Source organism: Mesocricetus auratus, unplaced genomic scaffold, assembly GCF_017639785.1.
Source record: "Mesocricetus auratus isolate SY011 unplaced genomic scaffold, BCM_Maur_2.0 Super-Scaffold_15014, whole genome shotgun sequence".
Classification (NCBI taxonomy): domain Eukaryota; kingdom Metazoa; phylum Chordata; class Mammalia; order Rodentia; family Cricetidae; genus Mesocricetus; species Mesocricetus auratus.
In genome coordinates, this window is record NW_024429186.1 from 36,316,779 (window position 1) to 36,424,600 (window position 107,822).

Consider the following 107,822-nt stretch of genomic DNA (forward strand, 5'->3'; position numbering starts at 1 on the left):
TTTGTTTGGGGGCACAGCTTCTCCAGCCTTGATCTATGGGACTGGAGAACCTAGTCGCCTGGGAGTTGCTTTGCTCAAATAAACCTGTTACTGTCAGTAGAGAAACCTATTATTGGGGGGGGGCAGAAAATCTATTAATACCACCTTAGCAAAAAAGCCTGGCATAGAGCAGGTTGTGTGTGTGTGTGTATGCATGTATGTGTATATGTGTATGTACTGGCTACGTACCAACAGCTGCTGGTTAAGAGAACACAACCCCTCGGCTTTTCCATGACCAGGCCTTTACTGAGCTCCTGGCAGGGAGGTCCTTTTACCATGAGAGAAGCTGCTTGGGCCCCCTCCTTCCTGGAAGAGTGGTGACTCAGACCAGCACAGAGAACACACAAAAAACACCAGACAACAGTTGGGTATGGCTTCTGTGTGTGTGTGTGTGTGTGTGTGTGTGTGTGTGTGTGTGTGTGTGTGTGTGTGTGTACGTATATACGTATGTATGTATGTAGAGCACAACCTCTCCCGGGCTCCATAACCTTAGCTCCAGGAAGGGAGGTCCTCTTATCAGGGAAGAAGCTGCCAGAGTCCCCTCCCTCCTGGAAGAGCTGTGACTCAGACACAGATGTGACTCGCACCCAGGGGACAAACACCAGACAACAGTTGGGTGGGGTCACAGGGACATTGTGAACTCTGGCCTTTCCAGGTTTCCTTTCCTGGCCCCTGGTGGAGAGGACCACACCCCAGCCAGGGTTGTGGACGAGTCCTGAGGCCTCCTGATGGGCAGCAGAGCTGTCACAGGTATAAATGGGGAACAAATGGAAGAGGATCAAAGCCAAGTGACTGGGAGCACGGGTCAGCAGGGAGCACTTGAGTTCTGTGCTCTGCAGCTCAGCAGCCAGTCAACAAACCAGCCTGTGAACCAGACAGGTAAAATACAAAGAACTGAATCCAAATCCCAGGACATAGGAATTGTTTTCTGTTGGATAAGCAGGAGGCTGACCCTAGCACAGATATTGCTCCTATATCCCCAGTCCTTGCTGGTCCTGCAGGCTTCTGTGAGAACTGTGGTTAATAGCCAGTACTTAGCTGGGTGTGGTAGTCTGAATGAAAATAGCCCCCATTGACTCATGGGAGGGGCATGATTGGAAGTGTGGCCTTGTTGAAGGATGTGTGTCACTAGGGGTGGGCTTTCAGGTTTCAGAAGCTCATGCCAGGCCTAGTGGCTCATGGTCTCTTCCTGTTACCTGCAAATCTAGATGTAGAACTCTCAGCTACCTCTCCAGTACCATGTCTGCCTGCCTGCTGCCATGATGACAATGGACCAAATCTCTGAACTTTAAGCCAGCCCCAATAAAGTGCTGCCTTGGTCATGGTGTTTCTTCACAGCAATAAAACCCTACCTAAGACACTGGGCTAACTAATTAATGGTAGTTAGCTGGGCTCCCAGAGGGAATGAAAGACAAAGGGAAGGCTGGTCAAGAGCTTCTGCAAGGACCACAGACTGTAGTCAACGTGAGTGCTCCACAGCCAGTCAGATACTTGTTCTAGACCCTTTAGGCCCAGGAATCATTTTGAAGAATCCCAGGCTAGTTGCCCTGAGATGTGTGTATGTGAGTATGCATGTTTGTATGTACATGTGTGGTGGCAGAGGGGGTTGTTAGCAACACTCTGGTCTGTCCACTGCAGTTTGTTTGTTTATTGGGGGGGGGAGTGTGAGATAGGATTTCTCTGTAACAGCCCTGGTTGTCCTGGAACTTGCTTTGCAGACCAGGCTGGCCTCCAACTAACAGAGATCCACCTGCCTCTCCCTCCTGAGTGCTGGGGATTTCCACTGCAGTTTATACGCACACCAAGTCAGTACTTATTTTTATCTGGATAGGCTCAACTTCTGATCATAGAAATGGTGGAGTTTGTCTATTGGTTTCCATGGAAACTGTTAGGTAGAGCATCTGCTACCCGATCAAGCAAGTCTAGGGTGGTGGGACTCTTACAGAACGACACTGCTGTTTTTATTCAGGAAGACAACCATGTCTGAACGCTTTCCTGTGTACAGAGCAGGTGAAAGGCAGGTCTGAGGGACTAGGATGGCTCCCAGGCAAGAGGGGAGAATTGCTGGAAGGTAAGCATGGTGGATGACCATATCTATTCTGAGAAGCCATTGGATTGCTATTTCTAAGCAACCAACAGGGCCTTTGTGATGAAGCAAGGAACTTGGGCTCAGCCTAACACTGCTTCCTGGGTCCCAGCCTGCCCTAGTAGCAAGGCCACCGGGCTGGCTTCCCTCAGAACAGCTGTCCACAGCTATGCGAGAGGGTTCACCTTGAGCATGTTCAGTTTAATTCACTTTTACGGGATAGGAACCTGATTCCCCTCCAGCTGTGGAGTTTGCAAAGTCAGAAGTCAAGGCACCGGCACATTTGGACATGTAAGAAGTGGTTTTATTTCAGGTGTGTTTCGTAAGGACAGTGTCCCCCAGGACAGCTTAGTGGCACATGCTTTGGTCAAGAAGAAAAGCAAAAACAGAGTTGGACTGAGTCCCCACAATGGACAGCTGACAAATGCAGAGCCACAGGAAACGGGGAGAAGTCTTCTCAAGGCTGAGCAGCTGCCTGTACATTGCAGAGAGAGGCCCAGGTTCCCAGCTCCAGGGGCTATTCTAGAGCAGAGTCCAAGTCTCTAGGGGAAAGCCTCTACCTTGACCCCAGTTCTGTCCTGGACTGCAGCAGCAGGAGGATTCCCAGATGGACATGGGACCAAGTGCATTTCTGCAGAAAGCAGCGTGTGAGACATCGGAACGGGATTGGCGAAGCTTGGTCACCATGGTGAGAGGCCCCTGAGCCCAGGGGTGCGCACGTATTTGGCACAGAACTGCTGAGAAGGTGCTGGTGAGAGCCAGAGGTGCAAGGAAGCTGCTGGAGAATCTTCCAGAGTGGGTGCCACAAACCAGATACTTGGCTCCTCACACCTGGCGATGGACAGGACAGGCCCAGCAGGCAGGTTGCTGGGGCAGCGATGCAGATAGGTGGTAGAGTTCATTCCGAGCAGAGGATCAGATCTCTTAGAAACCAGGAAGCAGGGAAAATCCAGGCTCCACCCCCACCTAGGAAATCGCATCTGTACATACACATGCAATATTCTGGGGATTTGTAGACTTTCTGGAGTCTGTAGGATTCCCTATGAATGTGTGGTTGTCTGCTCTGTGAAAGAAAGACTGGGTGCCCCTGGGGAAAGAGTGGCCTCCTTAGGCTGTATTGTTTTGGGAGGAAGACCCCAAGAGCTCTGGTTACCAACAGTCTTTGACCCAAGATTATACTGTGGAAGCCAGTGGTGGAGAGAGGCCCGGGATTCCAGTATGATACCGATGTGTGATCTCTGTGTTCTCAGTAACAAGACAGGAGAGAGCAGGCAATTCTCTACACAGACAGAACCACCACCCACTGCGGCAGCTGGCCTCTAGAGAAGGGTCTGGGCATGAGGTTCAGCCTGGGTGACCTGGTTCCTACTGATTGGGAAATAGTTGTTCTCCAGAAAGGGGGTCCCATATTGGCCAGCCACTGTGCCCCATGATGCTGTGTTTACAGAGGCAAAGACCTTTGCAAAGGTGGGGGGGGGGTCTAAAACAGTGGCAGAGATGAAGGCATTCCAGGGTGTATGACCAGGAGCCAGTTAGTGGGGACAGGGTACCAACTGGCCATAAAGGCCTAAGTGTGGGGTCTTGGCCTGACATATGGCTAAGCAGAGGTAGAGTCTGCTTAATAAATAATGGCCCGGGCCCCTCTGCAGCCTTTTGCTAAGAATGCGACCACTTAGAAGGGATGCAGGCTTTTGTTGGGCTTGGGGCCCAGGGCTAGCAAAGCATGAACAGGATGATGTTCTGGAAAGAGACCTTGCTTTTTTTCTGCTACTTCAAGCTGCCTCTCCATCTCTGTTCTTCTTCGGGTCCCCATCCTCTTCTCCCAGGATGCATCCCTCCCACACCCACCCACTGGACCGAACCCCTCGATCTCGAGCTGCCCCTGCCGTCAGCCTCTTCACACCTGCTGCCACCTGTCTTGTGTTGACCTCAGGTTAGCCCTGTGGCCCAATCTAGCCCCTCTGTAGGTTTTCTGTCCTTGTCCCTGCTGGGCAACAAGGGGAAGGCCCACATACCACTGTCTGGGGCCCCAAAAGGGCCAAGGGAGAAGGGAGAAGACAAAAGGCCAGGAACAGCTGCCAAGTCTCTGCCCAGGACAGCTGCACACTAACCATCTCCTCTCCCAGGGCAAGACGGGGGCGGCACAGAGGGCACGGAACATGCCCCCACACCCTCCCTGGACTAGCTTTGGGGAAACTCGTGGTAGGGGCGTGTACTGATGATCTAGTAGAAATGTGAGGAGATGGGAAACAGCCCGCTTGACACTCCCCCACCCTAACCCCTTCCGGTCCCCAAGTCTCATGCAGAGGGTACAGGAGGCTGGGGGCTACCATCATGTGTGTGGCAGCAGTTGCCATTGCTGGGCCTGGGCATCTGCCTGACACTTGCTGGTCACCAGCTGGGCAGGCTTTGTCTCCAGGCATAGGCCGCTGACTGAATGCTGGATGAAAGATCCTTTCCTTCTCCATTTCTGGGTAGAAGAAGGGAAAAGGAAAAGAAAGAAGAAAAGGATTAAAAATAACACTAGGTGAGCTGGGGGTGGGGCCTGCTAATATAGTGCTCACCCAACATACACAAGGCTGCAAGCCCCATTCCCGGCACAGGACCAAAAAGTAGTTTGTATCTTCATTTCATGTGCACATGATACTGCACATGCCTAGGACACACCACACTCGTGTATTTATCTACGCGCGCGCATGCATGAGTGCATGTGTGCATGCATGTGTGTGTGTGTGTGTAAAACTATGCGTATGTATTTCCTGCACAGTTATGTGAATGTGTGCATTCATAGAGGCCAGAGGTCCATGGCAACTGTCTTCCTGCATCATTCTACAGGGTCTCTCACTGAACATGGAGCTCATTAACTGAGCTAGACTGACTGGTCAGCAAGCCCCAGGGACCCCCCTGGGTCCTCCTCCCCAGTGCTGAGATTACAGGCTGAACCTGGCTTTCTATGTGGGGGCTGGGGTTCTTGTGATTACGCGGCAAGCACTCTGGCTACTGCGCTGTCATCTCCCAGCCTTATCCCCCTCATCTAAAACAGACAGTGCTCCTCTCCGCAGTGCTCACTTGTATATATGGCACAGAGTTACTGTACAGGTCAAAGGAAGCAACACTGCCCATGGCTGTGTCCAACCCAGAGGGGTGTTTTATTCGACTCGCATAGTGTCATTTAAAACCCAGCTTAGCTATCACATGAAAATCTGCATTTCCAGCTTCTCTTTGGAGATGAGGCCTGGTTTCTATCAGCTGGCTGGGCTGGGGCGCTTCCTGCCCTCTACTTTAAGGCAGGGTTCTCGTTCTCCAGCTCTCCCGAGTGGTGACCTTCCCCCCATTCCCCCCCTCCGCCCGGCAGCTTCCTCACCAGTTCCCTGCAGGCACCTAGTTAGCGAGCCCTGGTCCAGGTGGATCTCTTCTTTACAGGAAAACCAGCTTTGATCTTCCTGCAACCCTACATGCCTGGCCTGACCTGTAATCTTGAGTCCCAGCACCACACACTCAGGTGGGAAGTGGCCATCGCCTTTGCAGTGTGCGAGGCCGGGAGACTCGAGTCCTCCTATGGTCGAGTCACAAAAGGGATCCTAGAATTTTCTTCTTCCAAGCTTGACAAGGTAGGGGGAGGAAGTTGTTCCCATAGGACATTTCAGAAGATGAAACAGACAGAGGATGGTGTGTTATCTGGAACATGGAGGAAGGATTAGAGGCCCCGGTTGAAAGATCTGGAGGAGACTGAATAGCAACAGACATTTTGTTTCTTGCCTACGTTCCTTCCAGGCAGTCATTATCCCTTTTCTTATATCCACTTTACGTTCCTAAGAGGTGACATAGCTCAGGACCATGAGGCTGGAGCCCACAGAGCTCTGAGGGAGATGGCCTGTGTTCTCACTGGGACAGAGATGAGCAGCACTCAACTGTGGAGATGGGGTTATTTACAATTTGGCTTAGCTACCACAACCGCACCTGCATTTCCAATTTCTCTTTGGATACCAGACTGCTCTGACAGCCCCTCACATTTAAGTCAACTGGTCAAACCTCCAACAACGTCAAGCTGGGAATCCTACAGCCTCTTCTCTCCCCTGGCCCTGGCGGCTCAGGCTTGGTGCGGCCTGGGCACCTAGCTCTCAATGATGTGGGGGCTACTCCTTCCACCTCTTTTATCTTTCCCTCTTGCACACGACCTGTACGTTCCTTGGCGCGGGGAAGCGATGAGCAAACGAATAGCCCACTGGCAGAATTCTTGCTGCACATGGAGAACTCCTAGGCCGCCTTCTCACCCTTGCTCCCGGCCACTTCCTTCTGAGCCTGTGCAGACAGCGCAGGTTCAGGCACCCTCCTATCCCCTATTTGCAGATTCCTCCGGCAGTGCCGCAGCCCATTAGCGCATGAGTGAGGAACCCGGAGAATGGCTGAACTGGAACCTGCTGACTCCACTGTGCCTTGTCTAAAGCTCAGGAGCCTCAAGGATACATGGAGCCCAACTGGCCTTGGTTGGAATCAAGGCCAATTTGGGGCCTGGAAGGAAAGCCCAGAATCCAAAATGTACTGACAGTAAAAGAGCTTTCATTTGTCCTCCATGGCGGCATGACACCCAGAGCGCTGGGTGTGTGTGTGTCGGGCGACCAGGAGAGCTTGTAGGAACACAATGCATGCAGCTTGTGGACATACGGGTCCTGGGGATCAAACACAGGTTGTCGGGATTGGCAGCAAGCACCTCTACACCCCACAAAGAGCTTTCACAGAGAAGAGTTTGAGTGGGGGCTGCCCGGGCAGGCAGGCACCAAGAAACTCTGACCTTAACGTAGAGAAGGTGCTCATGGGTTCAAGGATTTCCTCTCAGGATGGGATTGGAGGCTCCAGCTGAAGGGCAGACTACACCAGCCCACTGCAGGAGAGGGCAGAGGTCGAGCTGCATCTTGTAGGCTGAAAGCTAGCTCAAGTGGCCAGATCGTCCAGCAAGCAGGCTACAGAGTGCTTCCCCGCCTCTCCCACCCTGCCTCTCCTACACAAAGGCTGAAAGGAGAGAACCTGGCTGCTTTTCCAGAGCAGAATAGCAAACTTCCACTCATCCCTAAAGAGAGAACTGACCCGGGCAAGCAGAAGAGGCGTGGGAGGAGAGCCTGCAGGCTCAGTCTGAGAATCAGCACCCCCCCCACACCCTTTGCACAACCTTCAGCAGGCTGTGTTACCTGTGGACAAGGGAAGGGGTGTAGCAGCCTGGGTCTTGGAGTCCATGCTCTGGGGAGCAGGGAGCCCTTTTAACCTGGAAGATTGCGGCAGCAAAGGGAGGGGCTGACTCCAGAAATCTAGTGATCAGTACTCTGTCACTAGCTACTGTGATAATATTTTTCTGAGCATCAGTTTTTGCTTCCACAAGTAAGCCTGAGCTGTTTTCTAGGACACACCTGAGGCTACTCATGTGAGTTTGCAAACCACCGCGTCTAGACCTCAGATGCCCAGTGAGCCAGCAGTCAAGAAATTCTTACTAAGTTCCAGCTTACATATGTGGGTTAGGAGTCACACTGACCTGGGTTTAAATCCTAGCTAGTTGCACCCTGTCCCAGGGTGTGGGAGCTGATAGCCTGTGTCTAGGGAGCCTTGGCTCACTCACTGTACAATATGGTTAGTGGAGAATTATGTTATCAGGTGGCTAGAGGAGGATGTGCCATGATTGTCAACGTGAACCATCCAGCACAGTCTGGGAGTCAGAGCTAGCTCTTATTTGAGCTTTGTAGTTGTTGTCTACAACTACTGGGCTGGGCAAGCAGCACTAACAAGACAAATTGCTCCTGCCCTCAGACTGGCAGGACTAATGTTAAACAAACACTTAGCTGCAGTGTCTGCTCATGAGTGAGATGATATGCTGGACCTAGATGATGCCAGAGGCTCCCTGGATCCTCATTCTAGAAGGCTTATTTGAGAGTACATGCCTCAAGTTGGAACTCCTTGGCCAGTGGCTGCCATCCCTGCTCAGTGTCCCTTGGGGCTGTTGGCCATCTGTGCCTGACGGTGGTGACTTACCTGCTTGCCTTCTTTAGGGTTGCAAACTTGCAGTGCTACTGGGGACCCAGGGGAGGACATTAAAGTAGAGGTGGCAGCCAGGCATTTCCCTTGCTGCTGGATGAGGTGGTCACTGAATAGCCATGCCTGCAAGACAGGAAAAAATAGCTCTGGATGGACATACAGAGGTAGACAAATGATTAGGCAAAGAAGTTGGGAACTTTTTCAGACTTATAATGAGTAGCTGTAAAAGCTAAAGGAGAGTATTCATTTTACAGTTCCAATTTTTGCTTCATGTTTGAAAATGTCCATAATGAAATAAGATGAGGAACCTCGCCGGGTGGTGATGGCACACGCCTTTAATCCCAGCACTCGGGAGGCAGAGGCAGGCGGATCTCTGTGAGTTCGAGGCCGGGCTGGACCGACAGCCTCCAAAACAATACAGAGAAACCCTGTCTCGTAAAAACCAAAAAAAAAAAAAAAAGAGGCTCCAAGGGGTGCTGGACATAGGACATAGGACCTGGCTAGGTCCGTGATGGGGTCTCTACAACCTGCTGCAGAGCTGATGTGGGTGTGGCACTCAAGCATTTACTACACGCACAGCATCCCAGAGACCCCCACAGCCCATCACACACATCCAAGCTGTACTCCAGCATAGAACTGGAAAGTATTTCTTCCTTTAGAAGAAGTGAGGGACACGGGGCTGGAAAGAGATGGGCATGCAGCAGGAGCAAAGTGTGAGGAGCCCTGGGAAGGAGGCTTAAACGGAGGTTACAGACAGAACAACAATGAACGAGAGAAGTGCTAACCCCAGTCCTGGCCAATGTCCTTGGCTCCCATCCTCTTCTTACCTGGGCTGGGGGGAGGGCTCTTGGCAGACCCTCTGCAGATGCCCATTCCCAGCAAGAGGTCACCAGCTGTGTTCTGGCCCTGGGATTCTAAGCAGTTGACTCCTTGCTTGATGACACCAGGGAGCACTTCCTTCGTTGGGACACTGAAGAGAAAGGCAGTGTCAGGCTGTTTCTCTGCCCACACTAGCTTAGCCACCCCTTCCTCCGGAGGGTAGCACACAGTCACTGAGGGCTCTGTGACTGGCAGGCCTGGCTGCAGGGGGTGGTGCTACAGGGGTGATTGGAGGGAGGGGGGATGGTGAACAGGATTGTAAGGAGGACGAACAGCCTCTACTCTAGTAGGTTCTTATGGGAATGCCAGGGACTCCCTTGGAGGCCAGGCCTGCGACACAGGGGAGCCTGAGACACTCAGGCCTGACTCGCAGGACTCCTCAGCCCAGAAGCTGATACCTGAGAATCTAAAGGTGACAACAATACCCAATCTCAAAATAACAGGGAAAGAATGATTTTGGAGTGGTTAACTGAAAATGTCCAAACATGCAAATGTGTTCAGTGTCACTATAACTAAAGAATGCATGTTAGAGAGCAATCAGTATTTGTTCCTCACATACTCATGTGTGAGTATATGTATGTGCGTTTTAAACAATGCCCAGTGTTGCTGTCGCCTGTGAGGCTGGATCTTGTCTTACTCCACCAGTTGAGAGCATAAATTAGTTAAACTTTGAGAAAGCAGTGCAGGATTAAGCATCAAAATCCTTAAAATGTGCATGTCTTTGACATAAGAACGCCAGTTTAAGAAATGTATTCTGGTGGTGGGGGCTAGAGAGATGGCTCAGTGGTTAAGAGTACCGGCTGCTGTTCCAGAGGACATGGGTTCAATTCCCAGAACCCACATGGAAGCTTACAACTGTCTGTAACTCCAGTTCCATGGGATCTGGCGTCCTCTCACAGACATACATGCAGGCAAACCATCAATGCACATAAAATAAAACTAAATTATTAAAAATAAGAACCTCTTCTAAAAAAAAGAAAGAAAAGAAATTTATCCCATGGGAATAAGCTTGGCGTGTTCAAAGATCTTCATATGAGAATGACCGATACTGACATCATTGGACATTCTGGTTATTTAGCAGCTGAGATGGGCTAGAAACATCCATAGCATAGAAACCCTGCACCAGTTACAAATGATTGTGGAAAAAACCTGGAAATGCTGCTGAGGCAGGCTTCAAACTATCACACTGGGATATATATGCATTGGTGTGAAGGTGCCAGATCCCCTGGAACTGGAGTTACAGACAGTTGTGAGCAGCCATGCGGTTGATGCGAATTGAACCTGGGACCTCTGGAAGAGCAGTTAGTGCCCTTAATCACTGAGCCATCTCTCCAGCCCCAAGCTATCCCATTAGTAAAACATCTCATGTGCCAGGAGAATGCTTAAATACATGTACACATGTGCGTACACACTGATAGCCCCTGGGTATCAAACCTAAGGAGGCTGCATCTCCAGCTGACATCCATCACCAAGTGTCAGGAAACTATGAGGGCTCAGAAATTAATGCTCCCTGCTCCCTAGTCCAGAGAGAGCCTGGACCCTGGGAGGGGACATGTCTGCTACTCCTTAATGTGGAAATCCTTGAAGGATCTCAGCCATAGCATGTTTCCCCAGGCTGTTCAAGAACCCCAGAACTGATTGCTCTCAGAGAGCCTTGGGTAGCTCCCTTCACTCCCCCTCACATCCTGGACTTCCCCTCAGAACCAGAGTTGCTGTGCAGGTCCAGAGCAGAGGCTAGAACTGCAGGTCCTGGCTGAATGTGGCCATCAGACACATTCCATCTGACCCACACAGAGGGTTACTGCTGCTTTTCATCGGGCAGCAATTTAAAAGCTCAGGGGGCTGGCAGGATGGCTCAGAGGGGGAAGGCCCTCGATGCTAAGCCTGACCACCCGAGTTCAGTCCTAGGGACCCACATGGTAGACGGGCAGAACTGACTCCTGATGTTCATATGCGCATCCAAGTCCCCACCCGAATTAAATCAATTAGTTAAAATATTTTTAAAGGCTTAAGGCGGCTCAGTTGATGAAGTGTATACCACGCAGGCAGCAACGACCCGTGTAAAGCACTCATGTAAAAACCAGGCACGGTTACTTGTTTCTGTGACTCTAGTGCAGGGAGTGGGCAGAGACAGGCAGATCCTCAGGATGCCAGCCAGTCAGTCTAGTTAACTGGTGAACCCCAAGGTCAGTGACAGAGCCTGCCTCAAAAGATAAGGTGGAGCCCAGCAGTGGAAGACATCCAGCTCTGACATCACTTCCACCCACATCTGCACACACATCTGCATGCATTTCTGCGTGTGTGTGCTCGTGTATGAACACACACGAGAGAGAGAGACAGAGAGAGACAGAGAGAGTAAAACCTTCAAAACCATAGAGCAGAACCCGAATCCAGAATATCATGGGAAAAAAGGGGGAGACCAGGCCCCCTGAGCTGGCAACACTCATCCTCCGCCTGGAGGGGCAGCCTCACTCCCCGCTGTTCACCCCATCACTTGACTTGCTTTCACTGCCTATCTGATCGCTGGAAGGAGCCAAGCTTGCAACTCCTACTAGGAGAAGTTTCACCCTCCCTGCAGAGTTTCCTTCTCTGCACAGACACAAGCTGCCTTCCAGCACCTTTGAAGATTGAGAGTTGTGCTCCAGAGGAATGCATCAAGGGGTGCAGGGTTGTTCTGACCCCCTATGCTTGTCTGCCCACTCCCCATTGCTTTGGGACATGTGCCAGCTGGCGTCAGAGGTGACAGGCACTGGCCCTGTGGGGCTGCCCAGTGAAGCTTGGGAAGGAAGCCGTGTTGGGCAGCAGTGTCAAGAGCAGACGCAGTCCCTGATGTGCACCGGTGGTTTTAGTTGGCCAAGATGGCAGTTGTCATCATCTTCCTCAGCTGCCCGGCATAGCAAGCCAACCTGTCCTGTCTATAGGTGGTCCCCTGTGCCTCCCTCAGTGACGTGCCTCTAAGCAGGGCTGCCATCAGATCTTACACTGCCTTCTCAGAAATAGCATAGCAGCCCCTGCTCAAGCTGCCTGACTTCCGCCTCCTAGGAAGTTGTTATTGCATACATTTTGGCCAGAGTGCTTCCTGCCATCTGCTTGAGGCTACTGTAGTGAGTCTACAATGGCCACTGTGTGACTAGCACCCATATAAAGGTGTGATTTGGTCTGCACTGCTGCTTGGGCCAGGTCTAATAAAGGTGGTGAATCAGCAGCTAGTGGGGCCAGCTGAAGCTAACCCTGAACACAGAGCAAAGGAAGCTATTTTATCCTTCTCAGACTTTGTGGTAACCGTCTGCGACATGTAGGCAATCTAAAGATACTCAGTGTGGAGAGACAGTGACGTCAATCTGACCCACCCCTGGCCCCTGGCCCTTTGACCTGAAGCTAAACCAGCTAGATAGGAAGGAACCATGGAATCAATGGTGGGGGGGAGGTGGCATTCTGTCCTGATTTAACACTGCACATTTAATACACTGCCCTGTCTTGGGATGGGTCCAGGTTTGGGGTAGAGTGGGGGGCTGGGGTGTGGAGAGGAAGGACCCATTTCCATCTCCCCATTGTCCCTCCCCACAGGCTCCTCAGTTCCTCATGCTGACCTAGTGCCCAAAATGCCATCCAAATGTAGGAACTCGACAGTGGGTAAAACACTGCTACTGCCTTCCTGTCTCAGAAGTGCCTCATGGCTGAGCATGCACGCCTCGTACCCAGGATGCTCACTCGCACTCTTGCGAATCCATGTCCCACGCTTCTCAGTTAGGGGCTGGCTGCTTGGTGACTTGCTTCCAAAGAGGCTGGTGTAGCTTGGACTGTAGTTCGGGAATTTCTTAGAAATTTCCGGCAGTCAGCCTGGACTTACCGGGCAGGCTGTATTTGGAACGTTGAGCTGTATTATCTGGGTTCAGCATCTAGCTATTTTCCAGGACTTGGCGCAACCTAACAGTGGGAACTTTCCAGGCAGTAGATATGCCCTCGGAGAACAGAGGTCCCCTCCTTGCAGAACTTGTAGGCAGGGAGGGGTGCAGTGTCCCAGGGAGCCAGGACAACATCATGAGAGAAAGAAGCAACACCAGGGGAATGAAGAGGCTCCCCAGGGACTGTTACAGGGGAAGGGAGCTAACTCCAGACACTCCCAAGTCTTGCTCACTAGAATTTACTCTCTCAAAAATGTTTCTTTTAAAAGACGTTTACCCAGTGTCTATTTTGTGATAGACACTATTCTAGGGGCCGGAGGAGAGCTACAGACAAAATCAGCAATGGCTTCTGCCTCGGGGAGCTTCTAGGCAAGTGCAGGAGGTGACATCAACGTAACCAGCTAGGAGTGTGTGTGAGATGCTGATGTAGGTCCCAGAGGAATGCCAGAGAAGGATGCTGCTATCAGTTTAGTGTTCAGACTAAGTGTCCCCAAGGAGGAGACAAATGAGTCAAAATCTGAAGCGGGTGAGGAAATGAACAGTGTAACCAAGACACCAAAAAGGATTTAGAATGGGGAAGAAGGAACCTGAGTGGCCCACCCTGTCACAGCCATAGCCTTTCCTACCTCCCTCAGCTCCCTTCAGAGCACACACAGCCACAAGCCATTTGCATTTTGCTCCCTCTTTGCCAGAGCAAACATTTCCCTGCACTTTTTTTTGGTGTCTGTGATTACATACTAATGGATGCATAATATTTGTTTAAATGGCTGTATCAGTGATCCAGTGAGCCAGCCTAAGAGTTAGCTGCATCTCATTTTCCCCTAGCAGACTGGCTGGCAGGGTCTGCGGTCAACAGCTCTGTGCCCTGATGACTTTATCTCCTTGGGATAAGCTTCCAGCAGAGAGAGAACAGGATCAGAGGTGAGGAAAGCTTCGAGGCCTCAGCTGCATAATGCAGTGTTGTTCTCCTAAGGAGACAATATCCATTTCTAGTCCGGGAGCCAGTCTGGTAAAAATGCAGCCCTATCATGCCTGACTGATAACTCATGGTAATGCCTCCTCTGTTCTCTCAGAGCCTTTGAGGGAAGATGAATGCTTGGCAGCTGAAGGATGCAGCTCAGGGCATCACAGGTCACTGGTCCCCAGCCCTGGAAAGAGGCCGGAACTCACGTGAGCTCAGGGTAGACATTCTCCAGGTACCAGCGGAAGGACTTGCAGTCCATCTTCTTCCTCTGCTCGATCCGTGTTGCCACACTGAAAGGAAACAAAGGCCGGGAAAGGGCAGAAATGTGGGGAGGAAGGCCCGAGGGAGCACGGCCCAAGGGAGCACAGGGAGGCCAGCCCCTGCTTCTCACATATCTCGGTAGTTAATACTAACATCTGACGCGAACACTCCCTTCTCCGGTCTCCCCTGTGTCCTCTTGTTAATTTCTGTCTGAGCTTGCAGGAGCCACACTTTGTCCTCAGCCTCTTGCTCCTAGCGACTCCTGTTAGCATGTACAAACTGTCCTCATTTTTTTTTTTTTTTTTGCAGAGGATTTCATCAACTTCCGCTTTAGGATACAGGGTCTAAAGTGAACATCTTTCGGGATTTGGTGGGTCACGACCTTCTGATGTGTAGTTGGGACATGCTCTTCAATCTCCTCACCTTCCTCAGCTACACCAACTACAAAGGCCACCAGATAGCCACCTCTCCAAGTAACTAGATCCACTGCTCACTGTGGCTTTTTGTGAGTGTCAAAAGGGGACATGGGATGCTTAGGCCAGGTTATATCCTCAGTAAACGTTAAAAGAAGTACTTCGTGGCTTGCGTTTCTCTTCTTAAGAACAGATAGAAGTAAACAGATGGGATGATTCATTTGCCATTGATTGCTAACAATGTTTTCAAACTTTCCTGACGACATCATTAACAAGGAGGTCAGCACATCTTACATGCCATGGACACCCAGGCTGAGAACACACAGGTGGGTGCACATCCACACACAATGCAATGAGCTTCACAAAACAATACTTATTGAAGATTGCAATCAAGTCTGATTTTCTAGTCTGTTCAGCACTTAAACTCATCCATGGCGTCTTTCGCATCCTTTTTTAAAAATGCTGATGAGGATTCACTACATTGATTTCATAATCCATCTGCACTTTTGAAATGCTTTAACTATACACTGGTTATCACAGGCCATGACAGGAAAGTAGGCTGACAGATCTCAGGCTTGGGTGGGTGTGGTGGCAACCCTGCATGGTCCCTGGCAGACAAGTCTGTCGTGACTACCTCAGACGCTGCTCTTCCTGAAGGCAGCTTTGAATGGCTGCACTTTAAGCTTCCATGGAGAAACCTTTTATCTGTCTGCATGAAGTACGTAGGACTAGGGTCCTGAATCAAGGTCTTGTCTGTGCATCACACCCCCTCCCAGAGGCCAGAGAAGCTGGAAGAGCCAGGACTCGGTTACCAGGGAGACCATTCAGTCTCCCGTTCAGCCCAGTGTGCGCTGTCCAGTGCACACCTACTTCATATTTGCTTGGCTATGCAAACGTGAGGAGGGAGGCAAATGGGGGATTTGGAGGGACGCACCTGCCAAAGGCCTTCCCGATGGCAGAGGGCCGGGCCTCATAGTAGTATTGCTTGTACTCATCCATCCATACCTCTGCAGTACGCTTTGTATTCCTAAAAGCAGGGAAAGCAAAACCAAGTTAGCAGAGAGGGGAAAGAGTGGAGGTGGGCTCTTACAGCCTTTAAATGTGGTACTGGGGGGTTGAACCCACGGCCTGGTATCTGCTAGGCAGGCACTCCGCCCCTGGTGTAACCACTGGCCTTTTACTTTTATGAAGATATGATTGCAGTTAGCTACCTGGGCTGGTCTTGAACTCAATCTTTACCCCATGCAGGCCTTGAAACTTGAAGCAGCTGGGACTACAGGCCTGTACTGTCAGGCCTGGCTGTTTGTTGATTAACAATATACACTTAAAAAGAAGATGAGCTCCGTGCAGCAGAGAGCAACAAGAATCCCGGCAGTACAGGAAAAACAACAGTGGCTTGGGTGAAATGAATCACTACAGTCTGTCTGGAGGGTGATCTGTCAGAACCCATGACAGGCTCTCGACTCAAAGGGATCTGTCCTATTGAAAGACCTGTCATGTGGGCCAAGGGGACACACACATGAATAGTTGCTTAACAAAACACTGTCAGCAAAAGAAATGCCCTTCAATGGGAAAAGATTTCTACACAATGGAGGGTGAGGCAGCCTTGAAAACAGATGCCATGGCTAATGATGCTGAGGAGGAAGGCTGGCTGCCGTACGGGTGCCAGAGAGTCAGGACGCTAGAAGGGTGCATTGCAGCAACCTACTAACACAAGCTATGGAGCGCAGTGGGTCTCTGCATACAAGGTACACATGCGGATGGATCTAAAGGTCTGACACCATCAAGCAGGTAGTTCTAGTTAAAGGTTTTCATGCTAAGTGTACCAGCAGTTGCTTAAAAGATGAGTGGGCAAATAGAGAATGAACGGAGATGACTTTCACTTTCTTCTTGGATACAACAAAGAGTAATCATCACAAATATGATATGCAAATACCATCTGCATGTAAAAGTTGGTGTTGGTCCTGCAGTAAATTTACATGACTTTGACTGTAAAAATGGGATGTAAGGGAGCCAGACAGATGGCTTGTTGCTCTTCCAGAGGACTTGACTTCAGTTCTGAGCACCGACATGGTGGCTTATAACTATCTGTAACTCTAGTTCCAGGGGATCTGCCATCTCCTGGCCTCCTCAAGCACCAGGAATGAACATGGTGCCCATACATAGATTGGGCAAAACACTAACACACAACTGAAAGTAAATATATATCTTTTAGAAAATGCGATGGGTGCTGGGCAGTAGTGGTGCATGCCTTTAATCCCAGCACTTGGGAGGCAGGGGCAGGTGGATCTCTGTGAGTTCGAGGCCAGCCTGGTCTACAAAGCTACACAGAGAAACCCTGTCTTGAAAAACAAAAAAATAAAAAATGAGGTGGGATGCCAGGTGGTGGTGTCTCATGCCCTTAATCCCAGCACTTGGGAGGCAGAGACAGGTGGATTTCTGTCTGAGTTCAAGGCCCACCTGGTCTACAGAACATGTATAGTCAAAGTCTATACAGAGAAACCTGTCTGAGAAAACCAAACCAAACCAAAGCAAACAAACAAAAAACTGGGATGGGAGAAGTCAAAGAAAATGTTAGATCATTCATTAATCAAATATGGAAAGCATTCCGCCAACCCACCCAAACCAGCATGAGGGGAAAAATATATCCTTAGGAGGGGATGTATACTCAGGACAGCCCCCATCCCCCACCAGCCAACTCCTCCATCAGGAGCACAGATCATGGGATGGTCTTCCAGGACAAGGTTCTCTCTCCTGTGAGACCAAGTGTGCTCTGTGGCTGGGAACATGGTCAGGTACCAGGCCAAGTTTATGTGGGACCATTGGAAACCATGACCAACAACCATGTTCAAAGAGGACAACAATATATTGGTCATTCGACTATTTGTCCAATACTTGTGGACAAAGGGAATCAAGACAAGAGAGACACAAGGGGCAATGTTTCAATTTCATCCTTTGCCCTCAGAAACACCCAAAATGTCAGACCTAGGGCAGCAAATGGAGAAACTGAGGCTTGAGATACAGGTTGGCAGCCGAAAGGCACAAAGATGGTGAGTAACTAGAGGGAGGGAATCCCATGCTTCCTCCAGGGTGTTTCCCATTGGGACCTACCTGATATAGGTGAGGGCATTGCCCTCAGGGAAGTTGTAGGGGTGCCGCTTCCTGAAGACATGGCCCACCCTGCTACAGGGTACAATCTCCAAGCTGCCACCGCACATCCATACCCTGAAGGAGAGTTCTGCAGGAGATGACAGTGTCAGAGGAAGGGGAAGGATCCCTCCAGGTGATGGTGGGAAAGGAGGAAGGGGATGGGTTTCTTTCTCTTTGGTGTCTCCCTGAAGGTATATACTGGGATGTGAGCTCTTGTGCAAGATAAAATGGGGTGCTTGCACTCCTTGCACGAGCTCACATTATGCATGCATTTGTGCATGTGCATATACCTCTCTCTCTCTCAATAAAATAATTTTAAAAGAAGAAAGTGAAGCCAGACGTGGTGGCACACACCTTTAATCCCAGCGCTTGGGAGGCAGAGGCCGACAGATCTCTGTGAGTTCGAGGCCAGCCTGGTCTACAGAGTAAGTTCCAGGATAGTCAGGGCTGCACAGAGAAACCCTGTCTGGAAAAACCAAGAGGATGAAAGTGTAATCCGGTGTAAAGCTCTACAGCTTCAGAATGGCTGTTCTACCATCACGGAAGTTCACCGAGAGGTACAGATGCTGGGTCTGGCTAGTGCTGTGTGATGTTTATGTGCAAGTCCTCTACCATAAAGTTTTGATGAGGGTTACACTGTGGTCCCTGGACAGGCCTGGAGCTCTCACTGGCACAGTAGCTTGGGCCCCTCCCAAGGATTACTATCAGCCATGGTAATGGATTCCTTAGTTCTTCCCATAAACTGCCAGGCACCCGTCTCCCTCCCCAGCCAGAGGTCTGCAGCTGGCCTTGGTGGTTGAGGTTTAGAATTGGGGATAGATGGTTATCTTTGTAACACCTCATCTCACTGAGCTCATATTGTCCATGCTTGCTACAAATTATTATTATCTACAACGGCGATGACAGCACCAGTAACCATCATCCATTTACTGAGCACCTACTATGTACCATGATGTAAACGTCTGATTCTTACAGTAGCCCAGAAGTCAGACTGTTATCCATCTTTCCTGTATTCTCCCCATCCCTCACCTTCCCCTCCCCTCCCTCCCTCCTTTCTTTCTTTGTTTTTAGAGATAAGATCTTGCTATATATCCCAGGCTGATCTGGTACTCTCCATGTAGCCTGTAGTCCAGGCTGGCTTTAAACTCTCAGCAATCCTCCTGCTTCAACACGAATGCTTAGATTACTGTGTGTGCCACCTTTTCTTGTGTTGTTTGAGAGTGGGGGGGGGGGTCTATGTCACTCAAGCTGGTCTTGAACTCCTGAACTCAAGTAGTCCTCCTACCTAACCCTCCCCAGTGCTGAGATAGAAGTATATACCACTGATCCCAGCTCTGTTTTTTAAACCTCTCCAAGGTCACTGGACTTGGCAACATTGCAATGTAAAGTTCACATGGTGTCAAGCAAGCCACACACTGCTTTCTTTCTCTCTCTGACTTGTATGTGTTTGCATCTGTGTGGGCACAGCGGTATAGGTGCCTGTGTGTGTGTGTGTGTGTGTGTGTGTGTGTGTGTGTGTGTGTGTGTGCACGTGTGCATGGGGGCCAGAGGTTGACGTCAGCAAGCATCCTGCATTGCAAGACTGGGGCCAGCTGGCTTGCTCCAGGGATCCCACCTCTGCCTTTCAAGGGCTGAAATTACATATTGGCCACTAAACCCACTTGGCATTTATGCAGGCTTTAGGGATTTGAACTCTGGTCCTCACAGATGCACAGCATTGTGCATTTTGAGCACTCCCTAGCCCAAACCACACTTGAGTGAAGTTCTTTAATTCACCCTGCAAATGTTAGCTGAGCATCTTTTATGTGTTGTGCGCTACTCTAGATTCCCTTACGTGTATGTGTGCACACACGTTTGTGTGTGTGCCTGTGTGCATGTGTGCGTGTGTGTGTGTGTGTGTGTGTGTGTGCGCGCGCGCGCGCGCCATGACAGCAGGAAAGAAAAACTACAAGTAAACAAGAGCATGTGATGACCACGTAGCATATGGGAGGGTGACGAGCGCAAGGGAGGGAGAGGCAGCGAGGTCAGGGGACAGTGGAGCGGGGTGGACACACTGCATTTTTAATTAGTATCGCTCAAGAATTTTTCTTTCCTTATTTTATTCTGTATGTGTGTGGGCGTTTTGCTGGCATGCATATCCGTGTACCAGATGCATGCCTGATGCTCAAAGAGGCCCAAAGATAGTGTTAGAACCCCTGGGACTGGAGTTATAGACATGTGTGAGCTGCCATGTGGGTGCTGGGAATTGAACCTGGGTCCTCTGGAAGAACAATGGATGCTTTTTGTTTTGTTTTTTGTTTTTTTGAGACAGTGTTTCTCTGTGTAGCTTTGAAGTCTGTCCTGGGACTTGCTCTGTAGATCATACTGGCCGGCCTCCAACTCACAGAGATCCACGTGCCTCTGCCTCCCAAATGCTGGGGCTAAAGGGGTAACCCTGCCCCCCAGCAATAATCAGTGTTCTTTTTAAAAATTTTTTACATTCCAATCCCAGTCCCCCTCCCTCCTCCTCTCCCACCCTCCCATTTCTCCCCCAACCCCACCTCCCATCCACTCCTCAGAGAGGGCAAAGCCTCCCCTAGGAAGTCTATGAAGTCTGTCCCATCATCTTGTTGAGGCAGGACCAAGGCACCTCTCCACCCCCCCCATACCCCTGTGTCTAGGCTGAGCAAAGTATCTCTCCATATAGAATGGGCTCCACTAAGTCAGTTAGAGTTAGATATTGTCCCAGCCACACCATTGTCACCTATATTAAGGGAGTCTAGTTTGGTCTTATGCAGGTTCCCCATTTGTCAGACCAGAGTCAGTGATCTCCCACTAGCTCGGGTCAGGTGATTCTGTGGATTTCCCCATCATGGTCTTGACCCCTTTGGTCATATTATCGCTCCTCCCTCACTTCAGTTGTACTCCAGGAGCTCAGCCCATTGGTTAGTTGTGAATTTCTGCATGTGCTTCCATCTGGAGGCATACTCACACCACAAGGACATTTTCTCAACTGTGTTCATAGCAACATTATTTGTAATAGCCAGATCTTGGAAACAGCCTAGATGCCCCTCAACTGAAGAATGGATAAAGAAAATGTGGCAAGCCAGATGTTGGTGGCACACGCCTTTAGTCCCAGCACTTGGGAGGCAGAAGCAGGTGGATCTCTGTGAGTTTGAGGCCAGCCTGGTCTACAAAGCTACCTTGTCTCGAAAAAAAACAAAAAAAAATGTGGTACTTTCACACAGCTATAAGAAACAATGACATCCTAAAATTTGTAGGTAAATATACAGAACTAGAAAAAAATAAAACATCCTGAGTGAAGTAACCCAAAACCAGAAAGACAAATACAGTATGTACTCATTCATAAGTGGATACCAGACATAAAGCAAAAGATACCCAGCCTGCAATGCACAACCCCAGAACCCTCTTCCAGTCAGTGCTCTTAACCACTGAGCTATCTCTCCAGTTCCTGACTTGAGAAATTTCCAACTGAAAGGGCATCAAGATCTGAAAGAGGTTTTGCAATTCTCAGGGGGAGAATTTTCCAGCAGGGTATAAACCCTGAGGAAAAGACCTGGCCTGTGAGTTCTGGGCAACAAAGACCTGTTGAGGGAGGGACTGAAAAGAGGGAGACGGGGTAGAGTTCATGCGTGGGTTTCCAGGAAGAACCTAGGAGCCAGCAGGAGGCCTCTGGGTGTCGGGTGAAGGACATGGGAGACCCTGCAGCTTAAGCAGAGGAAGAAACCCTACGGTAACTTCCAAGGTTTCAGATCTGCTAGCCCAACCCAGGTGGCCTCTCTCAGGGGACACAGGAGTATGGCTCAGTTTGGGTGACTCCTGTCTTTGCACAAAGAAATAAAATAAAAAGCCAAAACCATCAGAGAGAGGAGTCTCAGGCCTCAAAATTGGCCCAGCAACTGACCCTGTGTGGGCCACAGGCAGCCTAGACACTTCTTTGGATTTCTTCTGACTAACATGGAACCCTGGCTGGAACCTCTCCTAGCTCTGCCTTTCAAGTTTCCCAGCCCAGGAGCCCTTGCCTTAGGCAGGGTTTGAAGTGAGCTATTTGATCATTCATGGGTTTCTCTGTCAGTTCCCAGCCTGAAAAACACAGAGAAAGAAAGGGAGGGAGAAACGTCTACATGCAGCAAGGCTGGGCCTTTTCCAGCCTGCTGGGCCAGCCGTGGCTTCACAGCAAACCCATTTTGCCAAAGCTGCCTTCAAGTAGGGACCAGGATACAAAGCAGGTCACTAGGACTCCAAACACATGAAATGGGTGAGGATGCCAGGGTCACGGTGCCCCAGCTCATAGCATTTACTCCTGTGAGGGCTGCCTGTCCACTTTGAGAGAGATCTGAGAGGAGAAAAGCCTGTGCCTATTTCCACTTGGCTGTTTACCTGTTTTCCTGGTGAGGCAGGAGAGAGAGGACAAGGACCACCTCCTCACGTCACACACAGGCCTTGAGAGTACCTCCTAACCCTCAAGGGCTCTTCTGGGACACCAGTCACATGTGTCACTTTCTGACTGAGCTTAGGAAGGCAGCACCATTACCCGTGTCCCAGGGTCACAGCTCTACCCACCATCCAGAACCCTGGTCAGGTGGGAAAGGAGATTGTGAGAGGAGCTTCCAGAGCTGGACCAGAGAACTAGCCTTGCCCCCAAGGACCCTGGGATAGCTCTCTGCCCTGCCTGGTTTCTTTGTGTAGGAGGCTTCTGTTTAGACTGCATAAGCCCACGTGCTTCCTGCCCTGGGCATCCAGGTTCAGCCAGCAGGAGGCAGCAGCAGATAGAGATTGGTGAGGGGTGACACTCGCCCTCCCCAACTAACCTCTCCACCCTCACTACGATCTCCATCACCCCATGAGAACACAGTAACTACCAGGGGTGCTTCCTTCCCCATTTTTCAGGCCTGCAAGTGGCTGGCTACAGCTGTCTATGTGTGGCCACAGCGCCACCCAGGACTGTGCTGGCCAAGCTTTATACTGGTCCACATTGCACGAGTCCTTAGTGAACACACATGCAGCATTTGCACCCTGCTAGGGCCTGGCCTGATATACCCAGTCTCATGCCCATTTCACCAGCACCTGGGAAGGAGGATTTTTTTCACCCCCAAGTGAATAAACTCAGGTTCCCAAAGTGGACTGCTTTTTCCAGTGACCCAGACCACCTATGCTGGAGCCTGGGCTCCAGCCACGCATGGTGACCTCTCTATGGTCCTCTGGGACAGCAGAGCAAACTACTCCCTCTCTTGACTGTTCCATCTCCCTCCTGCTGTTCCAGGCAGTCCAAGAGTTCCCATCCTCAGGGCTCTGATGGTCTCACACACAGTAATCAGCGCCACAGCTTCAATCACTACTCAGAAAGCTCTGGAGGAAACTGGGTACCAAAGAGGTTTAATTTGCCCAGAATCAAACAAACTAAAGAAGCCAAGCCCAGGCCTTCCCTGCTTACATGTGACTGTCATGCCCAGGCCTCTGACTCCCTGCTTACATGTGACCATCGTGCCCTGTTGTATACCTCCCTACCCCTTCCGGTAGAGAAACAGTCACATAGTTAAGCCGTATTCGGTCCTGTGTTCCCACACACACATGTCTAGCCATCTGGCCACACGCTGGCTGGACACCTAAACTCTTTTGTCTATCTGAGTGGATCTGAACAAATAGCTCTCTGTACCTGTTTTTTAATCAGGAAAAATGGAGTCGACTACCTCAGAGGGTCCTTAGGGTGATTAAATGTCACATCTTTAGGACCAGGGCCTCATGTGCAGACTGTGCTCTGTCTGAACTATTAACATTACTCTTGTGTTTTTACTGCTATTATTTATTGACTCACCAAAGTTCTCTCCTCCCCAGATGTCCATCTGGGCGTCATACTTTCCCAAGTGATTAAACCAGGACTTGTCAATCACGAAGATCCCTCCAGCTATAACAGGTGTCCTGGGGAGACAGAGAGTGAAGGTGCAACCATGAAATTTGGAAACCCAGAGCCTCTGTTTTGACTCCCTACCCGCAGAGTCACGGGGGCAGGAGACTTGGTGAGTTCTTGGGGTCCTCACAACTGCTCCCATGATCTCAATCCTCTGTCCCTATGGGCGGGTTTGATGGCCCAGACAGAGTCACCATGTAGACTAGGAACCCCTGGAAGCCCTGGTAATGACACACCCTCCCAAGAGCCTCCCAGGCCCCTGATCCAGGAAGGAGTGAGCTTCCCAGAGGCCAAGCCTGACCTGATGGGCTTGGTGGGGTCTGTCCGGGTCATCTTCTGCTCCAGCGGAATCTGTTCCCATTTGAAATGCAGACTCCAGTCGAATCCTACAGGCAAAGCAGGGTGAGGGTAGGCTCAGAGAAGAGCCCACCGAGGACTGTGGACCTTTTCTTCCAACCCTTCAATCTCTTCTAATCACAGCAGGGCGTTCTGCACTCACATGGGGACATGTGCCTACCTCACATGCTGTCAACCTACTGACAAGACAGATACTACAAAGTGTGTGATGTGCCCATAGAGATCTGCAATGCTAAAAACAAAAACTAAGATGAGGTGTCCATATTATATTAGGGTTAGTCGGCAAGGCTCACCCACAGGGATCTGAACAAAGGATATAATCCATACAGACGTCTGGGGAAAGAAAATTCCAGACAGGGGTAGTGGGTGGTGATTGAACTAGAACGACATCAATGGGCTTATATATCTGAATGCCTGGTCCCAGGTTGGAACTGTTTGGTAAGGATTAGGAGGTGTGGTCTTGCTGGAGGAAGTGTGTCATTGGGGTGGGTAGGCTTTGAGGTTTGAAAAGTCCATGCCAGGCCCAGCTAGCCTCCTTCTTGTGGACCAGCGGTAAGCTCTCAGCTACTGCTCCAGCACCATGCACGCTCGCCCTGCTGCCATGCTTCTCACCACAATGGTTACAGACTCATCCTCTGGAACCATGAGTCCCAAATTAAATACTTTCTTCTATATGGTACTTTGATCACAGTGTTTTGTCACAGCAATAGAGAAGTAACTGAGACAAAGTACAAAGGCCCTGAGGTGACTTCTCAGAGGGGAAATGGCTGGCTTCCCTTAGAACCTTACCCAACTCCAAGGTCTAACTCCTGGTTGGGTCCTCTTAATGGGTAACCATACACTAAAGAAGAACCATCCCCCATGCCCACTGGTTCCCAGTAACAGACTCTCGAGAGCAGTGGCATCCAACTGAACTTTCTGTAATAACAGACATGATTTATATCTATATGGCTCAGTGGGGTCAGCAAAACCTTGTGTGGCTGCCAAAGCATCATGTGGGTTAAGCACTTGATATATAGCCAGGACACCTAAGGAATTTAATTGTAAATCTCAGTTCATTTTAATTAATTTAAAGAGCTGCACGTGGCTAGTGTCATCTGGATTGGGCAGTCTAACGCCAGGGTCCATAATTGTCCAAAAGAATAATAAAGCAAGCCACCAACTCAAGCCACATGTACCATATAAAGTAGTCCAGAGAGGACTAGAGCAGTGGTTCCCAACCTTCCTAATGCTGAGACCCTTTAATACAGTTCCTCATGTTGTGGTGACCCCCAGTCATAACATTATTTTCATTGCTACTTCATAACTGTAACTTGCTACTATTACAAATCACAATACAAATATCTGCTATGCGACCCCAGAAGGGTTGCAACCCATAGGTTGAGAACCACTGTCCTAGAGCGATGGCCCAGCATTTAGGAGCATCTGAGGTTCTTCAGAGGGGCCAGGCTCCATTCCCAGAACACATGCAGTGGTTCACAACCACCTGTAACTCCAGTTTCCGGGGATCTGATGCCCTCTTCGGGCCTCTGTGAACACTACATGCACATGGCACACATACGTACACATAAAGTATAAATTAATGAATTAATTAATATAAAAAACAGTCCAGGAGTTACATTGAAAAAAAAACCCAACATGAGATTAATTTGAATAAAGCCCATCTAAAACATTTTAACATGAAATCAACAGAAAATACCAATGAGATAGTTTACATCTGTCCACCCTAAAATGCTAACCACTGCTGAGAATTTCATATCCTTAACAGCCCGTAGCAAATCTGGCCAGCTGCTTCAAGGCTCACTAGCAAATGCAGCGAGTAGCTGCTGTGACCGCCCGTGGGATGTGTGTTAAGAATTCAGGCGAGGCCACAGGCTCTTGTTCTTCCTGTCCAGACAGCATCTGCTCTCCAGAAGACTCCCCTGGGCCTTTGGCCAAGCTCTCTATGCTGGCAGTACTGGGGAGGGATGTGCCCACGATGAGAGATGATGAATGACGGGCCCGCTCCACCTCTGACTGTGTGATGCACTTCCAACCCAGGGCTCTCCGTGTCCCTCCTCATTTTCTCTTTTGGGGGAGGGAGTGGCAGTGTGAGAGTCAGGAGAGCCCTTGCACCCGGGCTTTCACCTGCCTCTTTCCAAGCCTAGGTGCCCTCTCTGAGGAGCAGGACCCACCTCCTCGAAGATCCGCAGATGCGGCTAGGTAGGCGAAATTGTCCAGGCTGATGACGTCGATGATGGGGCTCACCACACGGGTGTGGTCCTAGGAGAGGAAGATGAGGAGGTGTGAGATGATGAGGGACTTCTGCACACAGAGGCCCAGCTGCCTGACCTCTGGAACAGATCACCACACACACCCAGCTCCAGGCACAGCACTGCTCTCCCGGCCTCTTCCTCTTGCATGACTCTGAGCCCTTTTGGGATGCCACCCCCTCTGCGATGCTTTCCCTGGCTGCAGGAGTCTTCCTCTCACCGTCGTGGTCTAGATGGGACAGCAACTTAGCTGCTGCTCTTGCTGGCTCTTCTGCTGCCGTTTGGGCCGTTCTGGTCACTGTTATTCAGCTCTCTACCTTCTGGAGTTGAGTCTCCCCAATGGGCACCGACAGCATAGGGCCAGGGACTTTATAGTTCCACTTTAAAGTCAGTCACCTCCCAGAACACAAATCCAATTTCAAAACATCCGTGTATAATACAAAACTCTCTGATTTCTTGAGTGGGGGTAAATCATGCTGTACACCCTAGGGAAAACCTAATCCCACTTGGTAGGCCCTTTCAACACTCCATTGAGGGGCACAGATTAGAGTCCCCCTCCCCCTCTGCTTTCAACTCTAATTCCCTCTTATCCAAACCAGATGTGGTAATACACAGTCATTTACTCCAGCACTCAGAAGGCTGCAGCGGAAGAATTGTGTGTTCAAGGCCAGCCTGGGATACCCAGTGAGACAACAATAACAAAACTACTTTTAAAAAATTCTCTTCCAGAGACTGGAGAGGTGGCTCAGTGGCTGCTCTTCCAGAGGATCTGGGTTCAATACCCAGCACCCACAGGGCAGCTCACAACTGTCTAACTTCAGTTCATAGGATCAGACACCGTCACACAGACATACATGCAGGCAAAACACCAACCAATTCTCATAAAATAAAAATAAATAAGCTTAAAATTTTCTCTTTACATATACTTTGCCTACATACCTATCCACCTATTTCTGTGCATGTACCAAAAACTTGCTGGAGTTTGTTTTCTCAGGAATCAAACTCAGGTCCTCAGGCTTGAGGGCAAGCACCTTTACTCACTGGCTCCCAAGCCCCTCTGTACATAATTAAGTCCCTCAATTGGCACATGGCTCAGATAGTCAAAGCCAGGATAGTGGCTGACCAGGGAGGCGGCCTGTAGCTTGTCTGTGGTCCCCACGGAACTAGCGTCTCCCTGTTCACACTTTTTGCTGAGATAGAATTAATACACACATAGGATATTTCATATTTAAAAGTACAATTCGGAGGACTTCTATGTTCACACAGTAGACTAACTATCACCATCTAATTCTAGAACACCTTATCATACACACAGACACACACACACACACACACACAAATAGACTAATCTACTTTCTATTTCTATGAATTTTCTAACTTATGGACCTGCCCTACAGATGGGATCATATGATATATGGCCTTCTTGACTACCTTTCTTTCATCTCCCAGGCTTTCAAAGAATACACACATTGTAACACATATCAGTACTTTATTTTCCTGACTGGATAATATTCTACTATATGGATATACCACAGCCTTTTGGCTGTTTTAGCAATGAACATGTGTATAGTCTTTGTGTGGTCATAATTTTTATTTTTTTTCCCTCCAGGTTTAATTCGAGCAGGGGAACTTCTGGGGTCACATGGGTAATTCTACTTAAACTTTTAGGAACTCGTCATCCAGGCTGTCCTCTCAACTTTCTGCATTATTTTACATTCCCACCAGCACTGTGTGAGGACTCCTATGTATGCACACCCTGCCAGCACTTGTTCCTGTCTTGTTAATCACGGCCGTTCCTGTAGGTATGAAGAGCTACCACAGCACTTGCCGAGCGATGAACTGAAGAGTAACTTTTCAAGGGGTGTGAGGTGTAATGCTCATTCGAATCCTTTGCTTGTGTTAAAAATCGGGCTGCTTTTCTTCTTGTTCTTTGCCCCCCTTTCTCCTCTTTTCCCTCTTCTTCCTTCTCCCTCTTCTTCGCTTCTTCCTCTTCCAGCTTGGTCTAGACTCATGATCCTCCTGCCTCGGCTTGGCACGTGTTGGGATTATAGGCACACCCACCACACCCACCACACCCACCACACCCACCACACCCACCACACCCACCACACCCACCACACCCAGCCAGGGCTATCAGCCTGGTTCTTTCTGCCATTCCATCCTGATGAAATGCAGACACATGGCAGGAGCCTCCAGCTCCCTCTTCTTTCTTGAACTCCGGTCTGCCCTGCTTCCAACTGGCTAAACAGCCTGACCGCAAACTCCCCCAGCCCAGGACCCTGTCTTTCTAGGGGACGAGGGGCACCCACCACAGTGTGAGCTTCTTGGCTCACCAAACTTCCGTGCAATGCGATTCTCACACTCTTAGGGGGTACACATGTGACAATCAGCCCCGCTTCTGGATGAGGCAGCTGGGTGGGTGGCTCTCTCGGGGGAAGCAGCCCCTGAGGCCTCCTCAGATAGTGAGGGCTGGGAGAGCAAGGGCATCTCTGGAAGAGCTGGAAGGGGTCCAGCTCCCACAGACAGTTCTCACCTCCATCACCCGCTGCAGCATGGGCTGCAGCCACTCCTCGTTCACCTCGCAGTGACTGTCTAGGAAGGTGAGAACCGCGGCTCCTGCCACATCTGCCCCGCGAACCCGGGAGCGGATCAGTCCTGCAAAAGGAAAGGAAAGGGCTGAGCCAAAAGCCTACCGGTGTCCCCCAAAGCCCCGGGGTCCTCGCTGCTTCGGGGGCTGAGGTTCTGAGCTTCTGCAGCTGGCCTCTTCGCTGTGCCTCCACTGCTCTCCACCCCCACCTCCCCGGTCACCCAGGGTCATTCATTCCTCAAGTGCCCTAGAAGGTCTAGACACAGATGGGCGGGCAAGCTGAGTGAGTGGGGCTGTAGTTTGGTACTGACAGACCAGGTGACAAAGCCTATCCCCTTGAGAGCCTTTGTGGTTCCCTCCAGCTGCACAACCAGATGTGACAGGGAGAGAGAGAGTCTTCACTGAACAGGGCTCCAGTTTGCATGCAAGCCCTTCACTCACTTCGAGAACGTTGTTGAACTCGGAGCCTCCCTCAGTTTCCTCCCCCACCTCTTGCCTTCCTTCCTTGCCCCCTCTTCCTCTCTTTTCTTTCTTTGGTCCTGGGGATCAGACACAGGGTCTTGTGCATGCCAGATCAACACTCTCCCACTGAGCTACAAACCCACCGTAACCCAGCCTGTCACAACAAACAGCAGAACCAGGAGAGAGCCTGGCACCAGAGAACACGGTGCATTAGGTTTTATCTCTCCTACTCCATCCCCTGATGGTTTCACTAACTGCTTACTAACTGGCTTTGCTGTCGGCCCTTCTGCTGAGGACTTGTGGGGAGGGGAGGGGGGTCAGGATAGTAGAAGCCCAGCTAGTTCTGCCCTGGCAGAGTAATCACCCATGTCCTGAGCTACAGAGAGTGAAGGGCCTCATGCTGACACTTCTGGAGAGACTTCCCTGGCCACACCTTTGCTCATCACTCTGCCTGTAACTAGGTGTCCATCAGTCCAAAGGGCCTATGTCCCACCTTTCTACTTAAAGGTATGGGGAAAACACCAGCCCACACATTTTCATTCACTGTTGGCAAAACCCCAAGACAACCTATTCCCAAGCCTGATAATCCCTATTTTCCAGTGGCTGGAGAGACATTTCTCTTGGGCCTCTTCTTTGACAGTTGGAAGATTTCACTCCCCAATATGGCTCCTAGGCTTAGATGGCCGTTCTTCTGTACTATCTAGCCTGCATTTCCCTCACTCTAAAACCTTCTGTGGCTCCCTGCTATCTGCCTTGTCAAGTCTAAGAGTGTTCTTCTGGCTTTTCAAGGTCTGCTTTCATCTCCACCCACTGTCTACGGTCCCCGCTGACCAGGCCTGGGTTCTCACAGGAAGGGGGAATGCACAGAGGGACTAAGACTGGCCCTTGAGTACGTCTCCCAGGCTGAAGCCCTGGCTCCTCTACTCTCTACCTTTGACAAATCATGCTATCTCAGCTCTCCGTGGACAGAACGGGAGCAACGGCCATCATGACTAAGTTTGAGAATGTCAGCCAAGCCAATGCCTGCCATGGCCCTGCAGGGAAGAGGGACGGCTGGCACAAACTGCACCTGTCAGCTCCTGCCCTTGACTGGTTTTCTCAGGGACTTGTACCAAAAGCCTCTTGTTCATCCTTATAGCAACCTTGTAAAGCCAAAGAATGCCAGTACTGTCCCATTTCTCAGAAGAGACAACCAACGCAGCCAGGCAACATTTACATCAACACAGTACCCAGTAGACGTGGGGAGATGAGAAGACCGCCATGACACAGACCCGGGATGGGAAGCCACATCCAGAACTCACCTTCCCGCCTGTCATTGCGAAGGCACTTGACCTTGGGGATCCTAGTCAGAAGCAAACAGTCTTCAGCTGAGGGCAAAGGGAGTAAGGCAAGCTCATTTAGATGTGGGCATCAGATCATACTGACTGTCATGGCTGAAGGATAGCCCTGTTCCTACTACTCGGCCTGTGAGGAACACCACTGCCTATGAGCCATTTCTAGCCCAGTAGGCACCAGAGAGCACCTGCCATATTTAAGGGATTCTTCTTCCTATGGAAGGTGTAACTATGAAGGATGATGTGGATACTGCTTCAGGTGTGTGGGGTGGGGTGGGGGTGTCTGTCTGTCTGTATATCCATGTGTCTGTGTCTGTCTGTGTCTGTGTGTGTGTTTGTATGTGTCTGTGTATCTCTCTGTGTGTATGTATGTGTTTATATCTGTGTATCTGTGTGTGCCTGTGTGTATGTCTGTGTGTGTCTCTGTATCTCTGTATCTGTGTGTGTATGTCTCTGTGTGTCTGTGCAAGTGCGCTTGCCCAGGTATGTAGGCATGGAGGCCAGAGGTCAACCTCAGATATCTTCCTCTTTGTTCTTGACCTCTTAGCCTTATTTTCTGAGGCAGGCTCTCTCACTGAACTTGGAGCTCAGTTTTGTAGACTGCCTGGATAGTGAGGCACTCAACACTCTCCCATCTCACTCCCTTGAGCACTGGGTGACAGAGGCACGCTGTGGCACATGGCCTTTGACATGGGCGCTGCCTATCTAAACTCAGATCCTCATGATTGTGTAGCAAGCACTGTGTCTACTGAGGTTTCTCCCCGCCCCTTGTTTCAGTTTTTGTTGTTGTTGTTTTAATGTCCTATCATGAGTGTATCATTTAAACAATCCACTCTTTCCCTTTGTTGGGTGCCAGGATGAGGAAGCATTCTAGAAAAGGCCACAGATTCCCTTCTTGACAAAGGACAGTGTGTGACAACCAGGATGGCTGCAGAGAGCTCATCTCAGCATTTCAGGGAACGGGTAGGGTGGGGCGTGGAGGAGCACACCAAAGAAAGGTGAATACTTACGATCTGAACTGAAGTCATCCACTAAAATGATCTCCTGGATCAAGCTGGCAGGAGTTCTGTTCAGAACACTGGAGCGGCAGTGGAAACAGAACAGTGGAGTCAGCCTCTCTTACACATCCCTGTAAGTGCCTCTCCTATCAAGGAGACGCCTGCTGGCCCCCCATGGTTGGGAGGGGTGCCTGTCTTTCTCTGGGAAAGGATATCCAAGCCTCATCTCTCCAAGAAATACCACTGAGCTCTCCTTTCCGAGTCCCATTTTCATCTAAGTATATTGGGGAGGTGATGTGAGCGCAGGTCAAACTTGCCCACTAGCCCACACTTAGACTGAGAGCAGAAAGGCATGTCTATCTGATTCTGTAGCAGGCACCTGATGTGTTGATACCCACCTTTCTAAGGCCTCATGTCCATCACTGCCTCCCTCTCCCAGGAGGCTGCTACATGTCTACCCTTGTTTGGCCTTGGTTGTGGTTGACTTCTGGGGTCTCTCACAACACTCACCAGGCCTAGCTTCTCGGGAGGACAGGACTTGCCCTCCCCACGCTCACTGGTTTCCCTGAAGTCTGCACAGCGTCCCTAGCAACAGGGTACTATATAGTCAGAAACTCCACGGGCCACCTGAGACCTCATGGGGCAGAGCCACGGAGATGACAGCCCACGGGTGTAAGGGACTTACCTCTTCACTGTACGCAGGAGTGTGGAGCGAGCCTCGTTGTGGAAGGTGATGATGACACTGGTGGCTGGCAGGTCCAAGGAATAGGACAAGGATGGGCAACTGAGAAGAGGACAGGGAGTCAGAGGCGAGCGGTGGCGGCATGCTTAGGCAGTTCGGACCTTTCCTATATCCACTCTGCTGTGTGCTGGGACAGCTCTGCAAGGCGGAGAAAGATACAGCCCGCCTCCCACAACGCAATGCTCCATCCCACAGGGACCCAGCACCCACATCCAGGAAGGAAGTAGCAGATATCTCTCCAAGTCTGGGGGTATGGCCGGGCGTTGGTGGCGCACGCCTTTAATCCCAGCACTCGGGAGGCAGAGGCAGGTGGATCTCTGTGAGTTCGAGGCCAGACTGGTCTTGGAAGCTGTCCTGGAACTCCATGGGGGTTTCTTTGCCAAAGGCCTAAAGTACCAGGGCGAGCATGCATTGCCTTTTGGGAAGGGATCAGGTCTATATTACGCCCTAGGATACAGCCAGGAGCCAAACAGCAATGCTGCTGGGGGGGAGGCTAGTGGGACAAGGTGGCTGGGGGAGAGAAAAACACCTTCTTTTTGCCTTCTCACACCCTGATGCTTTTTCCTTCCTGTCTTCCAGCTCCGGTAGGATCTGGCCAGAAATTCCTCCCACTCTGTCTGCAGGATGGGAGTAGAGGGACTTCCCTCCCCTCTCCATAGCACAAACAGTCCTGCAGGGGTGAGCCTGCAGGATAGCAGCTTCCCAGAGGACACCAAGGGCCTGCCACTCTGCTCCCTCTACAGCAGCCCGGGGCTCCCCCACCTACAGTACCTATCTTTGGCCCCCTGTCTCCCGTTCCTCAGCAAGGGGAATTTAAAATCTTCATTCCTGTCGGCCTTCCTCCCTATTGCTTCTGTGAATGTATTCATTCCGGGTTCCAGACCACTGGAAGGCAGCCGCCTCCGCTGGTTTTCCTAAGTGATGTTCTTTATTACAATCGCTCTGTACAACCCCAGCAATGACTGTTTTTTCATTACAGCCTTAGCTCCACTGACAGTTGCTCAGTCTGAATTCCCAGGCTAACATCCTGCCCTGCAGAGAGGCCGGGTCAGACAGGCAGGGAGTCCCACTGGCGGAGTGAGACCTCAGGGAACAATCCTGAGGAACTTCAAAACATCTCTCCAAGAGGCTGTGGGAGAGGGGCCCTCTCTGCCCCCGGAAGCCAGGCTGTGCCTGAGTGCCTGCTCCCAAAGGGGCAGGGGTCTGGGAGCTGACCTGAGCTCGGCTAGCTGAAAAGCAGCCTCTTCCTGGTGCCTAGCCTTGGAACACAGACCTGGGTCCCAGTTCTGCCCTTGTCCCCAGCCACCGTATGTCTAAGGAGAGAAACTAGATAACAACGTCTTTCTCTCCTTGAAGGAGGCAACCTCCCACACTTCTGGAGGACAGACTTGAACTTCCCACACACTCACATTCCTTTTGGAATTTAGATGATGGATAGAGCTACCCAATTCCCAGGAGCCGGGGAGGCTGTCCCATGTCTATGTTTGCGGAGGTTTTCCCGTGATCCTAACACGCCAGTCTTCTGTAGTTTCCCACTCTTTGTTTCCCTTGACAATAGCATCCTAGACAGAGGCCAGCACCAGGAGCTAGCTAGCCTGCAGCACAGAGTCCGGCAGAGGCTGCGGCCGGGGGAGGCAGGGTTTGCACCAGCACACTGGCTCCACCAGGCCAGCACCGCCTTAGCTTCCTCTCCACAGGTGCGCACACATCCTCCACCTCAGCCCTCTGTGAGGCGCACATGGCACCTCATCAGCCCGCCACTGCCTGGATGTGAATTCTGCCTTTGAGCTTCTCGGTGAACAGTGACTGGGGAGGTCAAGGTGGGCTGAGGTGGGCTGAGATGGTCCAAGCCAAGCCCTCGGTTTACATGGGTTCCCCAAAGACCTCAGGACTAGGTTAGCCAGCCATCTCTCGGGCTGTCCACCAAAGGCCTTGAAGGGCAGCACACAAGCCTATCATCGCCTCAGTGGGGAAAGGGGACGTTGCCCCCAGGCTGACTGACAAAGGAGTTACAAACAGTAGAGAAGCCATGAGAGCTGAGGCTGAGAGAGCAGTTCAAGAGTTCAGGGCTAGCCTGGGGTACATACAGTGAGTTCCAGGCCAGCCTGTGCTACAGGGGAAAACACTGCCTTACACCCCATCATCCCGCCATGCACACACACAGTAAGGAAAGGAAAGGAAGGAGAAAAGGACACAGGAGCATTACATGCTAACCGATGGGTAAACGAGGCCAGGCAGGAGAGACAGGGCGTCTGCAGAAGGTGCTGGCAGGGAACGGGACAGCGAGGCAACACATACTCTAGACAGGATTACATGGGGTTGGTGGCTGCCTTACCAGGGCCTGGTCAGTGAGCTGGGGAATGGGGGGAGCCTCACTGACCCTGGTCGAGGACCTTGTCCACCTCCCACAGAAGAATAAGGAACAAGAACAGGCTGTGTTTAAGGAGCTGCTGGGGGTGAGGGCAGCCAGGAGAGATGGGGCAGCCATAGCCTTTCACCCTTCAAAGGGGCGGGGCTGGAGACCCCACTTCAGCTGTGCAGCTCACCTCTTGGGACTTTCTTGAAGTTCCCTGGCAGACTATTCTTGCTGGGATGCCTGGCTGAGGGACCAAGGGGCCCTTCTCGCTCCAGCTGGGGTTTTCTTGACCTTCCCATTGAAACACAGAGGGTGGGAGAGTGCTGAGGGGGAGGTCAGAGCATGAGGGTGTCTTCCTTATTTGTAAAGTACACATGATTTGCATATGTGCACGTTCACACACAAGACACACGAATAAAATACACGTTTAAAGAAACAACAATAAAACACACACAACGAATAAAACCCAAGACAACAACGCTGGTCTTTCCTCAGCTCTCCCTTCCTGTCCACACAATGGACGCCATACCTGTAATGGCGGGTGTCCCGGATGGGTCTGTCTGGGCTCAGTTTGTCACTCTCCAGCTGGTTGAAGGCATGTTGTCGGTAGGGGTCCTCTCCAGGCTTCAGCTGCTTGGCTGACAGGTATGCCTTCTCATCGAAGCCTTTGGAGGGTGTTCCTGTCACCTGAGACAAAGGTCAGCATCAGAGAGGGCCCAGGCAGGCGGGTTCCACTGGCAGCCAACGGGGAAAGGTCTGGTGAGTACAGGCCAGGACCAGGCCAGCTTGGCCCTCTCATCCCTACCCCGCCCCTCTTAGAGAACTACTAAATTATACATCTGGAATCAGACTCGCTGTTACTTATTTCTGGAAGGGGTGCACTTGTCACTGTGCATGTGTGGAGGCCAGAAGATGATGCTGGGTGTCTTTTGAGCCACTGAATCTGAAACTCACCGTTTTGGCTATACCGGATGGTCAGCGAGCTTCAGCTTGTCTCCCTACAGCTTACAGGCATGCACCACTACTACACCAGCTTCCTTTTTTATTCTCTTTTCTCACTTTCTTCTTCTTTTTTTTTTTTAAACTCAAGTTCTGGAGATCTGATTTAAGGTCGTCAAGCTTTGTGTGCAGGTGTGTTATTAGCTGAACTATCTCTCTAGCACCCAAACCGGCCTAATTCTAAAATCAATGCTGGATATGAAGAGGGTGTTTCCCAGATAAAAATCGGTTCCCTGTGATGGGGGATGTCCTTCTGTATATATGTTCCTCTTATTGGTTGATGAATAAAACATGGTTTGGCCAGAGAGTCAGGAAAAATAGGTGGGACTAGGAGAGGAGGAGAATTCTGGGAAAGGTAGGCAGAGAGAGCCCGCCAAAAAACAGTCACCATGTAGACCACAAAGGAGTAGCAGGTCTGGGTGTTCTCCAGTAAGCTAAGACCATGTAGAAATAAACAGATTAGTAGTTATGGGTTAAAAATTAAGAGAGAGCTAGCCAATAAGAATCCCCAGCCATCAGCCAGCAGATTCATAATTAATATAGCATCTCTGTGTGCTCATTTGGGGCAAGGCGGCTGTGGGACCAGGTGGGAAAAAAATCCAGTAACACCCCTGGGGTGAGGTGTTTTAGGGAGACTAGAAACCGGAGAGGACACGCTGCAGATGGACTGTCTCCTAAGAATGCACTTGAGCCTGGCTCGGAGTGAGGCACACACAGGCCGCCTGTGGGTAACAGCCAGGGCCTTATCCTGCTGCAGAGGGTTCCCACTCACACCTAGCAAGCCATCACACGCTAATGCCCCAAGCCAGCAGGACCAAATATTTCAACACAGTGCTGGAGCTTCTTTGGGACTTCTGCTTGCTGCTTCGGTGGCCCCATGTCCCATGATGCCACTGGGCCACTGGTCTAAGTGATAGAGAAAGAGGGACAACTGATGAACCAGCCTCACACTCCTTAGCCACACCCTACCCTGTGCACCAGAGTCCCTAGATACAGGGGAAGACACGTCAGAGACGAACGAATGGATACGTGCATCGTGACATCTCATTATTTGAACCAGACTGCACGCAGGCCAGATGTTTCCAGGAGGGCTACGACACACTATCAACTGTGACTGCCTCCCAGTTCCAAATCTGCCCAACCAACAGCCCTGGGTTGATGGAGGGAACAGAAAAGAAGGCAAGAACTGTCCACTCATAGAGCCAAAGAATGAGGACTCTACCACATGTGTCATCTGATGGGGGAAGTCCTGTACATTTGTTAATAAAGCACTGTTGGCCAATAGGAATCTAGATGGGTGGGACTAGGAGTCCAGGAGGATTCTGGGAAGGAGAAACACAAGAGAGTCAACATGTAACACCATGGGGGTAGGAAGCCTGGAACTATTCTCCGGTAAGAGACATACTTAGATTAACAATTATGGGGTAATTACTTAAGTCAGAGCTAGCCAGTAAGAAACAAGCAAGGCCAACAGCTTCATAATTAATACAGCGTCCTGTGTGTTTATTTGGGGACTACAATGTGGCAGAGCCCAGGCGACTGGCGGGTGATAAACCAAAGCGGCTAGCAAAGAAAAAGCTTCTCTTAACAGTTATCCTATTTTTTTTAAACATAATTCTTTATTGATTCTCTGGGAATTTTACATCATGCACCCCAATTTTACATCATGCACCCCAATCCTGCTCATCTCCTGGTTCCTCCATAATCTACCCCTCACCCCTGCAGCATGCCCCCCAATTAATTAAAAACAAACAAACAAAATGACCTCATTCTTCCATCTTTTTAACACCTTCTCATTTGTCCTTAGTGGTGTCAGGAGCTGCGGTGTGTCACACAGTATACGCTTTTGGTCCAGTCAGCCCCACCCATAAAATGTTCATTGCAATTAGTCATTGGTCTGGTCCTCTGGCTCACCAGCATCACTGGACCCTCACCAAAACTCCTCTCAGATACCCACTGCTGCCCTGAGTCATGGAGATCCCGTGGCTATTGCTCCACAAGACCAGCCCCTTCATATACTCCATAGATGCATCCCAGCTCCAACTATGACTCAGCTGTTAGGGTGGACCACCCAAGGCCCAGCATGTGGGTCAGTCTGGGTCACTGGGACTGTGCCCTCAGGTAAGGGGCAGAGCCAACTTAACTAGGCCTATGCCAGCTCTTCCACGCCTGTGGTGAGGGGTGGGGCCATCTCTTCAAACATGCCTCATTCTAAAAGGGTGGTCCCAGTATAGCAGTGGGACCTGTAGAAAGGGGGGACTATTGCGTAGAGTGACACTGAGGTGTTTCATCAACAGATAGAGCATCTATGTTCCCTCGACAGCTAGCTCCCAACCTTGAAAGAATGATAGAAGATCTGGAAGCCCCTAGCTCCCAAGCGCTGCCACTGCCATGCTCTCCAGTGGTCTCTTGTCCTAGAGGCCGTCCAGGGAGCCTAGGGTTCTGGGCAGATCCAGAAAGGAAAGTCTTGTTTCCTGCAGGCCTTGTCCCGAGCGGGGTTCAGCTGCTCGGGGTGTGTGTGCTCAGAGGCGACACAGCTGCAGCCATGGCCATGACACTCTAAGATTCTGAGTCAGCGCCATGCCAGGAAACGAACAGAAGTGGCAGGGCCCCTTGGGCTCAAAATCAAGTCAGTCAAGAAAAGAGGTAAAGAGGAGGGGGAGAGAGAGGGACAGGAGCGTCCCAGCTTGAGCCCCAAGTTGTTAGAAAAATCCACTCTCCCCAGCTCTGAGTGAGAATGGAAAGGCATTGGTGTTTGTCGTTCTCACCTGGGACACCGATGATGCTAATAGCGGCCCCTCCCTTCCCCCAGCTCTGCGTCAGGGGAATGGAAAGAAGCCGCTAGCTCATGGCCGAGGAGCTAAAATTAAAGAAAAACTGCAGAGGGAAGAGCTTTTCAAACTCCCAAAGGGAATGTATATCACCTCATTATCCTGAAAGTTGGCTGGGGGAAACAACCACACTTATTTATTCAGGACTTTCGGCCACTCTGTGGGCTTAGAAAACCTCTGCCCCTGACCTGGAGCTCATCCACTGCTCACTGGACACTAACTGGGAACCACGCGCCTGCCCGCACCCCTCCTAAGGGCGCAAGGCCTAAGGACCTCCTGGGCTTGTGTTTATGAATGTTTGAACCTGCCCATTCACTCACTCATTCACTCGTTCATTCCCCAGAGCGCTGCCATGTGCCCACAAGTGGGAAGGACACTTCTGAGACTGTTCCTTGTCAGCTGCCTTCCCAAGTCTACCCAAAGCCTCCTTCAGGCCCCAGAGAATGTTCTGGAAGAATGTCCAGGTAGGCTAAAGCCCTCTAGAGAGGACTCTCCCCAAACCCTCAAAACCAAGTTAGCCTCAGTGTGTTCTTGAGACAAGTCTCTGTATACAGCCCAGAGGTACTGTGTGGCCCAGTCCAACTCCACATGGACCAGGGTCTGGGAGGAGACCCTCTTCCTGAGGGACAGTTTGCAAAGAAGGAGGCCACCGGACACAGAGCCACTCCTTCCCTGAGGCCTCTGCTCTGCTTTCACACTGGCCCAGCAGTCTCTCGGGATGTAGCAGAAGCATCATCTGTCCCTGAACCAACCAGGGAGACGAGGTGGTAAAGCCATGCTCTCTGTAGGCTTCCCTTTATTTTTCCGCTAGATACCGCACCAGCCCTTCAACCTCTGCCGTTTAACTCCTAGCTCAGCAGCCCAGACCCTAACTCATTTCCCGGTGGCTCTCCGGCTCTTGCATCTACCTTTGATCTTGAAACATTTGAGCCTCTTCACGTTCTATGCCTTTAAAATTGCGTCTCCAGTAGTCCCCACTCTCTCCACACGCCACACGCTTCTCTGTGCTCCCTGTAGCAGAGGCAGGCACTTCCATCTCTGTCTGCCAGGCTACAAATCCAGGGTCACCTCGGTGCCACCCCCATGCTCTGTAGTCTAATTTAGACCTCTGCCTTGGATTTCCCAGTTGGTGCCCTACGGCTGTGCCTCTAGCACTGATACAGCAAGTACCGTGAGAGGCTGGGAATACAGAAATAGAAAGAGCTGTGGGGACGGCCCAGGGTGGCAAAGGGCTTGCTTTGCCAGCATAAGGACCCGAGTTCGAGCCACAGCACCTATGTAAAAAGCTGGGTGTGGAAGTGTGCCCTTGTACTCCCGGTGCTAAGGACGTGGAGACAGGAGGATCTTCACGGAACAGTCTAGTCTAATTGGAGAACCCCAGGCCAAGGAGAGACAATGGCTCAAAAGGAATTGTCCTCCAGCATTCACACACACATACACACATACATTTGCACATGCATCTTTCCCACGAGTACCCAAATATACATGACTAATAATAATTGTAAAAAGCTTTCAGCCAGTGAGTTAGCTGACAGGGAAAAGGTACTTGTCACCAAGCCTGACAATCTGGGTTCGATCCCTGGAACAGGTAGAGACGGAAGTAGAGAACAAACTCCACAAAGTTTTTCTCTAACTTCTACACGTGTGCTGTGGCATGCACTTACCCCAGAGTAATTAATAAAAAAAATGAACAAAAGGAAAGAAACACAGAGCAGGGCAGCCCCAGAAGAGGCACCCAGTAACCATCTGGTTCTTTTCTTGTTCGCCTCATGACAGGCATGGAGGGTCATGAGGAAGAAACTCCCACTCCAAGGATTTATAGCAGAGCCGCTGGCGACATGGTCACAGAACCTCACCCCACCGCAAGCCAGCTAGGCAGTGGCCACAGATGCCCATCTCCTCCCTCCTACAGGGGAATGCAGTGACTATCCATATTTCTGTCCACCTGGCTTATTAAGCACATCAGGGGTGAGGGGAAAATGCATCTTTTGGTCGCTGGCTGCAAGGCCACCGGGAGCTATCACCGGATGAGCCTGAAACTGCAGGCCCTGGGCATGGAACCTTTTCCAGAGCAGTTGTGGGTACTGTGCCATGTGGGGAACTCTTAGGTCAGACTGGGCAGTTGTCATGTGACACTGACTTTTGTGTTCTACTAAGGTGAGGCATCAGTGGATGGGCAGGGGCTCACGGGACCCCGCCCATAGCTGAGGAGCTATGAGCAGATGGCAGCTACTTAGGGAGGGAGGGAGGGAGGGAGGGTTGTTCTTCTTTGAGGATGTGACCATGTGTTACCCGAGTTCCAGCAGACAGCCCCACATACATGTACAGCACTAACTGGACTCTGGATTACATTTTTTAAAGGAGGACATAAAGTTGGGAGGGGGTGTTCTGGAGAGCCAGGGGGAGGCTAATAGGGTGGCAAGATCAAAATACATTAAACACATGTATGAAGTCCTCAAAAAATAAACAATACTATTTTCTTAAGTGTTGCACGCCCTTAGTCCTAGCACTCAGGAGGCAGAGACAGACCAGCCTCTGAGTTGGGGGCAAGCCTGGTCTACAGAACGAGTTCCAGGACAGCCAGGGCTCCAGGAAACCCTATCTTTGGGGGAAGGGCAGGGGAGTGTGCTGCTCATCTGTGAGCTCTCTTACATCTGGTACACAGTAGGCACTCAGCAGGTGCTCACTGAATAAAGGGATGAATAACTGAATAAAAATAAATATTTAAATGATCCCCCAATTTAATATAATCTTCCCAACACCCACATGACTGCTCACGACCCTCTGTAACTTCAGTTCCAGGGGATCCAATGTCCTCTTCCCGCCTCCACGGGCACCAGACATCTATGGCATACATGCAGGTAAAACCCTCATATACATGAAAGAAAAATTTCTCTTAAATTAGTATAATAAACCAGGGGAGAAACAATAGCAAACAAATGGGATTCTTTGACTCTACATAGCACAAAGAGGCGGGTGTCCTGTCTCTGGTGTCCTATCTTTGGTGTCCTGTCTTTGGTGTCCTGACTGGTGTCCTGTCTCTGGTGTCCTGTCTCTGGTGTCCTGTCTCTGGTGTCCTGTCTGTCACTGGACTCAGCCTCTCCCGATGAGCTCCCCCCCCAGCTCTGCTTCAGCAGCACAGGCACCCTCCTTTTCTTCCAGAAGGTTCTTCTCCCAGTCTGCAAAGCTTGCTCCTTGGCCTCCTGCAGGACTGTCACACCTCCTTCCCTCATGAGAGCCTCCATCTGCCCTATGTAAAACTGCAAGGCCAGCCACCCTGCCTTCCTTTTCCCACCACCTGGAATTCTGTGCGTATTTTATATCTCAATCTTCTTGGCCACTTCCTGCCGTAAGAGTACCAGCTTCGTCAAAGCAGGGATTGCCTGCTTTGTTAATGCTGGAACCTGAAGTCCACAGCGGTGCCCGAGCGATGACAGGCACTTTAAAACAATGGCTAAAGAACAATCCAGTGAGAATGATGATGGTCCCATCTCTCCAGGCCCTCACCATACGTTTGCACAAATACCACACTTTGGACAAGCAGGTAACGGGGTAGCTCTGATGGCTTTATGGTTTTCTTCCCCATTTTCCTGGCCAGGCTGTCACTCACTGCCCCTGTCCCAACACCCCAAGTATTCACACAGGAATGAGCACAGGACTTTGGATTAGGCCAATGTTATTACTTCACTCCTAGGGACACTAGTACATTGGTCATTGATTCAATCTAGACTAAACAGGGCCTTCCTTGAGACTTTCCTACATGATGAACTCTCTAGCATATTCATTCTCTCTTCCTCCTGCCCCCCCCCCCCGTTAGTTTGAATTGGCTGTCCTGTTCTAGTAACCAAAAGTTCATTGATGGTAGCCCTTCAGTCCTTTTGATGAGCAGAAAAACAATCTCTGAAAGGAAAACACACCAGAAAACCGCCCCCAAACCCAGCAAATGAGCCACTGATGTTGATGACACAGCGTGCAACCATCTACCCTGAGATACCAGGCTGGTCTCGGTATTTGGAGCGGTGGCTGCAGTCCAGAGCTGGGCAGCACATTCCCAGCATTCCCTAGCAGGCAGGGCAGTGTTCAGCTTTCAAGATGGAACTTCCGTAAGGACCACACTAGAAGCCCTTTTGTGTTGCTATGGTGAGGAGTGAAGGCTGAGTGATGGGCTGATGAGCTTCTCATTGCCCTCCAGCCCCTGGCAGAGGGTTCTTGGCTGATGTGTAAGCGACCGCCCCTTTCTTCAGTATTTGTCCTTTTATGGAATGCCAAACCAGGCACTTCCTCGAGCAATAAGGTCAATTACATGAAACTGTTTGAGTTGAGTTGAAATAGTAGCTGTGTGTGTGTGTGTGTGTGTGGTGTGTGTGTGTGTGAGAGAGAGAGAGAGAGAGAGTGTGTGTGTGTGAGAGAGAGTGTGTGTGTGTGTGTGTGTGTGGATGGGGGAGGGGGAGAGTGGAGGGAGGGAGGGAGGGAGGGAGGGAGGGAGGGAGGGAGGGAGGGAGGGAGGACCCCTCACCCTGGAGAGCTTTCGCCTCCATCCATCACTTTGATTAAACTTTGAGTCTTGCCTCACTTGCTTCAGTCTTTTTCCATCAAGATTTGATCATTGCTTCCTGCCGCTAAAATTAGGAAACAAACAGCCAAGGGGAGGTTTAAAATAAGAAGGAACTATTTTCCATGTCGTTTTCATCAAGAACAGTTCAGCCCTCAACCCCCGAGCCTGGCAAACTTTCCCTTCAAACATACACAGACCTCTACATCTGAAATGTAAACAACTTCAACCCCCTTTAAACAATCGCTGCCCAATTTCCTTTTACTACCAGTAAAACAGGCACCTGCTGGGTTTCCCTTTCACTAAATTTCATGAAACTACATATTAAAAGACTGTGGCCCTGTTTTATGGATGGCTCCTGACTTTTTCTTTTTTTTTCTCCCGAATCTGCTATAAACCTAAAACACCTGGCAAACAAAATGTGATTCCTGCTCTCTCTCTCCATCCCATCTGATGCTCTGACCCAAGAAGAAAGCCTGCCATTCATTCCCAGGATTGGTAAACACATCATTCAACAACTCAAGGTCTGGGACGGGGTCCCCCAGGGGCTTCCCTGACATCTGCTACAACTCTCATCCAACCAGATGAGATGCTGCGGTGGCACAAGACCAGGAGCTGGCTACTGGGTGTGGGCCCAGACTGGTCCCATCTTCCATTCTGCGTTGCCTAGGAAGCTATATACAGAGGCAGCCAAGCTGATCTTCTAGAATCTGATGGCCCTGGCATGGCATGCCAGCTCCTGCTGCTCTCTGACCTTGGAGATTAACTTTCCTCATCTGAGAGTGCTTCATCTGGAAAATGGGAATTCTGGGGGTTAAAGGAAATGAATATGTGATGCACTTAGCACAGGGCCTGGCATGTACATTGTAATAATAACTACTGCTGTTATTAATTACCTCCCCTGCCATTTTTTACCAGTGGTTCTGAACCCCAGCTTCACCACAGAAGCACCCAGGAAGATTTAAGAAACCGGATGCCCAGGCTGTACCAAAGACCACTTCAGTCAAGTCCTTGGAGCCAGGACACAAGTGTCAAGACTGATGCCACCCACATTGCTCTAGTGTGCCCCACAGAGCCTTGGCTTTCCCTGGATAGCTAATGACGAGGGACTATCCCGAGCTAGTGAATCCCAGGATCTTATCACTGTGGAGGACGTAGGGGCCGTCTCCTTACGGTCATCCTCACCGCTTCTCAGCAAAGCCTCACTTTGGGTTTCTAGATCTTGGCCTCTGCATTGATCTAGAACTTCACCACCTGCAGAGACAAGGGCAATTAAGCTTGAGCCTAGTTGCTATGGAGACTTACCACTTCACCTTCCTTAAGAGCGGAGATTCAAGACCACTTAACCTACCTAGTGACCCTGACCACAGCGATGTTTCTTAGCTTGCATTTCCTAGTACTCTTTCAGGGAGCTGGTGACCATGTAGCGTCATGGGATTTGTGCTCTCTCTTAAGAAGAATTCTAGTGCATTCCAATGGTTCTAGAGATTTCACTAAGAAAGCCAAGGGAGGCCCACCCTATGTTCCTTTAGACACCTGAGCCAAACAGGGTTCTCTGTGCAAGCCTGGAACACAGTGTCAGGCCACAACCGTAGACAGTTCCTGATCATATCCAACAGGCTCCTGGGTCTTCATGTTCCACCCTTCGGGCAGTTCTGAGGCTATCTGGGAGTAGAGAGAGTCTAAGGGGGTTCTTGCTGAGATTTGCGGTGTGACTGTTTAGTTTGTGGTACGACCTGCTGATCATTTTGTTCAGTTTGGCTAAAGCATTCCTGCACCTGCAAAGGGCATCAAGACCTTGCCTTACCCTACCAGTCACAGCTGCTGCAGCCCAGGGGATGGGGGCCATGGGACCTCTTCTACAGTAAGGGTGATACACAGGGGGCCTACTGGGAACCTGAGGGTTAGCTGCTTATTTCCATTTCCAAATACTCCTGCATCCATACTTTACAGAGGCGGGAACAAGGCCCCAAGAAGTACAGCAGCATGGCCAGGACATGGGGCTGGAGTGATGACCATCTCTGTTCACAGAGCCTAGAATAAAGCCCTCCCATGTCTCTGGACCATTCCTGGACTTAGAGGAGCCTGGGAACCCCCTTCCAGTGTTGAGACTCTCAGCTTTGAGGCAGGCCCCTGGCTGCCTTCCTCCTTGGCTTATGATCAGGGCATCAGACTGTGGCTCACACAGGGACATGCCCAGTGCTGTCACCGTTGGCCTGCACATGGGCTTGGAAGTACTTCTTTGCTTATGGTTCAAAAGAACATGAGAAAAAAAGAAAAAGGGAAAAAGCAAGAGTTGGTTTTATTTAAACCAAAATAGCACATAGCTGGACTTTTCTGGACCATTCAGGGCCCTCCCGACTCTTTCTAGCCAGGGACACCCTCAGACTCTCGATAATTCTCTGCTACAGGCTAACTTAAGAAGTGACACATCCTCTCTTCAGTTTTAGTCACAAGAGCAAAGTGTCAAGGTCTACACAGTGTCCTTGCCTTCCAGGTGCTTTGCAGTCTGAAGCTATTGAACTTGGGCCTGTAAGATATTAACTAAAAAAAAAAAAAAGAAATCAATAATGGTCCAGAGAACACATATAGTGTGAGCCTTCCAATAGTGGTGGCAATCCCCTGCCCTGCAGACTGAAAACCAATCCAGCTAAGACAGGATGGAAATCAACCAGCTAGAACTCAGCAACCATCCCTATCTGTACCCATTATCTCATACCACTTCTCAGAACAAAGACAACCATGGGCTGGGGAGGTGGCTCAGTGGACAAAGTACTTGCCGTGCAAGCATGAGGACCTGAGTTCTGATCCCCAGAACCAGTGCTACCTGTAATCCAAGCACCTGGGAGCCAGGGGCAGGGAACCCCAGGACAGACTGATTAGACAGACTAGCCAGCTTCAGCAAGAGACCTCACGTCAATAAATAAAATGGAAAGTGACCCAGGTAGACATCTCACATCAACTTTAGGTCTCTATGTGCATATGCATGTGCCCACACCCAGGAGAACACACATACACATATGAAGAGGTAGCACATGTGTGTACAAATGCAAAGAGAAAGAAAGGAGAAAAGATAAAACAAAGAGAGAGAGACATCAGACTAGTGGCTGACTGGTACCTTAACTGGCATTGTGGATCAAACAAGACAAACTTCTGAGGTTCGTGACTAATAATTGAACTATTTAGGGTATGTATGTATGTGTATATGTATATGTATGTGTATGTATGTATACATATATCATATATATTTATATGATAGAACATAATAACAGACTTTTTGAATCAGATATAGCATTAAAAAAGGAGAAGGACTGGGCATTGGGTGTGCACGCCTTTAATCCCAGCACTCAGGAGGCAGAGGCAGGTGGATCTCTGAGTTTGAGGCCAGCCTGATCTACAGAGCAAGTGCCAGGATAGGCTCCAAAGCCACACAGAGAAACCCTGTCTCAGGAAAAAAAAAAAAAGGAGAATGGAAGGAGAACTCGGGATGTAGCCTGCCTCTGGTGGGTCTGCCATGGTTTGAATGTTGAACCTGCATTCCTATCGTGCCGGTACTAAGAAGTGCAGTCTGTGAGGAGGAGATTAAGCCCTCATGAATGAACTAAGGCTCCGGTTATAGAGACTTCGGGAAGAACTCACCCTTTTTGTCCTTCCACCTTCTGCCACGTGAGGACAGAGCATCACGGGTCAGAAGCGCGTGGTAACAATGTGCTATCTTGGAAGCAGGAGAGGGCAGCCCTGATGAGACGCTAAACCTAGACCTTTACCACCTTCACAACACTGAGAAGTGAACTTCTGCTGTTTCTACACCACCCAATCCATGGTGTTTTTTAATAGCACCTCGGGTGGACTACAGGTCCCAGAGGAGGACCATGGAACACACCACAACCCCCTGCCTGGCCTGCAGCCCAGCATTTTTATCTTAGAACAAATGAGAAGTGAAATCTGGAAACAGGAGTGAAATGAATATTTGTTCTTTACAGACAGAAGAACCTTTTAATCTCTTTTGGGAGACACCACAGTGTGGTTTTATTCAACAAAAACTATAATTTGTAATGTTCTGGTCACAGTATGTCTCGATGCACACAAGGTGGGTATGCAGTGCTCACTACAGCCTTATGCACAGCACTTACCAGGGGCTGTCCTGTACGAGTATCTGCCCCGTATCTACTCCGTCCTGAAGGGGCAGACACAGTTTACTCTTGAAAGACTCGGGGATGAAAAGCTATAAATCCTCCTGATGTAATAAACAAATCAAATGCAATCCTGAGCAAGCGGCAGCTGTGTTGAGAGAAGGAGTTTCAGGTGGATGAGTTAGTTATGAAAGGAGAATCGGGAAATTGAAAAAAAAGATTAAAATGAGCAAGTACATTCGAAGAGTTGACAGGAGCGAGAGCAGCGAGAGCCGCACCTTCACAACCCACTCGAGCAATGGCTAATCGGTTGTCCGTGGTGGAAGACTGACTTGACAATGCAGAAATCAATAAAGCTTCTTAAAAGACTGCCAGGAGGCTCACAAATTTATAATTGGAAAAGAAATACAAAATATAAAGGAAGAAAAAATTTTACATTTTTTTCCTTTCTCTCCAACCTTGGCCATAAAGACCAGATGCTAGTTAAAAAAGAAAGGAAGGAAGGAAAGAAAGAAAGAAAGAAGGAAAGAAAGAAAAAACACTACATGAAAGACAACTTTTTAGTAAAACAAAAATGTCTCAAAGTCAAATACAAATCACACTGTGAAAAAAAAATATTAGCCAAATGGGAAAGAATTAAGAATTTATTTGTTCTTAATTAGGTGGGGAGGCTGAGGGGCGTGTGAGAACAAGGGCCAACCTGGAGCTGGAGTCTCAGGAGGCGGAGGCCGAAAGGGGCTGGATGAGGAATGGGACCCCAAAGGAGGCCCCTGCTTTTAACCTCTGAGTCAGCTCTCCATCCAGGACTAATTTCTTTAATATGTAAAGAGCTCTTACAGATCAATGAGGAAGGACCAAAAATCCAAAAGATGGGAGGTGGAGGCAGGAAGATCAGAGTTCAAAGTCATCCTCAGCTACTTCGCAAGTTTGAGGCCAGCCTGGGCTATGTGAGACCTTGTCTCAAAAGTAAAACAAAAACACGTAATTCAAAAGAACAGATGTAAAGGATACGGAAGACTTAGGAAAATGAATTTAAATAGCCAATTATACGTGAAAAGATGTTCAAACTCATTGATTATTAAAGAAGTGCAAAGTAACACCAGATATAATTTCTTGCTAATTCATCTGAGGAAGTTCAAGGATAATTATCCACACTCGGGATCTTGACAGCCTGGAGAAACAGGAGTGCTCCTACGCTGGTGGATTATTCATTGGTATGACTATGATTAAAAAGCTGTTTGGCAACCTTAGCGTTTTAAATTTTTGACTTAACAGAAATTCCATTTTTAGGTAAAAACACACCTGCTTTCCCATGAGACAGTCCTGGGTTGCACCTGTGTTCTCGGAGACCCCCCTACTAAATTCACATTTGCTTTGCTGTAGGGGGTCAATTATCTGATCACCCACCATCTCCAGGCGTTAAGTATGCAATTAAACTGAGGAGTATGTGAAATGTACTAGTTCAGCAACCATAAGGTCGTTTGTAACAGAAAATGCTAAGAACGCTACATGAGCGATTGGAAGCAAGGGGTGGTAGTGGGGGAGTCTATAGCATGATTCATTTCATAGAAACAGTTCAGAAGCTCGCGTACTTGCAAAGGCACAGGTCTGCCTGGAAAGTTGGGGCAGGCTGCTATGCTATGTTCACGACCTCTGCAGACAGCACAGGACTGGGTTTCCAAACTGAAGAGCTGTCCCTTTAGGAGATGGTTTTGTGTAAGTACATAAGCATTTCTTCTTCTCCTTGTCCTCCTCTTCTTCTTTTGATTTTTGAGACTAGGTTTCCCTGCATAGCCCTGGCTGTCCTGAAACTCTCTCTGTAGACCAGGCTGGCCTTGAACTCAGAGATCTGCCTGCTTCTGCCTCCCAAGTGCTGGAATTAAACTACCACTGCCTGGCCCCTTCTCCTTTTCTTTTTTCTTTCTTTCCTTGTTGTTTTGTTTTTGTTGGTTTTTCAAGACAGGGTTTCTCTGAGCAGCCTTGGCTGTTCTGGAACTCTCTCTGTAGAGTAGGCTAGCCTAGAACTCACAGAGATCCTCATGCCTCTGCCTTCCAAGTACTGGGATTAAAGGTGGCACTACCACTGCCCAGCCCGTCTCCTTTTTTAAAAAATGCTACATATGATTCAAAAATGTATTCTTCTACAATATTTTTTAAACAAATCTTAGGCTGAGCATGGCAGACATACCTTAATCTTAATACCTAAAGAGGTAAGAGGATAGGGAATTAAACTAACCCAGCCTTTGCTACACAACCCATCTCAAAACAAAATGCTTAGCTCTACTTTTTATTTGTTTATGTGTGATCCCATGCCTATCATATGCAGGGGTAGAGGACAGAGGCAGCGTCTCAAGAGTCAGGTCTCCTCTCAGCACTGTGGTCCTGGAGATCCAACTCAGGCCCCAGGCCAGCAGCAGGTACTTTCACCACTGATCCAACCTCACCGGCCCACTTAGCTCTTCTCTGTCTAAGATAAAATCTGAAATAGTTGGGGGCTAGAGAGATGGCTCAGAGGTTAAGGGCACTGATTGTGTCCTGACTGCTCTTCCAAAGGTCCTGAGTTCAATTCCAAGCAACAACATGGTGGCTCAGAGCCATCTATAATGAGATCTGGTGTCTTCTTCTGGTGTGCAGGCATATATGCAGGCAGAATGTTGTACACACGATAAATGAAAGTCTGTTTTAAAAATCTGAACTAGTCAGTATCTCTACTCTGAGAGGGAGTCTTGTGTTGAAACTGATGTGATGTGAGCCGCGTTTCCTCAGCTGCTACACCTATGGTCAAGGGTGCTTGTCAGAGTAGCTGCTCCGGGTGAGGAAGAAGGGGGGAAGGGAGAAGAAGGCCAACTCATGGTGCCTGAACCTCAGTAGGGATGCAAGCGGTGAAATCTAGTGGAATCGATGGTCAGTGACCTCTGAAGCTTAACTGAAAATGGAGCAAAAGTAGGTGCCAAGTGTCTGCATGCCATGCCCACTGTGCCGTCCATCCACACTATGGAAGCTGTAGAGTCAACCTGTGTCCACCCTGGATGGAGAAGATGTGACACATGTATACAATAGGATGCTGTTAAGTCCTCCATGAAGGAGGAAATTCTGCCACTTGCAAAAACCTGGATAGGCGTGGGAAACAATCTACGGGGGTGGGTAGCAAAGAGAGGATGCTCAAAGGGTACAAAGCTTCATGGGAAAGAAAGAAATCTGATTTCTTTTTTTGAGCTGCCTTAGAGTAAGGTAGATAAAGCTAAGGAAATGTGAATCTCCAGTATTCCTGTCATGTCAAATATTGGGGGTGTTAGGTGGATTAATAGCTTGATTTGGCCATGATATTAAAAAATCATAGTGAGGGCTGGGTGGTGGTGGCGCACGCCTTTAATCCCAGCACTTGGGAGGCAGAGGCAGGTGGATCTCTGTGAGTTCGAGACGCATGGTCTACAGAGTGAGTTCCAGGATGGCCAGAGAGCTACACAAAGAAACCCCGTCTAGAAAAACAGAAACAATCATAATGAGACAGGCAAGTGTGGGGAAGAGTTAAGCCTCCTGGAACTCTGCTTGACTTGGACTATGTAATACCCCTCTCCAAGCAACAAAACCAGTAACGTGTTAGCAACCCAAAGCAACAAAACCAGTAATGTGTTAGCAACCTGGGACCCCCACCTGCACCAGACTGTTCATATGATTGCTTTAAATAATGCAAATAAGTTATTCCCCTTAGCAAACCCTTCATTGCATCCTATTTCTGTTCAAACATTAGGGAACTATGAGCAATGGGCCCATCTGGCCTAGTCCGGTTTTGGGTTCCTGTGCAATAAGGCAAATGGTCCTCTGAATGAGTCCCCTATTTACCATCTCATACCTGTGACTAGGGTGTGCCCATGAATAAAATAGGATGCATCATGGAAGGGACACGCACAGTGAGGAAATGCTTCTATAATCCAAGTCTGCTAATCACAACAGAGCTGCCCAGGCTAGCCTCCTTAGCAGCCAGACTCATACTCTGCTCTCAAATCTAACAAAAGGAAACCCCAAACAATAACTTAGATATCTTCTTTCATGTGACCTGGCAATCCTGAGGGCATATATTCTGACTTATACTATTGTTTAGCTCGACTAAAGTTACCCTGCTACTTGTGCAGTCTGTGTGAGCTTTTCAATTCCTTGAATCAGAGGCCAAGAAACACCCAGCCCAGACTCCTCCCTCTGGTAGCAATAGCATCTCTCTATGACCTATAAATATGTTCAGCTAAAGTTTGTTAATAAATAGTAACAATATCATCATCACCAGAGCAAGGGGAATCAAGAAGGAATCCCAACCAATTGTCATGGCCTTGCCTGTACTGAAGACCCTGGTCATCTGAACTGATGAGATTGGTACTTAGACAAATGGGTGACTGGTGCCACTTATTGTGCATACTAAATGCTTTTTTAAAAGTCACCTTTTGTAATACTTCTACTGTTGAACGCTTAACTTAGTAACCCAGCCGGAGGTTGTGCACTAGCCAAGAACTGAAAAGGGCTGTCAGTCAAGACTCTCCGGCTGGCCCACAAACCATTCTGCAGGTTGGTGAACAGTTTCCACCAGCTGCAGAAGCTGGTAATGATACTGCCTGAGGGTGTGTGAAGCCCTTAAATGGGATCTCAGCCTGGAGTCCACAGGAGGGCACTGAGCAAACAGATCTAGGAGGTTCTGCCACCTGGATCAGTAATAACTACCACTCATCTCACCATCGGTTCATGAATTTCATTGCAGATCAGGAGCAAACGAACACCAGGCCAGCTTTGTGGGGAAGGTCACTGAAGAGCCCAGAGTTTCTCTGCGTGTGACCTATTTTTGTGTTTGACACTGCACAGGAACCCAGGCATGTTACACAGGGAATATGCACATTGCGCCCCAATGGCCTGGGAAGAATCTCCGGCAGTTCTGATGAAGTGTTGCCAAGATGGTCCCTCAAAGGGGCTTGAGCTTCTGGACATAAGAAAACAAATGATGTCTGGGAACAGGAGCAGACTCTAAGTGGCCCCTGCCCGGTGCATGATCTAGGCAGATGCACTTAAGGTTCAAGATGGGCAGAGACATGTCTTATCATGGGCTAAAGGTCCCCTGTGGAGAATGACACTGTGGGTTAATGGGAAGAAGTGCTTCTCTTCCTGTTATCTTCAGTTGTTGCTTTTTTTTAAAGCCACTTAAAGCAGACACTAAACTGATGCCCTTTGGGAAAGTCTGGCAGTGCATTTCTAGTGCTAAGTCCTTTGTCACGCCCCTTTTCCATCTTATTCTGTCATTGCCTTCTCCTGTCATAACAGAGTTTCCAAGACCATATCCCAGATACCCAGAAGATTTCATCTGAACCTTGGAAAGGGAGTGGCTTGCATAAGCACATTCTCCTTTTATTTTATTTTATTTATTTTATGAGGATTGGTACTTTGCCTGAATATAAGTGTGTGTGAGGGTGTTGTAACTGGAGTTACAGGCACGTGTGAGCTGCCGGGTGAATGCCAGGAACTGAACCCGGGTCCTCTGGAAGAGCAGCCAGTGCTCTTAACCACTGAGCCATCTCTCCAGCCCCTCCACACATCCTCCTAGCTGGATGGTTTCTTGGTTGCTTTTGTTTTCAGTGCCAGAGATTTAAGCTCAGTGTCTTCTACAAGTGAGCAGAGTAAAACAAGGGCTCTGAGGCAAGCTCCCGGCTCCTGAGGTTCCCATAGGTCATTGTCTTTACGACGCCATCTTTCTTTGTTATTGGCAGCTGGCCTTGAACTTGAGATCCTCCAGTCATTACCTCTTGAGTACTAGGATTACAGGTTCCTATTTTTTAATCACAATTCAAATCACTAAAAAAATTAGGTGTGAAAAAGTCTTATTTATAGAAATGAAAACTAGAAAACAAGCTAAGCAACAACAGCAGGGAAAAGTAAGTAAGTTGTGTTTTGCCAACTAAACAGATTACCTGGCAGCCGTTCCCAGGTTCTACTGTAGAGGAGGGTACTTAGCAGTGAAAGACATCGAAATCAGATCTGGAGTGAGATCAGTACTCCCCGTTTACTCCAGCGTGGCGCATGGCACCCAGGGGTAGAAATGAGCACCACAAACCGACGGATGAAAACAGGAAACACATGCACAACGGAGTTACCATCCAGGACAGACCTTGAGGACATCGCTCAGTGCAATAAGCCAGACACGACAATCAAAACACTAAATGATTTCACTTATATGAGACATCTCACATACAGACAGTTTGAAAGCACTGAAATTTCAAATGCATGGTTCCAGGATTGTGAGCAGGGAGAAATGGAGAATTAACACAGACACAAAGTTTCAGTGAAGGAGATGAGCTGCTTGCCAACCCTGAGCCTGCAGTCAGTGATGAGGCACTGAGCACTTCAAGTTCTCTTTAGAAAGTAGGTGCCACATTAACCTTTACAAATCTATTTTTAATTGTGTGTGTGTATCCACTCACACCTAAGTGCAACAGATCTCCCTAGAGCGAGAGTTGCAGATACTTTTGAGCTGCTTAACATGGGAACTGGGAACCTAACTCAGGTCCTCTGCAAAAACAACACCCACTCTTACAGTCTAAGCCATCTTTCAGCTTCTGCTCACACGTTTAATTTTGTTGTTGTTGTTTTTACTACAGTAAAATTTGTTTGGGAGAAAACACAAGACTGGGGTGATGGCTCAGTAAGAAGGCTAATTGCTCAAGCACGAAAACCTGACTTCAAGCTTCCAGCACCCACGTAAAAACAAACCAACCAACAGGTGTGGCCATGCAGGCGCTGGCCATCCCAGTACAACGGGGGTAAAGAGACTCAGGAGTTTATTAGCCGCAGTCACTAGATTCAGTAACAGACCCTGTCTCAAAGGAATAAGGTTGGGAGGAACAGCAGGACACCTGATAACCTCCTTGGCCTGGGTGTGCACACTTGCACACACACATACATGCACGCACACATGCATGCACAGGGGCAGAGGGCGGGCAGGCTGTGGTGGTTTGGATGAATTGGCTCCCACAATCTCAAGCCTTTGGATACTTGATCCCTATAGTTGGTGGTGGTATTTGGAGAAATCCTGCCGAGGAAGTATGTCACTGCAGGTAGACTCTGAGGTTTCAAGAGATCCATGACATTTCCACTGTGCTGTCTCTGTTTCCTGCTTGAGGTTTGAAATGTTAAGCTCTTAGCTTTTCCTGCCAGGATGTTTGCCACCTGCTGCCACCATTTCCTGCCATGATGGACTTTTATCCCTCTGGAATTGTACGTCCAAATAAGCCCTTCCTTCTATAAGCCTCCTTTTCCATGGTGCTTTAGCACAGCAATAAAGAAGTAATGAACACACAAATAAAAATAAATTGGAAAGTGGAAAACATGATAACTGAAATGAAAAGGTTTGTATCTTCTTATTCATTGGGATTGGATGTACTAGACGTTCCTTCCATTTTCTGGGTCCCTGTCTCTTCATTTATAAAGTTAAATCATCATAGGGTCTAGAAAAAAGTCATAAGGCACCCTTTAAATGGAATGCACAAATAGCATAGAGAGCTGAGAATGTAACTCAGGGGCAGAGTATGTGCTTAGCATGCTCAAGGCCCTGGGTACAATGCCTGGCACTGTAAATCTCATCAATAAGTAATGTAGAAATGAAAATTTTACATGGCAGGATGTTCACCATGCACAGCTAACTAGGGAGAGAAAACAAGCTACAAATTAAAATGCGTGCTATGATTCTGTTTGCTTATCTGGATGTTCTCATTTGTCCTAATGAATAATTATTACCTCTGTCGAGGGAAAACATTATGAATGATATTAGCTCTGAAAACTCTACGACAGCACAGGAAACTACCTCCACAGTAGGGGGTAGGGCAGGGCCCGGGCTGCACAGATCCTATGGTTGTAGTTATATAAAAATTATGAACCTTGACAAGAAAAGCCTAATGAAAGATAAAAACTGTGACTGGTTAGGATGGAAAGATTATGGGCGATTTTATGTCCTTTTATGTTATCTGTGTAATTTTTATTTTTTAAGTCAGGTAAGAAAAACCCTTTGGGGCTGGTGAAAGAAATTGGCTCATTGGTTAAAAGCACTGGCTGCTCTTGCAGAGGACCTGTGTTAAGTTCCAGTTACTAACATGGGTGCCTCATAACCACCCAGAACTGCAGTCTCAGAGGACCTAACACCCTCTCTGACTTCCAAGGGCACCAGGCACACACATGGCATATACAAACACACGTAAGCAAAACATTCACACGAATCAAAAAAGGAAATACACTACTTAAAAACAAAACAAACCCTTCCTCACTTGTTCCTCTACAGCTTCGGCCATTCGAATGACTGTGTTGGTCCAGGCTGCTTACTACAAAGTATGCTTGCCTGGTTCACAGCTTGCTGCTGTGTGACACACACACACAAGACAGCTTCTTCAGCAGGGGCTGGTCCTGGGCCCCATCTCTCTTATCTCTATGTCTTATCTCTCTGACCCCAAGTATCCAGGAGCTGTTGGTCTGTCCCGCCCCTCCCTTTGGAGTCTCTAGAACATCTGGTCCTACTCTTCTGGCTTTCTTTGACTCTGCAGATCAGACTTCTCAGTCTTGAAGTTTGTCTCGGGGCCTTATTGGAACAGAACAGCACGTTACTGCCATCTACTAGTAATGGATCCTTGTATTTTTACCCCCACCCCATGAATTGTGCTCTCAGAAATAGCTCTGACAGCACACTCTTTGATGGAAGTCGGCTTTGAAAGGTATCCAAAGGCTTTTAGATGTTCACGACCTCTGATCCAGCAACTTTGATTCTAGGGTGCTATAAAACAATACAGGCATGATGTAGATACAAAGATAAGCCACCTACCTTTCAAAACTGGACTTATTTACTTAATGTGTATGGAAATTCATCTGCATTTATGTCTGTGCATCATATGCAAGTCTGCTGAGCTTGGAGGTCAGAAAAGGACATCGGATTCCCTGGAACTGAACCAACAGCTGTAAGGAGCCATGTGGATGCTGGGAACTGAATCTGGGTCTTCTGGGAGAGCAGCAGTGCTTTTACCTGCTAAGCAGTCTCTCCAGCCTCACAGTTATGCTTTCAAAAGCAAGAAATATTTCAAGCATACAGAAAATTATTCTGAATGAGAAATATCAAATTACCATCATTCTTTCATTAATCTTGACATTTTGCCATGTTTATCCAAGATTGTTTTTTACATTTTAAAGAATAAAATGTTACATATATATGAAAAAGTCATATTAAAAATTAGTATTTGGAGCCTGGGAAAAGGCTTAGAGGTAAACTATCAAAAAAAGACACTTGCCACCTAAGCTCAACAACTTGAGTTTGATCCCCAGGACCCATGTGGCGGAAGGAGAGAACCTGCCCTCCAAGGCTCTCCTCTGACCTCCACACATTAACTGTGGTGTGTGTGTCTATGTGTGTGCGCTGGAGGCAGGTAGGGAAGGAGAGAGATGGTGTGTGTGTGTGTGTGTGTGTGTGTGTGTGTGTGTGTGTGTGTGTGTCTATGTGTGTGCGCTGGGAGGCAGGTAGGGAAGGAGAGAGAGAGAAAGACATTATAGGCCAGCTCTTAAGGATGCATAAGGCCCTGGGTTTGATCCCCGACAATGGGGGGAGGGCATTATCTGAGTATCTGGGTTATGAGTCTTTTTGGATACTTCCACAATGAACTAATACTTTAACGATCTCCGTATTTGTAACTAATTTTCTGGGGACCTAATGACATCTATGCTCAGAGAGTGTATTTAAATAAAATACACTTCTTGCTCAGAAGCCCTCCCTAAAGCATGGATGCTAGAATGTATTTATTTATAAGCCTACTTACTGCACTTCTGCGTGGTCCGTTGTGGGTAGGGAGGTGGGAGAGATTCCCATACCTACTCTGAGAGTGCATTATTTGCATGTATTTATTTATGTGAGTGGGGGAAGGATATATGTGGAAGTCAGAGGACCTTTGGTTCCAGCACTTGGAAGGCAGAGGCAGGGGATCTCTGTGAGTTCAAGGCCAGCCTGGTCTACAAATCGAATTCCAGGACAGTCAAGGCTGTTACTCAGAGAAACCCTGCCTTGAAAACCACTAAAAAGAAACGGAAAGGAAAAATCAGTTCTTTTCTTTTAAAACCACGTGGGTCCCTGGGATAGAACTTAGATCATCCAACTTGGCATCAAGTGCCTTTACCTGAGACACTTCACTGACCCCCCTGAAGCCCTTTTAAAAGTGGCAAACTCTCCCGCAGGATAAAAAGCACCCACATAGTCCTTAAACCCACGGAGATGTGTAGTAGATACAGGATGTGTCTCCAATACAATTCCCGTACCTAGGCACCAGGGGATCATTGTGGAAGAAGGGGTGGAAAGACTGTAAGAGCATCAGGGAGCTTGCCGTGAGGCTGTGTCTCCGAGGAATGTCAGAAGCCACATCCATGAAGTCACCAACACGAGTGCATGCGCTGAGCAAGGGCAACACCAACAGACGTGACAAAGTGGACAGGGGAGGGGGGGTGAGACCATGAGGGATCAACCCTAGACAAAGGGAAAGACCATGAGGGATCAACCCTAGACAAAGGGAAAGACCACGAGGGCTCAACCCTAGACAAAGAACTACAGACAACTGAGGAATGCTGAGGATGGGAGAAGTTGTCTTCCCCAGGGAAGAGCATGCCAATTAGTTATCCAAACCAAATGGTCAGCCCTGAAAGCATACACATACAAGTAACATTATACATACTGAGTAGGTTGTACTTACATATTCACATACATATACACATATAACAACAATTAGTGGAAAAAAGAGGCCATGAGTTTGAAATAGAGCAAGGAGGACTTAGAGAGAGGAAAGAAAAGGGGACTGATGTAATTACATTATCATCTAAAAAGTAAAATGAATAAAAATTTAAAAGAAATAGAAACTTAAAAAAAAGAAAGCAACCATATAGGCCAACATCACTGAAGAAGTTCACCAGTGACAAGGGTTAGAATTTTTGGAGAAGCATCAAAGCTCTGGCCCTCATTGGAGCCCTGACCGAGCTCAGGGCTCCAATGGGACTTAGGGTCAAACTGGGTAAATAAGAACTTTGAAAGAAGGAACAAAGCCAGAGCTAGAATCCAAGTTAACCCCCATGGCCCTGGCTTGCAGCAGGCACTTTGAAAGTACTATGGAGAGGTTGTGGGAAAACAGAAACAGTGCACAGCACCTTGCCCTCCAAAAGCACTGTTTGGTCAGGCTCCACAGACAGGCGCCAGCCTAGAATGGAACTCCGGAGCTGGTGCCTCTTGTTCCCCTGGACCTGGGCCTTTGGGTGGCTCAAGAGACAGGGAGAGCAATGGAGGAAGGCCCAGGAGTACTGTTTCAATTCCAAGCTGGCTGGCAGCCCACTATGAAGATCTCTCAATCAGCTGTATTGGGCACCAGCCTTGTTTATAGCCAACAGCTCTGAGTCCCTTGGCAGCTAACACACCAAAAGAGACTTTGGGGACTTGGGGAGCAGATCCAGTGGGGGTGGGGAGCATCTTGGCAGTAGCAGCCAGATGTTCAGTATGTACCCCTAACTGATATTGTGTGGAATCCTCGGATAACTCTGACTAATCCTCAAGGTGGTATGCAGAACCCTCGTGGGGTCACCCCTGATTAGACAAACACAGACATGCTTTCCTGAAGGGTGAGGATGTCACATGGGCTCCTTGGAGCGATGTAGCACCCACACCCACACTTCACCCCACCCTGACTCTGGTCAATAGTTCTATTTCTGGGTCTGCATGTGTGTGTTTGTGTGTGTGTGTGTGTGTGTGTGTGTGCCAGTACAGACGTGGCCTTGTGTGTGCAGCAGTGTAAGTGGATGGCACATGCGTGCCTAAGTGTTCAGATGGTCACAGGCTCTGGTGTAGACATTGGCCTTTTAGTGTATCAGGGCATATGTGTGTGTGCACAGGTGTGCTTGTGGAGATGGCCCAAATGCACACATATGTACACACATGTGCACAGATTTTAGCTATAAAAGCTGGTGCTGGGACTGGCGGTACAGTCCTGCACACCTAGCTACACAGGAGACTTAGGCAGGAGAATCATAAGCTCAACATCTGCCTAAGCTACAAAGTGAGGCCAAGGCCAGCCTGGGCCTGAGGCCCTCTCGTGGCGTAAAGAAGGAGCTGAGAATATAGCTCAGTGGTAAAGCACAAGGCCCTGAGTTCAAGTCCCAACATTGCAAAAACACCAATACTCATTAAACAGTTCTGTGTCCAGGAAGACACATGGGTTTCACCCTACTAGCTAATGATTATTTTTACTTTAAGTTTATTATTACATTTATTTATTTGTGCGGGTGTGTGTGTGTGTGTGTGTGTGTGTGTACACGTGTCATGATGCAAATGTATAGGTCAGGTGACAACATGAAGGAGTCAGCTCTCTTCATCTATCTCGTCAGTCCCCATGATCTAACTCGTAGTCAGGCTGGGCAGCAAGCACTGTCACCTGCTGCACCATCTCATCTGCCCGGGATCAGTTCACCTTCTATGGATTGCTTCCATTAAATGTCTGACAATAGGAAGGGTAGCAGGCAGCCGTGTAGGAACCCTCTCTCCCTAAAGTCTGCACAGTTGTTCAGTGCGAATGCTCGGAGGTCAGAGATGGCATCTGCCTTTCTGGAACCCGAGGCTTCATTTTGCCTCTGGGGCCACTTAAATTACTGCTCGGTCTCGGGGCAGTTCTAACAGGCATGGGTGCCTGTGGTCCTAAGAGGAGATAGGTCCGTCTCCTCCAGACACCACGTGCAACCCTCCCAGAGCCCGACAGCCCCACAGTGAAAGGGAGCTTAGCGATCGGTTCAAGGGAGGGTTCGTCACAGGGTTGGGCACAAGTTAGAAGAGGGTGGGTAATCGCTTGAGTCATGTAGTAGAAAGAAAGGAGTTATGTGTTTGCTTGGCCTGGACATGTCCTTGTGTCTGTTTGGGGAAGGATTTGAGGTATGTTTATCAATTGAGGTCCAAGCCTCAAGGACAGAAGGTCATCCATCAAGGGACCTGTAGAGAAACAAGCGAACAAGCATGACATAGCATCCCATTTTCTAAAGGTTTGCACATTGCTTTTCTGTTAAACAGAAGTGGGTATGGCCCTGTTGTGGACCTTTCAAGACAGGATTCCTGCAGTTTTGTAAGGGAAACCCAGGGGCATGCATAGCATCCCATTTTCTAAAGGTTTGCACATTGCTTTTCTGTTAAACAGAAGTGGGTATGGCCCTGTTGTGGGCCTTTCAAGACAGGATTCCTGCAGTTTTGTAAGGGAAACCCAGGGGCATGTGTGGAGGCCAGAAATTGATGTCAGCACGCCTTCCTCGGTTGCTTCTCCACTTCATTCTTTTGAGACAGGATTTTTTCACTGAACCTGGAGGTCTCCATCAAGGCTGGCCTGGCTGGACAACAAGCTCCACCCTATGTCAGAATTTATCTGCTCTCAGAGACATGCCATCACCATACCCAGTTAGCTATGGTGCTACGGATCCGAACTCAGGTCCTCATGCTTGCGCAACAAACACTTATCCACAGAGCCCTCTCCCCTGCCCAGACAGATTTTGTCATTTTCTTTTTGTTGCTTTGTTTGCTTGCTTTTGAGGCAGGGGTTTATGTAGCTCAGACTAGCACAGAACTCACATGCAGCTGAACGTAGCTGTGAACCCCTGATTCTCCTGCCTCCACCTCCCTAAGTACTAAGATTACAACATGCATCATCATGCCCAACTCTCAGGGTATTTTAATTTTATTTTTCAAATAAAATTCTAGGAGTAGTGAGGAAGCTCAGTGGATAAAAGCGATAGCTGCCAAGCCTAATGACTGGAGGTTGATTCCCCAGGGCCCAAATGGTGGCAGGAGAGAACCATCTCCCATGGATTATACTCTGACCTTTATATGCACACACATAATCAAGTAAATGCAAAAAAAGTTAAATAAAAATAAACATTTATTATCATTATTATTATTTACACATGGCATGTGTGGAGGTCAGAGGACAACTTTTGGGAGTTGGTTGTCACTTTCCAGTATGGGTCCTGGGAGTCTAAATAGGTCCTCAGGCTGGCACAGCAAGCACTTTGACCCGCTGAGCCATCCCATCAGCCCCATCAGAATCTTCCTGGAGGTTGTGTGCAGCAGAGGTAAGGCTGGGGTTTGGGCCAGGGCAACAGCGGACCTGAGTCTCAGCTCCTCACACTGAGCGAGATGTAGACCATCACCTACTCTTGACCTCTGCACTAGAAAAGTGCAGACAACGGGCAGTCCCTCCCCGTTGAGGGGATCAAGAAGACTTCATGACATAATGGCCACCAAGCACACTCAGTCCCATCATGCCACACAAAGCCTTCCCTGCAACCTGCTCAGAGCTCTGCTTTCCCTGCAAACCCTGGGCTCTCTCCTCCTGCCAGGGACTCACCCAAGGCCTTGCCCAGGAAATGTGTTGCTGGGAAACCTGGATCTCCCAGGCCAATTCCTGGGTAAAATAAAAGCAGAACAAACAAGACCAATAAGCCCCAGCCCTGGGCCTCTTCCAAGGGCAAGGATCAGGGCAGAAGAAAGTTATGAAGGGGAACGATCACCCAGGTCAGTGTGGACCCCAGAAGCTAAGAGTGACAGGAGAAGAGAGAGTAGCCAGCAGTGTCAAAAGTGGCCACAGAAATTGAGGCTGAGGACTGGGAGTAACCTGCGGGGTCTAGTTCCATGTGGAGATTGCTGGTTTCCTACACAGGAGCTGTTTGGAGGAACCAGGAATACTAACTGGAGGGTTGGGTGTCACTTGGTTGGTGTCACAAAGCATGCATGAAACCTTGGGTTCGATATAGTGCTTGCATAGCATGCATGAAGCCTTAAGTTTGATACAGGGCTTACACAGCACGCACGAAGCCTAAGGTTTGATCACCAGCCCCATAAAAACCTGGTATGGTAAAGCACACCTGTGAGGTAGAGGAAGGAAGACCATGAGTTCAAGGTCATCCTTAGCTACACTGGGATACATGGCACCTGCCTCCAAACCTACAAGCAAACTCAAGCAAGCACACAAAAACAAATTTCTGACTAGAATGGATTTCAGAAAGAATGAAAGAGCCCAGCAGACAGCCTTCTCCTCTTGCTCCCGCTCTATTTCTATCCTTTCTCATTTGCCCTCCTCTTCTTTTTCTTCTGTTTTTGTTGATGCTGCTGCTGTTGTTTTGTTTGCTTGTTTTATTTTATTTTATTTTTTGAGACGGGATCTCACTAAGAGACCCTGGCTGGCCTCTAACTTGCTACAGAAACAACCAGACTGGTCTCAAATTCAGAGATCTGCCTAACTCTGCCTCCCAAGGGCTGTGATTAAGGGTGTGCACCTTCATGTCTGGTCTGGGTTTTTTGTTTTTGTTTTGTTTTGTGTTTTTGGTCTATTTGTTTTGTAGTCCTAGCTCTACTTGCCGCTACCCCCCTGGTGCTAGAGTTTCCAATGTGTGCCACCATAACTGGCTACACAGAACTCTCTTCCCAAGAGTTTTGTTGTTCTATCCACAGCACCTTGTCAGAAAAACAGGGCTCTGCTCCTCCAGGGCGCTGTTCCCCCACAGCTCAGCAGCTGCCGAGACCCCAGGACAGCTGCCCTGCACTCTCAGCTCCGTTTCGCTGGCATCTTTTGTGCTTTGCCCAAATTTTCCCATTTGTTCTCAATGGGAAGGCGCTCGCATCGACACAAGCTAGTTCATCCTAGAGAAAAGCAGAGGGACAAGGGCTCAGCCACGTGCCTCAAGTCTCAGACTCTCTGGCTCTTTGAGAACCTAGGATCTGGTGTGCTGGACAAAAGTCCTAGCCCCAGGTGTCACAGACACCTTCCTCCCACACACATGCTGGCTCTGTCATCATCCGGGCTGCTGCAGTGCCTCACAAGCAAGATGCCCAATAAAGCCTCTACCGAACTTCACACGGGGTCCCAGGATTTGGTTTATTAAATTGTCTTCTGCCACAAGGACCACTGACTTACAATAGCTGTTGCCACAGCAACCAAGCAGCCAGCCTGCTGTTCTAGCTAACAGCCATGAACCTCCTGCTGGCAATTTGGCTTGGGGACAGCAGGGGAAGACATCCTGAAGTGTACAAGAGGCTGGAACAAGGAGGGGAACTTAGAAGTGAGGGAGAGGGAAGGGCAAGGAATTCGCCAGGCACTAGCTCAGCACTTGTGGGATTGTACCAGAGTTCAGGGTGGGGAAAGCTGCAAGTGACTGGCACCAGAATAGTCCCTACATCTTCTAGTGATGCAGGCCACCCCTCTCAGATGCCTCTTTTGTGAGGCGGGAGGGCCCTGGGGCAGGAAAGGGCCACACAGCAAAGAGAGGAGAGTCCTGCCAGCACAGGACACCCACCAAGCCAGGGCAGTGTGCCTCCAGGTGCATCTTGAGTCTGACTGTTTCCCAGAGAAAGGCCGCCTGAGGGAATATCTCCCATCTAAAGTACAGGTTATGACTAGGGGCTGTGGAGTCCCAAGGTACGAATTCAAGCCCTGTCTCCTCCACTTGCAGACTGTTTAACATTAGGCAAGTTCACTGGGTGGCAGTGGCTCACACCTTTAATCCCAGCACTCAGCAGGCAGAGGCAGGCAGATCTCTGTGAGTTCGAGGCCAGCCTGGTCTACAGAGTAAGTTCCAGTACAGCCAGGGCTACACAAAGAAACCCTGTCTCTAAAAGCCAAAACAACAACAACAAAAATAAAACAAAACAAAACAACAACAAAAAAAATTAGGCAAGTTGCTTACCCTCTCTGAGTCTTGATTTTTTTCCCCCATGCTAAAAAAATAGGGTGAACACAGTACCAATCTCATCCAATGATTTCAAGGATTGACGGTAAGTATGAAAAGGACGCCACACCAATGCCAAGTACACAGAGAGCAAGTGCTCAGTAAGTGGGAAGGTTAATACTATCACTACTTTAATGACGGACGATGACCATGCCAATTAGCAAAGCCAGAGACTGGAGCCATAAACAAGACTTAAGACACTGAGAATAACTACAGTGGACCTCAGTAATGGGACATATAGTATAGTATCATTCTTACACTCTTATTTATTTACAATAAAGTTACCAGTGGCTGAGGAGATGGCTCTGTTGGTGAAGCATCTGCTTTGTAAGCATTGAGGACCTAAGTTCAGATCGCCAGCACGAACGTAAAGCCCTGGTGTGGTCCTGTGGGGGCATGTAACCCCAGTGCTAGGGTGGTGGAGATGCGTGGACACCTGTAGCTCATTAGCTGGCCAGCCAGCCTAGCTGAATCAAGAGCTACGGATTCCCAAAGCATAAGGCAGGTAGTGACTGAAGAAGACATCTTATGTCAGCCTTAGGCCCCCACCCACACATACACATGCATGCATCACACTTGGCTGAATGTGCACGCACGCGCACACACACACACACACACACACACACACAATTGCCAATGGGTAGCTCTAGGTGATGGTGCTCTGCTGTTTATTATTTTATTTTCATCTTTTTCTTCTGTCTTTTAGAGCTTTTTAAAACTATGTATCCCAGGCTGACCTTGAACTCACTGGAGTCCTCCTGCCTCTGTCTCCTGAGGGGGATTATAGGATGATTGATGTATCAGGCCAACTCAAGGACACACTTTGAATGGGTAAGATGTACAGCATGTGGGTTAAATCTTGACGAAGCCATTCTTTTTTATTTTTAAACCTTAAAATATGAGTCAAGGGGTGTAAGAACCATCTCTTCATTGGTCCCACCACACCAGACCGGGGCTTCTGCAGTGCCTGCCCTCAGGAGGCTGAGGCAGGAGGATCACAAGACCTCATAAATAAAGGCAGAACAGCGAGATCCCTATCTCAAACAAACAATATCAGCATGTAATGGTTTAATACAAACTAGCACCCAAAAGAACTAAAATAAAGGAAGTGAGGTAGGAGCTGACAAATAGGACTATTATACAGAAGTCTGAGAGGCGCGCAGCTTATTGGACCGGGAGGCTCGGGGCCTCAATTTTTCAAACATACAGAGTAGAAATTGGTGCAACTGCCAGAGAGGGTGAAGGGGTGAACGTGGTGGCATTACAGTGGCATATATTTACCTCGGGCTGCAGCAGCCCTGCCTTTGGAAACGAATGCCATGACTCTTCTGTTGAGAGAAGTGATGGATGAGAAAGGATGACAACACAGAATGAATTACGTAGGCGAACAAGAGGCTGGAGACGGCCAAATGCCCATCAGCAGCTGGCTGGCTGGTTGAATAACTTTCAGCATGGCCATATAGCGATGAAATACACAAACTACAAAGACAAACAACTGAATAAATGTTCAGAGGGGGGGCGCAGGATGCAGTTCAGTGATAGAATGCTTGCCTAGCATGTGCAAGGTCCCAAGTTCAATTCCTTAACATGGGGTGGGGGGTGGGGTGGAGAGAGAGTGTGCATGTGTCAGTACTGTTTGGACAACACTCCCATATGTCCCCCAAAAAGTCTAAATATTTTTTAAATCAGAGTATAAACTAACAAAAAGTAAAAATTTCTCAGACTGCATCTGACTATGTAGCCTGGGCTAACCTTTACATTAGTTCTCCATCTCCTCCTCCTCAGTCTTCAGAACTCTGGGATTGTAAGAGTTAACCATCATGCCTGGCCCCTCAGAACAACAGGGTAATATGCCTCCTTGTGTAAAAAGTGAGACAAGATTGTGTCTTAGGAGTTGAGGGTCCCCCCCCATTGCTGTAATAAAACATCCTAATGAAAAACCGATTAAGGGAGAAAGGGTTTCCTCTGGCCCTCAGGCTCACAATTCAGGGAGCAGTCTGCTGTGGAGCGGGAGGCAGGGCAGCAGGAGCCTGAACACAGCTGGTCCCAGTCAAGGAGCAGAGAGCACGGATGAGTGCTCATCTAGTCTAGGACCCTCTGGTCTCACATCATTAACATAATCAAGATGAGTCCCCACAGGCACACCCTAGGTGATCTGATTTGTCAAGCAGAAATGAACACCATCACATGCAATATGTTCCTATTTTCTTACATGTGGGTAAAGGGATTCTGGAAGGCTCAATGGAACAGCAGGTGGGGGATAGTACTTTCTGCAATGAAAACAGGTACCATTCTGGGATCCCTGGTTTTAGGATCCTAGTTAGCACATTGTCTACTCAACATTAAATAGAAACGCACATACTTCAAAACCGGAATTAAGAGTGCGATGATATAAGCTGAGGTTCTCTGTGAAATACTTCAGGAGAAAAGTGCAAGTCTTCATGAAGCAGCAATAGTAGGATGCTCATGGTAGACACTGGTGGTTGATCACAGTTGAAATAGTTCATAACATATTACAATTTCAAAGATCTTCGCAAAGATCACAGAACAGAAACAATGCAAATGTCTAAAACAATGTGTTAGGGTGAGAGATGGCTCATCGGTAGCATGCCTGCCACACAAGCATGAGTTCGGATCTCCAGAAACCACGTAAAATCCCCGTGGGCCCAGGGCACAGTGTGTAATCACAACATGCAGGATACAGAGAACCCCAGAGCAAGCCATCTAGCTGAGTAGCTGAAGTGGTGAGACCTGAATTCAGCGAAAGACCCTGGCTCTACGTGCAAGGTGAACAGTGACTGAGAAAGACACCTGGTATCAACTTCAGGCCTCCACATACATGCACCCACACATGCACCCACACATGTGCTATACAAATATACAAAGGAAAGAGAACCAGTATGTAGTATGTTCACACCATCAGTAGGAAGGAATATCACAGCACTGAGGATGCTGAGGCAGGAGGATAGAGAGTTTGAGGCCAGCTGGAGCTACATTTTGAGTATTGAGACCCTGGTACTGTTGTCTGTCTATCTGTCTGTCTGAAAGTGGGCTGGAGAGATGGCTCAGCAGTTGAGAGCAATGGCTGCTCTTCCAGAGGGCTCAGGATCAATTCCCAGTACCCACATGATGGCTCATATCCATAAAACATCTCCAGGGGATCTGGCACCTTCTTCTGGCCTCAATGGGCACCAAGTACACAGATGGTGCACAGACATACATGCAGGCAAAACACCTGCACTCATAAAATAAACATAAATCCTTTTAAAGTGCAGAAACGGGATCAGGATTTCAAGGCCAGCCTCAGCTAGAGGATCAGTTTAAGGCCAACTTGGGCTGCATGATACCCTATGTCAAACAACAACAAGAACCTAGGCAGTGGTGGCGCACGCCTTTAATCTGAGTACTTGGAAAGCAGGGGCTGGCAGATCTCTGTGAGTTTGAAGCCAGCCTGGTTTACAGAGCTAGTTTCAGGACAACCAGGACTGTTACATAGAGAAACCCTGTCTCAAAACAACAAGAAGAAAGGAACAAACTAATAACATAAAACTACAGCATGAATGAACTGTCCAACCTGATGAGAACTGGAAGAAGCCAATCAGAAAAGCCCACAGTGTAGATGTCCATTAACTGGAATCCCTCCAGAAGCCATCTGAGATTGTGAACGAGTGGCTGCCTAGGACTAGCCTAGGCTGGGAAATTACAGTGAGTGGATGGGGGGAGGGGTCCTTCTGGAGCACATGTTTGATTACAGTGATGGCTAGGTATCTGTAAATTTAGTGAAAGTCACTAAATTGGGTCAAAGCATGGTGGTATACACTTGAGATCTCAGTTGGGAAACTGAGGCATGAGGATGACAAATTTGACTTTGGCATGAGATACAAGGGAGGTACTGTCTCAAAACCACAAAGGCTGGCCAGGTAGCTCATGCAATCCTGACGTCCAACCCCCAGAGCCCGCATGGTGTAAGGAAAGAGGTGACTTCCACAAGAGACATAAATAAATAAATAAATAAGGGGAATTTAAAAAAACAAGATCACTGGATGGTAGGTATGAGAGAGGCTGGGCACTTCATGATGTAAGTCATACCTCAGTAAAATGATCGCTCTGTTTCCTTGTGTGTATGGTGTGTTTGAATGTATATGTATTGAAGGGGGTGACCACAAAAAGGGTATACGTGTGTGGGGATGCATGTATGCTCCCCAGGTTGATGCCACGGGTCTTCCTTGACCACTCTCCCCCTTATTCACAGAGGCAAAGTCTCTCGGCTGTGGTCCTTGCGTTGGTGTGCCAAGTGCTTTAACCACGGAGGCTTTTCTCAGAAGGTTTTGTTTCATTTTGCTTGATTGTGTGTATGTGTGTGTGTAAGAGAGAGAAGGAGAGAGGGGGGAGGGAGAGAGAGAGAGGGAGAGAGAGAGAGAGGGAGAGAGAGAGAGAGACAGAGAGAGAGGGAGAGAGAGGGAGAGAGAGAGAGAGAGAGAGAGAGAGAGAGGAGAGAGAGAGAGAGAGGTTCACTTTGACGTCCAGGGCGGAGTTGAACTCATGACAACCCCCTGCTTCACTTTGGTGTGTTCGAATACAGACATGAGCTAAGCAGTTTGGGGGGCTGTTTTTATTTTGTTTTGTTTTCATTGTAAAGGAATCAGGGCTTCTAAGAGATGATAATGGTTAAGAACACAAGCCATGGTCTTGGACTCGATGAGTTAAAATGCCATCTCTCCTTGTGTAGCTGGACTAGCTATTCCCCCCAAAGGCCCCATCCTAGAGTGTCCTGATGATAAATAATGCTTATCCTAATGCAGGCACTGCTCCAGGTACTTTGCAAATGATAGCCCAGTTAAATCCCACAAGTCTCTGGTTACAGAGAGGTTAGAAGACCAGCCCCTGGTCACACAAGTCACCCACCAGTGTTAGGGTGAGAGGTCACCAGTGTCATGAGCTAAGTGCTTCGGCACAGTGCAGCATTTACCTCCTAGTGACATCTGACGTTACCTAATGCAGGTTATTGAGAACTGAATGAATTCTCACAAAGTGCTGATATTCTCAATGCTCCCTGTGTTCAGGACAGGGAGAAAGCCACTATTAATGGAGTCATGTGACTTTGGTTTGTCTGATTGTATTTGAAGTGTCCAGGGAGAAAAAGGACAAGCCTACTTTAGAAACAGCATGAAAGAAAAGTGCTCAATTCCACCAAGCAGCTGTAACAAATCCCTTTCTTCCGTGGGCCAGACATTGAAGGATGGGATCGTACACTGAAGTCAACACAATTCCTAGCGGACCTGCTTCTCTGGCAGCAGGAAGGAAGGAGCTGGGGACCTGGAGTCCAAGCTCCTCTAGCTGTTTGACCACATCAGTGCAAACACACTTGCCTCCTGCTGAGACTCAGTTTGCAAAACTGTAAACAAACAAACCCACGACAAACAACTCAGCGGTAGGTGCCCCGAGGATTACCCTCAGCATAGGATTATGGGGTACACTTTGGGCCCTGTAATGGGCTTTATCACCTTCTAGCTCATTCTCCCATCTCTCACGGAGGAAACAGCACTTCATAGAGGGAGATGACCAGACTCTCTGCAATGAGAAAGGATTGCTTAACAGGCCCTCCTGTCATGACCTGGAGGGACTATGGGGGATGTCCTGACCAGCCTTCCCTCAGGGCCTGCAAGCACAGGCCAGGACTAGCTGTCCATCTCCCTTGGCCAAGAGGAAGATGAGGCATTCAGGAGTTCAGGGTAAGAAAGGTTATTATGTATAGGATCCAACATTCTCCATCTCCCCAGAGAACAGAGAAGCCACAGGCCTAGGTGGGCAGCTCAAGGTTGAGCAGAAATGCCTTCCTTGGGAGCGTTGGGAGCCCCCATCAGGATTGGGGATGAGCCTAGAGGCAATCAAGGGTTCTCCTCAAGTGGATCTCTGGGATGGCACTCCCACCTCCGGCCCTGCCTTTACTGGCCTTGGTCTCTTCTTCCAGGAGGAACAGAGCCTAGCAGGGCAGCACCCTAATACAGGGGACCTGCTTTGATCTTGACTCCAGATATGTTCCATTGGGAAAAGAAGAGATGCCAAGCATAGTGGCTAAGAGCACTAACTCAGAAATAAGACAACTTGAGAGGTGTGTCCCAGCTCTGCTTCATACCAGCTGTGTGAGCAAGGGTAGGTTATTTAACCTCTCTGTTCTCCAGGACCTACCCCACAGAGGTGTGGGAGAAGAAAATGAGATCCTATGTATGAAATGCTTAGTGAACCTTCTGTAACTCACAGCTACCACTCAGCTAGTGTTTGTGAGACAGACGAAGCCATCTGCAGGTAGCCATTCCCACTTGCAGCTCTTGTCTTGAGGACAAATCCAGGAGTGTGCCCAGCAGGGATAGCTGTGCCCCATCTATGTCAGCAGAGTCTATGAGGTCATGCCCACTACAGAAACATAGGATCCCTTCAACAGGAAGGACATGGTGGCTCCTTCGGCATTTGCAGTCCCGGATGGCTGCTAAAACAACTTGAAAGACCAGTAAAAAGATACCCACACAGACACAGGCACATCTTCCACAAAGCATCTCTCTCCTCCCTCATCCCTTAGCTCTCAGTTGAAGACTACCAGAGTTGAGAGCTTATGTGTGAAGAGGGTCCCCATACCAGTAGGTCTAGAAGCTTCCTGCCTGAGAGGCTCTAATTCTTCCCTGGCCCAGGGTTACGATATCCCAGGTACCATGAGTGTGTTCAGGGAGCTTATGGGTCCCAGATGCTGTGGGGGCTTTCTTGGGTGATATTAACTTCCTTTAACACAGTTGAAGTGTCACCTGTCATAGGATCAGAGTGGACAACAGGGCATTTAACTCTCTCTAGTGAGGACTGAAATTGCATTTTCAGATTCCAGGTCCAATGTCAAGGGTTGGTGATTTTCTGAGGCCATTTCCATTTCCATTCAGGCTGAGGTTTGGCTGTGAGCTCAGAGCTGCAGTACTAGGGAATTTTCTTGAACCAGATTGAGTGGTTGAAGTTGTCTTTTCTTTCTTTCGTTTTTTTTTGTTGTTGTTGTTGTTGTTTTTGTTTTTTTAGATATTTTTTATGTGTTTGGATGTTTTTCCTGGATGTATGTCTTGTCTGTATACCATGTATGTACAGTGCCTGTGGAGATTCTCCGGAACTGTAGTTATAAACAATTGTGAGCCATCACAGTGGGAGTTGAACCTGGATTCCCCCAGAAGAACAGCCAGTGCTCTTGACCACTTAACCATCTCTTCAGCCCCAAGAAGTTCCTTTTAAGAGCTACACTCCTAATGGAGCCTGTCAATCCCCAGCAAGCATCCTGGGTCAGTGAGACGTACAGTTTCTGCAATCTTTTTATTTGCCTTTCAACAATGGCTCATCAGCAGATGGTTCTAGAGCCCACCCCTCAGAGCTGGTTCAGCAGAGGACAGCGGGTATGATGGGTCCCGAGGCCTTTCTCTCCCCCTCCTTTCTATTGGCTGCAGAACCATTCCAGGATGGTGGGAGTCGAAGGGTCCCTCTCCTGGGAGCACAGAATGGGGGGAAGATGACTGCCTCCCAGGAGCTCACCTGGAGAGGTGCAGATCGAAGTGCAAGCTCTAGTGGTCTCCAAACAGCAGCTGGATCTGGGGACCAAATTCAGGTAGCCAGGCTTGGAAGCAGGTACCTTCACCACCTCAGCCATCTAGCTGGCCTTAAGACCAGCTCATGTAGCCAGGAGTGGCCTCAAGCTCACTCTGTAGCTGAGGATGACCTTGGACTCACGGTCCTTCTGCCCCCATCTCGTGAGTGCTGGGATTACAGATGTGTGCCATCACATCTGGCTTCAAACTCTTACACACGAGATCCCTGATAGACCAACAAATGTGTTCGAATTCAGTCAGTTAAAAAGATAATTGGGAGCAACTGAGCCCGAGGGTGGGGGTGCTCAGAGCCATCCCCCATGCTGGGAACACTGGCTTCCCGACAGGCACCCCTGAGGACAGCTGCGCCAGGAAAGCCAGAAGGTGCCTCGGGTTGCTTCTTCCTGCCAAAGGGCAACCACAGGACAGCATGCTCTGGTCTAAGCTGTGGTCCTTCATTCTCTAAGTACCAACATTGCCACACCCAAACCTGCTGAGGCTTTAAAAACTGATGCCAGAGAGACCAAGTATTATCCCTTCTATGGAGTTCTGGTTGGCCAAACTCTACTGGCATCTTCTGGTCCATGAGGATGTGAGGGCAGAAGGCTCTTGAATCTACTTATCTCAGAGTAATTGCAGATGTGAACTAGCAATGTCTGGGCTGTGCTCCCAGGCATGGTTAGGTGTTCACTCCATGCAAAAGGAATGAAGGGCCACACCACCAGTCAACCCTGGGGAACACACTGTGCTGGCCATGACCTTCATGGAGGCACCGAATAGCCACAGACAGGAGGGTGGGCAGTGTTCCACTAACGTTCACCTACCACCAATTGCATCAGAGGTTTCTCTGTAGCGGGGACCAAGCCTGCTCCAAATGACTCTGGCTCATCTTAATGCAGAGCAAATGTCCGGTGGCTTTTGGAAGCAGCAGTGTGTGGCTCTACTTCCTGGCTATGGTTGGCTGTACTGGTCCACGAGGGTGGAGGGAGCAGAAGCAGGGAACAAGGTTAGGACAGCTGTGGGTAGGCAGGAAATTTTGCTGGGGAGGGAGGGAATCTCAATGTTGCTGAGTTTCCAATAAAAGCTGCCAGGCCATGATAGACTGCAACCTCTGACCAGCTAGCAAGGCCTTCCAACAGCAGTGTGTAGTGGGGAGGGTGGAGGCTTGAGGCCTGGATGCTGGATTCAGAACTCCTCTCCCAAGGGATCCTAGTTTCTTCAAACAATGGCTACTCCTTCCAGAAGTTCCTAACCTGTCTCTGGGGTCACCAGGCAGCCATCTAGACCATTCCCTCCTGCTGGGTCCTGTCAGACAGCACTGGGCAGGACTCTCCAGGGACAGAGGTAGCCCCATAATCAGTGAGCCCCTGACTAGCTTGAAAATGACGAAGCTGCTGAATGAGAAATGCTAGCCAGAAAACATTTTAACTTCCTAGAGTCAGGCTTCTAGGAAGGCTTCAGAAGGCTTCGGGGAGAATTCAGAGCCCCCGGTGCTTTGTGGGGACATTCTCTGAGTCCTCTGGATGTCACTAAATGCCCAGACCTGACAGCATAAAGAACTTCCTACAGGACTGGCCTCTGGCTAGCATTTCTCACTCAGAAGCAGCTTCGTCATTGTCAAGCTGTCGTTTCACCTCAGATCCCAACACAAGATCAATGTGACCTAAGAGAAAGACATATGGTGGCAGGGAAGGCAAGCTCTGCATTGGCCTGCAGCCTGGCAGATTGCTATCTGCCCTTGGGCAAGTCATTCAACTTCTCTGATCCAGTTTTCCTGCCAGCAAAATGAGAGGCTGAAAATAATTCCTGTTCACGTATTTCTTATGTATTCTTAGTGCTATTAAATACAAGGGAAAAAATTCTGGGCTCATGAAAAGGAGTCCAGCCTCCTTGAGCAGTTGTGATGACTAGACTGGATTTCTAGCTAGCTACACCACTGGAGAGCACCCTGCCCTGCTCGGTTCTAGGCCCTTGGTAAAAGGATGCTTACCCAGCAGAGGGAGGAGCGATGCTGTTTCCTGCACTGAAGCCCACGAGCCACCCACCTTCACACCCAGCCCAGCAGACATGATGAGGCTTGAGGAGTCTACAGGGACTTTACCTCTAGGGCTCCTGCAGCAGAAAGGCCAGCAAAGCCAATGTGATTGGACAAAAAGGCACAGGGACAATCCCAGATCCCTTCTACGAGACCTAGTGGGGTGTGGAAACTTAGGGAAGCCAAGAGCTGTGAGTGACACTTATGTCCTAGAGGCTCAAGTATTCCTCCACTCTTGGCTTTTGACAGGAGTTAGGTACGGGCTAGCCAGATGCCTGGCGTGCTGCAGAATCTGGGCACACATATTCTGCACTCTGGGCTGGAAAAATGGCAAAGTGTGGTAAGATTCTGGCCAGCCCTGCCTGTTCATACTCCTTTTTTTTTTTCTTTCTTCTTTCCTTTTTTTTGGGGGGGTTTGGTTTTGTTTGGTTTTTGAGACAGCCAATGGCAGGAGGTTGCTATGTTCGCAACCTCTGCCCAAGAGGAGGAGAGAATGAGGAGACTTCACAAGGTCCTGGGGAGAGCCTGGCCCTCTCAAGTACTTGTACAGCTGGAGATAAAGAGTCTTTGGCCCTGAGGTTGATTTCTGGGTTCAAGTCTTGATCTGCCCATATATACCAACCATGGGATCTTGGGGAAGTTACTTATTTAGCAGGCCATTTTTCAGTGACTAGTTCCTGAGAGGGAGGACCAGGGGAATCAAAAAAATAAAGAGGTAGGAAAGCTTAATATTATGTGGGGAGATAGATTGTTTGATTGATTGGTTGATTGATTGGTTGGTTGATTGATTGATTGATTGAATGAATGACTGAGACAGTGTCTCCTGGAGCACAGGATGACCTTGAGCTCACTACATAGCTGAGGATGACCTTGAACTTCTGTCACACACCACCACGAAAACCATAGTCCAAAGCTAGCCTCACTGTTGTGTTGAGCTGGTTTCTTTGTTTTCCTACAGCACAGTGTCCCATTCCAGGTAAAGGCCTGCTCCTTTTCAGTAGGATTTCTGGGGTTTAAGGACACAGAGACTGTCTCTGCCGCTGTCAGCAGCTGGGTGTTTGCAGAGGCTGAGCCAGCTGCAGGGTTCTTGTCAACCCACATCCTTACAGCCCATACACCCTGCCAACCCAGCCTGTCCTAGTACCTCCCTCCAGCCATAGCACCTGCTAAGATCTCCTCTTCTCCACCTTCGTGCTATGAATTACCCATCCTGACTTCAACAGACAGGGCTCACCTTTCCCTGTGAGTTATGACATCACAGGGCAGTCATCATGACATGTAGGTATCTCCACACCCTTGAAGCAGGGGACTCTGGAAGAATCTAGACTCTGCTGGCAGATAACCTGCCATCCCTGACTCAGGTTCCTTATCTGAGAAATGGGGACAGTGACACGCAGCTCAAAGTCTTGCTGTGAGGGTTGAAGGATGTAGCAGGTGCACACTGAAGTCAAAAGTGCTCTGTCCTTGTCCTTCCTCATCTATTCTCAAACCAGCAGGTCCCAGCGACCTCCCAACATTCCAGCACCGACTTGCAAGCCAAGCGAGGGACTTGCTGACAAACGATTGATTGAAGCCTTTGAGTCTGGGTGAGATTTGTCAGGTAACATTAGATAATGAAATATACAAGCTAACAAAACTACAACTTATGATCACTAACAGCTTGTACAAGAGTATGCAGAGCCACTCTGCTAGGCTGCAACCCCATCAGAGCCCTAAGAGAGCCCCAAATGTTCCTACATCCATGGCAATCTGCTTTCAAGGAAATATAAGAGGGAAGGGTGGGAGAGGAAATGGAGTACCCCTTTCTTCTTATACCTTGCAGGTTCCTGCTTGCCATGATCCTCTGGCCATGCTCTGGTGACCGAGTTCAATTCACAGAACCCATGGTGGGAGGAGAGAACTAACTCCCAAATGTTGTCCTTTGACCATCACATGTGTATGGCAGCAATCACATATAGACCCCCCCGCGCGCGCGCGCACACACACACACACACACACACACACACACACACACACACACACAATGATAAAATAGATACTTTACTCAGTGTTTCAAAGCACATCCAGTGTGTAAAGTGGAGATGAATCACTCAGCAAAGACCACCTCATGTAACACCAGACTAGTTCATGCAAGGCCCATGTTCAACAGCACCTTTCAGACACAGCCAATCAATCCCTTTTGTCTTGGGCTCGGATTCGGCTTCAGAATCCTCAGCACAGTGCTCCAGCCGCCACTTCCACGGGGTCTGATTCAGAATGACCTCTCAGACCTATCTGTCACTCTGGCTCTACCAGGACAACGAAGAAGCACAAAAAGCAACAGACTAGGGGAGTAAAAGGCTTCCCATCTCCATTGCCTCCAGCCCTCCTCCAAAACCCATTTTCATCACAGCGAGAACTTACAGGGCACTGAAAGGAAACTGTGATTTTAATGATGGTATGAGGACCAGGGCCATGCTGAGAGGGGTGCTGTGCTTGCGGTGGATGATGGTGTACTGGAAGCCAGCAGCTCAGAAGCAGCTGCTGGACCAGGAAAGATTAATCCAGCAGTCAAGGTAAGCAAGACATTGCCTCGCTCTTCCCTGGATGGACCTCCTTCCTGGAACAACATCCTACCTAGCATCTGAGAGAGTGTCATGAACCTATGCAGGCCCCAGAACTTTCCAGTGGGAACAGGACATAAACCACATATGCAACTCAATTCAATTTCTCTAGTAGTCAATTTTTTTAAAAAGCAGTAAAAAGAAGCAGGTGAAATTAATTTTAATGGTAGACAGGGGGCTGGGGACTCTGCTCATGATAGAGCCTGTGCTTGGCGTGCATAAAGCCTTGGGCTCAGTCCCAGGAATTTGGCACTGAGACACCAAATTTATAAGATATATATATGTATATATATACATATATATATTGTCCTCAAAGCTCCAAATAGTATCACTTCAATACAAAAAAATAGTGAAGTTATTTGAATTTCTTTTCTTGATGCTGTCTTTGAAATTCAATATATATTTTTATAGTATGTTTCAATTTAGACACAAGGATTTCACTAAAAATAGCCTGTCTTGAGAATTCATAAAAATTACAGTTAAAAATGTAGATTCCACATATAGATATTTTTTAAACATCCCCAAAAGTTTTCCAACAACTGAAATCAGTGTCTGTTTCAAAGTTTAAATCAATAAAAATTAAATAAAACAAAAGATCCAGTCTCTTGGTTGCAGTAGTCACATTCTATGTGCCCAAGAGTCACAAGTGCCTGTCATTGACTTCGAGGACTGTGCAAGCATGGGTGTGTGGATCTGGTGAAGACAGCTCTACCCACCTACACACAGGCGCCGGCCTTGCTCCTGACCTCGGAAACATTCTCAGAACCTTGGGGTCGGCTCCCCCTAGCACTCTTGTCCCTGGATCCTGTCGTCCCACCTCTGTCTAAGCCATTGCATGGCCCACCTACCTGCCCAGTGTTGGCTTCCAGCTCCCTCCAGCTCTGTACCCTGAACCCTCAAACAGGCCCACCCACAACCTCACTTTGAACACCCCAGCCAGGTTTCTGTCCAGGTCTGGTTCAGGGACTCTACTTATCTGGGTTATTTAGGAGATGCTGTATCCTGATAAATAAAAAAGGGAGAAATTGGCAATCTTGGGGTGCATCCAGGAACGAGCTATCACTTCGAGACTTCTAGTGTTCTGGGGGGAAGCCCTGGTTATTTTTACATTCTCATGAAGTGGGACCAAGATGCCCTCTGCATTCTCCCTGGAAATCCCTTACAGCTTACTGTTCCACAATCCCTTCCAGGACTGTGATGCCTTTGCCCTGTCTTTTGAGACCTTCTTTATCTACTGTCTTGGGTTGGTGAATGATTTAGGTGTTATGCTTTGTCCTAACCATTTCACTCCTCGAAGCCACCAAAGACACAACAGGCATCACTAGTTGATCACATGTTCTTTCTCATGAACCCCAGATTGAGCTCTCCCTCAACCCCCCAGACTTCATAGATACAAACAACAACAAAAACCTGTCAACACACCAACACCAGCTCCCCATTCCTGTCCCCAGAGCTGATGGACTTGGCAATATTGGAGAGTAACACAGGTCCCCTCCAGCGGTGGCACCTGCAGGCCGGAGCTTCAGGACTTCTTGCTATGAAAGGCCTTAGGACATGAGCAGCTCTCTCTAACTGCATCAGAGAAGCATGGAGCCAGAACTGCTGTGACAAGGCAGAGATAAAACTGAACTCTGGGAGCAGCATCCGAAAGGTCATGCTTGACTGTCGCTGGTTTGCAACTGACCTGTGGGACCTGAGCCACAAAAATAAGGTGTTGCAGCCAGCCAGGGACACACAAAGCCCATTACCCATCATGTGAGCTTTGGGGAAGCCACTTGAACAGAAGGGATGCGGCAGCAGCCCCTGCATCCCTACCTCACTGAAAACAGTAGAGTGGGGTCCCCTGTCCTGCTGGCCTTGGTTGCCCCTGAACAAGTGCCACCTCTCCATCTGGGGACAGCCTCAGCCCTCGGAGGTTCAGGCACAAGGGAGGGGAAAGAATCCCAAGGTGTTGCACTGCTACAATGCAGTCTCGGCTGTACCTGAGGAGAACACCACCAACCACACAAGGAAACAAAGGCGGGCTTGATCAGACACCCAGTCACGGCACTCTGCAGCCCACACAAAGCACTCTCTAGAGACAGGCCTCCCACCCTGCCCCACTCCAGGTCTCCAACAAGGGCCCCTTTCTCCTGCACCGTTTACAGGTACCAGCACCCTCCCTTCCCCCTCACGAGTCCCACACCACACATATCATATCACACACACATACACACATACACACGCATGCACACACACACAAGACACGACTCATGATGTCACAGGACACAGGTTACATCACACACAAACACGTGTATAACACACTTGAAACATATGCCACATGTACCCACGCCCACACACTGTACGTATTTCACTAATCCCACATTCCAAGAACAAAGTGTTCCAAGCCCTAGAACATTAAGAAACAACACTTACAAATAGATGCGATCATCTTGCTGGAAAATGATTCTGAAATGAATGACACAGTTCCCTGACTTACCAAGCCTGCACACTGAATATAATTTATCACTTCTTGGTGATTTGGGGATGTATGTCGGAGCCTGTCTTTACCACAGCCCTTGAAATCTAAGCATCTGGTCTCTACCATGGCTGTTTCCTCTTTGCTCAGGCTGCCCCAGCCAGGAACACCAAGCATTACAACCTCCAGGGATGGGGCTTGCACTCAGCTGTCTGGAACACCCACTCTCTCCCTAGATCTGCATGGCTCTGTCTCTTTCTCTTCAGACCTCTGCTCCAGCTTACCAGAGAGACCCTGCCCGGCCCCATTCACCCATTTTCCTGCCCTCTTACGTGGCTTTATTTCACTTCCACATACTTGCTGCTACCTCTGTCCATATGTTTATTGCCTGTACCACCCCCAGGACCCAAGTTCCTCAGACTCTACCTGTTTTTAATGCTTGTAATAGTCCCGGCACATAGTACGTGCACAATAAACAGCAGTCAAGACAGTGAATAGGGAGGGGTGCTTTCAGCATTTTGACCAGTGAACGCATTGAACAGCCGTTGAACAGCAGTCAGTCCTATTTCTGTTTGCTGTCATTTGCCACTTCTCAGTATGTCCGCAGCTCCCAGGGATTCCATTATCTTCCTTCTGCTGATTCCTGGTATTTGTAACCAAGGAGAAGCTAAAGGTTGCCAAGAGATGACCAACCTTAACTGATTTTTCTAAACAACATTTCTTCCCAGGCTGTGGCCTGAGGGCAATCAGACACCTGTCTTGTGCTAGCAATGCTCTGGGTACAGGTCTTTCTAGCTTCCTTCTGGTTGTCAATTGTGGGACGGTGGAAGTCTAGCTGGGGTTACAAGCATGCCCTTGTACATCCCACATTCCTTCAGCAGAAGTAGCCACATGGTTCCACCAGTCAGTGGGAGACTTCGTTTCTTATGGAGATGTCCAAGTTTCCAGCACTTTAGTGCACTGGCTTTGGTATGCCTGGCCGTCTGGCCTTATTCTCTTCTTCAGTAACAGGAGGCCTTGAGCCCAGGGAAAAGGCTCCCTTGTCTTTGCTGTCTGAGCTGGGAGAGAAGGCTGAGATCCTGTCCTAGAGAGCAGAAGTGACTCACAGAGGATACGAGGCCCCCGCTGCAGGCCTGGGCTTTACAGCAGTCCCCCTGCCATCCATTTATATCCTCTCTACACCCCCACCCCATGCATCACCTTCTCAAACACCAGCCTCAGTTTCTCCTGGACCCATCCCCCTATTGGGCCATTAGGGAACCAGGGAGAGACCAGGATGGGCTGGTCTCACAACTCTGAGCACACTAAGAGTTTGTCACCACTCTTTGAGCAGCGACAAGGGTGCTTTTGAGTTTCAGGGAGCCATGCTGCACTCTACAAAGCAGTAGGAGGAGGCTCTTCCTGGAACTGACTTACTACGAGTAGCATAAAAACAAAAACAAAAACAAAAAACCAAGGTTCTCCTGTTTGTCCCCTTACCCAAAGTACCCCCAATCTCCCAGTCACTCCTGGTTCAAGATGTTCAGCAAAGTCCTTTGCGTGGTCCTGAATCTCTGACAGACTATCCATGGGTAAGGACACAGGCACTCCTGACTTCCACAAACCAGCGGGGGTGAGGGTGCTGGGGGTGGTGGGGGTCTTGCCAGCCCGCATTGCCCTGGACAGTAAAGCCAAGACCCCGGTAGAAAGAACAGGCAATTTGCCAGCGGTACTTAAGTTGGGTCAGGAAGCAGATGTGGGATGCATGAAACTGCCAAGCGAAAGACACCAGAGGAGGCACCAGTCAGTGTCTGCAGCAGGACGTCTGCTGAAGCCCCGCCCCCTGGCTATTCAGCTGAGCCGGGGACCCTGCAGGCTTGCCCCTCCCTTCTGCTGGGCTGCTCTGAAGTAACCGAAGGGAGGAGCACCCAGCAGCTGGCAGTTCCTTTATTCACCCTCCGCCTCTCAGCCCCAGCGTGCTAGGCCAACCCTGCTTCTCAGGGCGCCAGGTCTCCCGCTGTGCAATAATTGGACCCCATTTCATGGCAGCGAGTCTTTTTTTCTCCCCTACCTGCTGCTATTGGAAGCATTTATCTGCTGACTTGGGCCTGTGGAGAGACACCCTGGCGGGCCTTGAACTGTTTAGGCTGGTTCTGGAAGAAAGCTTCACCTTCTGCTGCAGAGATCTCTCTTCCTGCATCTGCACCCACCGGCCCGTTCTACTCCCGGGACCCAGTCTCCAAAGGAAGTTAGTTCTAGAAACACCTCCAGGTGGCAAGGAGACAAACAACTTGGGGGGGCGCGCGCGCGCGCGCGCACACACACACACACACACACACACACACACACACATACCATCCCACACACCCACCTTTTCAATAGCCAGCCTGTTTCTATCCTGGGTCTGTCCTCCTAACAGCCCATCAAAGAGCCAAAATCTCAAATCTCTTATATAAAGTAGGAAATAACACTGTGCCTGAAATCCCAGTCCTTGGGGAGGCTGAGACAGGAGGATTTCTGTGAGTCCCAGGCCAGCCAAGACTATAAATAAGAGCCTGTTTGGGTAGGCATTGGTGGCTCATACCTTTAATCCCAGCACTTGGGAGGCAGAGGCAGGTGAATCTCTGGGAGTTCGAGACCAGCCTTCTCTACAAGAGCTAGTTCCTGGACAGCCTCCAAAGCCACAGAGAAACCCTGTCTTGAAAACCCCCAAAAGAAAAAAGAAAGAAAGAAAAAGAATTTGTCTCAAAATAAAATAAAATGGCCAAGTGTCTGCATGACCTTCTGAATACTTCATATTATGTCTAGATTTTAAATATTTTATTTTTAATTACATGTATCTGTGTGCATCTGAGTGCACACAATTGCAATTTGAGTGCAGTGCTCGTGGAGGCCAGAAGAGGCCAATGGATCAGGGGTTGGAAGTTATAAGCAATCAAACCTGGTTCCTCTGGAAGAGCAGTACATGTTCCTAAGTGCTGGGCCATGGTCCATGTCTGGATTCTTACACAGTGACTACAATGTAAATGTGAGTGGCCCTTCTGGAGTATCATTTACAGAATGACAAAGTGGGGGAAGCCTGTACATGCTCAGAACAGATACAATCCCAGGAACAGATTGACTGGTGATGGTGAATGCTCGGATGTAGACCTGAAGAGATGGGGGGGGGGGGGGAAGCCAGCCAGGATCTTGCCAGGGAAAAGCCAGCTCAGGAGATCTAGAGTCTTAAACATATCCTATCTAGAGCAATCACTGGACAGATCACAGATTAGCCTCAGTTTACTCCTGTGCTAACTGCACATAATGTTGGTACCTTGCTCATGAGGCTGTTGAGAGAGGGAACTCTGAGCCAAAGCTTGGGAAATACTTGTCCAGTGTCAAAAGTATCAAATGCACGTAGCTATCACCCATGTAGCACAGGACAGGCAGCTGTTACACAGGCTGGACTAAGTGGCCCGATTCAGTTCTCAGAGCTGGCAGAGCACAGTCTGAGACTGTCCAGTGCAAGCCTGATGTCTGAGTGAATCAAATTTGTCGCCCCAGGGGTCATTAATTGACCTCACATGAAAGCTTGTTGCCCCTGTTCATTTCTGGAAGGCTGGAGTCTCCGTCTGTCCATTCTCCTGTGACTTTGTTCTGCTGTTTATGGGAAGGTGCTCTGGGTTCCCTGAAGAAGCAGGCCAGGCATAAATCTCCAATCTTCTAACTATAATGAACTGCTTGGCTACAGGCTCCCCTCTGACCTCAAGGTGGTTTCTTCCATTACAGCATGACAGTTCCCTGGGCAGCTTAGGCAAGCTTGTCACCCAGTGCCTCCTCCATGTCCACCTTAAATGGTATTTCTTTTCCACCTCAGAGCAGCCTCTGCTTGCTGAGCTGACACATACAACCACCACAGAAGGAAGCCAAGTCCCTCAGACCTCCCAGCATCTAGTGTGGGATCACTGGCTGGCAGGGGTTGCTGTTATAGCACAGAAATAATGGGGTTTCTGGGGGGCATATGCAGCATCCTAAGATGCATTCTGTACTCTTGGGCCTCTGGCATCCCTGTGAGAGCTCTCTCCAGCCTTGGCTGCCTCTGAGCTATCCCCACATCCCAGGAATAGAACCCATGGACACTTTATATCTGAACATGCTGGAAAAGGGAATTGTGGGTATTAGTGGTTTTCTCTCTCTAACCTCTTTCTCACATGTGGCACCTAGACAAATTGAATACAAAATCATTTTCTGTCATTTAGGCAAATCATATTCCCACAGCTCCAAAATGCACATGTTATAAATAAAATACAAATCCATCCAACTCTTATTGAACCTTAGTTCTCAGACAACAGCACCAGAAAAACTGCCATCAGTGTCCCCTTCTAAAAGTGAATAGAGTTTCCTGGAAGACCTAAAGGGTTACTATAGGAATTCCCCCCCCCCCACACACACACAGGTCATACCTGGTCTATACTATGTCTCACAGTATCCCAGAGAACTTCCAAAGCGATTTTCCCCCTTCTAGAGATCTACCATCTGTCTATCAAGGCACTAACAAACCAGCCAATTATTTAACCCAAATTGAAGAAAAACTAACAAAGGCCCAAGATGGTATTTTGTCCGTGGTTACTCAGCACTGTCTAAACTCCAGTTGAGGCCAGGGTGTGGAGATATTTAGCTGTGATCCTAATACTCAGGGGGCCAGCCTGAGTTACTCTCTCTAATGAAAAACAAAAACAAAACAAAACAAATGAACAAAAAGAAAGAAGGCAGGAAGAAAATGAAAGAAGTTCCGGTTCAGAAAAGTTTGTGCCTAAACCTTTCATGTGTTTAAGCAGGAAACTGTCATCTTAAATGAGCACATCCCTACTGAAAACACCCAAGATAGTTTTGTTCTTAAACAATATAAAATGAAATTCTATGTAAGACCTTGGTGTCTTATTCATGCCTGTTAGAGAACTGGTATATGGAAAACCTGAATGCAGAACCAAGCAGCCATAGACTACACCCCCAGCTGCTCTGTCTCCTGCCTGTATCAGCTGGCATCCTCTGCAGTGTAGATCAGTATAGGTCCAAGGGGATGTTTCCAAATACACTGCCTGGCCCAGCACAGTACAGCACGGGAAAGTGACAAACCTTGCCACGTGGGTAAAGCTGCCAGAGGGATGGAGTCAGCTTGAATCCCAGCCTCCCCAACCAATCTTCACATCAGAAATTGTGATGCACAGGCTGAGAACAAAATGGAATATCGAGACTCAGGGCCTCACTGAGAAATTCGGCCATAGGACTGCCATGCCAACATTCCACAATGCCAAACAAGCTCTCCAAGGTCCAGAAGCAACTTGGCTGGTTTTGAACAGGCCAGATAACAGGAGGAAGGCAGAGTTGCTTTCAGGATGAGAGTCTCACACAGACCCTCCCTTTCCGGTTTCAGCTCTCTGGTTCCCGGGGGAGTGGTGATGATGTCTGTCTGAATTTGCTCAGCCTCTGACAACAGGGTGGCCACCTCATTCTCTAAGAATCTGAAATTAAAGTCCAACTCAACAAAGAGATGTTTGGAAATGGCTGACAGTGAGTAGTTACCAAAACTTTTAGAGAACAATCAAATCTTTAGCGGCACTCTTTTAAACTGAACAAAGGGTCCACCTCCTGAAGATGCCCAAGCACGTGTTGCCTTGCCTGCCTTTCTGCCTTGGTCAGGTTGGAGCCCTGGCTAAGTAATAAGGGGATCTGAAGCTAGAGCTGTTCGCTGCTCCTAGTGAGCAAAAATCCTGTTGCACTCCTTTATCAAAGAGGTTCTTATTAAGTCTTGCTGCGTGTATCAATGAGGGAATGCAAAAAGCATCCAGCATGGTCCTACATGCACAGCGTATATGCAGCTGAGAACCACATGGAAGGGAATTACTCAAGATAGGAGCACAATGCAAGACGACATCAAGTCCAGTCTGCAATCAGGCCCGATGCTGGCAGGAGAGGCATCCAGGCTAAAACCCAAGAATAGCGAGTGCTCTGGCTGTGCTCCCAAGTAGCAAGAGAAGGCTCTGCCACTCTGTTCCCTGGGACTTCCATTCTTGTCTTTTTGTCCTGTGCCTTCACTTCCCAGCTCCCAGGTATCTCCCTAATTCCCCTGCACACTTTACACCAAGCTTCTGGTCTCAGCCCCCTACCAGCAATAGATCGGCTGCAGGAATGAGGGGCAGGGAAAGGTTCACTAGTGCCCCCCATAGCTTCTAAATCTCATCCCTGTGTGCTGGATCCCACCAATAGTGCCCCCAATATACACACATCCCATCCTGGGACCCTCATCTGAGAGACACGGGAGCCAGGTGCCTCAGCCAAAGTTGGGGAGAACCCAGAAGGCTTCAGCAGGTTCTGTAGTCTCTGCTCTCTTCTGCCTCCCAACCCTTCTCCTCCTCTAGATGCTGGCCACCTCCTGACAGGTCATCAGAGAGAGGGGTGGGGAATCTGACCAGCCTGCCTCACCCCTATCATGCTGGCCTTAGGCTGTTTTCCCTGAGACCAGGGCTGAAGTCATCCAGGACTAAGAATAGGGCAGCAGAGACTCAGTGTGGGAACTCACTGGAGTCTAGGGCCACCAATGTTTTTTTTTCCGCTCCTGTTCCAAGCAGTCAGTCCACAGAGATCTCAGGGCCCTGTTGGGTACAGGTCTTTCCAATATTCTGCTCAAACATCGGTAAGTGCTCTGGAAGCCATGTCCCAGGTACCAGATTTCATAAGCAGTGTTTGTAGAGACTCGCCACAACTTGGAATCTATTCTAAAACACAATCTTAGGACCTAAGATCTCCTCCCACCAGACCCAGAAAGTGATCCCATCTCTAAGTTTTACTTGCTTGTTTGTTTGCTTTTGTTTGACTTTTCAAGACAGGGTTTCTCTGTGTATCCCTGGCTGTCCTGGAACTCACTCTGTAGATCATACAAGATTCATACAGATTCGCTTGCCTCTGCCTCCCAAGTGCTGGGATTTTTCAGTCCAGTGACGTGAAAGGATCTGAGGCAGGATGGGACTGTGGAGGGTATCTACAGAGCCACTTCACATCCTTGGATTTCACTAAAAATACCTTGTGTTCTATTGGGTACAGGTGTCAGTACTCCTGACCTTCCAGAGGGGCCCCTGTCTCCTCTTCCCCGGGTTCAGATCCTTCCGGGTCAGAATCACACCCTCCCCCACTCCCCTACTCCCTCACAGTTCTTTGCTCTTCTGGTCCTGGTCGCACCAAGCTGCTCCAGCCCAGAAATGTGCCCCAAGAGGTCACCCCCCCCCCATTGGAAGAACACTTCCTTCCCAGCAGTTTCAAAAGACTAGTCCCGGTCTCTACTCAACAGGTGCTGGGCTTGGTAACACGAAGCCATCACCAGCCGGCCAGGCCAAAGTGTAGACAGGAACGCCCCCTGCAGGCTCCACAAGCCCCCACCCGGGTCTACTGTGCAGCTAAGTCCTCCCCCCACTCCCCTCTCCAGTTCTGCCGGGGCTCTTGGAGTGCTACACCGCTTTTGTTTCCCCGGCTCTCTCAGACGTCAGGAGGGTGATCTCATGAGAGGGAATTGCTCAGCCCAGGCTCATACACTGTCCCTTTCTTCTGCAGACCCTAGTGTTGGGGGAGCGCATACAGGACAAGCCTTCTCGGGGTCTCCGAGGAGCTACAAAACACCTCTGGGGAAGAGAGGGGTCAGTGCCGAAGAAAAGATCCAAGTTGATCTGGGATGAAGAAGCACTAAGCCAAGGGCAGCACTCTGCGACCCTTCCCTACCCACGCCGCCACCCGGCGTCCTTTACCCCAGAGGCTGGAGAGCGGGTGCGCACCGCCACCTACGCGCTCTTGCTGCGCTCTGCTCCCACCATCCGCTCGCTGCACTCCAGGGCCAGCCGCCTTCTGGGGATGGCAAGGCGCCCGCAGCCCCCCAGTCTCCAGCCCCGGCGGTGCAGGGCCGCGAGAGCCGCCACGTTCCCAATCGCGCGCGCACGCCGGGCCCACCAAACTTGCAGCACTTTCTCCCTGCCCCCACACGCTGTCACCCTCCCTGCATCCAAGCACCCTGGCCCCTCCGGGCCGGCACAGGTTGCCATAACAACGGGCAGGAATTCTCGAACATATACAAAGCCTGAACGGCTTTTGGGGCACGCAACCCCGGCCGGGCCCCGCGCCCTGGGCTAACAGCGCGGGGGCAGAACGCGAGCCACTGCTCACCCGGTGCGCAGAGCGTACTCACAATGAGCGGGATGGTGCGGTCCTCACGGAGCTGCTCCGGTCTCCCGCCGGCCCTCTGCGCGCCGCGGCCGCCCGAGGATGCTGCATGGGCTCGGTTGTCCTGCCATAAGTAGTAGAAAGTGCCCAGGATCCAAGCTACGGTCAGGATGGCGATGGCATTGGCTCGGATCTTCCTCATGGTGGGCGGACTGGCGCCCCGCGTGGGGCCCGGGGCCGGCGTGCTCTCAGGGCCGGGGCGGGGGCGCTCACTGCCCCAACTGTTTGTTATCGCTTGCGCGGGGCTGCTCAGTCCTGCAGAGCAGAAAAAGGAGAGAGGTGGTGGTGGTGGGGAGGTGATAGGAAGAGACAGGAGCGCCGAGCGATCCTCACGGTCCTAATGCCCTTCAGCCCCGAGCGCGCGCGGCCCCGGTTATCCATTCATTCGCGCGCCTAGCGGGCTCCGGGCTCCAGACGCCGCGGGCGGCCCGGGCCACTGTGCACCCGCTGAAGAGCGTGCCTGCAGGGAAGTAGAGCCGGTCTTCCTCCCGCACCCGGGGCCTCGGCCAGACAGACGCCCGGGCAGAATGGCGACGGGCCCGAGTCGGTCTCAGCTCCCAACGCTCCGTTACCCCTCTACGGTCCGCTGCCCCCGCGCGGTCCGGCTCTGTCCGTCCACCCACACTCACCCCACCGCGGAGCAGCCCTGAATCACCCGCGGCGAAGATGCGCGACCCCTGGCCTTAGCTCGCGTCGCGTAGCTGCAGTTCCGGGCGGCGCTGTGAACTGCGCTCTGGCGTGGGGTTTAAGGTGTGTTCAACCAGTCCTTCGAAGGGGGCAAGGCTGGCGGGGAGACAGTCTTGACTGCACTGGAATCCTCAGCAACCCAGGATTCTCAGCCGCCTAGGTGGCCCGAGGCAGGGTTGGAAGCGGATGCACTTGATACTCACGGAGAGCGACATGAAGCTGCGCTGCCACACAACCAATGCAAGTACTGGGATGCAATCACTGGACATCTTTCACTAGCCTGGGGCTTTCTCGGAGCTCCCTTCCACCCCACCCCCGCTTCGCTGGTCCCCGAACAATCCTAAGGCATCCTCGCCATACCATTAGAATGAAGGGAGGCCACAGAGGCCTGGCTGAAGGACTTGATTCATGGGCAGAGCCCAGTCTACAAGCCTTCTGACACTTTTCGACAAAGTGCAAAATAAAGCGGTGAGAGACAGGACAGACATCACGGAGAGTCTGATTCTGCGGAGGCCCTGGAGTTGCTGAGAGGTGAGAAGCAGGTGTGAATAATTCAGGCTCCAGGCAGAAGACAGGGCAGACTAGGGCCTGCCAGGCGTAGGAAGACACTCAATGAATAGCTGCGAGATACTGAAGACAGCACCGCAGAGGAAGAAATAATTTATTGCAAAGCAGTCTTTAGTAACGAACTATAGAAATGATTCCTGAAGGTGCAGTCTTACAACGTGGTCTTTAGGAAGGCTTCTTAGAGGAAGGCGGGTAAATCTGGGGGATGGGAAGAAATCCTAAAAAGGCAGAGACGAGTGAGAATAGAGCGAGGACAACCATGGTCCTGAGGATAGTACTTCGTGTGCAAAGGGAGAGCCCTGGATTCTAGCGAAGCCCTGGTGTGAGCTGAGACTAGCCAGGCTGTGCAAGTCTGGGTTCTGGAGGCTCCCGAATGCCGGGAGCAGAGTGGACAGGGTGGTGCTTTTTGGCTAATGTTGGATATGTTGGTTCATCGGAAAACCCAAGATGCAGGGTTGCAAATGAAGTCGTCTGGGAATGAGGCAAACATGAGCATCACCGGAAGACACATAAATGAAATGAGATGGTGTTTCTCTATATTTCCAGCACTTGGCACTGAACCCTAAGAGAAGAAGAAGTGAAGAAAAATCCCAGTGTTTTGTTTAGGAAAACCCAGGATCGTTATAGCGATGGTGATACTTTGCCTTAGAGACAGAGAAAAGTCCAAACACAGGGCCAGGCATGGAACCTGCTTGTAACCTCATGCAGGAGAATTTGAGTTTGAGAGTTTGAGATTAGCCTTAGCTGCATCATGAGTTTGAAGCCATGGTACCTTGTCTTGAAGGGAGGTCTCAACATGACCCAATCAGCAGTGTGACTCTAAGGGAAGATTGTGTGACAGAGGATCTCACAATGAAAGTAGCAGGGAGTGAGGCTAGACCACTGTGGCAGTCACAAGAAGAGGCAAGGTGACAAAGATGCCATTGGCCCTGGAACAGCAGTCCAGCCTTGTTCTCCCAGGATACTTGCAGGGGAGTGTTTAGTCATACTGTGTGGGGGCCGGGGTTCATCTGCGCCTCCAGTTGTGTTTGATTCTGAGAATTTGGGGAAAGAATGTAGCTCCCCTATGTATAGGAGTTGGAGCTGGGCCAGGTCAAACTGACATCAGGTTAGTGAGGTTCTGATGTCACCAGAGAGACACTTTATGAGGAGGAGAAGTGCTGGAGGTGGTGGCGCAAACTGTTAATCTCAACACTCAGAAGGCAGAGGCAGGTGGATTTCTGTGAGTTTAGGGCCAGCCTGGTCTACAAAGTGAGTTTCAGGACAGTCAAGGCTACATAGAGGAACCCTGTCTCAAAAACAAAACAAAAAACTAGGAAGAGGAGCTGGGATAATCTCAGAACCTGAGCACTCACAGGACAAAATTTTTTACCTAGCCCACCCCTGAGAAAAGCCTCTCCTCCACCATGGAGGGGCACTGGAGTATGGCCTTTCTAGCGCAACCTCAGCTGGGCACTTCCTGAGCATAGAAGCAGTGACCTCACTTGCCAGAGTTGACATAAAGGTTGACTCATGTCCCCATTCAGCCATGGGCACTCTGGACAGGCGGGGGACTAGGAGCTGCCACCTCAGATACAGCTTCTCATCTTCCAGGTTTAAATCCTGAAAGGCTCAGAACTGAGTCTGGCCCTCCCTGAGATTTCCTTGTTGGTGTTAGTAGGTCCCAGCAGAAATAGTGTTAAAGTCGCTCTGAGAGACCCGCACACTCCTAACAGTCCTTGAACTCTGAAAACACCAAGAATAATCATGATGCCAGAGGTGAGTTGAGGCTTCCAGGTGGTACACTGTGCCAGCCCTCCATGCTCCATGCTCTGCAGAGCTCCCACACTCTTAGCTGAGCTGATCATCACCCTGGCAGAGGAGGACACTCAGCCCTCAGGGGGCCTGCAGGTGCTATTACCCAGAGACCAGTGCAGGGGTGTTTGCCAGGGACCTCACTTCCACCCTGGGTGAAAGGTCGATTTCCAGCTTCTAGGCATCTTCTGCCATTTGGCATTCCTCTTAGACACAGTTCACCCTTTCTACAGATGCCAAAGCCACTACTCAGAGTAAGGTGAGCAAAATGTCACCAGCTCCGGGTTCACAGAGGCCCCCAGGCTCTCTCGACCCTGGAGACTGGGTGGGGACCTGGAAGTGTGGCCAACAGAGGGGTCCAGATCAGCATCTCCCTTGCCACTGGAGCAGGCCGGTAAATTCAGTGTTGGCTGTTACCTATTAGGAGATGGGTTGGGTCAATTGCCAGCCTCAGTTTTCTCACGTGTACCGCGAGGGTACTGACTGTGTGCAGCATTGTTGGGAGAGATGGGGTGAAATAACACATGAGGGAGAGGTTTACCCCAGGGCTCTAGAGGTCCATCCCTATGGGCATGATGTGGCTGTCTCAGGAGGGGAGTCGGGCCTGAAAGGGCACTCCCTAAAACCTGCCCAAAGCATATACAAAAGGGGCTTCTCACTACCGCCAAAAACAGACCCGAGGACCATTTCTCCAGCCACACCTAACATTACAATGAGGACAGAGTGGCCTGCCCCCAGCTCAATGGCTGCTTCTTCCAGAGCTTCTGCTAAGCAAACTGGAGACAATGTAAGGGAGAAGCACAGAGCAGGACCTTAGCCTCTCTATGCCCATTACCTTTGAGACCCAGGCCCAATCTCTCAGAAGCCTCCTCCACACTGCCGAGGCACCAATGTCCCAGAAGATAGGTGAGAGAACCTGTTTTAAATCTTCCCTTCCCACCGTGCCTGTCTGCTCTGAGCAGGGAAGAAGGAAGCACAAGCAGACCCCACGTGAGCACATAACACACAGTGCTGACACAGAATCTCGAAACCCTATCCCCTGAGAAGGCTACATCATCTCCCCCTCAACAGTGAGGAGATCCATGCCCGCAAAGGTCAGCAGCCACCAGCTCAACACTTGGTACCCACTTCCCGCTAGTCACGCTCAACATACCAATTATCTCTAAGGAAAAGGTGAATGCTGAACTTCTGGAGACCACTGCAGGGCTCTTCCAGCCTTTCAATCCTCTGCCTCCTGTATGTCCTGGAGCAATGGTTTTTATTAGTTTCCACCATTGGAGTGTAAACTTCATGAGAAGAGAGTCGATCAGGCTCTCTCTCTCTCTCTCTCTCTCTCTCTCTCTCTCTCTCTCTCTCTCTCTCTCTCTGTTGTGTGTGTGTGTGTGAGAGAGATAGAGACAGAGACAGAGACAGAGAGAGAGAGAGTGTGTGTGTGTGTGTGTGTGTGTGTGTGTGTGTGTGTAGCGACACGGAGACTTACTAGTTACGGATGCTAGGCCTTATCTTGTACTCTTATAACTTACTTTAACCTGTTTCTCTTCGTCTGTACCTTCCTTTCATTCTGTATGTCCTACTTTCTCAGCTGCTTCAGTGTATGGCAGCCCGACCCCAGAAATCTCTCTCATTCTCCCTTCTCTCTCTTCTCCTATCTATTCTCTCTGGCCAACAGCTGCCCCTATCCCTCCTCTGCCTAACTACCAGCCATTCAGCTTTTTATTAGCCCTGGGCAGCCAAGGTGAAACAATAACACATCTTTACCTAATTAAGCAAATACAGCATAAACAAATGTAATATTCCACAACATAAATGTAGCACATCTTTGCCTAGTTAAAGTAACAGTCCACAACGTGTGTGTGCATGTGCACATTCGTGTTTGCCTGCACACACTTGAGTGTGCTGTGATGTACATGTGGAGATCAGAGGACAACATTTGAGGGGCAGTTCTCTCCTGCCTTGTTTGGAGCAGGGTCTCTAGGTTGTGCTGCTGAGCTGCGGGCTTCAGTCTAGCTGGCCTTAAGCTCCTCCTGTCTGCCTCCCATCTCTCTGTACAAGCGCTGGGATTATGTGTCCCACCTTTTGACATGGATTCCAGGCTACTGGGCTTTTTTAAATTTTTATTATATATTTAAGTTAGAAACGATGTTGCTTCACATGTCAGTCCCAGCTCCCTCTCCCTCCCCTCCATGCCCGCTCCCCCCCCACCAGCCCCCACCCAATCCCTACTCTGTTCCCCAGGGAGGGTAAGGCCCTCGATGGGGGATCTCTAGAGTCTGTCATTTCATTCTCTGGAGGGCCTAGGCCCTCCTCCAAGTGTCCAGATTCAGAGAGCATCCCTCATTGTGGGATGGGCACCCAAAGTCCATTTGTATGCCAGGGATAAATACTGATCTACTTACTACCCAAGGCCCCATAGATTGCCTAGGCCTCCTCACTGACACCCACATTCAGGGGGTCTGGATCAGTCCCATGCTGGTTCCCGGCCATCAGTCTGGAGTCCATGAGCTCCCCCTTGTTCAGGTCAACTGTTTCTCTGGGTTTCACCAGCCCGCTACTGGGCTTCTTCAGCGAGTACGTTTACCAGTTGAGTCTTCCCCTCTGCCCCTTTTTGTCATTTCCTTCTCACACGTAATTATTTGGCAGGGGGGTGGGCACAGCACGTGTCATGGTGCATGTGTGGAAGACTTGTAGGAGTTGGTTCTCCTCCCACCGTGAGTTCTGAGACTGGAACTTAGATTGTCAGGTTTGGTGGCAAGTGTCTGTACTCGCAAAGCCACCTTGCCTCATAGATTTTTTACCCGTGTTCATCACCGCTTGCCCAGTGCTTATGGGAATGGCACACAAAACGTGCTCTTCAAGCATTTGTCAATGAAAAAAATGTGAAAAAAAAAAGGCAGGACCCTCTGATGCATGCATCTTCCTCAGTCAAACACTTGAGAGATGCCTGCAGAAACAGAGACCAGAGAACATGGGCAACTTGCAGGGGCAGGGGCAGGTAATGAGTCCCCTAACTGCTTCTCTTGGGCAGCTGGCTCTGTCTTCTAATCATGAGTTAGAAGTTAAACCCTGCTGTCCCAGGATGAGGCGGTAAGAAAACTTTGAGGGTTCTGGAAATTGGTACCAGGATAGTGGGATATTGGTGTGACAGACATGACCATATTGTTTTGGGAAGGTTGTGGAAGAACTTTGGAACTTTGGACTAGAAAATCCATTGTGTTGAGAGCTCAGTTATTTGTCTGTAGGATCTTACGAGAATGTTGAGAGCAGTGCAGACAATGGAGGCCTGGCTTGTGAAGTTTCAGAGGGAAGCAAAGACTTTACTGGGCCTTTGTGTGAATAATCTATGGGTCTGTAATGGGGGATGTCAGTCTGTATATATGTTTCTCCTATTGATTGATGACTAAAACACTGTTTGGCTGATAGAGGAAGGAAGATAGGCAGGGCTAGGAGATGAGAATTCTGGGAAAGGTAGGCAGAGAGGCACCAGAGAGGGAACACCATGTACCTGCCAAAGGAAGTAACAGGTCTGGGCATTCTCTGGTAAGCCAAAACCACATGGAAATACATAGATTAATAGAAATGGGTTAATAATTAAGACAGAGATAGTCACTAAAAAACCCTAGCCATGAGCCAACAGTTTAATAATTAATATAGCATCTCTGTATGTTCATTTGGGGATGAAGTGGCAGAACCTGGCACGACAAGAAAACTACAGCAACAGGTCTGGTCAGCTGGGGCTGAAGAATCGGCTGTGATTAACAAGAGACTGGAACCACAAAAATAAAACTTTTGTTTTCCTAGGACAATGGATGCTGGTCAGCTGGCGCTGAAGAGTCAGCTATGACTAAGAAGAGACCAGCATTGCCGAGGTGAGTCTTCTGTGAAGTGTTTCCTCAGGGTCAGCACACAGAAGCTGTGGTCCCGAGGCTTCAATGGCGTACTTCCTGCTGGTGACCAAATTTGGTAGTGTAAGAGTCACCCAGGTAGTACTGGTTTTGAAAGCATGAAGGGGCCATGGAGGGCAGCTAAGGCTTGGCACTGTGAGAGCCCAGGAGAGGCTGTTGGTGAAGGTGCAGCCAGAGTAGCCGTGGAAGTCCCAGAACTAAAAGGGTCATGCAGAGAAGTTGAGGCTTTGCACCATCAAGACAGCCCAGGAAAGGCTATTGGTGAAGGTGCAGCCCAGTTGCAGCAGAAGACCCCAGCATTTTGGAAATGCCAGTACCATGGGATGACCACCAAGAACAGCAGTGGAGTGGAGCCACCTGGCCTAGATGCCAAGCTTGTGTGCACAGAAGGCGAAGCTGGAGAAGAGACCAAACCACTTTAGGAGCCCAGAAGATTGTGAGTGAATCCCAGATACTGGACATTGAGTTATTTGCACTGCTGGAGTTTGGTTTTGCTTGTTCAGATTGTGACTGTGGCCCTGGTTCTTCCCTCTTGAAGTGAGAAAGCATTTAGCTTATTTTTATTTTACAGGAGTCCACCATTGAGAAACTTTGAATCTTTAAAAGAGATTTTGGATTTTAAAAGACACTCTGAACTTTAACAGAGACTGAAGTTTTAAAGTGCTACACTGTGGGACTTTTAAGTTTGTAATTTGTTTTACACTTGTGATGTTTACTATCTGAGGTCTTGGGAATAAACAAAAAAAGGTTATGTCTTCAAAAATGTTGTGTGTCAAATTGACAAGGGGTCAACTGTGTTGGTTAATTTTATGTCAACTTGACACAGGCTAGTCATCTGAAAGGAGAGAACCTCAACCGGGTAAGAAACTTTTAGGGTCCTGGAAATTGGTTGAGAAATTGCCTCAATAAGATCCAACTGTAGGCAAGTTAGTGATTGAAGAGGGAGGACCCAGCCCATTGTGGTTCTTGGACTGGTGGTCCTGGGTTCTATAAGAAAGCAGGCTGAACAAGTCATGAGGAGTAAGCCAGTAAGCAGCACCCCTCCATGGCCTCTGCATTATCGCCTGCCTCCAGGTTCGTGCCCTGCTTGAGTTCCTGTCCTGACTTCCTTTGATGATAAGCAGGGATAGGGAAGTGTAAGACCATTAAACCCCTTCCTCCCCACATTGCTTTGGTCATGGTGTTTCATCACAGCCATAGTAACCCTAACTGAGACAGGACCTATTCAGTTAGGGATGACCTCCATCCTGGTGGGCAAATGATGGAACAATGAATTGATTGTGAAATGAGCCAGCTGTTGCACTGGGACTAATACTGCTGCAGAGGATTTGAGCTAATTAGAAAAGTGTTGAATGTTCTTTATTAACAACAAAGAATGCATTTTTAAAAGAAATGTACTAATAAAGCCCATAGCCAGGAGAACTGGTCCTAGAGACTGAGTCCTTCTTAAGGCCCCCAGCCTCCCTAACTCTACCACCTTCTCCTTTGCCTCTTCTCCAAAGCCCCTACAGGGCTGAGTGGACAAGGTTCTCAAAGGGGACCACATGGCCTGCCGGGATGCCAGGCCAGCTTTCCTCAGTATGCTGCTAGTTTCTGGTATGGTGCTGGACATCTCAACATGTTCCATATATCTGGCCTTGGTAAACAAATGAGCAAAAAATGAGTAGGGGCAGTTTGTGGCCATTTACACACCACCATTCTCTGTCTCTTAAAAGGTCAAGCAGCCTTCTAGACAGTGCGTCAGTGTCCATTTGCCTGTTGGGGTGGTATTTCTAGACTCTTCCTTTCTTTCTTGAGTACTTACCATGCCAGACCCTTCTAGGTCCTGGAGAATATAAAAGTGAATAAAATTTGATTCTAGCCTTTGAGGGGCCCTAGAATTAACAGCAGGAAAAAAACACAATCACAAGACAATATAATCTGTAACAGTCACCATTCTGAAGTCATTTGGGAGTTGAGCCTTAGATGACAGACCCCCTGTGTCTGGCCCACAGAACTGGTGTATATGGTGAAAGGACAGTGATGGCAATGCAGTGGGCATGGGACAATCTTCTGTGCCCTAATAAGAAATTGTACTTGGTCAGGAAAGCCAAAATTTTATAACAGTGTGACATTATCAGATACGAAGTTTAGTGAGTAGGCTGGGGACTACTGATGCAGGATAGTAACACTGTACCCTTCCCAGCAATGTGTCCAGTCTAGATTAGAGCAGTGACTGACTAGCACAGGGGACAAAGGGTAGACTCAAAAGGATTTAGTGAGAGGTTGAGGGTAAGAAAGGATTTCAGAATAACGTATATTTCCTGCCTGGTAGAGAAGTACTTTGACTAACGGGATCATGAACTGAAATGAGTCCTCGAGGGAAGGTCTGAGAGGTATGTCCAACTGAGACTGAGCTCTCTGGGGGCTACCTAGACCTCAGGAAGAATGCATGAATCAAACGGGTGAAAGTGAATAATCAGAAGCCCAGAGGGCAAACTCAGCACTGGGTGGCCATCATGTACCCAGCACACAGGCATGAGGAGAGGACAAGCTTAACAAATTAGGGTTTCTGGGTCCCTTGAGTGAGGATGAAGGACTGTCTTTTCCCCCCAAGCCGGCCAGATATCCAGATTCTGGCCCTGGATGCAGGCTCTTAGGAATGCTTATTTCTGTATCAAGGATCTCATCATCTGGAACATGAGAATGGGCCCCTAGCCCTAGGGCTTGCAAACTTTGATTCAGGGTCAAAGAGATCAGGCCTGAGACCAAAGAGAATGCTAGATAAAGAGGTTCACACTCTTGGCCCTGCATTCTTTTAGGCCAATGGCACTTATAATCAATGCCTCCCTTTTCTTTGTGGAGCTGGGAGTGGAATCTGGGGTTGGTGTATATTTTGGAGTTCTCAGTCCAGCCAACATCACCAAGGTATTCTCAAGTATAGTTTCTATCCCCTTACTGGTCAAAATAATTGAACAGGAAGATAATACTAATGCAGAAGGCATGTAACACCAGACCCACGCTACCCAGATATTCACCATTCAGAGAAACTGAGGGTTTTACAGCAGTTTATAGTTGTGCGTGCCCTGTCCTCTCTCACTGAAGCCACTTTCAAGGCCATCAAAAGGCTCATCAATCTGGCTTGGACACTGAAATTATTCTCATTGTCAGGAGACTTTTAATAGTCATCTTGCCATTTTAGCAGCATATAAATTGTGGGAGTTTCCTGGGGTGGCTGGTGGTAAACACCTGGGCCGTGGCGCTCAGAGGCTCACTGTTGGGTACCTCTCCTCAGGCCCTCTCCTCTCCCTTGACATCTCTGCCTCAGTCCAGACTGGCACTTACCCGCCTCTGCTTCCCGCTCCCATAGGTCCATGGCTGGAGTTCTTAGCAGAGGTGGGGATGCTGTGCCTCTGCTTGGCCCCAGATCTCAGCCTGGAGTCCAGCAGGAGAAAGACAACAATCTCTTCAGATTGTGCTGTCGTCTCAGTCCCCTCCAATTGCCTGTAGATACCAACATGTGTGTTTGTAGGAAAGTATGTGGTCTGTTTTCAAACTAGAAATTGGACTTCACACTTTCCCTTCCATTACTGATTTCTTTCCTGTAATTACTAAATTTTAGTGACACCTAATTGTCCACTAGAGAAAAAAATTTAAATCTGTGCCTAATTATTTTTTTTCCTTCTATCTCTGAGTCATATATTTTTACAAAGACCACCATCTAAAACTGGAGGCAATTAGGAGGTGGAACACTTGCCATCACCCAACCTGATGACCCTGGGGAAGTAACGTACCTGGGCCTCTTGTATTTAAAATAGGACTCTGTTTGTGGGTGTTGATGCACACTGATAACCTCAAGACTTGAGAGGCTGAGACAGGAGGACTGCTGTGACTCTAATGGTAGAAAAACGGGGGGGGGAAGGCTGGAAAGATGGCTCAGTGTTTAGGGGTACTGTTGCTCTTGCAAAAGACCCAGGATCAAATCCCAGAACCTACAACCATCCATGGAGTATATGCATACATAAAATACATTTTTAAAAATCTTTGTTTCAAAAGCACTTGGAACAGCCTTTCTAGGACTAGCATTTTAAGATTTCATTCACTTAATGTTTAAGCCATTTCCTGTCCTGGAAAGAATTATTAGCACTAAACTGGAATGTGAATTTCTTTGTCCTTTAATATTCCCCAAATCTTAAATGTACACACATATCTGAATGATTTATAACAGTCTACTTGATCAAAAATCTGGAACCTGGGGTGGGAATGGCTCAATGGTTAAAGTGTTTGCCATGTAATCAAGAGGAGCAGATTTCAGAGTTCTAATCCTACATAAATGCCAGATGGGGCAGGGCAGCTTGCCGGTAATTCCAGCCTTGGAAGAATGAGATGGGATCCCTGCAGCAAGCTGGCTAGCGGAGTTATGAGATAAGGTCTGGGTTGGAGTGACCCTGCCTCAACAACTGAGGAAGACTCCCAGTTTCAACTTCGGACCTCCCATGCATGTGCATAGATATGCATGTGAACCTGCACATATGTGTGCCCACAATATGCTAACATGCATATGCCACACACATACACGTGAAAAAAGGCCAAAGTAAGAGAAAAGAACATGGCTGGGCGGTGGTGGCGCACGCCTTTAATCCCAGCACTCGGGAGGCAGAGGCAGGCGGATCTCTGTGAGTTCGAGGCCGGGCTGGACCAACAGCCTCCAAAACAATACAGAGAAACCCTGTCTCGAAAAAACCAAAAAAAAAAAAAAAAAACAAAGAGAGAGAGAGAGAGAGAGAGAGAGAGAGAGAGAGAGAGAGAGAGAGAGAGAGAGAAAAGAGAAAAGAACATGAAATCCTTCAGATTATCCAGACCTAGAGAGGAGACACTGGAAAATATTCATCCAAGAAACTGGAATGTTCAGAGGGGACTTTGAGGAGGGAACCTGGGAGCAGGAATGGGGAGCAAGTCTTTTGCTGCATATCATGTTGTGCCTTTTTTTTCTTTGCTATTCTCTCTCTACCTAAAACAATTTTTAAAGCAACAATAAGTTTCTTCTTTCCCTTTCTTCCACCGCAGGCCTGGAAGAAAGGCCCACACAGCTCAGTTCCTGGAGAACAGGAGCCCAGTGATGGGGTTGGACCCCTGCTGGATCACCCCCACTCTAGCTGGGTTGGCCTGGAGAAGTTCAATGGATACACACCGCTACTGGCTATTTGGCTGAAGGCACTCTGCTGGGCTGTTGAGCTGCACAGGGATGCTACTGAGGTGCTCCAGCAAGGGGCTGATTCTCCACAGCTCAACCCACTATTCCCTCTCAAAGGCAAACAGCCCCTTCTGGTTTGTTTTCTGATGATGCAACATGAAGACAAAAGTTAACAGAGCTAGGGGTGAATGGGGAAGAAGTGGCAAAGGGTCCTACTTTCCTGGCCTGGCTCCATACTGCCAGCCTCCACCTGACAGAACCGTCTGCTGCATCTCAAGCCAAGCCTGTGCCTGTTTTTCTCGCCCGGTGCCAGCTCCCCATCACTTTTCCCAATGACCTTGAGCCCTCACCCAGCGTCCTCCTGCCTCCTTTTCTGAGTATCACCTTGGATGAGCACTGGCCATCACTTTTCTGTCCCTTATCTTCCTCTGCCCTACTCTGGTTTCTTTTATTCCTCACATTGCATTGGCACATGGCCAAGAAACAGCTGCCATCACTGAGGTCCATTTGCCACTGGAGCTGTCAGTGGTCCACAGCTGAGACTGTGGAAGGTGGGTAATTCTTATTAGTAATCTAGGGAACACCTTGAGTTATTTCTATGCCTTCTAAGTGGTCTTCCAAACATGGCCTAGCTTCCGTACTCAACCTGGAGTGCCTCTCACTGCAGTGAGTGGACTCTTCCGCCTCTCCAACTGCACACAAGCCCCAGAGGGCCTAGGCTATCCCCCAGGAGGCTGTGGGAAGTGGGGACAAGAGGACAAAAGCTGTGACAATCAGACAAGCAGCAGCAGATGGAGATGAGTACGTGGCAGACACAGACCGCAGTGACGGGAAGATAGAGAACACAGGAAAAACAGCTTCAGGGAAAGACAAAGCAGAGAGCAAAAGCCAATAAAAGTGTAACAAACACTACAGCCAGACAAGCCTGGGGAGAAACCATCCAGAGAGGCTGGCTAACATCAGTGGAGTCAGGTCAAAGAGGAGGGCAGAAGGCTTTGGAGTGGTGCTGGAGGCAAGAGCATTGGTGCAACATAAATCTCTTGGGAAGGGTCACTCACCTCCCAAGCTGTCGTGCTTATTGGCTATAGTGAGCGGAATCTATTTAAAACAGACCAGGCACTTTGCCTCGTTCCAGCTCCCTGCCCAGAAAAGGCTGCAGCCAGAGGCTCAGGGAAGCAGTCCAGCACACATCACACGCAGGATGCCTGGGAGAGCCCACCCTATCTCCAGTGACCCCTTTTTTCATTCCTCTGCCACCCTGAAGTCACCAGGCCACTCCACCATTAGCATACTGGACACAGTCTCAAGACCTCACAAACTGTCTTCAAGTTGGTCAGAAGGCAGTCGCTTTTCAGATATGAGGGATGTTGTAAGGGTTCGCTCAGAGGAGCTGTCCATAGAGGGGATGCGGGGACAGGGGTACTCGGGGGTTACACAGGGAAAGACGTGAAAGCACAGCAAGGAGAAATGGTTCCAGAAGCCAAATGGGTCTCAAGGGGGAGATACCAGAAGTGCCACTTCCTTCCTGGGACTGTGTGAGTCTTTGGGAACAGAGGAAGTACAAAAGGAGGCTAGGAGGTAGAGGTGGGCATGGAAAGCCATACTTGCTTCCTTCCCTCCTGGGGGAAGTGGGGAAAAGTGCACATGTAAGCACACACACATACACACACACACTTACTTCTCTGGCCATGAGTGGGAATACTACTCAATAAGACTATGTGAGGTTTATGTGCTTAAACCTTACTATATAAATCAAAGTCTCCTTGCCAGAGAAATTAGGTTTTCAAAATAAATTTGAGGTCAACCGTATGTTCAAAAGGATGACTTGGGAAGGTGAACAGTCATCCCAGCTTGTGTCTATAAATTTCAAGACAGAGTGTCTGATTTTAAAGAAGGGTCCTGTCTAGAGATTTGCTTTTAGTTTGCAGCTATGCATTGCTTAGCAGAAAACGCAAGCGGATGTATCGTGGGAGATACTGCTAAAGAATTCTGAATCTTTAGTGGAAATTTTCAAACATATAGAAACTAAGAGGGGCTGGAGAGATGGTTCAGTGGTTAAGAGCACTGACTGTTCTTCTAGAAGACCTGGGTTTGATTCCCAACACTCCTATGGTGGCTCACAACCCTTTGTATCTCCCAGTCCAAGGGATCTGAAGCTCTCTTCTACCCTTTGCAGATACCAGGCATACACACGGCACGCAAACAAATATGCAGGTTAAACACCCATACACATCTTTTTTTAAAAAAGAGTTCTACTTGCATACAACACCTATTTTTAAGGTAGCTTAATAAAATCAAACTTCATGAAGTTTTGCTGTAATCCCTAAATGTGGAGAAATGCTTAGACTCCGTATACCAAATCAGCAATTCTGACCTGGATTTACTGCTTTAGAGTAGTCTGCTCAGCTTAGTAAATATATAACCTTCCAATGCCTAGAAGTATGTAACATAAAGACATTTGAAACTCCAGCCTTCCTGCCCCCTTTTAAAAACCAGCCTAGGGACTGAACCCAGGGACTCCAGCATGACAGGCAAGTCTCTTTCCCTGAGCTATGGTGCCAGTCCTTATTAATATTTTAGGTTCTTTTAAGAGAGGGTCTTGCTAGTAGCCCTGGCTGGCTTGGAACTAGCTTTGTAGACTGTGATGGCCCTGATTTGCATGGATCCTCCTGCCTCAGCCTTCCAAATGCTGGGATTATAGACAAAGGTCATGCCAGATTTAAATTCTAGCCCTCGACAGTCATATGGGCATATACACCTGACAAAAGTCCTTAGGCTGTATTCTTCAGATGTATGTTTCTGGGATAGGAGAACTTCACTGTACTTCAATATGGTATTAACAAACCCCAGCTCTTTGTACAGACAAGCCAAAACATCACCAGTTTGATGTGTGCTGGGCAGTTCAGGGAAAGCTGCTGTCTTGAGAGAACAATGCTTTGGGTTTTTGCAGAACTTGCTCCTTGGAACCCACCACCACAGCATGTGCTTTTGGTTAAGCATTCCACAGCTGAAACGCAAGTCCATGCTGAAATGCCGAGAGGATGATGCAAAATCTTGGCCAAGGTCAAGCTCTGCTGATGGTTGGAGAGGGAGGCGGCAGCCAAGTGCTCTGCACTTGTATAACATTTTACAAAGAAAAACTAACCCCAAGACACCGTCTGTTCCTTTTCTGAGCCAGCTTTGGTCCTGCTCATTTTATCCAAGGGCTTGGAGGAAGCCATATGTTCTACAACTTGGGTTTGCAGACCTCCAGGGCCAAACACTGCTATCTTGATTTGAGAGACACAGAGCCAGACCAAGGCTTTCAGAGGGATATAACAGAAGATGTCAGCATTTTAGATGCAATAAGAGAGCCTCTATAGAAGAGGGCAGAAAAATGCACTTGAGCCTTCTTTTTGGCTACCTGGTCACTTTTTTTGGAAACAACAAAATGATTCCATTTTGGTAGAAACTTAAGGCTTGTGTCTTTCTAGGAGATTGTGAAAAGAGCATATTGGTAGAAATCTGTGTTACACAAAGAAAAATCAACATGCTCTTTGGGACTAAAAGGAAGCATAGAGATGGATTAGGAATGTTCTTTCTGCCAGGTCAGAAGGAGTGACAATCACAGACGAATCTTTACACAGCTAACAATGCAAACATTACCTTTATACATGCCTGTCTAGCTGATGCCCAAGGATGAGCAAAGGTGAGTAGGACAAAGGCACTGGCAAACCAAGGTTACACAGGTCTGAAACTCTTCCCAGGCCCCTGTGAGCTACTCAACACCTAGGGCTCCTGGATGGACAACATGTTAACACTGTGGATGGATCATGAGTTCTCAAGTCATTAAAAAACAAACAAAAAACAAAACCAGAGACTGTTTTTACCTATTAGTTTAATGTCTTCCTTTAAAAGTGCCCAATTCTAGCTAGGTACAGTGGTACATGCCTTTAATCCCAACACCCAAGAGGCAGAAGCAGGTAGATCTCTGAGTCTAAGGTGAGCGCAGACTACACAGAGAATTTTCGGCCAGCCAGTGCTATGTAGTGAAACCCTGCCCCTTCCCTCCCCCCCCCAAATAGTGGGATGTACTACAAAATGCTTGGACTTAAGAGGATTCTCGCTTGGCACATTATATTTTATCAGGATAGAAAGTTAAGCGTTTAGTACAAAGACCTACAGCTGATGAACAAGGTCATCAGTCCACTCCTCTCTGAACCTCTAATATCTGATAAACTGGGTATAGGAAAAAAGCAAAATACAAAGTTAAGTCTATGAGCGAACCTACTCATGTCCACCACCTGCAAAACCACACATATCATTAGATCTCTTATCTCAACCCCTTTGTCTTACTGCTAAATTCAAAATTTTTATTATTGTGTTTTCTATTTTTTGTTTTAAACTTTCAAAGTTTTTATTGTTTTGGTGTTTTATCTACATGTATGTCTGTGTACCACTTGTGTGCTTAGTGCCCTCGGACGCCAGAACAGGCCACTAGATCTGGAACTGGAGTTCTAGTGTGAGCAGCCATGTAGAAGCCGGAATGGAACCAGGCCCTCTGGAAGAACAGGCTGGGCTCCTAACTGCTGAGCCATCTCTCCAGCCCCTTCTTTAGTTTTTCTGAGACAGGGTGTTCCTCTGGAGCCCAGCTGACCTCAAATGCATAGTGATTCTCCTGTCTCAGCCTCCCGAGTTCCAAAAGTAGTAAGTAGCTCATACCTTTTTTTTTTTTTAACTTGGGAGGCTGAGGCAGGAGAATCACTATGACTTTAAGGTCACCTTGGTTTGATATCCTTTTGGTTTTTTTTGTTTGTTTGTTTTAAATACCAGTATTTTCAATAGTGAAGTTTGGGTTGGTTTGTTGTTTTTGTTGTTTGTTTGTTTGTTTTTCCTATAGTGGGGAATGAACACGGGGCCTGGTTGCATGCTAGCAAGCACTCTTCCAGGGAGCTATATCTCTATCTCTGATTTCTGATTCTTATCCAGGACTTAATGGATACCCTGGTGACATGAGGAGTCAGAATGCCAACTGTGCCCCAGCATGTTGTAGTCTAAGACAGTAGATCTTTGAGAAGCAAAACGTAAGAAGTCACTCCAATTCAAAAACATCCTGACTCAGCTTGTAATAATGCTGACTCTACACAGCCATACAGCCAGGCAGTAGTGATGCATACCTTTAATCTCAGCAGCCATACTAGGTAGCCATAGAAGCCAGACAGTGGTGGTACACACCTTTAATCCAGGACTCGGGAGACAGAAGATGGATCACTATGAGCTCACGGCCACCCACGGCTACACGAGGGTCAATCAGTCAAAAACAACAACAGAGTTCACACCTTTAATCCCAGCACTAGGGAAGTATAAAAGGAAGAAGCAAAGGGTCTCCTGTGAAATTTAGTTTTCAGACAGGGAAGCATCATAGTCTGAGGATTCATGGAGAGCATTTGCCTCTGAGATTCATGGAGAGCATTGACTCTAAGGATTCGTGGAGACAGGATTGCCATTTCAGCATGGTAGGAGTAAGAGCTACTGGCTTGGCTGCTTTGTTTTTCTGATCTTCAGTGGCTTTATGGGATCATAAACAATACAATATCACAGGAAAGCAGGTATTCTCACCATGCTCTCTCTGCCATGATGTTCTGCTTCACTGTGGGCCCAAAGCAAGGGTGACACTAACAGGAAGGCAGCAAGCTACCTTCTCAGTAAGGGAGAGAAATTCCAGGATTAATAACAAGAAGATGGGAAGGTGGGCAAATGTTCTAGGTTAATCTGGAGGACATGAGATTAGCTACCACCCATCAATACACAGATTGGCCCTTAATGGCAACATATACATTAAGAGGGCAAACCAAGTAAGCATAGACTAGGTTATTCCCTGGTCCAAGGAAGTCAGCTCTTAATTATCTCCAAAACAATGACCCACTTGGTCCATTACCCATAACGTTTGAGGGGTCACCAATCAGAAATGGCCACAGACAAAGTGAACAAGGAAATATGGTCAGTGTATCCAACACCATCTCAAGTGACACCCTGGTCTCAGAGTGAGTCACTGGTGCACCTCCTTACAGGAGGCTGGAAAGACTCTGTGGGTCTCTGTTGTATGCCAGCATGCACTGTGCTCTGGGATTGGGGAGGGTACAAAGTCCAGCACAGGGGAACTTGGCAAATGGCAGAAGAGTAAGCTGGATTCCAAAATAAAAACTTATGTTTTTATATTATTATTTATTATATTATTTTATATCATTCATGTTGTGTTAATCATAACAAGGATCACCCTCTTTCTTGTCCATTTCTCCTAAGAAAAACTGATCTTGAGGTTTTTTTAAAAGGTCTAAAAATGACCATTGTATATTTTTTGAAAACCAGGGGTGGGGCAGTATGCATTTCAAATACATTACAAAGAGTAACATATCACAAATAGTAACATAATTAGTAAACCGCCGGGTGGTGGTGGTGCACGCCTTTAATCCCAGCACTCGGGAGGCAGAGGCAGGCGGATCTCTGTGAGTTTGAGGCCAGGCTGGACTGACAGCCTCCAAAACAATACAGAGAGATCCTCTCTCGTAAAAAACCAAAAAAAAAAAAATTAGTAAACCAACAAATCTTTAGGGAAGAAATGTCTCCCCAGCTGCACTTGCCCACTCCCACTTGGGGGGGGTGCTCCCTCCCTTGACAAGCCATGAGAAGGCTCAGTGGGTAAAGGCACTTACCACCAAGCCTGTTGACCAGAGCTTGATTCCAGGAACTCACATGGTAGAAGGAGAGAACCTAGTCCTGAAGTTGTCCTTTGACCTCTACACATGAACCCGTACACATACAAACACTCCATACACAAAAAATGTAAAATATATTTTTAATGATACCTAAAAATGAGACCTAATGATGAAAAATAAAGATAAATGAATGAATAAAAAACCCAGAGGCAAGGTAAATCAAGAATCCAACCATTAAGCTGGGCGGTGGTGGCACATGCCTTTAATTCCAGCACTTGGAAGGCACAGGCGGATCTCTGTGAGCTCGAGGCCAGCCTGGTCTACAGAGCAAGTGCTAGGATAGGCTCCAAAGCTACACAGAGAAACCCTGTCTCAAAAAACAAACAAAAATCCAACCATTAAAGAGGCCAAATTAGGAAGCTCTCTGCCTGCTGATTCTTAAAGAACCGAGAACAGGGTATTAAGACGGCTTTCAACAAAACACATTTGTCGTCTGATTACTGGTGACATGGGTAAGAATAAGTAACGTACGGCTGCACTCTTAAGTGGCAGCAAATCCCTCAAAATATGCTTCATTCACTTTAGAATGACGAGTTATTAAACACAGATCTGTTTTCAAAAACAATCTAACCATAACCTTATTTTAAAATAAAAAATGTTTTTAATTGAAAAAATTATATTTAAAAATGTTTAAATAAACTACTTCTAAAAACCACTGGCAACAGAGGTAGAGAAGGGAACATGGCAATGGAGAATGGTAGACAAAAGGAAGCAGAGAAACAGCTGGCAGTGGTGGTGCACACCTTTAATCCCAGCACTCAGGAGGCAGAGGCAGGCGGAGCTCCTATAAATCGAGTTCTAGGACAACCAGGGCTGTTACACAGAGAAACCCTGTCTCCAAAAACCAAAAAAGGAAGGAAGGAAGAGAGGGAAGGAAGGAAGGGAGGAGGGGAGGAAGGAAGGAAGGAAGGAAGGAAGGAAGGAAGGAAGGAAGGAAGGAAGGAAGGGGAAGCAGAGAAGAAGCCCAAAGCTACCAACACAATAGCCAGGGCTTGAAGGGACCATCCCAACTCACAGATGCTCAAATGGTGTTCAGAACACTTGGAGTTTAAGGGGTCAAAAAGATGAGTTCCCTTAATGTGCTCTCTATTCCTAAGCTCATGTTAATTAGTACTCACTGCAACAGTGTCACCCCCGATCCAGTTTCTAGGGTTGTATCCTAAAGAAATTACCAAGAACAGAGTAAGGTAAGGCATACACAAGAAAGTTCATCTCCACAAACTGGTAGTGCAGGATTTGAAACAACAGCATGGGGCTATATGACTGAAGGAAGGAGAGCCACCAGAAATGCATTAATATCGATTTTCATTGGTTTTCTGTTATTCTGTTCTGTTCTGAGACAAGGGCTCATGTAGCTCAGGTTGGCCTTAAGCTCACTATGTAGCTGAAGATAACCCTAAGCTTCTGATCTTCCTGCCTCCATTTCCCAAGGGCTGGGATTACAAGCATGAACCACACACTTGGGTAGAGCTTTTATTTTCAAAGATAAATACTTGTGATGCCATGTCAATGAATGGAGAAAAAATTAGGATGCATACACACATACAATACAACTTTTTTTTTTTAGTTTTTTTCAAGACAGGGTTTCTCTGTATTGTTTGGAGGCTGTCCTGGAACTCGTTCTGTAGACCAGGCTGGCCTCCAACTCACAGAGATCCACTTGCCTCTGCCTCCAAAATTCTGGGATTAAAAGCATGAGGCACCATCTTCCAGTTATATACATATTTTAAAAGAATGAAAATTTCTTTCTTTTGAGACACAGTCTCTTTCTATAGTTATGGTTGTCTTGGAACTCATTCTATAGATGAGGCTGGCCTTAAACTCAGGCTGGCCTTAAACTCAGAGCTCTACCTGCCTCTGTCTCCCAGTGCTGGGGTCAAAGGTGTGTGCCACCACACCTGGTTGACTGAAAATTCTTAACCATATCATCAAAGCTTAGCTCTGCTCCAGACAGAAGGAAGACAGATCATTGTTAGTCATTCTCTAATGAGCATG

At 48.8% G+C, this 107,822-nt stretch overlaps 1 protein-coding gene and 1 long non-coding RNA gene across 3 annotated transcripts; one reads left to right on the forward strand and one right to left on the reverse strand.

Moving 5' to 3' along the window:
• Positions 1 to 2,407: 2,407 nt before the first annotated feature.
• Positions 2,408 to 87,597, reverse strand: Galnt16 (polypeptide N-acetylgalactosaminyltransferase 16). 2 transcript variants are annotated; one of them, XR_005876235.1, is made up of 16 exons: positions 87,579 to 87,597; positions 86,915 to 87,204; positions 35,244 to 35,401; positions 32,302 to 32,400; positions 31,629 to 31,696; positions 30,586 to 30,651; positions 28,769 to 28,890; positions 26,158 to 26,245; positions 23,928 to 24,012; positions 23,534 to 23,637; positions 17,680 to 17,806; positions 15,503 to 15,595; positions 14,101 to 14,184; positions 8,974 to 9,116; positions 8,144 to 8,269; positions 2,408 to 4,595 (listed from the first exon to the last, which is right to left on the reverse strand). XR_005876235.1 is itself a non-coding variant. In XM_040742826.1 (15 exons), exons 1-15 carry the CDS (start codon positions 87,089 to 87,091, stop codon positions 4,458 to 4,460), a joined length of 1,701 nt encoding a protein of 566 aa, XP_040598760.1. In that variant the 5' UTR covers positions 87,092 to 87,240; the 3' UTR covers positions 2,408 to 4,457. The 2 variants fall into 2 exon arrangements, 1 of the variants encoding a protein (XP_040598760.1); XM_040742826.1 differs by lacking the exon at positions 87,579 to 87,597 and having other exon boundaries at positions 8,144 to 8,292; positions 86,915 to 87,240.
• On the forward strand, positions 87,428 to 94,662 carry LOC121139312. The gene is made up of 2 exons (XR_005876236.1): positions 87,428 to 88,167; positions 93,796 to 94,662. It is a non-coding gene; the product is annotated as an uncharacterized LOC121139312 (long non-coding RNA).
• Positions 94,663 to 107,822: the final 13,160 nt, after the last annotated feature.

Coding starts and splice junctions, on each gene's coding strand:
- Galnt16 (XM_040742826.1), bottom strand. CDS start 87,091: ATGAGGAAGATCCGAGCCAATGCCATCGCCATCCTGACCGTAGCTTGG. Junction 35,402..86,914: donor ACCGCACCATCCCGCTCATT/GTGAGTACGCTC, acceptor CCTTTGTCTCAG/GTGACAGGAACACCCTCCAA. Junction 31,697..32,301: donor CTCCTGCGTACAGTGAAGAG/GTAAGTCCCTTA, acceptor CTGCCGCTCCAG/TGTTCTGAACAGAACTCCTG.